Below are 144,179 nucleotides of genomic sequence, written 5' to 3'. Positions count from 1 at the left end.
TAAGGAACCTGAAGAAGAAGTATTTGGCAATGCTGAAACTATAGAAAGTCAAATTCAATCAAAGAAAAGAGTTAAAAAGGTTGAGGCAACTATTAGAAAAGGAACCCAGCAGGCAAAAGCTATTAAAGAAGATGTGCTAAAGAAAACCGGTATAATTGAAGGTGAATTAGAAGCAATCCAACCAGAAACACACCTTTCACCAATGGGAACTTCCTCAGAAAGTGACATGCCTGCAGTATTCAAGAGAGTTGAGAGGAAAAGAAAACCTTCACCAACACCTTCTCCTACACCAAAAAGACAGAAGCAACAGGCAGTAAGGCCCCCAACAAAGAAATTAACTCCAAAGAAAAAGAAGTTGACTCCTAAGAAGAAGTCAAAACAAACTATAGCTCCTATTGATAAATTACTGGATGAAATTATTGAGGATGGCAAGTTGAAGAATATCAACAAACTGTATCACACTATCCGCTGATGACAAGGAGAAAGTAGAGAATAGTGCAATATTACACTTAGATATTTTTAAGAAATTTTTGATGCAAGTTGTTGATGAAATACCAGCAGATCTATACAACTGACTAGAAGCTAGAAGAGTAGCTATTGTTGAGCTTGATAAGAAAATAAAGATTGAAAAATTACTTGCTGTACATCCTATTAACTCACCTGATGAGATAGATCAATTGATCTCTGAGGCTAATCGGTCAGTATTTTCAACTACTCATTGATATGTAGCACTAATGGCAAGGAGAGTGAATCAGATAACAGAGGAAACAATAGATGCATGGGATATATTCCTGGTAGAAAAAGAAAAATAGGAAGAGTATCAAAAACCAAAAACCTTCAAGGTATACCAAAAGGATAGGGACAAAGGAAAAGGCAAGGTTGGTGGACCTCCCAGTATAAAGATAACAGACAACTTACCCCCATCGCCTTTAGATACTCCACCGATAGACACTACTGAAAATTAACTGGCAACAAAGAGTATGAAGACAACACATGAGGAAACAAATCCTAATTCTGAAGTGTTGTACACAATGAATATCAACACACAGGAAGTCAACATTGTGGTTGATAAAGAAACAAGTGAGAAAAGAGATGTGGCAACTGAGCCACTGGTAGAAGACACAACAACTGAGACAAATGTTGAAGATACAGTCGGAGACATAGAAATTGGGAATGCACAACAAATTGAATAGACAACGGATACAAGAAAAACTGATAGCACTGGTATTGAGCAACTGACTGAAAATATTTCAGGGGCAAGCATAGAGAAACCGGTAGAAAATATAGAATCACAAGCAGAAAAACCGGCAGTGGATACCACTGAAAAATCATCAGAGGCACCATCAGAGAAACCATCAGTAGAAAGCACAAAGAAACAGAAAGAACAACATGTTGATTCACAAGTACATTTAGAGACAGTGCCACCGACTACAATTGAAAAACCTAAACCTTTGGTAGCTGAAATGGAGACACAAACTGATCCTCCAGTAAAAGAGGAAAGCAATGCTATTATCACCACCGACAGATTACAAATTATGAAGTTAGTTGGACAGACATCCGGAATCTCCATGTCTGAATCCAGACCAACAAATGTGATAGAGGTACTGCTAGATTCAATTAAGAAAATAATAGATTGTAATGTACTAGCATATAAGGCTATTGATGACACCATACCAATTTTGAAGATGATAGCTCCAAAGTGTAACATAGACAACAAAGATTCTTTGAACCAATTAGACACATTGTCTAAGTATATAACTGGTAATCTAATAACATTGGACAAAATAAATGAGGATACATTTAAGGAGAGATTGATAAAGGAAAAAGAAAAATTCTTTGAGGATATAGTTAAGAAGAACAAGGGAGAGATGGACACTCTTTTACCGAAACTCAATGAAATCATTTTTGACTTCAAGAAACTATATAGGGATACATGCAAAATGGATGTATTAACAAAAGATCTTGACACAGAAATCAGAAAGACACAAGATAAGATTAATAATATTGCTGACAATCTGATTGGGACATTAGATTCATTTTTGGAATTAGAAAAGAAAATTGCAAAGCAAGAAGAGAAAATTAGGAAACTGGAAAATGAAAAACAAATAATAAAGGACAAAGAAAAGGACTTAAAATGCTGACTTAGTCCAAGATTAGAGTATCTTATTTCTTTAAGAAAATAAATATCTGAGGCTCTAGTTCCCGGACTAAAGACATCGGAAGAGAAAATGCACATACTCATTGGTATAGTGCAGAGAACCCATGAGGCTATAAAAGATAGTAAAACATTCAGCAACGACATCAATACAATTTTGACAGATATTTTTTAGAGTTTAACCCACCAGTTACAAGAAACCAGGCAGGACTCCACTGATAGCGAATGACAACCTTTGTCATTTATGTCAAAGGGGGAGTAGATGCTATGAGAAAAATGATAAGCAAATGGCTCATCCGCTCAGGGGGAGCTCATATTTTTTTTGGTAAGACAATTCTGGTAGACTCATTTTTGGATGACACTTTTTGGATTTTGCTCATGAGTGTATCCATCAATGCCAAAGGGGGAGATTGTTGGCAAATGCACACTCCAATGAGAAATTATAGGTGATTGAAGGTTTTGTCATTGATGGCAATCTTGCAATCATATGATACCGACAAGACAATATACCAGCACCAGCAACGACAGACTCTACACCGGCGCACAGGACATCGACAGACAAAGGAAGGATACCGACACCCTGCCCAACATGAATTTTGTTTATAATGTATTTTGTAATTAATTGTAAAATCATTGTAAGTCGACATGACAATTTGTAATATGACTCATATATGTATGAGATCATTGTAGAACATTTTGTAAGAATGTGATAGGTGAAATAAGGCTGACCTAATATGCGAATTATAGGTTAAGGGTTTATGTATGAAGCAAAGCTAAAATCGGTACTAGATCTGGTATAGCAGATGCTAACTTGAAGCAGTACAAGACATTGGATTTTCATAATCCATTTTGTAAGTTAGTGTGACTTCTTATTTTGTAATTGAGCAGTGAGCTCTAGGCACTTGGCCTTCCTGCATGTGCAAGCCCCTATTGTAAGAGTAATATTCACTTATTGGCTAGTAAGCAAATATTGTGGGTCACAAATCCCACCGAGGTTTCTCCCACATCGGGTTTCCTCGTTAAACTACTGTGTTATGGTGTGCTTTTCATGTGGTTGTTGTTATCTTTGTTTACTGCATTATTTTTTGTTTACCGGTATACTGTATTAATACGTTTTACATTCTTTAAATCAAGTAAATTCTTCAACTGGTTATATACTGATTCACCCCCCCCCTTCTCAGTATCTTTGGGAATCCTAACATGCTGATCAAATGCAGTCAAAGTTTGATATGTCAATGCTTGGAGAGATGTCTTACTTTCTTGGGTAGATTTCACAAAAAGGTAAAGGGATATTTATTTCTCAAACCAAGTACGCCAAAGATATGTTGAAGAAGTTCTAAATGGAAGACAACAAAATGGTAAGTACCCCCATGGTGACTAGATGCAAGCTGAGCAAGGATGATGAATCATTGGTAGTGGATCTAACATTGTATAGATCCATGATTGGTACTTTGTTATATCTTACTGGTCTCGAGACCAGATATAGTGCAGACAATATGTATCTACAAGGGACACTTGATTACAGACTATGGTATCCCAAGCATGGGGATTTTACCTTACAATCCTACACTGATGCTAATTGGGCAGGCTGCATTGATGACCAAAAGAGAACAAGTGGTGGTGCATTCTTCCTAGGTAACTGGTTGGCCTCATGGCACAACAAGAAGCAAGATTCAATCTCCCTATCTACTGCTGAAGAAGAATATATTGTTGCTGCTACATGTTGTTTTTAGGTATTATGGATGAAGAAAACCCTCAAGGATATTCAGGTAGAAACATCTGACCCTATTTCTATTTGGTGTGATAATTCAAGTGCAATCAATATATCAAAGAACCCAGTTATGCACTTAAGGACAAAGCACATGGCCATCAAATACCATTTTCTCAATGAGAAGGTTGAAGACCAAGAAGTTAAGGTAGAGTATGTCCCTACAGGTGAACAAGTGGCAGATATATTCACAAACCCTCTACCGGTAAGCACATTTGAGTATCTGGGACACAAGTTAGGAGTTGTGTCACCAACTTCATGCACTTAAGTCGGTATGGAGATATGGATCAGGGGGAGTTCACTACCATATCTTTTGTTTTTTGAACCATATGTTGGACACAGAGGGAGACTTGACAAAGGGGGAGATTGTACTAGTTGAGTACATTTGGAGTCTTCTGATCTACTCTACTGGAGAATGGCAAAAAGTAAGTAGATATTGGATGGTGGAGAAGGAACCAGTATGCTAGTAGATAATGGGCACTGTTTGTGCTATTAGTCATTGTTGTCAAAGGGGGAGAAGGAACTAGTGTGATAGTGATAAGTGTGTGTTGACATCAATGTTGAAGGGGGAGATTATTGGCATTGTTTTGTCATTGATGTCAACCGGTAAGTATAGCATGTCACTGGTATGGATGGTTACCGGTATGCAAGTTGTATGCAGGATGCAAGTAGGAGATGTTACCGGTATGGATGTTAATGGGTAAGAAAACATAAGAAAGCAAAGAGATAAACTAGTTATATCAACTGGTATGCAGGAAGGTGTAGTGCCAACCAGTAAATAGGTCCACCGCTGAGTATGTATGAACAAGTAGAAGACCGATAGCATAAGGTAGATACCGGTAGGATGTTTTTCGTCAGTCACCAAGCTTGAATCGACATAGTGGACTTAGCTGAGCTTGATGCCGATAAAGGATTCCACATAGGAACCAAGTGTATAATATACAACAGACGGTGAAGTGTGCTTTAACGAGGTAGTTGAAGAGTCAATCGACATTAAATGAAGAGTGCAAAATTCACGGGTGAGTTGTAGAAGTTTGTTGCTTGATGAAGATCGATGGACAAATCCTCTATGCTGATCGATGCATGATATCTGATCTCCTTGTCCACATAGTGAAGAAAACTGCTAGAACATTAATGGTGATTGACAAAAAGTAGAGCCATGCTTGCCAAAAATAGAAAACGCATATAGATAGAAAGAGATATGGCAGTGCAGTATTGCCTGGTTGCAGGATATCGATCTCAGAGGTCAGATTTGATGAGATCTGATCTGATTCAAGTTAGTGAAGAAAACCCTAGGCGAAAACATTTAAATAATGTAGTTAGGCAGGAAAACTAGAGGATATATATATATGCAGATTGAAGACAAAAAAGATGATGCTTGTTGCGAGAAGAGAGTGTGCTTGAGCGAATAGAATATAGATCAAACTGAGAAGAGTATTATAACTAAGTATCTGAAGGAGAATCGGTAGCAAAGGTGTAACCAGTAAGGAGGTTTATTAGAGGTTTAACCGGTAGATAACAGAGTTGAGGTGAACCGATAGGAAGGAATTTGAGAGTAATAGAGTGCAAGGTGAGTGTCAGAGGAAGTCAACAAAGGTAGAGATTGATTAGTAAGGGATAAAAGAGAGTGAATTGATAACCGGTAGTGAAAGAACCGGTGAAAGAGAGAAGAGTTGTAACCAGTAGAGATAAATTGAATAGGTGTTACAAAACTCATTTGTAACAAGTTACTTTCATTGTAATAAGTTGTTATTTCATTGTGTATCACTGAGTTGGAGCTTAGTGTAGGGGTTGGTTCTCCTTTGGGTTGGTGCCCATAAATAATTAGGGATTGGTGCTCCTTGGGTTGGTGCCCTAAATATTGTAACTGTTGTTTCATTGTGAGGTTGGATTGGAGTAGTAGACTCCAACAACATTTCTCGCCGAGGTTTTTCTCACATTGGGTTTTTCTCATATATCTGGTGTTATGAGATGCATTCTTTGTGTGTTTGGTTACTAATGCCTTCATTGCTTTACTAGTTGCACACACATAGTTGGAAATTGTTTGAAATCACTGATTCACCACCCCTCTCAGTGACATATTGTGTTCTACATAAGGTAGATTTAGAGAGTGAAGGAGAGTAGAGAGAGTGTGAAAGGAGATCTGACAAGGCATAAGTTTAGTTGAAGAGGATTCCAATAGTGAGAACTAAGATCCAGTAGAGAAGAAGCAGTGTGACATGATAGCCTTGAAAATTGATTTCATGAGATTTTTCAATTTGTGAGCTTAAATATTGATCATTCTTGTTTTGTTTGCATCCTCTATCAAAGTTCAAGGTCTAAGGTTTAGGGTTTATCAAATTTTCCTAAGCTTTGTGAAAAAAAATCCTAACTATGATATATCTTGTCGTTACTTTTTCCCACTAAGGCCAATATTTACCATGGGCAGGCCATTTCATTTCCTAAGCGGTAAGTTGTGTTAGATCGGTTTTAGATATGATTTTCCTAAAGTCGCGTGCAAAATTTTCCCTATAGTCGGTCTCTTTTAATATTTGTGCCTGCACTCGCATTTTTCCTGTGTCTAAAATCCTAAGTGTTTCAGCCAGTTGATAAAAGCAAAATAGATCTAACGGTCCATGATTCCCCATGGTTGAAAGTGCGGTGAAGATAAAGACTGCGACATCGCGAGATGATGCCACGTGTCTTCAGCGAAAAAGGAAGAGCTGGCAGTGTAACCTGCCGAAACCTTGTGTCACTGGTTCTCAGGTGGTAAAGACCGGTTTACTAATAGTCCTATCAATTGACACGAGTTCAAAATGAATGGTGATGTTATGTTTTGAGATAAAAGGTGCCCAAATTTTAATTCTGAAAAGGTTAACAGACACCGTGTTGAAGCAATAAAGTGCGAACATATCCGACGACCCCCGTATCCTCGCGATGGAATTTGCAAGGAGGTTACAGACTGCAGCATGACGAGATGATGCCATGTGTCCCAGGCTGACCAAGAAGACCTACGATGGGGCCGCTGACAGCGTTTGGTCGAAAGATGATATGGCGTTGATTAGTCATGATTTTATGGGTCCATGAATACAAATGGAAGGTCAAATGCCACATCGACAAATAATGATAGTTTGATTTGCCCGGTTGGGTAATATCTGTAGTTGAGTTTCAAATTTTAAAAAATCATTAAAGATATTGGTCGCAGCCCCGACGAGAAAGATAGGATGAATAAGATGCAGACTTGTCGACTTAAGATTGATGGCGATGAGTTTGAAGTTTTGAATGTCGACTCACCCCTAAGGAAGCTTGTGCGAGGTCCTTGTTGGGTAAAGGATTGATTAGACAATTAAGGATGATATCTGAGAGATGTGAAAGGATCGGGATTACTTTAGGTTTAGATATGATGGATCACAAGTTCTCTAATGAATTCAGAGATTGCTTGTTGACAAGAATCCTGAAGCAGAAGACTATACACTCAATAATAAGACCAGAACAAAATCATTCACTCAAGGTGAACATATGCAAGTGGCAATGGAGTGATGGACTAGAAATGACAGTGACCTGAGTTGTAGGCATGATTGCTGGAATCCATAGTTGGCAAGATGATTAGATAATATCAAGATGATGATTCTACACATGGATTAGCACCACCACTTTGAGTGGTATTCTAATTATAAATTTACTAGGCTGGTTATAGAATGAGTAGAAACGGATACAAACTTCTTCATTTTTCTGAGAATAGTTTTTCATCAGTAAGAAGATGGTGTTAGAATAGAATTATACATGGAGTTGCTGCATGTTTTGTGACACTGTATGGATGTTTTTTCTTTGGTATGAGGTTTCTCATTGTTAGAGGGGTTGTGAAAGATCAGAGGATTGTCAGAGGGGGTGTGAAAGCCTTTTCTTATCAAGAAAAACCACCCATGACATATCCTCTGTTCTTACTTTACATTTTGTTGGCAGAGTGTTCCAAGGGGGAGCTCACAGGGAACTGAAAGAAGGATTTGTTCAAGTAAGGATTGGTAGCCAGTCATCTTTGCAATGAAATGGAGGCTGCAACACCTTCTTAACAAATTATATTTACCCCCAAGCTCCTCTTTCCATTTCCTCTGATTCAGGGCATAAAGGTTGGATATTTTCCTCTAATTTGTGGGAAATCTTGTTTCTTGTCGGGATCTGTTTTCCTTTTCAGGAAGGGAAATGGTGTGTAGAGAAGACTAAGCATCTCAGGGTCCATCCAAAAGTGTCTGGTTGATATTGACATGACTCAAGTGATTTTGTTTCTATCGATAATCAGTTGAAGATTTTGGTTCCACCTCATTACGGGCACTAGCATGTGGATAAGGAATATTTTGTAACAGAATTGTGTACAACCTCCTTGGGTTGGTTTTGGTGACATGTGTCTTTTGGGGCCTGAAGCTTGTCGCTCCCTTGTTTTCTATAAAAGGGAAATCAAGGACATAAGTTAGGGTTCCAAAATTTATGAGAAGGGTCTTTGAAAAGTAGGTCCAGTCTATAGGATGAGGTTCCATATAGTTTTAGAGAGTCATGAATAAATGGTAGGAACTGTAATTTCATTCTGCAGAGCAGAAGTAATGAAGTAGTTACTAGTTTCATTTTTGAATGGGTTTTTTTGTAATTGAGATTGTTGTCTGTTATTTGGTAGAAGATAGCTTATGAGATTAATACAAATATATTCTCAAATCTTTACTCTCCTGTGTACAATTTTCTTTTCTTTTGAGCAAATGGGATCAATGGTTTCATTTGTTTATTGCCTTGTTATGATATATGCAATTTTCCATTCTATGCTTTAGTCCAAGGGCTTAATTAAAAATGCTTGAATGAAATTACAGAGAAATAAGACTTGTACCGGGATTTGATAAGTAGTCTGGGTAAGGGATTGTAGATGGAACGATATTGTAAGGCAGTATTGTTCAAGACTAAATCAGCTATTAGATAAGTTTTTATCAGATTTCAGTAATGTTTCAGAGACTCTATAGTCCAAATGAATAAGACACTGGTATTTGCTAGCAAATGTCATTAGGTTTTTGGTTTCTAGTCTATTTTCTTTGTGATTCCTTAGAAGAATCTTTTAAATATCAGAATATCATTGTTAAGTTTTCATGTATTTTTAGAAGTTGTCCCACCCATCTCATGCTCTAGCGTAAGGTTGAGGATCACTGAAGGATTTTCCATCCTTGAGCATTCTCCCTTTCTGTTGAGCCTTTTTATGAGATAATCTACTTTGTTTTCAGTGGATTCCTGAGTATAGTTGTAGAGGTCAGGAAGTTCACTGAAGGGATTACCCTCCTTGGTTTTGTAGAGCCCAAAGTGTAGAAGGATCTTGTATCCTTGTTGAAGTTGGTCCAATCCTGAAGGATATTGATGGTTGGAAGTGGCTTTCCATAGGTATCTTAAAGGAATCGGTTTGGTCTCTGCGCAGTGGCAGTGTAAACCCGTTCATTTTGGGAACCAACAAAAATGGCAATTCTGCTGGGGAAAGCTGTATAAATTTTTCTAGGATTTGATGGTTGAGAGTTGCTCCCATGCAATAGGACTCAAATATTTTCCCATAGAGTGAAGAGTTTCTTAAGATGTCCCTTGTCGATTTGAGTCAATTCTCATAAATGTTGCTGGAGAATCTACTATAATTCATCTTTTTGATATACAGTTTTGTCTAGATTTGTCCATGTTTCAAGATTATTTTGTAATACCTCACAAGTTGTGAGTGGTGGCTCCGAGACTTTGAGATCTATGCATCAGTGTGCATTTGAGGAAGAACCAAAGAATTTATAGAAGAGATGAAGCAGATTTAAACTCTTATGACGAAGTACCCCGACAAACTGAGGATGAAATCCGTATAATGTCATGTGATAATAAGGAAGTGTTGCAATGCTGTGTTTAAATAAATTTGACCTGTGAAGAAATTCCAGTTGTTTGAGTATTTGTCCTCTGCAAGGAGGGGGTGACTCTGTCAAAGATCAGTGTTAAAGATTTGAAGGATTGAAGGTGATTTTGCAAATACCTAGTTAAAGAAGGCAACAACAGCTTCAACATTTCCAGGTATTTTGATTTTCATGAGTCAAGAATATTTTCATGAAAATTATGTGTAAAAATGTTCCCTAGAGAGTGAGAAAAGCACTAAGGGAATGGCAGTGATTATCTTACATACTTCTGTGATACAATTTTCACTTTTTGTATGAGGTTAGCTAGAGTATGTTTTGAGCTATACATTGTAATATTTTAAGATTTATGGCAAAGGAAAGAAGTAGGAAAATGAATGAAAATATGTATTATGTGCCTGTACTTCCCTATGAAATGTCAAGTGTAGATGTGCAACCTTTGGAAAATTACCATAAAGCTTTCTTTATGGAAAGATATAAACCATTGAGTTTTAATGGTATCCAAGGTTTCCCAAACCCTGTTCCTACAATGGTTAGGGAACAACTACCAAAGTTCAGTGGGAAAAGCATTTGTAGGAGTTTTCTGAATTAATGGGAGATTTTGAGATAAATCAGGAAGATGTTTTCATGAAGTTGTTTGTTCAATCTTTGAAGGAAAATGCTAGAGATTGGTTTTCTTATTTACCAGCATGTTCTATCTTGTCATGGGATGAATTAAAGGTAGCATTCATGGAACAATTTGGTGAAAGAATTAATCCAAGCTCAGTTATGAAAACATTCATGGGTATTCAGAAGGAAGAGGATGAGTTAGTACCCACTTTTAATCTTAGGTTTGCCAGGACATTGGATGACATTCCTAGCAGTTATAGACCAAATGATGCAGTATGTTTAGTTGTTTATTTGGCTGCATTTGATGAGGAAGAAAGTTATCTACTAAGAGATAAAGATCCTAAAACCTTGCATTTGGCTTATAGGATAGCAATGGATATTGAGAACAACTTGAAGTATGGAATCCCTAGGGGTTATTTATCTGCAAGGGTATGCTATCCCAAAATATTAGAGGTTAAAGAAAGGCATGAGCCATAAGATAAAGATCAATATCAAGGAGTTTATATCCCTATTGATCACATTAACCCTGTTATTGATTATGATTTGAACAAAAATATGGGTGAAGAGAACATGTCCCAGACAGTGGTTATTCCTCATATTGATGGAGAAAAGGTTAATGAGAAATTATATGACATATTGGATATAGAGATGGAGATGATGTCAATCACTTCACCAAATGACAGTAACAATGATTGTTCTAGGAAGAAGATCCCACAAGAGGTTTATTTGCAATCTTGTGTTTCAGGTAGATCCAACAGTGAGTATGAAGAATTGGAAAGTTTTATGTCCGAATAGATGCAAGTATGCAAGATTTTGATGATATGAATTCAGTCTCTCAGGAAGTAGTTATATATGATAATGAAAATTCAAATGATGAGATGCCATTAGCTTTTGCTGATAATATCTCTGAGATAAACAATTTTGTGGTGTGTTCAAATGATGAGAGTAGGATGCAACTTGTATCTATGCCACATGGATCCACCTAGAGTAAGGTGTATGAAAGGTTGATTGAGGCGTGTGTCCTTGAAAATGATGTTTTAAATAGTTATAAACCAATTGTTCCATTACAAATAGTTGTGTATGAAAGGACTCAAAAATCAACAAATAATGAGAAGATTATATTAGACTAGTTTAGGGATCAACCCTATAGTGAACGGGCTTTGTGCAAGGAGTCTGCTTCATGTGAAGAATGGGAGATTGAAGAAGATGAAAAGGATTATGCTGAAACCTGTTGTCCTAATACTTTTGACGATTTCTATAAAATTGATCTAGAAACATTTGTGATTAGTGAATGTGAAGGTGATTTTATTTAAGATGTTACAAATGCTGACATTGAATATGAGAGTGTGGAGTTCATTGATATTGACCAAGGTTATGAAATAGATGAAGAAGATTGTTGTTTTGTTACTCCACATGACATTTTGAAACCAAAATTGGAATGTTTTATTGTACGCGAGGATATTTTTGTTGAAAAGGTGAATGATGATGTTTCTTCATCATACAGTGATCTGAATGTACACAATGTTGATCAAGAACCACTAGCTACAACAATGGAAAATGGAAGTGAATTAGAATGTTTTTCAAATATCGATTGTTCAGATATAGATATTTGTAAAACAATTATTATATTGGATGGACCAAAATATGAGAGATTTTCCTTTGATCTTTGTAATGAATTTGTACCATGTTTGCGAGAATGTTTTAATGATGAGCATGTTATAGAGGTGCAAACAGATGAGGAAACCAATTTTCATGATGAAAGTTGCATAATAGAGTATGAAGTGTTTCACTTCCCTTTTCAGCCTGATGAGGTAGACATGAAACTTGTTGAATGTTGTTATTAGTATACCTCCATTTTAGATATTGAGTATGGGTTTTGTTTCTTTCAAGCAATGCCTAATGACAAGGTTCAGATAAATGGATAGTGAACTAAGATAAAGGTTTTTAATGACATGCTGAGGAAGGGACAGTTGTATAGAAATGATGTCTTTGATGAATAATGATGAATAGTAAATACTCAATAGATACTGAGAGGGGAGGGGGGGTGAATCAACATGGACAAAAACTTCTTCAACAACTTAAACTACAATGACTGCACTAACTAGTAAACAACATCACCGATCTAAATCAAGGCAATACCGGTAAAACACAGTGACTATAAAAGTCATAAACCGGTAACACTTAGATCTTCACAAAACCTAATATCTCATTTCCACTTTACCCATATGCTTAAACAAGTAATACATCAGAAATATAATGACCACTGGATCAACTTGCATTACCGCTTAACAAAAAAACTAAAACATCACATGAAAAAGCATCACACATGACACACTTATTTTTCACGTGGAAACCCAACTGGGAAAAACCACGGTGGGGATGAATACTCACAAGTTGTTCTTGAACTCTTCTGAAGTTCACTCTGTTAGGATCCTAGTCCGATTAAAGACTTTACAATAGGTTCTGCTAGGAATCGATCCTGCTAGGGATCACCAGGTTAAGGGATGGCTAAATACCCCGTTAAAAGTTAAAACCCTGTTAAAGGTTACCTCGCAAGAGGATTTAAAGAACTCAATGATTTTGATTCACCCTATTAAAATATTTACAAAAATCTTGTTAAAGCTACCTGGTAAAGGGATTTTCCAACTACTGAAATGGTTAGAAATCAACAGGTAATACACTGATCTAATAACAACACTTAATGCCAAGGCATATCCACTTCAGTTCCTTTACATATGCAATTACACTTTGCAGGTATCTACTCACTTCACTGGTCTGGCAAGAATCACCTCACATACAATCATTTGCCAACAACTTCAAATAAAAATCATCATTGACCTTATAGACAACAATTAGGTCAGTAGCCAAAACCTAAAACCCTAAGCATCTAGGTTAAAAATACAGTCGGTCCAATCCTGACCGTTTAAACACATTACATAGGGTAAAACAATCTTGAACAAATCTCAAGACGTTCTCCATTGTCCATTCTTCATTGCTTTTGGAAGCTGATAACCCATAACGCACTCTCCACCATTTACTGAGATTTTGCTCATTCCCGAGGTGGATAGAATCAATCTTCTTCATGCAAGATTCTCAAGAAGATCCTTCATGTGCACAAGGTTGATGTGGCAATGTGATCTAATCTTCATTTCAATTCTAACTCATCACAAGATGTCATTGGTCGAATCACACAGACTTAGAATGCATCAACCAAAAACCCCGATACAAACTTTCCATATACCGGTTCACATATTGGTTCACTTTTCGCATATACTGGTTCACACCATCATACTGGTTCACTTGCCAGTTCATTTACTTCAATATACCAGTTCATACTTCAGCATATTGACATCAACGACAACTTTCAATCCCTTCATGTCATCAAACTCTACACATATGCCAACAATCTCCCGCTTTGGCATTGATGGCAATACACAAAGATATCTCTACATATATTATATGTCTTCGATACTGCAAATATCTTCTCTGCTACACATCTTCTCCCCCTTTGACAAAAATGCCAAAGTGGAGGCATAAGCATCCATGATCTACTATGTTGCTCCCCCCGAGGAGTAGCATCCTTCAACACATCAATCCTGAAAAACATTTGACAATGCAATACCTGACTGATGTGGAGCACATACCTTTTAGTTCACCTCTTGAAGGGGAAACACCCCTAATTCACCTCTTAAATAGGTAAATGTAGCCTTCGGTAGAGGCTCGGTGAAAATATCTGCTAACAGCTCCTTACTGGAAACATGTTTCAATACAGCCTTTTTTTTTTTCTGAACTTTCTCCCTCAAGAAATGATACTTGAGCTTGAAGTGCTTGGTTCTAGCATGCAATACCAGATTCTTGGAAATATTAATTGCACTTGTGTTGTCACAAAATATACTCACCAATTTAGATACAGGGACTTTGAAACCACTTAATACATGCTTCATCCAAATAGTCTGAGTGCAGTTCATAAATGCTGCTACATATTCTGCTTTTGTTGTGGACCGAGAGATACATCTCTACTTCTTGCTCATCCATGAGACAAGTCTACCACGGAGAAAGAATGCACCACCAGTTGTGCTCTTCCGGTCATCCACATTTCCAGCTCAATTGTCATCGGTAAACACTTTGAGATTAAAATCATTACTGTATGGATACCACAATCCATAATCTATAGTTCCCTTCAGGTATCTAAGAATCCGCTTGACTGCTACCAAGTGGGATTCTCTTGGACTTTTCTGGAAACGCGCAACAATGCCCACTGCATGTGCAATATCCGATCTGCTATGTACTACATAGTGCAACTTACCAATCATTTATCAGTATTCCTTCTCATTCACCAATGTTGAGTCATCTTCTTTTGAAAATTTACAACCGGTCATCATCGGTGTACCAACTGGTTTGTTGTCTTCCATGCCAAAGGTCTTCAACACCTCTTTGACATATTTGGACTCAGTGATAAAGATACCATCTTTCATTTGTTGAATCTATAGTACAATGAAGAACTTAATCTCTCTGATTAGTGACATCTCAAATTCCTTCTTCATTTCATTTGCAAACGCATGGCTCATCTTGTCATCTCCACCAAAAATTATGTCATCAACAAACACTTCACAGATCAAAATCTAATCTCCTTCTATCTTCAGATAGATATTGCTATCTTCACTTGTTCTTTCAAATCCAATCTTCACAAGATGGGAGTGCAAACATTCATACCATGCTCTAGGTGCTTGCTTCAATCCATACAAGGCTTTATGTAGCCTACACACCATATCACTGTCTTCTGGTAGGGCAAACCCATATGGTTGCTCTATATACACTTCCTCTTCAAGTATTCCATTCAGGAATGCAGATTTCACATCCATCTGATACACTTTGAATCCCTTGAAGGCTATATATGCAAGTAGCATTCAAACTCCTTCCAATCTAGCTACTGGAGCAAAGGTTTCTCCATAGTCTTCTCCTTCTTCTTGAGCATATCCCTTACATACCAATCTTGCTTTGTTTCTTACCACCGTGCCATCTTCATTCTGTTTGTTTCTAAAAACCCATTTGGTGCCAATAACATTTTTATGCTCAGGTCTGGGTACCAAAGACCATGTACCATTCTTTTCTATTTGGTCAAGTTCCTCTTCCATAGTCTTAATCCAGTCCTCATCTTTGTGTGCCTCTTTAAATGTTTTGGGCTCAAATTCAGAAATCATGCAAGAATTTTCTCTGACCTTTCTTCTTGTAAGAATTCCTACATCCTTATCTCCTATGATCTACTTTAGATCATGATGCAACTTTATGTACCTAGGAATGATCTTGGCTAATTCCTCTTGCTTTTCCTCTTCATCTTCATCTACATCACAATCTACTGGTGTAGGAGGACTGTTACTTGTACTTGGTTGTTTTGCAACTGGTTCCTAGAAGGTTACAACCGGTTCATCTACCACTCGCTGCCTACTGGTTTCCTCAGGTTTCTCAGAGGTTTCATCAACTCTAACATTGATACTTTCAACAATTCTCTGAGTCCTATTGTTAAAACACTTGAGAGCTTTTCTCTTGGTGGAATACCCTAGGAATATTCTCTCATCACATTTTGCATCAAACTTGCTCTGGTGTTCACTTCTCTTGATATAACACTTGCTACCAAACACTCTAAAGTAGCTTACTACTGGAGTTTTACCAGCCCAATACTCATAAGGACTTTTATCCTTACCTTTCTTGATGAGTACCCAGTTCATAGTGTAGACTGCAGTGCTAACTGCTTCTCTCCAAAAAGTGTGAGCAACCTTCCCTTGAATCAACATCATTCTGGCAGCTTCAACTACAGTCCGGTTGTTCCTTTCTGCTAGGCCATTCTACTGTGGAGTCCGGGGGGCAGACAATTGCCTCTTGATTCCGTTCTCTTCATAGTTGTTATTGAATTATCTAGAAGTGAACTCACCTCCTTGGTTGGTTCTAAGGCATTTAATCCTCTTACCACTTTCCTTTTCAACTAGTGCTCTGAAGGCTTTAAACTTTCCAAAAGCTTTAGACTTGTCTTTCAAGAATGTGACCCACATCATTCTTGAGCAGTCATCAGTAAGAATCATAAAGTACCTATCTCCCTGAACACTCCTAGTTTTCATAGGACCACACAAATCAGTATGCACAAGATCAAGTAAATTATCTATTGTGAAAGATTTACCTTTGAAGGTTGAGGAAGACATTTTCCCTAGTTGACATTTTCTGTACAAATGATTCTCTAGTTTGTTCAGCATAGGCAATCCTCTAACTACCTTGATCTTACTGGCCTTCACAATATTATCAAAATTTACATTGCTGAGTCTCCTATGCCATATCCAATTATCATCAAACTTAGCCATTAGAATTTGACTGATATTTGTATTCAATTGAAATAAGTTACCTTTGGTCTGCATACTGGTGGCCATCAGTTCACCACTCTTTCCTTTTATTTTGCATACTCCATCTTTGAATTCCAGAGTGAGTCCTTTATCATTTAGTTGAGCAACACTCAAAAGGTTATGCCTGAGACCTTCTACCCAATACACATTATCAACACTACTTTTTCCATTTAGAGAGATGGACCCTTTTCCTTTTACCATACATGGTGCATCATCACCAAATCGGACTACACCTCCATCATACTCTTCCAAAGACAAACTTTCTCCGATCACTAGTCATGTAGTGAGAACAACCACTGTCAATAATCCACTCATTAGAATTATCAAAGTGGGAGACAAGAGCCTTCTTGTCTGACACATCTTCCTTAACAACTACAAACACTATGTCTTTGCTTTCTTCATCTTTTGATTCATCATCAGTGACACCTTCATCAATTGCAACAAGATAGTTTCTCCTATTTCCTGCTTTGAACTTTTTGAACTTCTCTGATTTATCCTTATTATCACTGTTGGGATAGTTGACAACAATGTGTCCTATCATATTACAAGAAAAACATTTCAAAGGGAGCTTACCTCTGTATTTGCCAGTTCCCTTAGGAAGTCTCTTGGCAAGAAGAGCTTCAAACTCAATCAGGATCTCCTCATCATCCATATCCCTGCTTTATCTAGGTTCACAACTGGTGCTAGCTTCTTTTCCCTTTCTAGATAGTGTAGCGGATGCTCTAAAAGCTAAATCAGTCTTCTGAACATTTCCATCATAACTGTTTAGCTCATATGCGGTCAAATTAGCAATGATAGAATCAAGGGATACCTTTGTCTTGTCAATAGATCTCAACTCCTGAATAGTGGCAACCCTTATTGCATAGACCGGTAATAAGGTTCTCAAAAATTTGCTAACAATGGTGGAATCATCCATTGTACCTCCTGAACTCTTGATGTCTCCAACAAGAGTTTTAATTCTTATCCCATACTATTGAATAGTCTCTCCTTCAACCATCCGCATGTCTTCAAACTTTCCCCTAAGGCTCTCTTCCTTAGCTTGATTCACATGCTCATCACTGCCATAGATAGATTCTAGAGTATCCCATACATCTTTGAGATTGTCTTTGTCTTGAACATATATAAACTCAATATCAGATAGACTGCTGATAAGAGCTTCCATGACTTGCCCATTCTCCTGAATTTCTCTTCTTTGATCATTGGTGAGAGTACCGGTAAGGACAACATGAGTATTATCAACATAGTTCCAGTGTTGAGCACCCATGCTTTTAATGTATATCTTCATTCTATCCTTCCATATCTTAAAGTTATCTCTATTAAACTTATGACCTTCCCTCTTCATCATTAGAATAGGATCTTTTCCTCAAGCGGTTAAGCTTATAACACAGAGGACGTAGAGGACGCTATGATACCAATTGATGAATAATGATGAATAGTAAATGCTCAACAGATACTGAGAGTTGGGGGGGGGGGTGAATCAGTATGGACAAAAACTTCTTCAACAACTTAAACTGCAATGACTGCACTAACTAGTAAACAACATCACCGATCTAAATCAAGGCAATACCAGTAAAACGCAATGACTTTAAAAGTCATAAACCGGAAATACTTAGATCTTAACAAAACCTAATATCTCATTTCTACTTCACCCATATGCTTAAACAAGTAATACATTTGAAATATAATGACCACTGGATTAGCTTGCATTACCACTTAACAGAAAACACTAAAACATCACATGAAAATGCATCACACATGACACACTTTTTTTTCATGTGGAAACCCAAGTAGGAAAAACCATGGTGGGTATGAATACCCACAAGTTGTTCTTGAACTCTTCTGAAGTTTGCTCTATTAGGAGCCTAGTTTGGTTAAAGACTTTACAACAGGTTCTGCTAGGAACCGATCCTGCTAGGGATCACTCGGCTAAGGGATGGCTAAATACCCTGTTAAAGGTTACCTCACAAGAGGATTTAAAGAACTCAATGATTTTGAGTCACCCTGTTAAAGGATTTACAAAAAGCCTATTAAAGCTACCCAGTAAAAAGAGATTTTCCAACTGCTGAAATGGTTAGAAATCAACAGGTAATACACTGATCTGATAACAACACTTAATGCCAAGGCAGATCCACTTCAGTTCCTTTACATCTGTAATTACACTCTGTAGGTATCTACTCACTTCACTAGTCTGGCAAGAATCACCTCACATATAATCATTTGCCAACAACTTCAAATAAAAATCATCATCGACCTTATAGACAACAATTAGGTTGGTAGCCAAAACCTAAAACCCTAAGCATCTAGGTTAACAATACAATCGATCCAATCCTGACTATTTAACCACATTACATAGGATAAAACAATCTTGAACAAATCTCAAGACGTTCTCCATTGTCCATTCTTCACCGCTTTTGGAAGTTGATAACCCATCACGCGCTCTCCACCATTTACTGAGATTTTGCTCATTCCTGAGGTGGATAGAATCAATCTTCTTCATGCAAGATTCTTAAGAAGATCCTTCATGCACACAAGGCTGACATGGCAACGCGATCTAATCTTCATTTCAATGCTAACTCATCATAGGATGTCATCGGTTGAATCACACAGAATTAGAATGCATCAACTAGAAACCCCGATACAAACTTTCCACATACCGGTTCACATACCGGTTCACTTTTTGCATATACCGGTTCACACCATCATACCAGTTCACTTGCCAGTTCACTTACTTCAATATACCGGTTCATACTTCAACATATTGACATTAATGACAACATACAATCCCATCATGTCATCAAACTCTGCACATATGCCAACAGTCTCTAGACTGTTCACAATGCAATGTGATCGTAACTACAATTTCGACAGAGGAAAACATTAGTTGATGTTGATAGATGGCATTGGGCCATCACATGTGGTTTGACCTTGCAGGCCACAAATGAATTTGGGGTAGAGCATCTTTCTGATTCTATGCCCAATGGAATGATTAATAATTCCCTCTTGAATTGCCTCTCCATGGACAATTTTTGAGGTTCTACTTTTCTTAAAAGTAGTTGTTATCCATGACCGTTAGGTTTTCTTCGGTAGTGTAGTTTCCTTTTTCTGTTGAAGTTACCCTATCCAGGTAATTTCTTTTTGGTCCGCCCTGCAATTGGTCTGCTTCACCAAAGATTATGGTTTCTCATCCCATTTTGAGAAATGAGTGTCCTAATTAGAGCCACTGATAGCCCTAAAAATTGATTGCATGAGAGTTTTCAATTTGTGAGCTTAAATATTGATCATTCTGGTTTTGTTTGCATCCTTTGTCAAAGTTCAAGGTCTAAGGTTTAGGGTTTATCAAATTTTCCTAAGCTTTGTGAAGAAAAGTCCTAACTATGATATATCTCATCGTTACTTTTTCCCACTAAGGCTAAGGGTTGTTTACCATGGGCGGGGCCATTTCATTTCCTAAGTGCTAAGTTGTGTTAGACCGGTTTTAGAAATGATTTTCCTAAAGTCACTTTCAAAATTTTCCCTATAGTCGGTCTCTTTTAACATTTGTTCCTGTGCCCACATTTTTCCTAAGTCTAAAATCCTAAGTGTTTCAGTCGGTTGATAAAAGCAGAATAGATTTGACGGTCTGTGCTTCCTCTATTAGGATTCCCAAAGATACTGAGAGGGGGGGGGGGGTGAATCAGTATCTAACTGATTAATGGATTTTTTGAACTTATTAAATGAATTGCATTCCAAAACAGTGTACCAGTAAACCAGAAATAATGCAGTAAATAAGATTAGTAAACACAACATAGAAAGCACACCATAACACAATATTTTTAATGAGGAAACCCGGTGTGGGAAAAACCTCGGTGGGATTTGTGATCCACAATATTCGCTCACTGGCCAATAAGTGAATATTACTGATACAATAGGGGTCTGCAAATGCAGGAAGGCCAACTGCCTAAAGATCACTGCTTAAATATAAAAAGGGAAGTCTCACTGACTTACAAAAGTGGATTATATAAATCCAATGTCATGTATAGCTTCAGATCAACATCTGCTATGCCAGGTTCAGTACTGGTTTAAGCTCTTGCAATAATCATAAACCTTATTCCACAATCTGCTTTAATATTCACACATAATATCCTTCACTTCTTTTTCTTTTTCAAATGTTCTATAAGATCTCATACTTTTATATAAGCCTTATTACAATTCACCTTGTCAGCTTACAAAAATATTTTACAAATAAATACAAAATATAATAAACAAAATCTTGTCGGCCAGGTTGCCAATGAACATCTTTGCTATTGCCGGTGTCGGTGTCGGTGTCTGTGCCTGTGCTGGTGCCATAGGATTGTAAGGTTGCCATCAATGACAATACCTTCAATCAGCTACAATTTCTCATTGGAGTGTGCATTTACCAACAATCTCCCCCTTTGGCATTGATGGCGACACTCATGAGAAAAAGCCAAAATGTGTATAAAAAAATATTGTCCAAAACCGTCTTACCAAAACTGTCAAAACTGTGTGCTCCCCCTGAGCAGATGATCTCTTTTGTCATACATTTTTCTTATCCTTATTTATTTTTCTCATCCTCTACTACTCCCCCTTTGGCATCAATGACAAAGGCTATCATTCAGTGTCAATTGAGTGTAGTTCCTGTCTAGATCCTTGTAATAAGTTGGTTACGATATAATATAAATCTGCTAAGGCAACATTCGGACTATTTTAGAATCTCTCACTGTCTTTTAGTGTTGTTTCAGTCCCCTGGATTGTATCGGTGAGAATGTGCATTTCCTCTTCCAGTCTCTTAAGTCCTGGAACAAGAGCCTCAGAAATCTCTTTTCTCAAATAGATGAGGATATCCAGTTTAGGACCTAGTCTACACTTCAGTTCCTTTGCCTTAAATTTTAACCTTTCCTTATATTTTTCAAGTTTTTCTATTTTCTCTTCAAATCCTGCAATTTCCTGTTCTACTATCGATATTGAATCTGATGAACCTATTAAGTTGTCAGCAATATCATTGATTTCCTTTTTAGCTATGTTGATCTCTTTATCTATATCTTCTGTCAAAATATTTGTTTTGCATGTATCTCCATACAATTTCTTGAAGTCCAAAATTGTCTTGCCTAGTACTCGTAATAATGTATCCATATGTTCTTTATTCTTCTTGACTATCTCCTCAAAGAATTTTTCCTTCTCTTTATTCATTTTCTCTTTGAAAGTCTCCGCATTGATTTGATCAATTGTTAGAAGATTGCCAGTTATGTGTTTAGACAATGTGTCTAATTGGCCTAAAGAATCTTTATTCTCTATGTTACACTTGGGTGCAATCATCTTCAAAATTGGTATAGTGTCATCAATAGACTTATATGCTAGTGCATTACAATCTGTTATTTTCTTAATTGAATCTAGCAATACCCCTGTCATATTAGATGGTCTAAATTTATTCATGGAGGTTCCGGATGACTGTCCAACTACCTTCACAATTTGTAATCCGCTGGTGGTAGTAATAGCATTGCTTTCCTCTTTGTCTGGAGGGTTAGTTTGTGTCTGCATTTCAACTACCAAAGGTTTAGGTTTTTCAGTTGTATCCGGTGGCACTGTCTCTAAATGTACCTGTGAATGATCCTGTTGCTATACCTGTTTCTCTATACTCTCTACTGATGGTTTCTCTGATGGTGCCTCTAATGATTTTTCAGTGGTATCCACTGCCGGTTTTTCTGTGCTTACTTCTGAAATGTCTACAGGTGGTATCTCAATAGATTTTTCATCTCTATCAGTTGCTAATTTCTCAGTAGATACATCATTATGTACACCAGTGCTATCTGCTTTTCCTGTATCCGTTGTTTGTTCAGTTTGTTGCTCACTCCCAATTTCAATGTCTCCAACTGTATCTTCAACATTTGTCCCAACTGTTGTGTCTTCTATCGGTGGCTCAGTTGCCACATCTCTTTTCTCACTTGATTCCTTATCAACCACAATGTTGACTTCCCGTGTGTCAATATTCATTGTATATAACACCTCAGAATTAGGATTTGTGTCCTCATGTGTTGTCGCCATACTCTTTGTTGCCAGTGGAGTATCAGAAGGAGGTGGGGGTAAGTTGTCTATTATCTTTATGCTCAGAGGTCCAGCTACTTTACCTTTCCCCTTATCCTTTTTCCTTTTGATAGACTTTAAAAGTCTTTGGTCTCTTAAGCTCTTCTTGTTTCTCCTTTTGAACAAAGAATATATCCCATTTGTCTGCAGTTTCTTCTGATATCTCATTAACTCTTCCTGCCATTAGTGCTACATGTCGATGACCGGTTGAAAATACTATTCGGTTAGCCTCACTTATTAATTCACCTATCTCTTGCATCGAGTTCACTAGGTGAAATGCAAGTGGTTTTTCTATCTTGATCTTTTTATCCAACTCAACAATTGCTACCCTTCTTGCTTCTAACCTTCTATACAAGTCATTGGGCATATCATCTACAACTTCCATCAAAAATTTCTTTTAGATATCAAGGTGTAAGATAACACTATTTTCTATACTTTCTTTTTCATCATTTGAAAGTGTGTTATACAACTTGCTCATATTTGACAATTCGCCATGTTCAATTATCTCATTCAAAAGTTTGTCCAAAGGAGGGATAACTTGTTTTTCCTTCCTTTTATTTGGTGTCAACTTCTTTGCTGGAGGCCTAACTGCCTATTGTTTCTGTCTTGTTCTCTTAGGTGTAGGAGCGGGTACCGGTGAGGTTTTCCTTTTCCTTACTACCCTTTTAAATTCTGCTGGTATTTCACTGTCAGAGGAGGTAGCAACCGGTGAAAGATGTGTTTCCGGTTGTAGTCCTTTCAAGTCACTCTCCTTAATACCAATTTTATTCAATACATCTTCCTTGATTGCTTTTGCCTGCCTTGTTCCTTTTCTAACTATCAGTTCCATTTTATTTATTCTTTTCTGAGATTGAATTTTGCTTTCAATTGTTTCAACATTGCCAAATATTTCTTCAGTTGGTTCTTTAGGGGCTTCTAGAAGTGCTTTTGCAGAAGTTTCAATTATGTTCTCATCTGCCTCATATCCCTTTTCTGTAACCCAAATAGTCCTCAGAACCACTGCCTCCAATAAAATTTCATCTTTCTTTATCACAAAGCATATCTCCTTTTGATATTTATCTACTATAGATTGAGGTAGCCTTTCTCTAATTCTCATTCTAGCCTTCAGTGTTTGAAAATGTTCAGTTATGTTCTTTTCCCTGTCATCTCCCATGTTGTTCGGAATGTCTAGTAGTTGTTTTCCTATTGGGATATCAAAATCAAAATCCTTTCTACCAATACCAGGTACTTCTTTGGTTATATACAACATTAAACATACAAGTAGATTACCAAATCTGAAAGTTCCTTTCATATCACCTTTGATTTTCTTTAGGTTGTCTATTAGTTCATCCTTCAACCATTCACATATGTCAATTTTTGCATTGTTGTTTACCAAATCATAAGAACTTTTGATACATAAGTTAGAAACATAGTTTAATTTGTTGACATGTGTAACTTTGTATCTAAGAATCATGATAATGAACCTTACATTGGTATCCTTCCTTTACATCGTTTACTCTTAAGGATCTCTTGTCAAAGGTTGTGCCGGTTAGGGTCATTACAATGTCATTTGGAACCTTTTTAGTTTTGTCAGGCCTGCTACCAGTGGAAGGTAAGCCTGTCACTGCCCTAACTGCCTCTTTGGTTATCTTATGAATTGAATCCAACCAAAAGAACTCCCAATGAACTATGCTTAACACAATCCTTATAACATCCTTTGGAAAATTAGGAATACTAAGAATCTCCACAAAACCTAGGGTTTCGACTATCTTATGTTCTGGTTTAACTTTTCCATTTTCATCACATATAACAGTCCTGTACATGTTCTTAATTTCATCATCTCCTAGTTTTTCTATATGAAAATGTATGTAGATTCTAGGATCCTCAACATAAGCAACTCCTTTAGGTATTTTTGAGAATGCTCCTAGTGTATCATCTTTCTTCGCAATTTTGGGAATAATCTTAAATACGAGTCTAGGGTGCTTAACAACTTCAATTACAGTAGGGTTTGCAATGAATTCAGGTGTAGAGGAGGAAGCCATTGTTATAAATACCTTAATTTGCCTTTATGTATGAGTGCTTGAATGATTTGCTTCACTTCTCGCTATGGATGCCTTCGCTTGGGATTTTCACGCTCTAAGGAAGTTTGAATGCTCAGTGAATGAAAAGAGTGCCAAAATATTTGCTTTATAATGTCATTTCCTCCAACTACCACATTTAATGCCTGTCGGTTAAGTCAAACTTAACACATCTACTGGTAAAGAAGTATTTAAACTTCTCACCATCAACCAAGGGTAAATTAGCATGTTTTTCAATTTGTTGCCATACCCCCAAAAGGTTTCTTTTCAGTTAGATGAAGGATCTCCCACCGGTGGAGTGATACTCTGTTCTACGGGTGAAGGAATAGCTTCATTAACATTCATATCTGACTTTCTGATCCATTGTTTTGAAAATTCTTGCTTTACTTCTTCAACCTTTTCTTTACCTTTCAAACTGGGTCCTTTGTTATTTGTCAGTGATGCCTTACTTCTACAAAATTTTGTAATATGTCCAATCTTGTTACAAGCATAACAAGTCACATTGTTTTTCTGAATAACTTTTCCATATCCTATGCCAGTATGTGTTCTGCATTGATTAGATAAGTGTCCAAATCTTCCACAAACATAACATCTTACATTCATTCTGCAATTTTCTGAGTTATGACCAACTTTGTTGCATTTAGAACATTGACCGGAGGGTGCATTGGTGTTCTGATAGTTTCTAGATCTTCTATGACCATACTTGTTACAGTTAAAGCATTTTCCATTAAATTTGTAGGCATTAGGTTGTCTTACCGGTTTACTGTGATCATGATTGTTTGTAGTACCAGAGCTTTCACCAATTTCAAAGCCAAGGCCATTTGTATCTCCATTAGGTTTTTGATTTTTCAACATGTCATCAAGTTCCTTTGAGCTTTTCTTGAATTTCTCCTTGTGTTGATTTGCAGTAGCCAGCTCATTTTCTAATAAATCTTTCTATCTCATGAGTTCAGTTTTGTCATGTTCCAAGTGAATTATATCTGTCTTCAACATATCATTTTCATGACTGAGTCTTAGATTTTCATTTCTAGCATCATTGATTCTTCTAGCCAAGTCATCTTCATTCTTCTTTCGGTCTTCATTGTCTTTGCAAAACCTCATAGTTATATCTTGCATCTCATTCTTCATTGTATTGTTTTCTTGTCTCAGTTTGTTCACAAGGTCATTAAGAGTTTCTTTTTCATCATCATCACTCTGCATCTTCTTAGAAAGTTCTCTTCTTTTTTTCCTAGCAATAGTGAGATTTCCTTGAAGTCCCTGAATGATTTCCTGTGCATCCTTCAAATCATCTTCAAGTTTCATATTTTTCAACTTTTCTGTATCATAGTCTGAAAGAGTTGTTTCCAATTGCTTTCTCAAATTTTCCATCTCTGTCGGTGTCAAAATCTTCCTCAAGATGTTAGGCTTTTGAAAATAGAGGACTAGGCTCTAATGCCAATTGTTAGGATTCCCAAAGATACTGAGAGGGAGAGGGGGGGGGGGGGGGTGAATCAGTATCTAACTGGTTAATGGATTTTCTGAACTTATTAAATGATTTACATTCCAAAATAGTGTACCGGTAAACCAGAAATAATGCAATAAATAAGATTAGTAAACACAACATAGAAAGCACACCATAACACAATATTTTTAATGAGGAAATCCGGTGTGGGAAAAACCTTGGTGGGATTTGTGACCCACAATATTCGCTCACTGGCCAATAAGTGAATATTACTGATATAATAGGGGCCTGCACATGCAGGAAGGCCAACTGCCTAAAGCTCACTGCTTAAGTATAAAAAGGGAAGTCTCACTGACTTACAAAAGTGGATTATATAAATCCAATGTCATGTACTACTTCGGATCAGCATCTGCTATGCCAGGTTTAGTATCGGTTTAAGCTCTTGCAATAATCATAAACCTTATTCCACAATCTGCCTTAATATTCGCACATAATATCCTTCACTTCATTTTCTTTTTCAAATGTTCTATAAGATCTCATACTTATATATGAGCCTTATTACAATTCACCTTGTCGGCTTACAAAAAGATTTAAAAATAAATACAAAATATAATAAACAAAATCTTGTCGGCCAGGTTGCCGATGAACATCTTTGCCGGTGCCGGTGCCGGTATTTGTGCCTATGTCGGTGTCATAGGATTGTAAGGTTGCCATCAATGACAATACCTTCAATCACCTACAATTTCTCATTGGAGTGTGCATTTGCCAACATCCTCGTGGTTGAAAGTGTAGTGAAGATAAAGACTGTGACATCGCAAGATGATGACACGTGTCTTCAACGAAAAAGGATGAGCTGGCAGTGTAACCTGCCGAAACCTTGTGTCATTGGTTCTCAGGTGGTAAAGACCGGTTTACTAACAGTTCTATCAATTGGCATGAGTTCAAAATGAACAGTGATGTTATGGTCTGAGATAAAAGGTGCTCGACTTTTAATTCTGAAAAAGGTTAATGAACACTGTGTTGAAGCAATAAAGTGCAAACATATCCGATGACCCCCCATATCCCCACGATGGAAGTTTCATGGAGGTTATGGACTGTGGCATGACGAGATGATACCACATGTCCTGGGCTGACTAGGAAGACCTATGGTGGGGCCGCTGACAAAGTTTGGTCAAAAGATGATATGGCGTTGATTAGTCATGATTTTATGGGTCCACGAATACAAATGGAAGGTCAAATACCACATCGATAAATAATGATCGTTTGATTTGCCAGGTTGGGTAAGATCTGCAGTTGAGTTTAAAATTTGAAATTAAAAGGGATCATTAAAGATATTGGTCATAGCCCACCCGAGAAAGATAGGATAAAGAGGATACAGACTTGTCGACTTAGGATTGATGGTGATGAGTTTGAAGTTTGAATGTCAACTCACCCCTGAGGAAGCTTATGTGAGGTCCTTGTTGGGTAAAGGACTGATTAGACAATTAAGGATGATATTTGAGAGATGTGAAAGGATCAGGATTACTTCAAGTTTAGATATGATGGATCATGAGTTCTCTGATGAATTCAAAGATTGCTTGTTGATAGGAATCCTGAAGCATAAGACTGTACACTCAATAAGGAATAAGATCAGAACAAAATCATTCATGCAAGGTGAACATATGCAAGTGGCAATAGAGTAATGGCCTAGAAATAACGGTGACCTAATTTGTAGGTATGATTGCTGGAATTCATAGCTGGCAAGATGAGCAAAAAATATTAGGATGATGATTCTCCACATGGATTAGCACAGCCAATTTGAGTGGAATTCTAATTATAAATTTACCAGGCTGGTGATAGAATGGGTAGAAAAAGATACAAACTTCTAAATTTACTGAGAACAATTTTTCATCAATAAGAAGATGGTGTTCGAACAAAATTATGCATGGAGTCGTTGCATGTTTTGTGAGACTGGATAGATGTTTTTTCTCTGGTATGAGGTTGGTCATTGTCAGAGGGGTTGTGAAAGATCAGAGGATTATTAGAGGGGGTGTGAAAGCCTTTTCTTATCAAGAAAAGCCACCCATGACATATCCTTTGTTCTTACTCTGCATTTTGTTGGCAGAGTGTTCCAAGAGGGAGCTCAGAGGGAACTGAAAGAAGGATTTGTTTGAGTAAGGATTGGTAGCCAATCGTCTCTACAACGACATGGAAGCTACAACACCTTCTCAACAAATTATATTTACCCCCAAGATCCTCTTTCCATTTCCTCTGATCTAGGGCATAAAGGTTGGAGATTTTCCTCTAATTCATGGGAAATCTTGTTTCTTGCAAGGATCCGTTTTCCTTTTCAGGAAGGGAAATGCTATGTAGAGTAGGCTGAGTGTATTAGGGTCCATCCAAAAGTGTCTGGGTGATATCGACATGACTCAAGTGATTTTGTTTCTACCGATAATCAATTGAAGATTTTGGTTCCACCTCATTACATGCACCAACATGTGGATAAGGAATATTTTGTAACAGAATTGTGTACAGCCTCCTTGGCTTGGTTTTGGTGACATGTGTCTTTTGGGCCTGAAGCTTGTCGCTCCCTGGTTTTCTATAAAAGGGAAATCAAGGCCAGAAGTTAGGGTTCTGAAATTTCTGAGAAGGGCCTTTGAAAATTAGGTCCAATATGCAGGATGAGGTTCCATATAGTTTTAGAGAGTCATGAAAAAATAGTAGGAATTGATGAATACTAAGAGGGGGGAGGGTGAATTAGTATGCCAAAAATCTTTGCACTTAAACACTTTACAAGACTGACAGTAAACCGGTAAAACATTTTAGCAGACAAACCGGTTAGCACACATGCAAACCAAATAGCAAATAATGCATTCACCCACAAAAGCACAAACACCATAACACATGAGATTTTGACGTGGAAACCCAAATGGGAAAAACCACGGTGAGATGGAACTCACAAGTAACTATTTGCAGAATAGGAACCAGACCGGTTAAGGTCTTACAATGTTCTTTACCAGAACAGATCCTGTTAGGAATCTCAATCTTTGATAGGAGATAAGTCTGATTAAAGACTACCTTGCTAGAGGATTTTAGATCCATAGATGTGAACCACCTTGTTAGAGGATTTACAAAAGGCTTTTGGGCCTACCCGGTTAAGGGCTACAAAATTGTCAAAGATGTGAGTAATCAACAAGTGTTTGATCTAGCTAGTAGCACAGACTGCTCGGTTAGATCCTTGATAGCTCGTTCTTAATGCACTCCAGCATTAATTCAGTCTTCTACACATTCATATTCTCTCCAACTCCTCAACCACCTTAAACCCTAGCAACAACATAAACTTTTGCTACAACCACATCAACAACCTAAAACCCTAGACATGATGTCCTTATAAAGGAATCTGATTTCATGTCGGTCCAATAGGATTACATTACAATTCCCTAGGTTCAATGAACTTGGACATACTTGGTAACATGACATAAAAAGCACCATTAAAGTGTCGGCACCATCAAACAATCAGTGGATGGTAACTCATCACAAAATGTAGGTTGGTAACTCATCACAGAGTATTACCAGTTCATACAAAATGTCGGTTGCCAGTTTGAAAAAAATGAAGATTGGTAAAAATGTGGTATGCCGCTTTAATCCCTCATACCGCTTGGGATCTACAAACCATTTGCGGTCAACATTCCACTTCAGACTGGGAAACACATTCTGCAAAACACCAATAGTCTAAAGACTATAATACAACATACCGGTTGGAACAAATACCGGTTGTGCTCTAACTCATACATATAAAGGGGATCTCAATGCAAGTGTGTGTCCATCAATGACAATCACAACATAAACATCAAAAATGCCAACAATCTCCCCCTTTGGCATTGATGGCAACACTTAGGAAAATAAAATTTTGACATCTAAGTGTTTTACAACAAAATCATGCCATTAGCAAAATTGCTCCACCTAAGCATATACACTATCCCTTTGGCAATACAATGTATAACAATTTTGCATAAAGAGCATAAACATTGAGATATTCACAGCATATATCAAAATTTTGATTACCAGATACTTCTCCCAAATAGAATTCTTCTCCCCCTTTTCCAACAATGACAAAGTATAGCTGAACAACCTTGTTTTCATTTGATATTAAAATAATAAAAGTTTATGACAATAAGGAATAATACTTGTCAAAAATAAATTTAAAGTCTTGCAAGAATTGTTTCATCGATAAAGACCAGGACTCAAGTAGGGAGGTGGCTACTTCTTTCTCTGTTTGCATCTGGGAGACCTGTTCTGCCATGGCATCGATTATGCTCATCTCCTTTGTCACTGTTAAGGCATCCAGTTTTAGATAGCACTTCTAAAGAATTTGCAATCATGGAAGTAGAACTAGTTGTAGCTCTTGCAAATCTCTAGACTGAGTGCTGATCTCTTGCTCCATTTTTGCTAACTGGATGTGAAACCGGTCAACGGTTTGCCCATAAGTTGTAAAGGAATCATAAGGTGGCTTGAATGTGCTCATGTAGGACTGCAAGTCCGTTTGAAGCTTTTTCTTCTGAGCTAGCACATTATCATAGAATAGATGGGGTTGGCAGATCTTGCTAAGTAGCAGATTCCCCTCATCTAGAGCGTCCCTTATATCCTTTTGTTCTTTATTTAGTTCAGATCGGAGCTCATTCAACTTCTTCACCAGAGCTATATTAAGAGCTTTTTGATGCTCCTTCTTGACATTTGCCTCTGCTGCCTCTTCTAGGCTTTGCACCTGATCATCCACTACTGTGCATAGGAGCTTTAGTTTGGCTAGTGATGATTCAATGTTGGGAATGTTAGTACCGGGTATCAAACTGGTAAGAGTGTCCACAACCGCTTGAATTACATCCTGCTGCTTCTTCCTCCATATGTTTTCAAGTTGTTCTTGGGAAACTTTGATGCTCTGCATCAACTCCATTTCACTTGTAGACTGGAGGTCGATAGGACTGGTGAGGTCAGCCAGTTTGGCTTGACTATCGATTGCCTTCGGAGTCTCCATCTGGATTCTCTTTGCCACTTCTCTTTCCTTATCCTCTTCTGCTTTCTTCTTCTCTGTGTCTCTTCTCTTCTCCTCTTCTTTGTCCTCCTCAACCTTCTTATTTTCTGCTTCCTTCTTCTTCTCCTGTTCCTTATCTTTCTCTTCCTTCTTCTTCCTCTCTACTTCCTTCTTCTTCTCCTGTTCCTTATCTTCCTCTTCTTTCTTTTTCTTTTCATCTTCTTGCTTCTTTTTCTCTTCTTCATCCTTCTTCTTCTTCTCCGCTTCATCTTTCTTCTTCTTCTCTTCTTCATCCTTTTTCTTCTTCTCTTCTCCATCCTTTTTCTTTTTCTCTTCTTCATCCTTCTTCTTCTTCTCTTCTTCACCCTTTATCCGCTTCTCTTCTTCATCCTTTTTCCTCTACTCGACCTCTTCCTTTGCTACTTCCTGTCTGTCCTTGGTTTGCTTATCAATCTATTTACCCTATTGCTCTTGTCTTGTTTCCCTAGATGGTGTTTCCTGAGTAACATCCTCTACGTCTAGAGCATCGACATCAATGGTGTCGATCGGTTCAACAACCGGATTTCCTTCATCATCAAATACTTCATCCGGTTTGGATATAACCGGTTCTTTTTCGGCTTGCTGGTTGGCTAGACACGCTTTGTGAGACTGGACAATGGTTGTCATATACTGATGAGTGTCTTTTTCAACATCATCAACTCTACCTTCTAACAGCCAGAGTCTTCTTCTTCTAGTGAAGAAGAGTCCTTTATTTTGGTCAATAACATCAAATAATTCAGAATTTGACAGGTCAAGAAACTACTGTGCAAAAACTCTCTCCCTAATTTCCTGTTCCTTCTCTATGGAAATGCGCCATCTATTATCTAATGACATATAAAGAATCCGGTGTCTGAGATTTAATCTCTGAGGGTGACTGGTCATTAACACATAAATACTGAATTATTTCCTTTTCAACCACTTCCTTTTCATCATCATTAAAGTCATCAAAATACTCAATTAAGTCATGTAGCACTTTTCTCCTAATATTCTTTATTGTTCTTTGACAATGTGTCAAAGGTTAATAGGAAGAGATATCTATATTTACCGGTGCAGATGATGCCAATTCATTCTTTGTCTTTCTCTTTGCTTGACGTGTTTTCTTTGGTTTTTCCTCAGACACAATTTCTTCCGAGTCTGGAGAGGTATTCCTTGTCTTCCTCTTTCTCTCAAACACTTTAGCCGGTGCCACTTTAGGTTTCTTCTTAGCTGGTGACTGCTTGGTCACTTTTGGAGTTGTAGTAGTAATCGGTGTTGATGCTGCAGGCACTGCCTTTGGCTTCTTCACTGAAGGTTCTTTTCCTTTCTTTGCAGAGGGTTCCTCGACCGGTGTAACCCTTTCCAAATAGGTTCTAATCCTCTTTGCCTTAGGATCAAGAGGTGAGGCTATAAGGGTAGAGGCATACCCTTCTAGCATATCGTACATCACCTCATAGCCCATTGGCTCTACTTCTTCCTGTCTAGGCTCAACAACCTCCATTATGCATTTATCCACTTGCACGATGAAACAGATATCGTCTTCATATTTCTTGACAATGTCACCTGATATCCTCATTCTTTAGCTCATTTTCCATCTGAACTCATCAAAATACTTGTTTAGAACATCAGGGTAACCGGTTCCAATTTCTTGAATGCTTTCCTTGATTTGCTTGGTCACCAGTTGGTCAGTAGACCACTGGACATCTCCTACTCTTGGAAAGTAGCCTTGGAAATAGAAGAACAACCCAACTAGTAGTTGTCCAAACTTGAACCTTAGTGCATTATCCTGTTTGATCGACTTTAGATTCAACAGGAGTTGTCTCTACATACCGGTGCACAGGTCAAATGATGCATCCTCCTTTATCATCCGGTAAGCGACATTTACCGCTGCAGCAGATACATAGTTAATTTTGCTGGCAGAGAATGTCTGGTAGCCTATCACCATGCAGGCATACTTAACCAGATCATCCTTGATAGAATTGACTGTCATGCCTCGTGAGTCGCTCACTGAACTGGTGAGCTTGGACATTTTAGTTTTGCTTACTGTCCTTAGGACTGGCACTTCCCCTGTGTTGTAGAAACCAGTGACTGCATGAATTGCCTGCAGCATGATATCATGTGTTCTCTCCAGGTACATCTTGTCACCATGGACTCTGCTCAGAATTATCCTTATATGATCCTCTGTGAAATCCTCCAGGAAGTAAACAACATTGTGGAGCTTCTTCTTCTCCAAAATATTATACTAGGGTTTGATCTTCTTATCCTTTCCACAAAATAAACCTAACTGGGAGTGGATAGCTAGAGACCCTAGGTCTTCAATCTTACAATCTATGTAGTCAGAAATTCCCTCTTCTACTATCATACCAGCCGAAACTTGTGATAGGGCATTATACTTAGACTTTCGTTGAATAAAACTTGCAGACTCAACAGATGCACTAGAATTGGTATGAGATGCGGAAGCCATGATAGAAATTTTAAGAACTTGAGAAATACCTTTTGAAACACGTGAATTTAGGGCTTGTAGATTCTCCTTCACTTCACACTCTGTCGTTTGTTGAATCACCGCTTTGTGTTCTCCACTTGACCGTTTGCAGTTTGAATTTGAATCTCCTTTGTGGTTTCTCAATTTCTCAAAATCTCAGCTCAAATCGTCTTTTCGTCGCTCTGCTCTTTGAAAAACTTTTCTTCGCTCGAAAAATTGATAGTGAGAAATGATTTGAAAAATGCTTTTAAGCATATTTCTCACCTACCGTCATTAATGCTCCTCCATTAGGGCGTAAACCCTAATTTGTCTTTTTTTTTTATTGTTTCTGGTCTTCTACCAAACGACAGGTATCACATATCGGTTAAGGTCTTTTACCAGTGTAAACCGAGGGTTCAAAACATTTCACCGTTTGCTCCCCCTAAGCTTTTCTGAAGCTTAATTTGCCGGTTCCATGATTTCCACACTAGGTGTAGAAACTAGTTCCTCTTGTAACACCACTAGTTTCTTCTTCCAGGTTTTGTTCATGTCCGCCTGAATAGTGTCAACATCAATGTTTCCTTCTAGAGTGATCGGTATATCATTAGATATGTTCTTTCTTGATCTACAGAATTTGGCAATGTGACCCGGTTTGTTGCAGTGATAGCAGACCAATCCAGGTGCTCTCCAAGGTCCATTGTTCATGTTTTCATTCTTCCTTCTGCATGTTGCAGCAGTGTGACCATGACCATGACAGACCATACAATTTTCTCTCCATCTGGTTGTCGCTTGATAGCCACCACTTCTTTGCTGATTATTGAAGGCATTAAACCGGTTGTGATTCCGGTTCACAAAAGGTTCAGGACCACCTCCTTGGGTCCTCTAAGGATATCTATCAATGTTGTTCATAACTGACCTATATTTAGATGCTTTGTGCCCATACTTGTTGCATGCATAACAGTTACCATTGAATCTATAGGATCTAGGCTTATCTTTTAGGAAATAAGGAAAATTGTTGTAAGCCTTACTCCTACACACATTTGCAGTATGTCCTTCTTTAAGACAGTTGAAGCAAACAGGTTTAAACTTTTTCTTACCTTTATCCTTTGATGTCGGTTGTTTCTTTGATGTTCCAATATTTGTACCAAAGGTATCACCTTCCTCATGACCAGAATAACCAAGTCCATTGGTATTGTTGACCGGTTTGGCAGATTCAAGCTTTTGCTCTAGCTTGACAGTACTCTTGTTGAACTTAGCAAGTATTTCCTTTGACTCAGAGAGTTCTTTGGAAATAACAGCATTTATTTCCAACAAGTTTTCATTCTAAGAGATGGCAATGTTCAGTTCTCCTTGCATGTCTTCCTTTTCCACTTTGCTTGCATGGAGTTGAGCAGTTAGGGCACTGATCTCTTGTTTCAGCTTGGAGATCTCATGATCTCTTTCTTTCACCAGATCTTCAGCTTTCCTTTGGTTCTCAAGCTCTTGACACATTTGGACAGTCAGTCCTTCCAATTCCTTTATCAGGTTGGAGTTTGATTCATTCAACTTATTTACTTCTGCAATTAGGGCTTCCATGTCTGCTTGATCTGAAGAGTTTTTTTCAGATAGGTCCATCAGCTTTTCTGCATGTTCTCTCCTTTTTACTTGAGATGCCTTGTATTTGACCATAAGATCATCATAGGCTTGCTCAGACTGAGTGAGCCGATGAGTGAGTTCCCTTATAGAGTATTCCCCCATATCTCTTTCCAAGTGGTTAAACTTATAGAAAGGTAGGCTCTGATACCAATTGATGAATACTAAGAGGGGGGGGGTGTGAATTAGTATGCCAAAAATCTTTGCACTTAAACACTTTACAAGACTAACAGTAAACCGGTAAAATAGTTTAGCAGACAAACCGGTTAGCACACATGCAAACCAAATAGCAAATAATGCATTCACCCACAAAAGCACAAACACCATAACACATGAGATTTTGACGTGGAAACCCAAATGGGAAAAATCACAGTGAGATGGAACTCACAAGTAATTATCTATAGAATAGGAACCAGATCGGTTAAGGTCAGACCGATTAAGGTCTTACAATGTTCTTTAGCAGAACAGATCCTATTAGGAATCTCAATCTCTGTTAGGAGATACATCCGATTAAAGACTACCTTGCTAGAGGATTTTAGATCCACAGATGTGAACCACCTTGTTAGAGGATTTACAAAAGGCTTTTGGGCCTACCCGATTAAAGGCTACAGACTTGTCAAAGATGTGAGTAATCAACAAGTGTTTGATCTAGCTAGTAGCACAAATTGTTCGGTTAGATCCTTGATAGCTCATTCTTAATGCACTCCAGCATTACTTTAGTCTTCTACACATTCATATTCTCTCCAACTCCTCAACCACCTTAAACCCTAGCAACAATATAAACTTTTGCTACAACCACATCAACAACCTAAAACCCTAGACATGATGTCCTTATAAAGGAATCTAATTTCATGTGGGTCCAATAGGATTACATTACAATTCCCTAGGTTCAATGAACCTGGACATACTTGGTAACACGACACAAAAAGCACCGTTAAAGTGTCGGCACCGTCAAACAATCGGTGGATGATAACTCATCACAAAATGCTGGCTGGTAACTCATCACAAAGTATTACCAGTTCATACAAAATGCCGATTGCCGATTTGACAAAAATGAAGACTGGTAAAAATGTGTTATGCCACTTTGATCCCTCGCACTGCTTGGGATCTACGAATCACTTGGGGTCAACATGCCGCTTCAGACCGGGAAACACATTCTACAAAACACCAATAGTCTAAAGACTATAATACAACATACCGGTTGGAACAAATACCGGTTGTGCTCTAACTCATACATATAAAGAGGATCTCAATGCAAGTGTGTGTCCATCAATGACAATCACAACATAAACCTCAAAAATGCCAACAGGAACTGTAATATCATTCTGCAGAGAAAAAGTAATGAAGTAGTTACTAGTTTCATTTTCAAATGGGTTATTCTATAATTGAGATTGTTGTTTGTTATTTGATAGAAGATAGCTTATGAGATTAATACAAATATATTCTCAATTCTTTACTCTCCTATGTACAATTTTATTTTCTTTTGAGCAAATGGGATCAAAGGTTTCATTTGTTTATTGCATCGTTATGATATATGTAGTTTTCCATTCTTTTCTTTAGTCCAAGGGGTTAATTAAAAATTCTTGAATGAAATTACAGAGAAATAAGACTTGTACCAGGATTTGATAAGTAGTTCGGGTAAGGGATTGTAGATGGAACGATATTGTAAGGTAGTATTGTTCAAGACTAAATCAACTATTAGATAGGTTTTTATTAGATTTCAATAACGTTTCAGAGACTCTGTAGCCCAAATGAATAAGACATTGGTATTTGCTAGCAAATGTCATTAGGTTTTTAGTTTTTGGTCTATTTTCTTTGTGATTCCTCAGAAGAATTTTTTAAATATTAGAATATCATTGTTAAGTTTTCATGTATTTTATGAAGTTGTCCCACCCATGTCATGCTCTAGCCTAAGGTCGAGGATCACTGAAGGATTTTCCATCCTTGAGAATTCTCCCTTTTTGTTGAGTCTTTTTATGAGATAATCTGCTTTGTGTTCAGTGGATTCCTGAGTATAGTTGTAGAGGTCAGGAAGTTCACTGAAGGGATTACTCTCCTGGGTTTTGCAGAGCCCGAAGTGTAGAAGGATCTTGTATCCTCGTTTAAGTTGGTCCAAGCCTAAAGGATATTTATAGTTGGAAGTGGCTTTCCATAGGTATCTCAGAGGAATCAGCTTGGTCTCTACGCAGTGGCAGTGTAAACCCATTTATTTTAGGAACCAACATGACAAAAAATACTTCAAATGACAAAGTGAATAGGTTGCAAAGGTTACAAAACTCATTTATAACAAAGTGTTTATCATTGTATTATTTTTATATCTCATTGTATTTCACTGAGTGGGTGCTTAGTGTAGGGGTTGGTGCTCCTTGAGTTGGTGCTCAAAATAGATCAGGGGTTGGTGCTCATTTGGGTAGGTGCCCATAAATTGTTAGGGGTTGATTCTCCTTGGGTGTGTGCCCTAAAACATTGTAAAATTGTTATTTCATTGTGAGGATGGATTGGAGTAGTAGATCTCCAACCACATTTCTCACCGAGGTTTTTCCCACATTGGGTTTTCCTTGTATATTTGGTGTTATGGGATGTGCTCTTGTGTGTGGTTGCTTATTGGCATTTTCATTATCCTACCAGTTGCACACATTGTTTGAAATTATTAATAATCATTGATTCACCCCCCTCTCAATGATATCTTGTGTTCCATAATTGGTATCAAAGCCTCATGTTCCCTGTTTGTCAAAGATTTCTCTAGCTTAGGTAGATTCTTGTTTAAGAACACAATGGCAAGCAATGAATCTTCCTCCTCCAAATCTCCCTTATTTGATGGTGCCAACTATGCCTTCTGGAGCAGAAGAATGGAAAACTATCTATATCCCCTAGTTTTTGATGTTTGGATGTCTGTGAAGAATGGGTATACTATCCTTAATGATCCCCCTACAGATCTGGATGCTAAGAAGGAGTATGAAAACAATGCCAAGGCCAAGCATGCTATTCTCAGTGGATTGTCTGATAATGAGTTTGTTAAGGTTATGCACTGCTCTTCCACCAAGGAAACTTGGGATAAGTTGAAGAGATTATTTGAAGGAGATGTCAAGATCAAGGAGGCAAAACTGAAAACACTAAGAGATCAGCTTGAAGGCTTGGAAATGAAAGATGAAGAAAAGATTGTTGATTATCCTCAAAGAATTGATGAAATGATGAATACTATTAGTGGACTTGGAGAGGATATATGTGATGAAGTTATTGTAAAAAGGTACTTAGATCACTCACATCTAAGTATGATACACAGGTATCCACAATAGAAGAAGCCAAGGATCTAAAGACCTGTTCAATGGATGAGTTATTTGGGTCCCTAACTGCTTATGAGATGAGAACAATCAGTGAAGAAAATTCAAGGAAAGATGCTGCTTTCAACTCCATAAAAAAGGGTAAGGAAGAAATTGCTCATGGAGAAATTAGTGAAGATTAGGATACAATGGTAGCAAACTTTGTAAGGAAGCTTAAAAGAGGATCCAGTAAGTACAAAGGAAAATTGTCTTTCAAATGTTTTAACTGTGGAAAAGTAGGACACTTTGCTTCAAAATATCCCTATGGTGAGAATGCTGGAGAGGAGCAACAAAGCACCAACAGACCTTTGGGTAAGAATAAAAAGAAGAAAGCCTACCGACAAGAAAGAAGAAGCTACCGGAAGCAGAACAACCTACATAATTTTGAAGATGATGTTACAGATGAAGAAAGTGCCTCAGAAGATGACTGTCGTGAGGATGAAAGAGAAATTAATCTCTTCATGGCACAAGATGAAACGGTTGATGGAGCTAATGAAGATGAAGACATTGAAGTTGAAGTGGACTTGGAAGGTGAGCTCATAAGTGCTCTTGAGGAGTTGAGAGAAACAAGAAGGCAATTCAACAAGTGTAAGTATGCTACTGCAGAAGAACAAGATCATTTAGAGAAATTTGTGGAGGAGTCCGAGAAAACAATTTCTGATCTGAAACTCCAGTTGGAAGAAGCTAAAAGGATATGTGAAGTTACATCCTCTGATTTGATAAAGAAGGAGAAGGAGCATCAAAATCTGGAAGAAGAAATTGTAAGGCTCAGTAAGGAGCTTGAAAATAGCAAGAATGAATTAAAGATGAGGATCAAATATGAAAGCAACACTGAAGCCTTGGACAAGATGTTGAGTAATCAGAAGCACTCAAAAGATACCAGAGGTAAGGATTTGAAGACAAACAAAGTACCAACAACAAAGACACACCCTGCAAGGAGATATAATTTATTTCTTCAAGTGAAAGTAAAGAAAAACAAACCTTTAGAGTCAACAAAGCTACTAAGAAGAAGACCTATGCTGAAGCTACAATAAATCAGTGTGTGAACCAAAATTCTCAAACCTTGAACCGAAAGGCTTACTCATTAAACCTATATACACCTAAAAATGGTCTGAAGATAATTAATTAAATAAGCAATTATATAATTAATCCCTCTCCCTAATTTAATTGAATTCACTAAGCAATTTGACTGAATCCCCCTTTTCATCTACTTATTAATAAATCTAAGGATTTATTCAATAGGTTCATTTCAATAATCCCCTTTGATTAATTAATTCCCCCCATCAAATTCATTTCTTCTAAATCCCATAGTTAATTAAAACAAATCAATTATGAGTTGTTGAGATTAATTAGCCTTTTCCTATTATTTGAATTTTTAAATTCAAATTATCCTAACTTTTAACCACCTAACCTAACCCCTTCTAAACCTAACCCATTCCATTTACCCCCATGCCCCCTTTCCCTGAACACTTTGCCCTCTCATGAGAAAAACCTTGTGACACTTGTCACTAAGTGTTCCCTTTCATCTAACCTCTTCTAGAAGCTTCTTGACATTTGTCACCATGGAGATGACATTGTTCCCTTTCATCCAACCCCTTTTCCTACCTACCACCAATTGTCCCCTTTCATCCAACCTCTTTTCCAACTTCCTCCAATTTAACCATTGATATCTTCAGATCAAATCTCGACCGTTGATTCATGCCACATCACCCCTAGCCTTGGAAAATCCTATAAATAGACCTTAGTTTGGAGCTCAAAGGATCCCATCCCGAATCCATCTCATTTTGCATTCAAGCATTGTTACTATAGGCATCTAGCTTCTAGTTTATCATTTTAGCATTGTTATCATGTTCAATTTTAGCTTAATTGCATCTTCATTTTAGCTTATTTTCAAGAATAATCATGTAGCTTAATCATGCTATCATTGCTAGATCATGCATCTTCATCATTTAAATCCTCCATTTAAGTGTAGTCAAGTCACTGAAATTTGCATAACCATATCTAAGAGCAAAATTCATACTCGCATTTACTAGGAGGCAATAGATTGATTAGCTATTGTTTTATCTTTCGTTGATTAATTTTCTAACCATTGCTTGTAATGATTTATTGAGTGTTTTGTGTTGCAGCTGTAGGTATAACAGGTACACTTCACATACAGGACAATACCAGAATTTAGATCCTAAAGGAAAGCCCAAGGTTGATAATGACGGGTTAACTAGAGTTAATAACATGAGAAGAAGACACCCGGTGAGACAAAGATTTTTCGGTCTAAAGAGACAAGATTGGTATGTACCCAAATTCCATGGTTACTATCACCGGTGTAATAAGTTTGGACATAGAATTGCTGATTGTAGCTTAATGCATAAGCCCCATCATAGTTCTGAAAGTAGAAATTTTTTTGCTACACTCCAGGAAATGAATATTATTTGTTATCAGTGTAATGGGTTTGGTCATAGTAGTTATGAATGTAGGAGAAGTCAGTTGGTATCCTACAATAATTTTTCAAATTCGTCATTTAATGCAAATGTGAAATGCTATCATTGTCAAAATGTTGGCCACATTGCAAAGCATTGAAAACTTAGAACAACTAAGCAAAATAAGTTAGTACCGGATCAGAAACTGGAAGCAAAACCAGAGCAAAGAGGTGCTACAGGAAAGGAGAAGCAAGCCAAACAATTTTGGGTAGAAAAGGATAAGAATAAGGCTGAGTCAAGTTTCATTGTCTAGACTGCACTGCATGCAGAAAGAAGAAATTTATTGGTAGTTGACAGTGGTTGTTCCAATCACATGACTGGAGACAAAAATAAGTTCATCAAGATTGAAGATTGGAATGGAGGTTCGATGAGGTTCAGAGATAACTCTTTCATCAAGATAAAAGGCAAAGGTACTCTGAACATAGATGGAAAATTAAAAGCACATGATGTATATTATGTGGAAAGCCTAAAACATAATTTGATGAGTGTGAGTTAGATGTGTGACAAAGGATACAAGTTCACTTTTGACTCTACCAGTTGTTAGATAAGAAAGGAGAGTATTAGATAGATTGTTGCAAAAGGAAAAAGGATAGATGGAAATGTGTACAATCTGAAGGATTGCTTTGCATCCCAATTCTTGATGGGACAAGTAAATGAGAGATGGTTGTGGTACAAAAGATTAGGCCATATAAACTTTGATAATTTGGTTAAGGTGAGCAAGAAAGGCTATGTGAGAGATATACCACAGATCACCAAACCATCAAGCACCTTTTGTGATGAATGTCTAAGAGGTAAGAAGACTTAGGTGACTTTCAAGACCAAAGAACATAATACCTCAAGGCCCTTTGAACTTGTGCATACTGATTTGTGTGGACCAACCAGAACAAGAGCTTTAGTCGGTGAAAGATACTTCATGCCGTTCATTGATGATTTTTCAAGAATGACATGGGTCACCTTTCTACATGACAAATCACAAGCATATGAGAGGTTTAAAATCTTTTGGATTATGGTTGAGAAGGAAAGTGGATGCAAGTTGAAGTGTTTGAGACCAGACTGGGGTAGTGAGTTCACATCAAATGAGTTTGAAGAGTACTATGAGAGACATGGAATCCAAAGCCAGTATTCAGCTCCAAGGACACCACAACAAAAGTCAAGGAGATGGCAAGAACAATGCTAAATGAGACAAACACACCAGATATATACTGGAAGGAAGTAGTTCATACGTCTGCATATACATTGAACCCAGTTCAACTGAGAGTAAATAGTAGAATGACACCTTATGAATTGTGGAATGACCGAAAGGCGTCAGTCAAATACTTCAAAGTGTTTAGAAGTAAATGCTTCATCAAAAGAGATGCATATGGTTTAGGTCTTTTTGATTCTAGAAGTGATGAAGGTATTTTATTGGGTTACTCAACTCATAGAAAGGCCTACAAATGCTACAATAAAAGACTGAGAAGAGGCATTGAGAGTGTGCATGTAAGAGTTGATGAAGACTTGCATAAAGGCAGACAAACACAAGTAAACCAATATCATCACTCATGTGATGAAGATGAGGTATAGTCAGAATGTGATTAGGAAGAGGCATCTAGCAAGACCCCTAATAGATATATGCAGAAAAATCACTCGGAACAACAGATTATAGGAAATAAAAATGATGGTGTGCAAACTAGAAGAAGGCTTGAACGGAACAATGAACAAGTGAATTTTTTCCTCATGAATGAAATGGAACCCAAAACATTTAATGAGGCTAGCAAAAATAAGAAATGGATGGATGCAATGGAAGAAGAGTTGCAAGAGATTGAAAAGAATAAGACTTGGGAGTTAGTTCCTAGACCAACATATAAGAATGTAATTGGTACTAAATGGGTCTACTAGAACAAGATGAATGAAGATGGTAATATTGTCAAACATAAAGCAATATTAGTGTGCAAAGGGTATTCTCAAGTAGAAGGAATTGATTTTGAAGAAATATTTGCACCAGTTGCAAGACTTGAGGCTATTAGAATGTTCTTAGCATTCTCTGCCTACAAAGGATACAAGGTATATGAAATGGATGTTAAATCTGCCTTCTTGAATGGTAATTTGGAAAAAGAAGTCTACATAGAACAATTGGACGGTTTTCTGCTGCATGATGATGAAACTTTTGTGTGCCAATTGAAGAAAGCATTGTGTGGTTTGAAGCATGCTCCAAGAGCATGGTTTTCAAGGTTAGATAAGTATCTCCAGGAGAAAGGTTTCATAAAGGGAAATGCAGGATAGTAACCTGTACATCAAAGAAGATGGACATCACATGATTATTGTTGTTGTGTATGTGGATGATTTAATATTTGGAGGCAACAAGGATACCTTGTGTAAAGAGTTTGCTGATCAGATGCAATCAGAGTTTGAGATGTCAATGCTTGGAGAGTTGTCATATTTTCTTGGTTTGTAGATTTCACAGCAAGATAAAGGAATATTTATCTCTCAAATCAAGTATGCCAGAGATATGTTGAAGAAGTTTTGGATGGAGGACAACAAACTGGTTAGTTCTCCCATGGTGATCGGATGCAAGTTGAGCAAGGTTGATGAGTCGCCAGAAGTCAATCAAACCTTGTATAGATCCATGATTGGTAGTATGTTATATCTTTCTGCCTCAAGACCAAGTATAGTGCAGGCAGTATGTATGGTGGAAAGATTTCAAGATGCACCTAAACAATCACATGTGAATGCAGACAAAAGGATCTTCAAGTACCTACACGGAACACTTAATTATGGATTATGGTATCCAAAGCAAGGAGATTTCACCTTATAGGCCTAAAACTGATGCTGATTGGGCAGGCTGCATTGATGACCAGAAGAGCACAAGTGGTGGAGCATTTTTTTTGGGTAACTGGTTGGTTTCATGGCACAACAAGAAGTAGGACGCAGTCTCCTTATCTACTGCTGAGGCAGAGTATATTGTTGCCCCTACATGTTGTTCTCAGGTGTTATGGATGAAGCAGACCCTCAAAGACATTCAGGTAGAAATATCTGACCCTCTTCCTATCCGGTGTGATAACTCAAGTGCAATCAACATTTCAAAGAATTCAGTTATGCACTCAAGGACAAAGCACATTGCCATCAAATACCATTTTCTCAGGAGAGAGTTCCAGAGAAAGAAGTAAAGGTAGAATGTGTCCCTATAAGTGAACAAGTTGCTAATATCCTCACAAAAACTCTACTAGAAAACACATTTGAGTATCTAAGACACAAGTTAGGGGTAGTCCCACCATCTTTCTGTTGGCATTTTTGATGATTATGTTGTGATTGTCATTGATGGACACACACTTGCATTGAGATCACTTTTGTATGTATAAGTTAAAGCTCAACCGATACTTGTTCCAACCAGTATGATGCATTATAGTCCTTAGACAATTGGTGTTTTGCAGAAAGTGATTACCGATCTGAAGTGGTATGTTGACCCCAAGTGGTTTGAGGATCTCAAGCAGTACGAAGGATCAAAGCGACAGAACACATATTTCCCAGTCTTCATTTTGTCAAACCGGCAATCGGTATTTTTCTTAAACCGGTATTTTGTATGAATCGGTAATACTCTGTGATGAGTTACCATCCACCGATTGTTTGACGGTGCCGACACTTCAAAGGTTCTTTTTGTGTCATGTTACAGAATATGTCTAGATACATTGAACCTAGGAAATTGTATTGTAATCCTATTGGACCGACATGAAATCAGATTCCTTTATAAGGACATCATGTCTAGGGTTTTAGGTTGTTGCTAGGGTTTAAGGTGGTTGATGAGTTAGAGAGAGTATGAATGTGTAGAAGACTGAAGTAATGCTGGAATGCATTAGGAATGAGCTATCAAGGATCTAACCAAGCAATCTATGCTATTAGCTAGATCACTCACTTGTTGATTACTCACATCTTCGACAAGTCTAAAGCCCTTAATCGGGTAGGCCCAAAAAGCCTTTTGTAAATCCTCTAACAAGGTGGTTCACATCTGTGGATCTAAAATCCTCTAGCAAGGGAGTTTTTAATTGGACTTATCTCCTAATAGAGATTGATATTCCTAACAGGATCTGTTCTGGTAAAGAACATTGTATGACCTTAACCGGTCTGACCTTAACCAGTCTGGTTCCTATTCTGCAAATAGTTACTCGTGAGTTCCATCTCACCGTGGTTTTTCCCATTTGGGTTTCCACATCAAAATCTCTTGTGTTATGGTGTTTGTGCTTCTGTGGGTGAATGCATTATTTGCTATTTGGTTTGCATGTGTGCTAACCGGTTTGTCTGCTAAACTATTTTACCAGTTTACTGTTAGTCTAGCAAAGTGTTTAAGTACAAAGATTTTTGGCATACTAATTCACCCCCCCCTCTTAGTATTCATCAATTGGTATTAGAGCCTACCTTTCTATAAGTTTAACCACTTGGAAAGAGATATGGAGGAATACACATTGAGGGAACTTACTCATCAGCTCACTCAGTCTGAGCAAGCCTATGATGATCTTATGGTCAAATATAAGGCATCTCAAGCAAAGAGGAGAGAACATGCTGAAAAGCTGATGGAGCTATCTGAAAATAGTTCTTTTGATGAAGTGGACATGGAAGCCCTGATTCAAGAAGTAGAAAAGCTGAATGATTCCAATTTCAACTTGAGAAAAGAATTGGAAGGACTAACTATTCGAATGTGTCAAGAGCTTGAGAACCAGAGGAAAGCTGAAGATCTGGTCAAAGACAAAGATCATGAAAACTCCAAGCTGAAGCAAGAGATCAGTGCCCTAACTACTCAACTCCATGCGAGAAAAGTGGAAAAGGAAGACATGAAAGGAGAACTGAACATTGCCATCTCTGAAAATGAAAACCTGATGGAAACAAATGCTGCTATTTCCAAAGAACTCTCCTAGTCAAAGGAAATACTTGCTAAGTTCAACAAGAGTACTGTCAAGCTAGAGAAAAAGCTTGAATCTACCAAACCTGTCAAGAATACTGATGGACTTGGTTATTCCGGTCATGAGGAAGGTGAGACCTCTAGTACAAATGCTGGAGCATCAAAGAAACAACCGACATCAACGGATAAAGGTAAGCAAAAGTTTAAACCTATTTGCTTTAATTGTCTTAAAGAAGGACATACTGCCAATGTGTGTAGGAGTAAGGCTTACAATAATTTTCCTTATTTTCTAAATGATAAGCCTAGATCCTATAAATTCAATGGTAACTATTATGCATGCAACAAGTTTGGGCATAGAGCATCTGAATGTAGGTCTGTTATGAACAACACTGGAAGCTATCCTCAGAGGACTCAAAAAGTTGGTCCTGAACCTGTTGTGAACCGAAATCACAATTGATTTAATACCTTCAATCATTAGTCAAGAAGTGGTGGCTATCAAGTGGCAATTGGATGGAGAGCAAACTGTTTGATTTGTCATGATCATGGTCACACTACTACAACATGCAGGAGGAAGAACGACAACATGAATAATGGACCTTGGAGAGCACCTTGAATGGTCTGCTATCATTGCAACAAATTGGGTCACATTGCCAGATTCTGCAGATCAAGAAAGAACATATCAGATGACATACCGGTCACTCCGGAAGGAAAGATTGATATTGACACTGTTCAAGCGGATATGAACAAAACCTGGAAGAAGAAACCAGCGGTGTTAGAAGAAGAACCAGTTTTTGCACCTAGTGTGGAAATAACAAAACCGACAAACTAAGCATCAGAAAAGCTTAGGGGGAGCAAACGATGAAATGTTTCAAACCCCCGGTTTACACTAGTAAAAGACCTTAACCGATATGCGATACTTGTCATTTGGCGGAAGACTGGAAATGATAAAAGGCAAATTAGAGTTTACGCTCTAATGGTGGAGCATTAATTACGGTTGGTGAGGAATATGCTTAAAAGGAATTTTCAAATCATTTCTCACTACCATTTTATGAGTGAAGAAGGTTTTCAGGTGCAGAGCAATGAAAAAGTGATTTGTGCTACGATTCAGAGAAATTTAGAAACCTTGAAGGAAATTCAGAAGCAAATTACAAACGGTCAAGAGAAGAATGCAAAGTGGTGATTCTGCAATCGACGAAGTGTGAGGTGAAGTAGAATCTAAAAGCCCTAAATTCTCGATTTCTGAAAGGTATTTCTCGAGTTTTTTGTTTTTATCATGGCTTCCACATCTCATACTAGCTCTAGTTTATTTGTCGATTCAGTAAGCTTCATTCAACGCAAGTCCAAATACAATGCCCTGTCACAAGTTTCTGCTGGAGTAATAGTGGAAGAAGGAATATTTGATTATATAGACTGTAAAATTGAAGACCTAGGGTCTCTAGCAATCCACTCGCAGCTAGGTCTATTCTGTGGGAAAGATAAAAAGATCAAACCAGAGTATAGCATTTTGGAGAAGAAACTTCACAATGCGGTTTACTTCCTAGAGGATTTCATAGATGACCACATTAGAATCATTCTGAGCAGAGTTCATGGTGACAAGATGTACCTGGAGATAACGCATGATATCACACCACAAGCTGTTCATGCTGCCACCAGTTTCTGCAATGTCAGTGAGGTGCCAGCCCTGAGAAAGATCATCAAGACTGAAATGGTCAAGCTCATCAATTCAGTGAGTGACTCACGAGGAATGACTGTTAATTCCATCAAGGATGACCTCGTGAAATATGTGTGCATGGTGATTGGATACCGGACGTTCCATGCCAGCAAAATTAACTCTGTATCTGTTGCAACGGTAAATACTGCTTACCGGATGATCAAGGAAGATGCATCATTTGACCTCCACACAGGTATGCAAAGGCAACTCCTGTTGAATATTAAATCAATCAAACAAGATAATGCATTAAAATTCAAGTTTGGACAACTACTAGTAGGATTTTTTTCTACTTCCAAGGTTACTTCCCCGGAGTGGGAGATATTCAGTGGTCTACGGACCAACCGGTTACAAAGCAGATCAAAGAAAGCCTGCAAGCATTTGGAACCAGTTACCCTGAAGTTCTGAATAAGTACTTTGATGAGTTTGGAAGCAAGATGAGTCTGAGGATGAGGATATCTAGTGATATTATCAAGAAATATGAAGAGGATATTTGCTTTATCATCAATGCAGATGAATGCATAATGGAGGCCGTTGAGCCCAAACAGGAAGAAGTAGAGCCTATGGAATATGAGGTGATGTATGATATGCTGGATGAGTATGATTCTACCCTAATCGCCTCACCTCTTGATCCTAAGGCAAAGAGAACTGGCACCTATCTGGAAAGGGTTGCACCGGTTGTAGAACCTCCTAAAAAGAAAGGAAAGGCAGTGCCTTTGGCACTGGCACCGGTTACTGCAGCCAGTCCCAAAGTGACCAAGCGGTCACCTGCAAAGAAGAAACCGGTAGCGGCACCTACCAAAGTCTTCAAGAGAAAGAGGAAGACAAGTAATAACTCACCGGATTCAGAAGAAATTGTGTCTGAGGAAAAACCTAAGAAGACAAGACAAGAAAAGAAAAAGACAAAGAATGAACCGACATCATCGGCACCGGTAAATATTGACATTTCCTCCTACAAACCTTTGACACATTGTCAAAGAACTATCAAAAATATTAGGAGAAAAGTGCTGAATGATTTGATTGATTGTTTTGATGATTTCAATGATGATGAAAAAGAAGCAGTTGAACAAGAAATCATTAAGTACTTATGTGTTAATGACCGGTCGCCTTCAAAAATTAGATCTGAGACACCGGATTCTTTGTATAATTCCTTAGACAATAAATGACGCATTGCCATAGAAAAAGAACAAGAAATGAGAGAGAAAATTTTTGCTCAACATTTTCCTGATGTATCAAATTCAGAATTGTTTGAAGTTATGAATAAATACAAAGGCCTCTTCTTCGTGAGAAGAAGAAGACTCCTGTTACTGGAAGGAAAAGGTCAAGAAGTGCTCAAGAAGCTCTTAAGATGCATTGAGTGGTTGAAGCCAAAAGGAAGGCTGAGCAAGAACCGAAAATAACAAAATCGAATGAAGCGTTTGATATTGAAGGAAACCCGGTTGTTGAACCTATAGACACTATTGATGTCGATGCTCTGGATGTAGAAGATGTTGCGCAGGACACACCATCTGAAGCAATAGGACAAGAGAAGTAGGCTGAACAAGTTGAAAAGCAAGCAGAGGTAGCAAAGAAATAGGCGGAGAAGAAGAAAAAGGAAGAAGATGAGGAGAAATAGAAACAGGAGGAAAAGAGAAAAGAGGATGAGAACAAAAGAAGAGAAGAGGATGAAGAGAAAAAGAAACAAGAAGATGCAAAGAAGAAGAAAGAAGAAGAAGATAAGGAAGAGAAGAAGAAAAAGGAAGAAGATGAGGAGAAGAGAAAGGAAGCAGAAAAGAAGGAAGAGGAAGAAAAGGAAGAGGAGAAGAGGAAGGAAGCAGAGAAGAAGAAGGCAGAGAAGGATAAGGAAGAGGAAAAGAGAAAAGAAGTAGAGAAGAAGAAGGCAGAGGAGGACAAGGAAGTAGAAGCGACAAAGAGCACGCAGATGGAGACTCCAAAGGCAACCGGTAGTCAAGCCAAACCGGCTGACCTCACCAGTCCTATTGACCTCTAGTCTGTAAATGAAATGGAGCTGCTATAGAGCATTAAGTTGCTCAAGAATGCCTCGAGGTGTTAAGGAGGAAGAAGGAGGAAGATGTGATCCAAGTTGCAATGGACACTCTTACCGATTTGTTACCTGGCACAAACCTTCCCAATGCTGATTCAACATTGGCACAATTGAAGCTCCTATGCATAGTAGTGGATGATCAGGTGCAGAGCCTAGAAGAGGTAGCAAAGGCAAATGCCAAGAAAGAGCATCAAAAGGCTCTCAACATTGCCCTAGTGAAGAAGCTTAATGAGCTCTGGTACGAACTGCGAAAAGAACAAAAAGACATAAGGAATGCTCTGGATGAGGGGAATCTACTACTGAGTAAGATTTTCCAACCCCATCTCTTCTATGATGACGTGCTTGTACAACAGAAAAAGCTACAAACTGACTTGCAGTTATATATGAGTACCTTCAAGCTGTCGTATGACTCTTTTACAGCTTATGGGCAAACCGTTCACCGGTTTCATATCCAGTCTGCCAAAATAGAGTTGGAAATAAGCAACCGAACTCGAGATTTGCAGGAACTCCAACTGGTTCTACTCCCACGCCTGCACATCCTTCAGAAATGTTATCTCAATCTGGATGCTTTAACGGTGACTCAAGAGATAAGCACAATAGACGCCATGGAAGAACAGGTCTCCCAGATGCAGATAGAGAAGGAAGTGGCTACCTCCCTACTTGAGTCCTGGTCCTTATCTGTGAAACAATTTTTTCAAGACTTTAAATCAATTTTTGACAAGTTTTATTCCTTATTGTCCTAAACTCTTATTCTTTTAATACTAATGAAACATGGGTTAGTCTGTAATATTTTGTTGTCATTGTTGGCAAAGGGGGAGAAGTATAAATTTTGAACGTTTTGATGTATACTTTCATGTTATTTCTATTAAGAAGTAGTATACATTGTATTTTCTGCAAAAGGGATAGTGTATATGCTTAGGGGGAGTAATTTTGATTCTGGCATATTTTTGTTGTAAAACACTTAGATGTCAAAATTTTCTAAGTGTTGCCATCAATGCCAAAGGGGGAGACTGTTGGCATTTTTGATGATTATGTTGTGATTGTCATTGATGGACACACACTTGCATTGAGATCACTTTTGTATGTATAAGTTAAAGCTCAACTGGTACTTGTTCCAACCGGTATGATGCATTATAGTCCTTAGACTATTGGTGTTTTGCAGAAAGTGATTACCGATCTGAAGTGGTATGTTGACCCCAAGCAGTTAGAAGATCTCAAGAAGTATGAAGGATCAAAGCGGCAGAACACATATTTCCCAGTCTTCATTTTGTCAAACCGGCAACCGGTATTTTGCTTAAACCGGTATTTTGTATGAATTGGTAATACTCTGTGATGAGTTACCATCCACCGATTGTTTGATGGTGCCGACACTTCAACAGTGCTTTTTGTGTCATGTTACAGAATATGTCTAGATGCATTGAACCTAGGAAATTGTATTGTAATCCTATTGGACCGACATGAAATTAAATTCCTTTATAAGGACATCATGTCTAGGGTTTTAGGTTGTTGCTAGGGTTTAAGGTGGTTGATGAGTTAGAGAGAGTATGTATGTGTAGAAGACTGAAGTAATGCTGGAATGAATTAGGAATGAGCTATCAAGGATCTAACCAAGCAATCTGTGCTATTAGCTAGATCACTCACTTGTTGATTACTCACATCTTCGACAAGTTTGAAGCCCTTAACCGGGTAGGCCCAAAAAGCCTTTTGTAAATCCTCTAACAAGGTGGTTCACATCTGTGGATCTAAAATCCTCTAGCAAGGTAGTCTTTAATCGGACTTATCTCCTAACAGAGATTGAGATTCCTATCAGGATCTGTTCTAGTAAAGAACATTGTATGACCTTAACCGATCTGACCTTAACCGGTCTGACCTTAACTGGTCTGGTTCCTATTCTACAGATAGTTACTTGTGAGTTCCATCTTACTGTGGTTTTTCCCATTTGGGTTTCCACATCAAAATCTCTTGTGTTATGGTGTTTGTGCTTCTATGGGTGAATGCATTATTTGCTATTTGGTTTGCATGTGTGCTAACCAGTTTGTCTGCTAAACTGTTTTACTAGTTTACTGTTAGTCTAGCAAAGTGTTTAAGTACAAAGATTTTTGGCATACTAATTCACCCCCCCTCTTAGTATTCATCACTTTCTGCACTTAAATGTGTATGGAGCTGTATGGTTCAGGGGGAGTTCACAACTATACATCTTTTGACTCTTGGACTAGATGTTGTACACAGGGGGAGATTAAATGTTTGCGTTGAAGTAAAAGCAGCTATGGGATTGGATGTAAAGACCAATGTTAATTCTAGGAGTTCTGCTACTCAAGGTCAATATCACACTCGGAGGGTGAGTATGCACAACCGACAAGTTTGAGATTTTGGGAGTTGTCTATTCAATTTGTCTATCTATAAAATTTGCATTTGGCTTGATGGGGAGAGTAACTTTAAAGGGGGAGAACTCGATCATCAGTTTTCAGAATGAAGTTGGTGTCTGAGCCCTTTGTCATTGTTGTCAAAGGGGGAGAAAGAGTGCAGTTGGAGAAAGAGTACAGTTCTGTATGTGAGTTGACATTGTGTGTTGACATCAATGCCAAAGGGGGAGATTGTGTTAGGCCCAATATAGAAAGCTAATGTACTGAGAGGGGAGGGGTGAATCAGTACTCCAAAAATTTTCTTTTGTAATAACCTTATTGTTATGCATAAACAAAATAGTGCAGTAACATAAAACAAAACTATAATCTACAGATAACATTCATACATGATTCACTCCATAACACATATATTTTGGTCACGCAGAAGCTCTTGGTTAGAGAGAAAAACTGCGGTGGGGATGGCACCCACAACTTCACTACTACAATAATAATGAATGCTTGGTTAGAGCTACATTTAGCTATTTCTGATAGCTTACCCTATTAGGAGTATTAAGATTAGTTAGATCTACCTTACTAAAGGATTTATACAACACTATATAAGTGTAGCACCTGGTTAAAGGATTTACAATTTATAGACTTGGTTAGAGTCTTTTACCCTGTTAAAGGTTTCTCTTACAACTTCAAAATATTACAATATAATCATTACAAATATCTGCAACTTTACATCTGAAATGCTAAAGCAGATTCTATGTGCTCTAAATAAGATTACCTAGCTTGTAGCATACCTTGGTAACCCATAATGAAACTCGGTAAACCCTTCTGTTTACTCTGTTCTTCAACTGTTCACTAATAACCTTCTCGGTGACCTCTTTGTGTCTTTGTAACAGTCTTCCTTCATGCATACACACTGCTATCTCATTGCATCTCTTATCACATCATATCGTGTCATATATCTAACCCTAGAATCATGTTGTATATATAGATCTCTTACAGCGGTGATCTGATTTATTGCTTCAATATTACAAAAAGATTCTTTGATTAAATAAAATATCTCATAGGTTAGATTGATCTTGTAATCATACACAATCTCCTAGTGCAATTTCCAACACAAAAACGGTTAGATGTGCCTCGATCTTGTAACACATTTTCATGTGCATGTCCAGGTTCAATGTATCTACTAAGACGTTTTACTCGGTGAATATCAACTCGGTGAGTTAATTATACCACTCGGTAGCCATGAACCTTTACTCAGTAAACAGCTCGATGAATACTATGTTCTGTGACTGCTTACTTCAGTAACCGACTAGACTGTTCATACCGACTTCTCTATGTGTACCGACTAGAATATAGTATGACTTTGGATATGAAACTAATGGCAATTTGATAAGTAGTAACAATCTCCCCTTTTGACATTAGTTGAGATGTTTGACAAAAACTACTTACAAAGTCATAACTACAAAAAATATACTTGACAATATGTACAATAGTCAATAGTATATGCAGATATACTCCCCTTATCATTATCCTGTACATAACTCTGAATTTGCAAGTTCGGTTCGGTTTTGTACTGTACTTGTGTACTCTGAATGTTCTGTATATTCTGCTCGGTAGACTCCCCTTGTATATAATACTCAAAATTGTGTTATCAAAACTATACTAGTCTCCAAGTGTAGAATTACTCCCCCTTTGTTGGGCTTTCCTCTCCTGTGTAGTAACATAAAATTACTCCCCCTTTTTGAAAAACATTAAAAACTTAATTTGCATCCGAAGGCGGTAACTGATCAAAAATAGTTTTATACTTGGTCCAGGCGTTAGTGAGGGCGACTGAGAGTGAATCCTTGAGACTTTCCATTAATGAGTTCTTTGCTTGAATATCAGATAAGAGTGATATCAAGCCATCAAGAGTGCTTCCCTCTTGGGTAGTTGATAAGCTTGTAGCTTGGTTAAGCTGCTCTTGGACTGATGAGAGATGAGGAAGGAATAATGTTTGAAGGGTCATTATATCTATCCTAATTGTATGCTCTTCATTCCTCAGTTCTAACTGTTGAGCCATGAGCTGTTGTAGCTTTTTGAAAAAGGTCTGAACTGAATTAGGCTCAGTGGTCAACTTGGAGGAGAGATCGGTGATCTCTTTCTCAATTGCATCAGTTTTATTTTTGATGTCTTTAATAAATAAAGAAAATGTACACAATTTCTGGAATAAATAAAGAATGTGTTTAAGTTGAGGGGTCAACTCAGCATTGAATTTGACAAGTTTTATCTTGCCAACAGCAATTGATTTTTGGACTTCCTCTATCATTTTTGTTGTGAGCTCTTTATCCTTGAGCTTGCTTAGGTATTCGGATGCATCAACTCCAGATGTTTCAATCTGATTAAGGAGTTCATCCAACTGAATATGGATGGCTACATCAATTGACACTGTTGCTGATGGTAGCATTTCTGTGAGCAATGTTCTAACCTTTTGAAGTACCTTGTTCTTTTTCTGTATTGCCAGTTGTTTCTCTTGTTCGGCCTTTGCTTTGCATAGTTCACCGAATTCAATGAGTGCTTGCCCTTTTAATTTGGAGATGTCGACATTGGGCAACACGATCAGTTTAGATAAGTCAAATTTAAAACCATGCTTTCTCACCTTTTTCTCTTTTCCTTTTGTCTGGGGCACTAAGACAAGTGCTTGTGAGGCTTGTTGTCCCTTGGTAGGTTGCTCGGTAGATGCAACACTTTGCACTGTTCCTGTAGCAGTTGCAGTGTCTTTGGATGGCTTGGTGCTAGGGGTCTCTGCTGTAATATTTGTTGTGCTGGTCTATCCTTGAGACGATTGATCTTTTGTTGTGTCTGCTGCAGCTTTAGACTTGTTACCTGTATCTTCTGTAGCTTCAGATTTGTTACCTTCGGTAACTTGTTCGGTGTCCTTGGGGGCTTCGGTTGGTACTGTTGGCTTCACCGGTGGATAAGGATGAACTTTCTCTAAGACCAATTCACTAGACACAAGTTTTGCATAAGTGGTGCCTTCAATCATTTCTTGCTCCGGTGCGGCTTCATCCATTACATCTTCATCAATTTGTATTGTGTCAACTGGGTCTAGACCTTGCTCGGTGACATCTGGATCTTGCTCGGTGACATCAACAATTTCAATTTGAGATTGTTCACCGACATCCTTTTGTTTGAAGATCTCCTACCACTTGGCCTTAGTCTCATTCTCTACGTCAATATATAGCCCATTCATCAATTTTAAGGCTCTCTGTTTCACAAGAAATTTTGAATTGTATGTGGACAAATGCTCCTTGATTTTAGCTACGGACATGTCAGGAAATAAGTGGACAAGACTTCTTTCTCTTATTTGTCTCTCTAAATCCATTGCATATTTCCATCTGTTATCAATATGTGAGTAGAGTTCACTTGGAAGTGACTTTGCTAGTTCCAATGGTGCTAACCGAAACTTCAGAAGTGTATTTATGACAACTTCTTCAATCTATCATTTCTCATCATTGTTCCTAGACTCATACTTAACATATCTGAATCCTGCAAATCCACCGTATTCCTTGAGATTGGCACAAAAGTTTTCAACACTGTGAATGTTTGCCTTTTTGCTCTTCACAATCTGGAATTTGTTAGCATCATCAGACTCTGTATCACTTGACTCTTTTGCCAAAATGAGTCTCTGAGTAGATTTGTTGTAAGTCTTTGTTACCTTAGGAGCAGCAACAGTCTTTTATTTCTTGCTCGGTGATGCAGCTGATGCTCTGGTGTTTGGTCTCTTTGTTGGTGGAGTCGGTAGGGCCTTTGTAATGTCTTGTTTCTTTCATTTTAGAACTTTTCCCTTTGGCAACTTTGTGCTCAATGTTATTGTAGCCTCCTGTGCTTTTGATTCTTCCTTGGTAATGGCAAGATTGCCTTTGACAGGTGTAGATGAAGATTCTTCTCCGAATTTCTTAGACAAAGCTTTTATCATCTTTGTTGCTTTCCTTGTAGCCTTAGGAACTACAATGCTCATTTTTACTTTCTCCTTTACCTCTTCATAGGTTCCATACCTTAGTTTAGTTGCATGCCTTGGCAATGATAGGTAGGCATCAATTTGTTGCTGTGTGATGTCATAATCAATTTCATAACTCATTGGTTGCAATGACTGAATCCTTGGTTCAACAACATTTACATAGCAGTAATCAGTGTCAACTTCAAAACAAATATTGTCCTTGTATTTTTCAACCAGTTGTGGTGGGATCCTGTACCTGTTGTGCATTTTCTCCTGGAATTTGCTAAAGTAATCATCCATGACATCATTAAAGTTATCTCCTAACTTCTTGATGTAATCATTGATCTGATGGGTGATAGGTCGGTGTAGCTCCCATACTACTTTACCGACTAAGGGAAAGAACTTTTCAAAATAGAAAAACATACAGACAAGTAGTGAACCGAACTTGAGTGTGTTTGCCGAGTTGTTCTTCTTCGGCTTCCTTATGGTGTTTAGGTTCTCAAATAATTTCTTTAGTAGTACTTCATACAAGTCTACTTTCATTCCCTTCTTTACTATTTTGTAGGCCAGGTCCACTGCAGCACATGGTACACTGTTTTCCCTTGCAGATTGGAAGAAACAGTAACCAATGACTCTGATTGCAAATTTCAGTTCAACATTAGTGACATTATTCAATTTCAGTCCTCGGTAATCAGATTCTACTTTGGTTAGACTGATTAGCTCCTTTTGTGATATCATTTTCTGTGCATGAGCATGATCGTAGATGGGATATCCGGTGATCAGGTGAATGACTTCCTTCGTGATCTTGAACGGTTGCTCTCGTAGCCACATGAAATTGTCATGTAATCTGCTCAGTACAAACTTAACCCATTGGGGTTTGAACACATGAGGATAGACTAGGGCTTCAGTTAATCCCTTGATTCTGATATGTTCAAATTTACTATCCAGTTTGTCGTCAGTGCACAGTTCATCATATGTGTTACTAATCTCTACATGACCGAGTTCCTCAACACGACACTTGGTAAAGAATCTGACATCTTCTACCAATAAGACTCGATCCGAGATGAGTGAAAATGTCGTTTTATCATCCGGTTCTGAGGTGACTTTAGGAGTTAGGGAATACTTCAGAGATGGCTTTTCCACATTTTGGACAACTACAGGGTCTTGGATCTTGGGTGCCATGGTAGATCTTGAGTAAAAATTCGATAGGTTATCCTTAGGGTTTACAAGTAGCTTACTCTTCACACTCGGTAGACACTAGCAATTTGACTAGATTAGAAACCAGCTAAACAGTGTGAATACATTGATGTAAATACCTTGAAAATTCACTCTGAATGAAATTTGGTCGCTTTGATTTGCTCTACTTTGCTTCTCGAAAATTTGGGTGAATGAAAATGACCGCGAAAACACTTTTAAGTACTCAAAAATTCCTTATCGGGCTCCGTGTAGGTTAGGTCATGGTATTAAATGCACTTCGTTCACCTTTTATCGATTTACTTCATTTTCTGTTTTTATCGAGTATTCAACTTTGCTTTGATAGCTGACTTGACAGGTTTCCTGTATACACCGACTTGACAAGTTTCCTGTATAGTATACTAACTGACTAATTGTATCTTAACTATGCAGATTTTGAATTCTTGTTCATAATAAAATAGGAGCTGTTATGATTTATCTTTTAAAGAATGCAGTCCCTTCATACCTTTTCTTGGCTAATTTGAAATAGGTGCACCTAACTCGGTAGGTAAGGTGCTTTCTTCATTAGACATAATTTCTTTCTTTTTCCAAATCATCTTGAATTTTTCTTTTATCTCCTCAGTGTCTCTTCTTGGTTGATCTCTACAATCTCCAGCTAAATGTCCAGTTTTGTGACAATGAAAACATGCCATACTGGGATTTCTCCATGATCTCCGGTTGTTCATTCCAAACCTTATAAAACAGTTGGCACTCATATGTCCATATCTTCCACAACATTCACACCATATCCTCGTATTGTAATCCCATGGTACTGTTGCATATTGCGATGAGAATCTGTGTAAATTCGGTAACCTCCAGTGTTTGCTCGGTGTGGATACTTCATGTTGTTCTTTTTCTTAAACCAGCATCTCTTGGTACTATGTCCATATCTATAGCAGTTTTTACAAAACCCTTTGAATTTTGCCTTCTAATGGTTGTTAACAGACTTTGTTCTACATTGATTAGGTATGTGACCATATTTATTGCAATTATAACAATATCCATTGGACTTAGAGATATTCGGTTGCTTACCTTTTCTGATCTTGCATATGTTGGCAGTATGACCTTGATTTCCATAGTAGTAGCAAATAGGCTTCTTCCTTTTGATGTTATTTCTTTTTTTAGCTTGTTTTGATGATTCTCCTTTCTCGGTAGTATTATTTCCTTTATAACCGAGCCCTCCATCTTTGTAGAGTCTTCTTGTATTCAATTGCTCATCCAACATCTTTGATGCTTCATAACTCTTCTCCAATGATTCTTTGGATTTCTTTTCTGTTTCAAGTTCACCAGTCAACCTTGATACTTCAAGCTTCAATGATTGATTTTCATCATTTTTCAGAATTGCTTCATGATGTGCATAACCTAGTTGATCTGTCATATTTTGTTGAATACCAGTTAACCTTATGATTTCATCATCCTTATCAGATACTAGTGCTTCAAGTTGTTGTTTCTCTCTTTGTAGATCTCTTGCTTTATCCTCAGCTCTCCTTAATGCATCTAGATTTTTAGTCATTTGTGTACTGAAATGTTCATGTTCTCTTTTCATTGCTTTTAGTTGATCAGCCAATGCTTTGTTCTTTTCTTTCAACATTCCAATCATTTCTTCAGTTTCTTCAGATATACTCTTCTCAGATGATGTCTCAATTTGTTCCACTAGCTCTTGAGAATCCTGCAAGTCATCAGATAATCTTCTCCTTACTTTCAGAGATTTTTCCATTTGCCTCTGCATGTCTGCAATCACTTGATTTGCATTATCCAGCTCTTCTTGAAGATGCACAATCCTCCGAGATTGTTTGTAGCCTTCCATTGCTAAGATCTTTCTCTTCAGGTGGTTAAACCCTTTTCCAAGATTCAAGCTCTGATACCAATTGTTAGGCCCAATATAGAAAGCTACTGTACTCAGAGGGGAGGGGTGAATCAGTACTCCAAAACTTTTATTTTGTAATAACCTTACTGTTATGCATAAACAGAATAGTGCAGTAACATAAAACAAAACTATAATCGACAGATAACATTCATACATGATTCACTCCATAACACATATTTTGGTCACGCAGAAACTCTTGGTTAGAGAGAAAAACTGCGGTGGGGATGGCACCCACAACTTCACTACTGCAATAATAAAGAATGCTCTATTAGAGCTACATTTAGCTATTTATGATAGCTTACCCTGTTAGGAGTATTAAGATCAGTTAGATCTACCTTACTAAAGGATTTATACAACACTATATAAGTGTAGCACCTGGTTAAAGGATTTACAATTTATAGACTTGGTTAGAGTCTTTTACTCTGTTAAAGGTTTCTCTTACAACTTCAAAATATTACAATATAATCATTACAAATATCTGCAACTTTACATCTGAAATGCTAAAGCAGATTCTATGTGCTCTGAATAAGATTACCTAGCTTGTAGCATACCTCGGTAACCCATAATGAAACTCGGTAAACCCTTCTGTTTACTCTGTTCTTCGACTATTCACTGATAACCTTCTCGGTGACCTCTCTGTGTCTCTGTAATAGTTTTCCTTCATGCATACACACTGCTATCTCATTGCATCTCTTATCACATCATATCGTGTCATATATCTAACCCTAGAATCATGCTGTATATATAGATCTCTTACAGTGGTGATCTGATTTATTGCTTCGATCTTACAAAAAGATTCTTCGATTAAACAAAATATCTCATAGGTTAGATTGATCTTGTAATCATACACAATCTCCTAGTGCAATTTCCAACACAAAAATGGTTAGATGTGCCTCGATCTTGTAACACGTTTTCATGTGCATGTCCAGGTTCAATGTATCTAGTAAGACGTTTTACTCGGTGAATATCAACTCGGTGTGTAATTATCCCACTCGGTAGCCATGAACCTTTACTCGGTAAACAGCTCGGTGAATACTGTGTTTTGTGACTGCTTACTTCAGTAACCGACTAGACTGTTCATACCAACTTCTCTGTGTGTACCGACTGCATGATTCGGTAATACTAACCAACTAGAATATAGTATGACTTTGGATATGAAACTAATGGCAATTTGATAAGTAGTAACAGATTGTTGGCATTATGTTGTCATTGATGTCAACTAGTATACAAGTTGATGTTACTGGTATGAAAGTAGGAGTATTGAAGATTGTTGACATGTTGATGTTAACTGGTAAGTATGTCAACCAGTAAGCAAGAAAAGAAACAAATTGAAGGACCTGGATAAGAAGATGAAAGGATGTGAAGTGTTTGCCACTTTGGCAAAATGGTTGAGGACTGTCATCGGTAAATGATAACTTGTCCTAATTTATTAGTGTATACCAATAGTATGTTTGGTCAGTGATCGAGTTTGAACCGACACAATCAAGTGAGTTGGATGCTGACAGAGATGTCACGTGGAATCCAAGTGGTGAACATGCAGTGCTAGGTGAATAGTGCATCGACACGGTAGTTACCGACTAGGTCGATATTAAATGAAGACTGCGAAAATCATGAATCAATTGCAGAGGATTGCGGCTCAAAGCAGATCGAAAAGAAAAGATTTTATTTTTTGATATCATGATCGAAGTAGGATATCTGATCATCTTGTTGATCTGGAGAAGGAAACAACTAGATCATTTATTGTGATTGAAAAAATCAAGATCGATGAATAGGGTCCAGTTTGCTAAATATAGTAAACATTCATTGGAAGAATAAATAAGGACATAGCTTTTTGTTGAACTATTGTAGGTTGTCGATTCAAGAAGATGAGATCCGATTTGATATGGATCGTGTTCGGTGAAGAAAACCCTAGGCGCGTAAAGTTTAAATTTTTTGTTTTGGCGGGAAAGCATGTGTATAAATGTGTAGATAAAAAACTTAAGCTAGGTGATGAGAAAGTGTGATCATGTTAGAGGAGAGTTGATCAGTCTGAGTGTCTATAGAAAAATTTAAAGTGACTGAGTGTTAGAAGAAGAACCGGAAAGAAGGGTCAAACCGACAAGATTTAAGGTAACCGGTAAACTGTTACAAAGCATAACAATCCATCAAACCGACATAGATTGAACCAGTAAGGTAGCCGTAGAGAGTGAAGGAGAGAAGAGAGAGTGTGATAGGAGATCCAGCAAGGCAAAAGTTGAGTTGAAGAGGATTCAGACAGAGAGAACTGAGATCCGGTAGAGAAGAAGTAGTGTGACAGAAAATAGTTCAACTGACAGAGTGAATAGGTTGCAAAGGTTACAAAACTCATTTGTAACAAAGTGTTTTATATTGTATTGTTTTTATATCTCATAGTATTTCACTGAGTGGGTGCTTAGTGTAGGGGTTGGTTCTCCTTGAGTTGGTGCTCATAATATATCAGGGGTTGGTGCTCCTTTGGTTAGGTGCCCATAAATTGTTAGGGGTTGGTGCTCCTTGGATTGGTGCCCTAAAACACTATAAAACTATTATTTCATTGTGAGGATGGATTGGAGCAATAGATCTCCAACAACATTTCTCACCAAGGTTTTTCCCACATTGGGTTTTCCTCATATATCTGGTGTTATGTGATGTGCTCTTGTGTGTGGTTGCTTCTTGGTGTTCTCATTATCCTACCGGTTGCACACATTGTTTGAAATTGTTTATAATCACCGATTCACCCCCCCTCTCAGTGATATCTTGTGTTCTACACAAAAGAGTTTCTTAAAGATAAGTACATTTTCACATGATGGAAGCTACAAGAAACATCATTAATTTGTAGTAATAGGACAAGACACTGGTGCAATAAGCTAGTCACTAAGTACATCAGCTACAGAGAGGAAAAATGAGAAAATGGAATTGGAAAGAAATTAACTTAATCATTCTTGCTTTTATAGAAAGAGTCATTTTTTAAACAATGATATAAAGAGGAATGGCAAAGATTCATTGGCTATTCTATGTATACATTAAATGCAAAAGCACATAGAAACATAGTCATGTTTGAAGTTACAGAAGTAAACATATTATTAAAAATATGGTTGTAAAAAATATCAATTTTTAACATTCATTAACATATTATCAAAAATATGGTTGTCAAAAATATGATTACAATCACTTTTTTTGTTTGTTTCTTTTTTGCAGCTAAATAAAGAAGAAATGGAGTACCATTTTCTAAATCATCATTCCCCGCTTTAGTTGTTCTTTCCCTTTGCTCATGATCTTAATGTATGCCTAGTTGTGTACTCATGACGTGGAGGCCGCTACAAGGGGGGTCTGCTGCAATAACAAAGAAATGTTAAATTGATATGTTTTATTATTATTATTGTTATAAGTATTTCATTAATTAAAAGAACATTAGAGTGGTGCTCTTTACCTAATGGGGCCAGATAATGTTAAGTTGAGTACATTGTAGCTGCATCATGTTGCACTCATATACTTTGGATGAAACAAACATTGAAGGATATTGGTGTGATGTTTGATGAACCGGTCTCAATTATGTGTGATAATACAAGTGCAATAAATATCTCTAATAATTTGGTACTGCATTCCATAACAAAGTATATCTCTATTCAATATCACTTCTTAAGAGAGAAATTGTTGGACAATGAAGTAAAAAATTGAATATTTTCCTACAAAAGAGCAGGTTGTGGATATCTTTATGAAAGCTTTGTGCAAAGATACTTTTGAGTATCTCCAGCAGAAGTTGGGGAGAACACCCCTTTCTAGTTTGAACTAGTGCATTAGTCCAAAGAACTTCATGCATATTTTTAGTATGGACTAATGATTGGGGCTTCCTCTAAGGGGGAGCTGTGTGGAATCTGAAGATGGTTACATGTGTTGAGTTGATGCTCACCTTTGTCTTTGTTGTCAAAGGGAGAGATTGGAGAGTTTGATTGGAGAGATGAGATTTGTGTTTGTCATTGATGAATGTTGCCATCAATAACAAAGGGGGATATTGTTGCAAATGTGAAGTTGATGGTGTGTTAGTATGAGTATCAGTATGTTTTTCATTGATGTCAACATATTGATTCTATGTTTCAGTGATCGATAAATGTCCACATTTTTTATATGTTGTAGTTCTAGTCATGAGGTTTTGGTATGTCCTTGGAAGTTTCTTTGAGATGTAATGCTAATGATTTGATTCTCTAGAAGTTGTGCTTTAGAAGTATGTTCAATGATGATGATGTTTTACAGTGGTTGCAGTGCTCCACATTTCTTCACATTTCTAGTTTTGATATGATATTTTGGATTTATGCTATTCAAATCTTTATCTTTGATATTTTGACGTGATGATGTGCTCTATAGTTGTGGTTGTGGATATGTTCATTCTGGATTTGGATGACCTTGAATGTTTCTATGTTTGCTCTGGTATTTGTGGCGTATGGATAACATGTTGTTTTGTTCGATGTAGTGCATTGTGGTGTGGTCCACTTCTCATTCTTTTCCATCGCGGGAATGTTTAGTGTAGACCTATTTCAAATTGTGTTCCGGTAAATTGTTTTTTGGCCGACTTTGGGAAATTTGTATTTTAGAGATTAGTGTAAATAAAGGATGGTCATAATGAAGAATATATAAAAGAAAGTGGAATGAAAAGGAAGATCTATTTTATGCGTATGTGTGTGAGGTTATGTGAGTTGTGGTTGAGCAATGATATTGTGTGCTATTGATGTTTGGTACCGGAGGCAGTGAGCCAAAGGTTTCTTCTGGCATTGCAGTGTTGTGGCAGTTGTGCTTTAGTGGGGGATTCTTTCTTTTTCATTCTTATTCTTCTGGGTAGTGAACCCATTTTTTCTGGCAGTTGTACCCGAGCCGTGAGCCCACCTACAGTGAGCATTCTAGCAGTGAGCCGCCCTTTGTAAAAATCGCCTTAACTGGTGTCATCCTAATAGGTGTTTTATAATTGAGAATTAGCATTCTCCATTTTTTTTCTCTTCTTGGGTTTTCCATTTATATCCAGTGTTCATGTGTATGTTGCATGTGTGTTCTCTTTCATGCTTATATCTTTTTATGGCTAAGTAATCAAAAGATTGTTTATCAGATCTGTTTCTATGGAATAAATGAAAGATTATAATTGGTACAACTGATTCACCCCCCTCTCAATTGTCCGTGATATTCAATAGATTTGATTGTGATGAACATTTCCAAAATATGAACAACTAAAACTCTAGGATTATAACACCCAATGCTTCTATCCTTAGCTCTGTATTTTAAGGATAAATGCCCAAATTCTTGATTAGACCATTCTTGACATCAACTCTTGTCTGCACAACTTTTGGAGACTAGCACCCAAGGTTGTATATTCCTACCCCATCAACCCCATACTTTATCACCAAGTTCCTCTTTGTATCTATTTTCAAGATTATCCTTTTGATTCTATATCTTATGTATTTTACTAAACTTGTTCAAATTGGTCATCATTAGGATAGTTCATTATACACACTCAATCAAATCCTCAACCACTAGCAATAAAAAAAGGTGTGAGGTCTACGACAACTTGGCTCTTTCTTGCGGAAAACAACTAGGCCCACTCGCATCTCTAATGTTGAATAGGAAAGTGATTTGACCTAGGTTAATGCACATGTTACCACACATCATTTTGGTGAACCCGACATAGCTTACTCTTGCAACCATTCCATTTTTTCTTGCAACGATTATGTTTTTTCTCACATATCTTGTTGCATTTGATTATCTAGTTAATTATTTGCATGTTTTCATTGAATAAATTATTTAGCGTAAGCAAAAACATTGTGTTTAGTTTCAAAATCAAAACATTTAAAACACATTCTCCTAACATCTCATTAGCATATCTATCTTGTCATCACTTTCTTCCATCTAGAAGCCTTTTCTTGCATATTATAATTTCATTGCATATAACTAAGTAGTTGGTAAATTGATTAAATAGTGACATTTTTCAAGATGTTATATTCATGTTGTTCTTGTCTTAAATCATTGTTAGATGTCTCTTGTTGTACTTTTTGTGCTTCTTATAGTGATGATAAAGTGAATGCTTCTACCTCCTTAAAAATAGATCCCACTCGAGAAAATATTTAGGTGCAAGAGGATCATGTCATTGAAATTTTTCTTGATGATACTTTACCTTCATTTTATATCAATGTTCTCCCTTATAAAGATGAAGAATTGGTGAATGAGCCCCTTTGTCTCTCTCTTAAACATTTTCCTACTCATAAGGAAATTTTGTGCAAGAGGATGACATCATTCACATTTTTCTCAATAATACTTTACTTTCTACTCCCCCCAATGCTCTCCCTTCTAGAGATGAAGCATTGGTTAACATTGAGGTTGAATTTTCCAACTTTGACATTTCAACACCTCGCAAGGATATTCATTCTTGCAAAAGGAAGATCCTCCTTCACAAGCATTTATGTTTATACTTCCAAACATGATTATACATCTCAATTTAGTGAGGTAGTGATGTGATACCTCCCCTTCCATCTAAATTAGAAAAATATTATAATATTTGTTTTAACATTCTTTCTAAATTTGGATATAATGGACATAGTCTGAGGCATATGAAATATGAAATTAAGGTCTAACTGGAGCATACATAACACTATTATAGAGAGGGTGTAGGTTTTCATCCTTCTTCTCTGCCTATGCCCCAATATCCATTACCTCCCTTACAAACAAAAAAGCCTTTCTTCACATGGGACATGATTCCTTGTTTCTTTGTATCCTCTTTTTAAGAAAGACCAAACCTTGAGGAGGCTTCTAAAATCCCATTTAATTACTCTTCCTCATCTAATGTATCATAAATATTGCACACATAATCAAACAAAGCTTTCAGTTTAAGCATATCATCACATGCTTGGCCATGCCACTGGTGAATGTAATGCCTTCAAAAGGAAAGTACAACAAATTCTTAATGATGGTATAATTTGCATGACAAGTGACATTGAGTTTCTCCTTTTTCTTGTCCCACATAATTAATAAAAGACTTTTTGCTATTATGTTGCTCCTCACTTTGTGACATTCATAGACCTCTAACGGGGTTCATCGTCATTCATGTGGCACAATCTTATGTACAATCATACTTCATCTTGGGTAGCAACATAATAATCTCCAGTGTCATTGTCCTCACTTATACACTACGAACAGGGACAACTACCTTAGAGGTGTGTATACTTCTTGAGGGTCCCCTTCTCTTTTCCATTCCTTAAAATATCATCATAGCAATGTGATAATGTTTTAAGGAGGGGCATATGTCCTCCTAGGTTTTAGGCTCATTTCCCCTCTATGGTGGTGTTATTTTCATAGTGCCCCTTGAGGCATGGTTAACAATCTATCTCTTAATTTTGGTGGTTTATGACTCACCCAACATAACACAACTTTTTGCCCAATGGAATACATATGATTCCTTTGATCACCTAGCATATTCCAACTTGCTAGTTTGTGATCTCTTTGTTTTCTATGCTCCTTGAGCCATTGGTGGTCTATAAATCACACAACATAACAGAACTTTTTGGCCTATGGTATTCATATTACTCACCTAGATCACTTAGCATAAGGCAACTTGCTAGTTTGTGATCTTGTTGTTGTTTGTGCTCCATTACGCATTAGTGGTGTCTAAATAACCCAACATAACACAACTTGTTGGTCAGTAGTATTCATATAAACCACCTTGATCACCTAGCATAACACAATTTGCTTGTTTGTAAACTCTTTGTTTTTTACACTTCATGAGGCCCTGGTGGTCTATAAATCATGCATCATAACACAACTTGCTCGCTAGTGGAATCCATAGATGTAATTTATCATCCATGTTCATATAGCATAACACAACTTTCTAGATCCATGGGGATTTGTAACATGCATGTTTCTTAACAAAAGAGAAGGCTAGTGCCAAAGTCATGTACCTATTATTTGTTTGCATCTATTATGTTCATGCACATGTTTGACTAAGTTCTATTGTATTGATGCAGAGCATCATGAAAAACCAATCAAAACTCTAGGATCATGTTGATCCATCCATATTTTAATCATGATAACAATTCATTAGAGGCATATTTCATCATTCTTCAACAATCAATCAATCAAGAAAACTTAATCTAGGTATCAAACTTGTCAACTTGTTGCCCCTTTGGATAGACCTATACAAAGAGGTCTATAAATTTTTAAAAAGAACTAAAAATCTCAATCCCATCAATCAGCCCCTGAATAACTATATTATAAAAAACATATCCAAAATTCATAAAGATCCAACGGTGCAATAAAAAGTTATCATCTCTGCACCGAGACCAATTTTGACTGTCATAAATCTGGAAAATGTATGCTTGCTGCTTGCTAGGGCATCATATTTCACAACAAATACTTAACCAAAATTAAAAAAATACCATACTCAAATGAAATCCCTCTGAGTCTACTTTCATAATATGCAAGTCATTAATTTTTCCAATGGTGAAATCACAAGATAAGTACAAACCCTTTCCAACAACTCCATTTAAGACAGTTTAAAACCAGTTTTCACCAAAATCTTTATAACTTTCACAAATATGAACAAAAATGCCTCAAACCAAAGGGAAAAGAAAGAGGATTCACATATCTTTCCAATAAGTCTATTTAGAGGTCTTAATAATCTCATATGAGTTCATACCATACGCTGCAATGTGACTGTTATCAGGAAGTATCAAATCTGCAATTAACAACTTTCACCAAAACTTCCATAACTTCTTTATTTCTAAACATAATCACTCCAAAACAAAAGGAAAAGAAATTTAATTAACATATATATCTATCAATTATACATATACAAAGGTTTCCAGGCCATACATGGTCGTATAAGGTCTGGAACCAACACAAAAACTGGAAAGCCAATCAAAATAATAATAGTAGAATGTTCTCCTTTCTTCCCTTTCTTTTTTTTTTCTTCCAATCATGATTTGGTTCGACCAATACAACATATTTATAGACTCTTGGGTAGTTATAAACCATCCAAATACCTTTATGACCCTTCATCTTCCCTTTTACAACTTTATGTGCAATTTTTGCACTTTTACATTTTTGCAAATGTTGCACTTTTGCAATTTTCTTGCAACTTTGACACTTTTTCCTAATGACTCTCCAAATTGTAAAAACACCCTAAACATGTCCAAATAATATATTTAATACCTTTTACATACTTGATAGCCTTCTCATGGCCTTTTATACAATTTTGACCATCTTGACCTATAAGGGCCTATATGGACAACTAGGACATAATCAGGACTTGCTTACATTTTTAGGCTTCCAAGTCTTACAAATCATTCCAAATGGATTCAAATACATTATAAATGACCTTCAAATATCAATTATATTTCAAATGATGACTTTGACCATATATTTGCCTTACACCATGGGTGCTCTTGCACCATGTATGTGTTGATTAAGCTTTTCTATGTGTTTGCTATATTTTAGGGTTGGCGTTTGGTATTGAGACAACTTTTCATATCAAGGCCTCTTTACCTAGCTAACTTGGAATCTTTGTTTTCTTTAGTATTGTTGACTTCATGTCTTGAATTTATGCTTTTTATTTTCATTGTTTACTTTGTGCCTTGTATTTGATTCGTGTCTTTTTTGTGTAGTATTTATGTTGTGTAAATGAAATTGTGAATTGATAAGTGTCTTAACCTCAACTTATCTATACTTTATCATAGGTATGTGCATAAGCTTATACCCGCATTAAAGTGGGGATCAAATGAAGCATCATAAATTATTGTCGTTGACAATTTTATGTTGTGTTTAACACTCATTTTGGTATATAAGACGTGAATGTGTTTATTTTGGGCCCTGATTGATAATCTAGATCCCTTAGTGCCTAGCCCTTCAACCACCAATTAGGGCCAAACTCTAGCACCCCAGGCTAGTGTCCCACCAATTTGGCTCCAAATTTTTAAGTTCAAATGTGGACTTTAGGCCCTTAATGGGTATGACCTTGTTGTTAGCCTTGAATCAAAAGGTGTAAACCACATATAAATATGATTCCCTTCATCATTTTGACCTATCAATTCAATCTAAGCAAGCAATCTAATGGAACAATCTATCGCTCTAGTAAAATCAAGATCACTCGAGCTAAGAAGTCTAAGAATATTATCAAGCAAACTATCATCTAAAATCAAGTAATTTTGTTTCTTATTTATTTTTATTATCATGTTGTGTACTAACACTTGCAGGACTCCATTTTTTTTGCCTTTTCTACCTTGAGAGAATGTGATTTCTATCATCATCATCCTTGTTGTTGTGGAGGTGGAAACACCATGGGGTTTGACCAAGGCAATCCCCTATATAGCATAACACTTTCTCCTCTTTCATGTGCATAGGTGTAGGTCAAGAGGATTTAGACTATGATGATGGAATAAATAGACACTTTTGAACAACCCAAAACCCTAAGATTATAGCACCCAAAAAAATTTCCTCATATTTTCGCTCTAGATTTTGTGGACAAATGCCTAGGTACTTGCTCAAACCATTCCTGAATTAGCTCCCATTTGTACACCTTTCAAACACTGGCACCCAACATTGGATTTTTGCCTAGTCAGTCTTGGATTTCAACACCAAGTTTCTTTCCATATCTCCTTTCTAGATCTATCTTATGCTTCTATGTTTTTGCCTTGTATATTTTGCATTCTAATAAACTTGTTCAATTTGATCATAATTAACATAGGTCATTACACACTCAACCAAATCCTCAACCACTGGCAAAAAAATAGAGGCATGAGGTCTAGGTTAGCTTGGCTCTTCCTTGTGGATAGTATCTAAGGCCCACTCACATCTCTAATGTTATATGGGAGAAGGATTTGACCTAGGTTAATGCACACTTTAGTTAAGGATAATTTTTCCCACATGTTAACTTGTAGATACAAATGAATTTTCATGGAGAAATTTAGTTCTAAGGGCAATGTTAAAAATTACAAGGTAGGAATGGTTGCTAAAGAATTTCCTACATAGAAGGAATTTATTTTGATGAGATCTCTCATATTGTAAAATTTACATTCATTAGATTTTTTAAATTATTTGCTACATTTGACCTAGAGGCTAAGTAAATAGATGTTAAGATGGAGTCTTACATGAAATTTAGAGGTGGTCTATATGTCACAACCAAAACACTTCATCGTAATGGGTAAAGAGGACATGGTTTGCAAGTTGAAGAAGTCTATTTATAGTTTTTACTAGTTCCATAGGATGTAGTACATCAAAAATTTGATTCATACATTTTGAATTTGGGATTTTTTAGTGTTAATCAAATTATTGTGTTTATTAGAAGACAAGAGGTGCTCAATTTATTGATATTTCAATGATATTTGTTAATAATAAATAATATTTATGTGTTTAGGGTTCTCAAATCTTAATATTTAGTACAATTCGATATGAAATTTAGGGATTCCAAATTTTGTGAGAGTTGAGAAATACAACACCACAGGAGCCCAAATGATCTCTACAAGCTGAATAAACCTGTTACAAGGAGAAGCAAGGAAGCAACAGAAAAAAAAACAAAAAAAACATAAACACAGGAAAATGCTCAAGAATATGAGAGCTCTGTATTTACAAAAATGTGTAATAGAATAATGATACAAAAGAAAGAATTCAACCTCTAATAGGTCAAAAAATCCTAAAAGGGAAAACCCTAGGCTTGCACATAATAATTAATAAAAGAATTAATTATTATGCACCTAATGTTAGCTTAAGTGTAAAAGAGATAAAGGGGAACTTAATTAATTAAGCAAATGTCATTTAATTAATCAAGTAAAGACCTGATTACTCTAACAAATTTAACTCGGGAGTGGAGATCGAGATGATAAAACAAAAAAATATGATTTTCATAATCAATATTTCCTTTATTTTACAAAGATTCAAGATGAGTGATTGTAAAATAGTGAGTGATCCTATTCTTATAGAAACAAATCTTTAAATAGTTAAGTAGTATCCTTTGACAGTGTTGATCTCAAGTTGTCATCTAAATGGCAATAAAGGAAAATCTCATAAATGTAGGACTTAATTCATGAGATTTTTATGGATTTTAAGGAAGTCTCTTCTTTTGAATCTTCAAAATATAGTGGAAAAGGTGAGAAATACTAGAAAACAAAACCTATGCAAATAAAATAAACCTATGATGTCAACTACATGTATTCCCATTAAATGAAATAAATCCTCAGCTTCATCATTTTTGTTGACATGCTCATGGGAGGATGATGAAAATTGGGTTAACCTTCACCTTTTTTATCATCATATTTCCTTTGGCTCCTAGCTTTAGAAAATATTATGATTTCTATGATAGTTTAATTTGGTTCTACGTTTGCTACTTTCAATAGAAATAGTTTATGTATTATGCTTCTCATGGAAAGACAAAGGATTGACTCTACAAAACAATTCTCTTCCAAGAAGCATAGAGAAGGATGTTAATTGTTATGTCCTATTATAACCTCGACAAATTAGTAGTTAGGTTTCTATATTTAAATGTACAATGGCCAACAACATTACTAAAGCGTCTATCACTACAAAGACCAAGGCTCCAACACTAATCACTATTATTAAAGTGTTCCTTGATCAACATTTCTATCATGATGCATGTGTGACCTCCTCCATAAAATTGTACTCTCTTCTTAGAAGGTTAGTGAGAACTCTATTTGCTTTTTGTTTTATTTCTTCTAGTAAATAGGATTTTTCAGGCACTAGCATTGATTCTAACAAAAGTAAAACTTGTTGATACAATTCCACTTAGTTTTTTTAAAATGTCTCATTGTTACCTACAAATTCCCTCACCTAACGGGTCCTCTTTTATGAATATCACTGTACAAAGTGCATTTTATTCTTCCTAAATTCATGATAAGAACCTTTATGGAAAACAATAAACAATACCAAATTGATCATTGACATAATGGGAAAGAAGGCCCACAATTTAGAAGAGAACAAGATGATGCGGAGCAGGGCTTAGAATATCTCTACAAACTCAATCAAGCACTCCCAACAAGTCTTTGGCATGGTTCAATGGTAGATTGTTCACAACTAATCTCTTCCCTAGTAGCCCTCCAAATAGGTCTGACGGGGCATAACTTTCAACACGGGACTCATAGGACAAAAATAAAAGTATTTTTGCATACCCATTTAACCATTTTAAAACATATCTTGAAATAGATAGGAGTTACTTTGGATATAAGGGCTCAAAAATGGACTAGCAATGTTGCAAATAGACCTAATTACATGAACAAACTTATAGCAGCAAATGAGGTTTTTCGCCCATAACTTTCAAACCATAATTGATCTCCAAGAAGGAAAACTTTATTCAAATACCCATCTGGGATTTATAAAGCATATGTGAAAATGGGTTGTGGTTCCTTTGTACGGACTAGGGCAAAAACAAGATTGTTCCTGTGTAAAACCCTAGGACTGCTACAGAATTGATTTCACCAAAATAGCCATAACTTTCACAAATCTTAATGAAAATTGATGCCACAAAAAGAAAAATGAAGTAGACTCAATCAACTTTCATTTCCCATTGGTCTCATGCCATAAAATGACAGTATAGGTCTATACCACATTAAAGAACAACAAATAAAAACCCAAATTTGTAGAAAGAAAGATGTCTTTATTGAATTCCACTTCAAAAATGTAACCACACCCTTCTCCAACCACGGAATTCGAGTTGGAGGCCATATTTAAGCCTTTACCAACCAACAATCATCAATTACAACTAACTTTTGAGTGAATTGACCCATCAACTTCCAAATACGATAAAATTGCAAAATTGCAAAACAACTTTTACAAAAAATTACAAAACATGACAAAATCTACTCAAACTAACCCCATGAAACTTATTACATTGCAAATGGTCTAAATAGACCTTATTACACCAAAAAAGACTTCTAAACACTTAACATGTGACCATAGTTTACAAAAGTTGACTAGGTGCCCCTGCAACATACTTCTGGACAAAAATGAACTCAAGTCCACTTGAGTGCAAGTCTTTTATCTCTTCCTGGTCATCCAATTCTTCTGCAACTTGTCCTTCATCTCTGCAACTTGTCCTTCATTTCTGCAACTTTCCCAGGATCCTTTTTCTTCTTCTTGTACCATCTCTTACTGAGCATCTTCTCAAATTCAAGATACCAAATTCCACCTTATTGCCACTGTCCATGTCTTCATCTTCATCATCATATTGTGCATAAAAATATGTATACATCACTTCTCCTTTTTCTTTATACCCTTTTCTATCTTTATCTTCATTTGTTGCATCTGTAAACACATACTCACAAGTATTGTTAGAAATAAAATCTTGAGTCTTAATGGACTCATTTTCTTCACATTTTTCCTTTCTCAGATGGCTTAGGCTCTTTCTTCATCAACAAAGATTTTGTGATATTCAGTTCTATTGTCTCCCATTGTCTTCTCCTCTAAATAATCTTCTTGATAGGCCATGTAACCTTCTTTTTATTGGTAAATGCCAACTCTGCATCTCAAATTCCATTATTTTTTTTTATTTCTTCTCACATTTCTTTTAATTGCTCAAAGGTTTTCCTTAACTCTATTATCTCTTGTTGAATGTTTATTTGTTCTTCCTTCTCATTTTTCTTCTTTACCTCTCTTTTTCTCTCTTGTTTCTTATTTTGTAAACCCTCACTCTACAAGTATCTCTTCCACACATCCATTCTTCACACACAACTATCCTCTACCCAATAGGATTCTAGAAGATGCGCTCTCCAAGACCTCTTCTACCCACTTCCTCTTAGTGGAAGGAATCTACACACCTTCTACCTAGCTTCATCACTATTGGAGGATACAATAAACTCTCTCTCACAACTCCCTCTCAAGATCTTCTAGCTATGATAGGAATTTGATGGAGAGAAGGGCTTAGAAAATCTCTACAAACTCAATCAAGCACTCCCAACAAGTCTTTGGCATGGTTCAATGGTAGATTGTTCACAACTAGGCCTCTTCCCTAGTAGCCCTCCAAATAGGTCTAAACGGGGCATAACTTTCAGCATGAGACTAATAGGACAACTAAAAGTATTTTTGGATACCCATTTGGCCATTTTAAAACATATCTTGAAATAGATGGAGGTTACTTTGGAGTTAAGGGCTCAAAAATTAACTGGTAATGTTGCAACTAGGCCTAATTACATGAACAAACTTATAGCAACAAATGAGGTTTTTTGCCCATAGCTTTCAAACCATAACTGATCTCCAAGAAAGAAAACTTTATTCAAATGCCCATTTGAGCTTTATACAACATATGTGAAAATGGGTTGTGGTTCTTTTGTACAGACTAGGGCAAAAACAAGACTATTCTTGTGCAAAATCCTAAGACTGCTACAGAATTGCTTTCACCAAAATAGCCATAACTTTCACAATCTTAATAAAAATTGATGCCACAAAAAGAAAAATAAAGTAGACTCAATCAAATTTCATTTCCCATTGGTCTCATGTCATAAAATGACCATACAGGTCTGTACCACATTAAAGAGTGCGGCAAAAAAAAACCCAGATTTGCAGAAACAGAGATGTCTATTGAATTTCATTTAAAAAATGTAACCACACCCTTCTCCAACGACCTCCAACCATGGGATTCGAGTTGGAGGTTGTATTTTGATGTAGAGTCTTGGGTCCATGACTAAAAACATCCCTTCATATCAGGTTCAAAACACACATCAATTTCTTTTGTAGCAACACTCACCTAAAGACACCTCAAACACATAGGTTTTCTCAAGCCACTAGGCTACACAAACCACCAAAAGTGAACATCAACTTCACAAAATCAATCCAATCCTTGGAATACATTTAATTAGGCCTATTACACATGTCTAAGGACAACTTGAAACTCACAAACACTCAAACTTCACCAAACCCTTATATCCTACTCACATAAGTGACTTCCCTATGAGGACCCAAATTGTCCATAAACTCATCTCACAATCCCAAACTCTACAAGTCAACACCTTGAGACACTTTGGAATGATAAATTTGACATGAAAAGACCACACATGGTCACCAAAAACATAAACAAATTGTATAATAGTTTTTTGCAACCTTCCTATAGCAGCAGTGACAGGAACTCACATAGACATGACAGTTTTTAAAAATTGACTCATTTGACCCCTCAAATCATAAGATGATTTTTTCTAGTAAAAAGTAAGTTTGTTCACAACATCATAATATGTCCACACACCAAGTGTCAGGGCCTTATTCGACCATACATAGCTGTACCGACACATTTTCTAACTGCAGATCTGGAAAATCATTTTTTGAACAGGTTGCTTTCACAAAAATGATCATAACTTGCTCATTTTTCCATGAAATTCAATCAGACTTGAAGAAAATGAAATTAGACTCAATATTATTTCCATCCATATGAAATTTGCACCATAATCCTTCCATACAAAAGAGTACAAAGCTTTTGCAACACACAGGAATCAGAGTTTTACTAGACTGTGGCACTATCAAATCAACATTTTGACATCATTTTGCACGTGCCAACCTTAACTTGAGACCCTACAACCAAAACAAAATGAAAATACATGATATGTGCCTCCATTCCACCAAATATTAGCCTTTGATAAGTGTGGAATGGAAGTTTATTACATTTTCAAAGTCACGGTTTACCCTACCTAGGGTTTTTAACAGTTTTTACAAAAATTGATATATCTCTTCCAAAACTTAATGAAAAGAAATGAAACCAAAACCAAGCTACTGGGGATTCACCCCTCTATCATTCTCAAGTTATCACAAATTCTAATGAATAATTTTCCAAGAAGAAAAACAACTAATATCAGACTGTCACATTGAAAATACTCAGAAAATTGCAGGAAACCTCAAACTTTTATTGATTTTCTTCTTTCAATACACACCAACCCCTCATGATTCGACCATCCCTAGTTTTATAAAGCTCTTAAAACCTCTTTTGACAGTTATAACTAAAATTCAAACTATGATAACCGTTAGGCTTCCCCTTTACAACATTTTTTGCAATTTTTGAAATAACAACTTTTGTCAACATAACAACTTTTTTTTTGACAACTTTGAAAAACTTGACCAAATGACTTCAAATTACTTGTTATCACCTTAGACACACTAGAATAGGCTAAATAAGCCTTATTACATTATTTTCAACCTTCCTTGAGCATTTTCTATTCTTTGACCACATTTGACCTTCTTAGGACCTCATAGGTCTACATTGAACAAAAAAAAGGCTTAATGCCTTACAATATGATTTATAATGACTTCAAATGGTCCCTTGGACCTTATACAACCTTAACACAACATTGAAAACAAAAACCAACATAAAAAATTTCATGAGACCTTTCAGGGCCTAGGTGCTCCTGCACCATATTTAAGCCTTTCCCAACCAACAATCATCAACTACAACTAACTTTTGAATGACTTGACCCTTCAACTTCCAAATATGACAAAATGTACGCAAACTAACCCCATGAGACTTATTACATTGCAAATGGTCTAAATAGACCTTATTACACTTAACATGTGACCATATTTACAAAGTTGACTAGGTGCCCCTGCACCACAAGACAAAATCATTATAAACTTATATCTATACTCAGCATAATTCGAAAGGTGTTCTTTTTGTTGTTGGATCCAAGCTTATTTTGAAGGGTGAACCCATCTTAGATACCCTTTCGACTTCACAAATAACCCAGAAGGCACCTCCAAATATTAGGAAATATTGAACTCGTTTACCATAGGGGAAGAGTAAATCAAAGTTTGAAAACTCTACAAGTACACTCCAAAACTCACCAAGCTCGCAAGTCATATCTTTGGACGAGTCAACTTGCTACGAACTTACACCACAAATTCAAAAGAGTTTTGGGTAATCATTTGAGTCTCTCCCTAGGACTCTCCAAGACCTAGACTTGGACTTTGAAGTTATGAGTCAAAATGTATCTACTACACCTGTGGATTCCTTCAATAGCCCAAGTCCAATCATTTGTCATCCACATTCTTCTATTGGTGAGAGTCTTAAGGGTTTTTTTTTCTACTACTAGCCAAATTCCTTCATCATCCCCAAATTTATTTGTTCCACACAATGTTCCAGAAGCACAACCTTCACTTGAAGGTACTAGTTGGAATAAACCAAAAACACCATGAGGCTAGGATGGCAGCAAGAAATTTTTGGTACTATAGATAATTTGTCCTTCAATGTGGCGAATAACCCATAGTGGTAAATTTTAGTGAATGCATTGGCAATTGTAGGTAAGGGGTTTAAGACTCCGACAACTAAAGATTTGAGTGGACCATTGCTATAGGAAGCCATAAAAAATACACCACTACTTGTTAATGATCAAAAGAAAGTTTGGTGGAGAAAAGGTTGCATCATCTTATCGGATGGATGGATAGATGGACGTAATAGGACTCTCCTAAACATTTTTGGATTCTAATGGTGCATTAGTGTTCTTGAAGTCTATAGATGTCTTGCATGAAGTCAAAAATGTTGACTTTGTGTAATCTATTAGACTAGGTGGTCTAGGAGGTTGGGGTTGAGAATTTGTTCAAGTTATCACAAACAACACAATTGCATATGTAGCTACAAGAAGACTACTCATGGAGATGCATCCTACTATTTCATGGACTCTTTGTTCTACACATTGCTTCGATTTGTTGTTAGAGGATATTGAGAAGATTGGATGGGTTCAAAATTTGGTTGAAGATGCTAAAATATTACCAAATTTATCTACAACCATACTTAGGTCCTTTGATGAAAAAACACACAAATGACAATGACCTTGTGCGACCAAGAGTGACACGTTTTGCTAGCCACTTTCTCACTTTGTAAAGCATTCTTGTTGTCTTTCCTCAAGCAAGTGTTTGTGGCTGATGCTTGGTTGAATCTCTATTTTCCAAAAATAATTGAAAGGGAGAAAGATTATATGTACATTTTTTTATGACACAGTCAACAAAAATGGAGAGTTAATCAAGGTAAGTAACAAACACAAACATAAACTTATACAAAATAATCTATTTGTTATTTTTTTAACGATTAATTTTGTAATAATTTAAAATTGGTTTTCAATTTATTAAGTGACAAGACCTTTGATCAAGGTTCTTCATGGCTGGAGAGGGTATGCCAATAATTTCATTTATGGGGCCATGTATAGGCCAAAAGAGGCCATATTGCATTACTATGACAAAAACAAGAGAAAATATTAAATCATTTGATGCATCAATGATTATAGATGGACAAACCAACTCCACCAACCAATACATGTCGTGGCCTGCTACTTGAACCCAAAATTCTACTTCTCTAATACAATTAAGGCTAATGAGGAGGTCATGGCAGGTGATTACATGCATTGATAAAATGGTACCACATGGTGACATGAGAGACAAAGTTCTTGATGAGTTGACTGTGAGATTTGCTATATCTTATTTATGAATTTGACAATGTTGACTCTCTAAAAATGTCCATTTTACATACATAACAACTAATTTTCTATATTTCATCTATTTATTCAAGGTCTACAAAGTTGCAAAGGGGAGACTCTTTTCTTCACCTCAAACAATCAATAGGAGAGTAAAACAACAACCAAGTAAAAATTTTAGTTCAATACTACAAGTAAAAATTTAAAAACTTGGTTTTTATATTTTTAAATATTTTTTTATATATTTATAGTGGAAGAATTATGGTGCTAGCGCTTCAAATCTTCAAAAGATAGCCAACTATATTTTGTCCTAGCCATGTAGTACTCTTGGGTGTGGATGGAATTGGAGCTTATTTGAGAACTTTTACACAAAAAAAGAAAAATATGTTAACCCAATGACGCCTCAATGATCTTGTTTTAGTTCAGTACAACCTTCGCCTTCAAACTAGAAAGTTGAAGGCATTTCACATGAATCCATCAACTTGGATCATATTGATCCTTATGGCGATGATGATGTCCTCCTTACTGATGAAGATCTTGTAGAATTGGAGAAAAGAGTAGCAAAAGAAGTAGAAGCAATAGAATTGGATGCAATGGAGGAGAACAAAGATAATGTTGAAGAAAAAATTAATCATTTTGATATTGTAACACCACCTAGTGGAAGGCCTAAAAAAAAATTTGGTTATATTAGGATATGTAAAGTGTATTTGGTTATTTTTTTCATTTTGACATATCATTATATGTAAACATTTATAAACTTATGAAGTTTTATACATTTCAAAGTTTGCAACTATGAGTATGAATTATGAAATTTCAAATATTGAGTGTTTGGAGATCATAGCGTGTGATGTTTAAATTGACAAATTTATAATCAAATTAGGCTTTTATGTTCTCTGTTTTGTAAAACTACAGTTTTATTTTCCTAGTCCTTTGCCAAAAAAAATTCCGAGACTGGGTACAAATTTTGGGCTGCCGAGTCTGAGTCCAAGTCCAAGTTTTCAAACTTTGGAGTAAACATCTATTTCATGTACACACCTCCAAAGCTTTGATTCATAGAAAACCAAACTTCAAATCACATTAATTTGATTTCTAACAATTTAAAACGGCACCACAATCCACAAATCTAGCTTTTCGAATGCACCCATCTTTTTGGACAAGGATGGTCTAAATAGAGCTCATATAGAAATGTCCGATGGAAAAAGATGGATTGCGATACAGAGTGCAAATGTTCAAAAGCATTGCAGTATTATGTTTTTTAGCATGGTAGTCTTGGGTACCATAATGGGTCAGTTGCATGTGTTGTGGGGTAGACTGGCGCTAGTGTTGTGGGTTGCCTTACTGCTTACCGCTGCAAGGGGGATTTGAACGTAGGCACTCCTACAAATACTGCTCATTATCATTAGATCACAACCCTATTGACATAGCAGGTTTGTAATTCCTAAGGCATTCCTTATTTGCTACACAAATAGGATCCTTCATGAAAATTTTGTATTACAACGAGGATTTAAGAAAATAATATCAACAATTGAAATTTGAAAATAAATCTGCAAAGAAACTTTTTTGTGAGTGCAAACTAAATTAAGCATTGATAAATATATTGGAGATAAGTTGATGCATATAATTTTGTCACAACAACCAACTTGATGTTTCCGTTTTCATTTAGGGCATGACAGTGTGAAAGGCAACCACCAATATGAGCATGGAATCCTTTTCATGTTATAATTCTTCCATCAAACTTGCTCTGTACAGATTCTTTTTTCACATCTTATTAATATAAATAAAGTATGCATAGACTTTTGGAAAGTGTTTCTCTATAAATTCATCATACACCCTGAACTAAAATGAAAATGTAAGAGATTTGAAATAGTTGGACAGCATTAATGCAATAAAAATTGATATAAAACAAACCTAGCATTATTAGGCATTTATATTTGTGTGCATTTTGGTACAAGTCTGAAGATTTATGATACTGAAGAAATGAAAGGCCTAGTGAGCTATGCTTAATATGCTGCCAAGAGTTTCTTTCCAAAAAATGTCACCACTGCCCTTGAATAGGAGAAGGATGTCCTAATAAAGAGCCTGCATTAAACAAAATTTAATCGCCTCGAACCCCCTTTCATTTGAGCGTACTTTGTATATTTCTAGTACTTGATTTTGATCTATTCTTTCATCATGTGCCATAGCTGCGGTCTCCTGCATCCCCAAGGCCTGGAATAATAAATCTGATATGCACAAAGAATGTGATAAGCAATCTGAATGCTTTTGATTTAAGTGACACTCAAAACTACGAGCAAAGTCAATTGAAGATCACTTCATATTGGTTGAAAACAATTAAGAGTAATTGCACAAAGTATAAGGCTATGCTGACATAAGAAGAAAACATGAAGAATTGATCAAGGAAATACCCATGTTCATTAACTGTTGGATCAATGGTGCCGGTGTATACATGAAGCCTGTAAAGAACAAAAATAACATTGTAACTGACTACATAAACTCCTTTTTGATTGATCAGAAGTAAAACCAGTTGAAATTTTGCTACTTACCCAGGAAATTTCTCACTTAGCTTTTGTAGGGCAGGAGGAGAAGCCACTGCAGAAACCTATTTGCAAAAGAATCTATCAATTGGATCCTAAATAGTAGTAAGTATCATGTTAGAGCACAGGGCAGACTTGAGGAATTCGAAAAATATTCAGGCATCTAGAATAAACTACTTTTCCTCATGAAATAATCAACATAAGCAAAACCCCCAAGCTAGGCAAATACCACTCGTATTTTCTTGTGGTCGACTCCTCTCTCCTTCAATAGATCAATTGTGGCAACAATTGTCCCTCCTGAAGAAACTTTCAATTCATAAGTGGCCAATAATAATGATAATATGTAGAATCAGTCCTAGGATATGCACAAAATTGTTAAAAATAAAGTATGTATACTAGCACAAAAATTGCAAGCATAGATCAGTCAAAAAGGGAGTGTGTGACAAAAGGAAAATTATGCATACCCGTTGCAAGCATTGGATCAACCACAAGTACAAGAGACTCCTTTGGTAATTTATCTGGTAGTCTGATATGTAAATAAACATAGAGAAAGATAGAATTACTATATGCACTTAAAAAACATGTGCCTATAGAGTCGTGTACATAAAATTTTTTTTAATTTGATTCAACCATCAAACAGGCAAAGGGTTTTGGCATGCATTTGCTATCCTGACCGTCCATCATTTTACAAACAGATTTTCAGAAGAACCAACCACCATTCACAAACTACTAGCTATGAATAGAAACTGGGACAAACAAAAATTGGGGAAAGTCGCAAGCTGCATAAAAACGTCAAGAAACCATCTCCAAAGAAGATAAAATCATTTTCCACATTAAGTAATTCACTTCAGCGTTTCTCATATAGTTTATTTACTTTGATCACATGGACAAGCAAACTCAATGAGCTTCCAATGTTTAATGGATGTCTATCTGACAAGGCTGTGATACAACAGAGCTCATTAGCTATTATGAATATGTGATTAACTTTGCAAACTTGTAGTTTCAGATAACTCTCACAACAAGCACTCAATTTGCATAGGATTATTTATATACCAAACCAGTGTTTTCACAAGCATGATAAGGCCTGTAGCCAATTGTTTGAACACTGTAAGATGTGAAATGGTGATGAACAATGCTTGGCCATTTAATGCCCTGCATTTGTCAGATCTACAACTAAAGCACATTTTTCAATTGATGTACTAATGTCAAGTGACCTCAAAAAGCAATCATTGCCTCCTTATCTACTTCGTAAAGTTCAAGATGGTGTAACAGTTTCAGCTTCAATGGACGGACCCTGCCTCAACTAAGATTAAAAACAGATTTGCATGAAATAAAAATGCAGTCTTAAGCCTTTTACAAGACTGGTGTGTTGTAAGGAAGCAAATAGTTGGTCTTTAAATGCATTTCTGATATTTAAATTATAATAAATTTCAGTCCCCAGTCATTGCTGGAAACTTTGTATGAATGTCATAGAGCAAAATGTTTGTGAATATAATTAAACTGGGATTGAAACCAGATTTACTAGGCGATATGAATACATCCTTGAACATTTTATAAGACTTCTCGGTTTTAAGGAAGAGCATTTATGTCCTTTAGATGCTTTTCTACAAATGCCATAAATTTCAATTCCCAATAATTGTTGGACACTCTGTATGAACCCCATCAAGATTTTTTATTTTTTTTGACATTATTTGATTTTAAATGCACACTTATAGTTGAATAATATGACAGGTTATACATTCTACTCAGATACAATAAGGCACAGCTTGTTGGTTTATGTAGGGTCATGACAGAGTACAAAGCCTATTTTATAGATTAAGTCTTAAGATTTTGAGGTAGGGAACATATGAAGAAATATTCAAATCACAGGCATACTTGGTAGCCTTTGCAATGGGAAATCAACAAAAGATGGGAAATGATATGGTTAAAGGAACTACAGCTTGAAGGCTAAGAAATCAACCAAGTCTTTGTATTATGCACAAAATAAAACAAGATGTAATGAAACAGCAGGAAGCCATCATCTTTCTGGCAACATGGTTTGGTGATGATTGACTACCGAACTTCCTACATGCATGTGTAAATGTCTTTACCATGGTAGATAGTTGTATTAAGTATGCCAATTACTAAATTGTAGGTCCCACGAGCAGATATAAAAGTTTATAGCACCACAAAAAAGTAAGACGAGTTCTCAGTGAATGGTGCGATGGGTCTATTAAGTGCCAACATGTATTCAATAATAATTGTGTAGGTTTATAAATATAAACATAATAATGTTTGTCTATATAGACATGCTATTAAAACATTCCCATAATAACTGATTTGTAACCCCATATTCATTATACAATAAATAAACAATTTGGCCCGCACATACTGTGCAGTGCCCAATTCCTCTCTCGTTCTCATTTCTTCATTCTCAATCCATAACAACATTGGAGATTGTTGGTGCTGAAGAAGCCCAGAAAGGAGGGTGCAACATTGGTCATGAGAATCTGAAGAAAGGTGGAAAGAGATGGGTTGAAGATAGTCCTGTGTTAAGAAGTCACATGACGGAAAATAAACTTTGCAGACCACGAACTGTCATGTGAAGGTAAAATCACAAAGAACCCTAAAGAATGACCCAAAACGCACAAAATCATGACCAAAAAATTGTGATGCTAGCACAAAGCCATGAAAGGGAACACTGGTCACACAATTTGCAGTCTGCTGCCCATGTGAAATCATGTTATTGCAATTGTGAATAAATCTCATGAACACACCCACATTGCAATCTCTGATGAAAGGGAAGGATCCAATTGCTTTGAAAGCATTCTACAGTCATGAACAAAGGAACCAAAAAACACATTTTTGCTGTCGCATTTTCGTAGTCTGTGTTGATACATGATAGCCTCGGTAAGATAAATGATTGAATGAGAGATAAATGAAGTCTCTCATTCAATCATCTATCTTATCGATAGACTATGATAAAGACTTCAGTTATCATTCCTTCATTTGATGATTATTCTTCGATTTATATATACATATAACCTTGCTTGCAAATTCCAATCAACATCGGATTCTTAACCAATGTCTAACTACCGATTAATATCAGTTGCAAATCATAAAGCACAGAATACCGATTGGTATCGGTTTACCTTGTTAATCATATGCACACCGATTAGTATCGGTCAGACATGTTAACTATACACACACCGATTGGTATCGGTTAAACGTGTTAATTATATGCACACCAATCGGTATTTGGTAAACGCGATTATGGTTGAAGAGGTGCGATCAAGTAATATCTTGATTGGTCATGTCTAATAGACATGACTGGTCAAGGTATTGCTTGATCCTCCTTATTGGTATATATATATATATATATATATCAATCGGTGATTGTGAGAAGAACATCGAAATTGATAAATGCTCCTTCTCATTTGCAACATACCAGATAATAATCAGAGTCATTATATTAAGAAATAACATATACTTGAAAGGAAAACTAAACCTTGAATATAACTTGCATCTTGAATAGTAAATTGAATAACATTTACATGGTATCAGAGCCAAGTTAAATCGAACCTGAGGCTATTCAATTTTGTGGAAAATTCAAGACAAGCATATATTCAACATCACATTTCTCCTAATGGCTAGCACTATCAAATTCGAAGATAGACTCGGAGGAGGTGATAACTTCTCAGCATGGAAGTTCAGAATTCAGATGATTCTAAGAGAAAATAAAATTGAATCATTTGAAAAAACTGAAACTACAGAACCTGAGACTGAACCTGACAAAACAACTTGGATAGAGGGAAATGAAAAGGCCATCAAAATCATAGTTGATGGGGTGAGAAATAATATTATGCCCATCATAAGGAAACATGAAACGGCCTACAACATGTTCAAAGCACTTAAAGATGCATTTGAGATATCCAATGCCAGTAGAACCTTGGCTTTAAAGAGAGAAATAAATCATATAGCTATGATCAAAGGGGAGTCAGTCAATGCCTACTTCATGTAGATATCAGCCCTAAGGGATGAGCTAGCAACCCTTGGATATGAGATCCAAAGCAAAGAATTAACACTCATTGCTCTAGATGGGTTGCCTAGCATATGGGAAACATTCGTCCAAGGCATCAATGCAAGGGATAAATTTCCAAAGTTTGAAAGGTTAAAGGCAGATTGTCTCCAAGAAGAATCAAAGTTAAATAAGAAAGGGATCAAACAAAAGAATATAGATGAAGATCTTCAAGTCCTAAATACAAATTCCAACAAGAAAAGCAAGCAGAAACAATTTAGGAAGAGGAAAGGTCGTCATGGCAAGAACACCTTCAAGAAGGATCTTTCACAGATTCAATGTTACAGATGTGACAAATTCGGACACTATGTTGCCAAATGTCCGGAAAGAGCCAAAGAACAAGCCACATTTGCCAAAGCACGAAAATCTAAAGGGGAAGATGACTCCGAGAAGTACGTACTCTACTCAACACTTACAAACCAAGCATCAAACAAGGTTAACTCCAGGGTGATCGACAGTGGTTCATCCAGACACATTACAAGGTTTAGAGAAGTGCTAGACTCCATGATAGAGGAGAATGATGAGGAAGTGACTATCGGAGATGACTCCACACATCTAGTCAGAGGAGTTGGAACCTGCACCATCAAACTAAAGTCAGGGGTATCATTGCAACTTAAAGGAGTACTATATGTCCCAGGCATCAAGAGAAACCTAGTCTCCATATCAGCACTAGAGGATAATGGGTACAAAGTGACCTTCATGGACAACAGAGTGTTGGCTTGGACAAAGAATTCATCTATCAAGAAAGCTAAAACCATTGGTCAAAGACAAAGCTACTTGTATGAGTTGTGCATAGAACCCAACCTAGCCCTAATCCATGAAACTACAGATGCTAATGAAATTTGGCATAGAAGACTAGGTCACTTGAATTTTAGAGCTTTATCATCAATGGGAAACCTTGTCACAGGCTTACCTAAGTTAAAGTAATATCATTCAGGGGCATGCAAGGGATGTGCCCTAGGTAAAAATGCTAAGGGTATTTTTCAAAATAGTACTAGGAAAACAAGCAAAGTTCTAGAGTTAGTTCATTCTGATGTGTGTGGACCTATGTCCATACCTTCTTTAGAGGGATTTTTGTATTATGTAATATGTGTTGATGACTACTCTAAGAAAACTTGGATCTACTTTCTGAAATGTAAAGAATCAGAAGAGATCCTTAATAGGTTTAAAGAATTTAAATCACTAACAGAAAACTACTCAGGAAATAAAATCAAAACCTTAAGAACTGACAATGGGGGGGAATACACCTCAGATTTGGTTAACGATTTTTGTAAAAATGTTGGGATTAAGAGGTAGCTTACTATACCTTATAATCATCAACAAAATGGGATAGCTGAGAGGAAAAATAAGACAATTGTAGAAGTTGTCAAAGCCATGATTCTTGATCAGAATCTCAATACCAATCTTTGGGCAGAAGCAACAAGCACTGTTGTATATATACAAAATAGATGTCCTCACTCCCATCTTGAAGCTAAAACCCTTGAGGAAGTCTTTACTAAAACAAAGCCAGTTATCAGCCACCTTAGAATATTTGGGTGTCTTGTCTATATTCATGTACCTAAGGAGAAAAGATTAAAATTGGAGCCTTCTGGAAAAAGGGGAATACTTGTAGGATATAGTGAAACCTCAAAGGCCTATAGAATCTATATACCTGGTCAGAGGAATATTGAACTGAGTAGAGATGTAATCTTTGAAAAAGACTTAGCCTTCAAAAGAGCCCAAAGCTCATTAGAACCTGAAGTCTCTATCCCTACCCCTAGCATAGAGGAAGACCCTACTCCTGAGCTTCAGAGGGAGAGTCTCGAGGAAAATTTAGGTGAAACCCAAAACCCACCTAGAGAAAATTTCAAGAAAAGACCACTATGGGCCACCAAAACTGTAGAAGAAGCTCAGAAGTATGCTGCTCCTTCAAGAACCTTCAAAGAAAGCAAAAGGCCTAACAAACTTACCAACTACGTTGCTCTCATGAATGATCTCTCAAAAGTAGAACCTACTAATGTATCAGATGCACTTAAACATCAAGTATGGAAGAATGCCATGTCTGAGGAATACCATTCCATCATGAAAAATGATGTTTGGGAGATTGTTCCTAGGCCAGCTGGGAAATCTGTTGTCACCTCCAAATGGCTCTTCAAAATCAAACACGCTACAGATGGCAGCATTGAGAAACACAAGGCTAGATTTGTAGCCAGAGGGTTCTCACAAAAGGAAGGAATTGACTATGAAGAAACCTTTGCACCTGTAGCCATATATACCTCAGTAAGAACAGTCTTAGCCATTGCAGCAACAAAAGGATGGAAAGTACATCAGATGGATGTAAAGACAACATTTCTTAATGGAGAGATTACATAAGAAGTATACCTAGAGCAACCTGAAGGGTTTGAGATTCATGATGTAGAATCTCATGTATGTAAACTCAAGAAAGCCCTTTATGGGCTTAAACAGGCTCTTAGGGCCTAGTATGAAAGAATTGACACTTATCTCTCACGGCTAGGCTTCTCAAAGAATGATGCAGATCCAAATCTCTACTATAAGCAAAACAAAGGTGATATGCTAATATTGATTTTATATGTTGATGATTTGTTAATCACAGGAAAAGATCACCTCATAGATCAGTGTAAAAAAGACCTTGCTAAAGAATTTGATATGAAGGACTTGGGACTCCTTCATTACTTCCTAGGTTCGGAAGTATGGCAGAATTCTGATGGCATTATACTAAACCAGGATAAATATACCTTGGACATTTTGAAGAGATTTGGAAAGCTAAAATGCAGACCCATGCCCTCTCCAATGGAAACAAACCTTCATAAACTTAAGGAAGCAGCAACAGAATCACAACCCTCAAATCCTACTCTATACAGGCAAATGATTGGGTCCCTGATGTCTCTTGTAAATACGAGACCAGATATCTGTTATGCAGCTAATGCCTTGAGTCAGTTTATGTGTGAACCAAAGGAGATACACCTGGTAGCAGTAAAACATATTATGAGATATCTACAAGGTACCCTAAAACTTGGTTTCAAATATGAGAGAGTTGAACTAGATCTACATGGATTCACAGATTCAGATTGGGCTGGAAGTGTAACTGATAGGAAATACACCTCAGGATGTTGTTTCAGTTTAGGTTCAGCCATGATATCCTAGATTAGCAAAAAATAGTCATCAGTAGCACAGAGTTCCATTGAGGCCGAATACATTGCAGCCTCCATGGCTGCTCGAGAGGCAGTATGGCTTAGGAAGCTGCTTGTGGGGTTATTCGGTGAACCAATGAAGCCTACAGTTATTCATTGCGACAACCAAAGTTGTATAAAACTTTCAGTGAATCCGGTGTTTCATGACAGATCCAAACATATTGAGATTCCATATCATTATGTACGAGACATGGTAGATAGGAATGTGATCTAGTTGGAATACATTTGTATAGGAGAGCAGACAGCAGATATTCTTACCAAACCACTTTCAAGGGTGAAAGTTGAGCACTTCAAAAAAGGTCTTGGTATGATTGAAATTTCATTTGCTTTGTACTCCTATACTTATTAAGATGTTTTATGTGTAAAACTTCTTTGTCATGTTAGGACTTTTATGGGTTTAACCCCCTGTGTTCATGTCTAAGAGGTGACAATCTCTCAAATAATGAATACTTGTATGTAGACATTATAAGGTGACGATCTTATAATGCACAAACCAGTTATCATGTTGGATCTCTGGTATGCCATAAATGTGCCATGATTGTGTTGTGGTAAAACATTTGGATAAAATGTTAGTGCACTTACCACAACTTGGATAAGTTGAGAATTTAACTATTCTCCTATACTTATTCCTAAAGTATTGCATGTTTAGGCAATACTAATATCACGTGCTTAGGTGATATCTTGTCATCACAAGTTGATGTGATGAATGTTTGTATCACACGTTTAGGTGATACTTCATGTCACGTGCTTAGGTGATGTGATTTCCTGTATCAGATGATTGATGATACTTCATGTCACATGTTTAGGTGATATGATCCCCTAGAGAGTCAAATTACGTAAGGAATGCTGACCATCATTAGAAATGTGATGCTAGATATGTTGTCTTTCATTTATCTTACCTAGCTAAGAGGGAGTGTTGATAAATGATAGCCTCGGTAAGATAAATGATTGAATGAGAGATAAATGAAGTCTCTCATTCAATCATCTATCTTATCGATAGACTATGATAAAGATTTCAGTTATCATTCCTTCATTTGATGATTATTCTTCGATTTATATATATATAACCTTGCTTGCAAATTTCGATCAACATCGGATTCTTAACCAATGTCTAACTACCGATTAATATCGGTTGCAAATCATAAAGCACAGAATACCGATTGGTATCGGTTTACCTTGTTAATCATATGCACACCGATTAGTATCGGTCAAACATGTTAACTATATACACACCGATTGGTATTGGTTAAACGTGTTAATTATATGCACACAGATCGGTATTTGGTAAACGTGATTATGGTTGAAGAGGTGCGATCAAGTAATATCTTGATCGGTCATGTCTAATAGACATGACCGGTCAAGGTATTGCTTGATCCTCCTTATTGGTATATATATATATATATATATATATATATAATATCTTGATCGGTCATGTCTAACATGACCAGTCAAGGTATTGCTTGATCCTCCTTATTGGTATATATATATATATCAATCAGTGATTGTGAGAAGAACATCGAAATTGATAAATGCTCCTTCTCATCCGCAACATACCAGATAATAATCAGATTCATTATATTAAGAAATAACATATACTTGAAAGGAAAAATAAACCTTGAATATAACTTGCATCTTGAATAGTAAATTGAATAACATTTATAGTCTGAACAGGCATTTGCGGAGGCCATGCAGTACTCACAGGAGTTGCAGTTTTTTGTGGGTATGGTCTGTAAAAATAAATCTTCATGTTTGAGTTTGTAAAGTTTTCCAGGTCTGAAAAAAATTATAAATGGTCTGTGAAAATTTTCATACATGGAATCTCATGTATGGTCTATGGAAAATTTTCATATATTGTCAACCTATTTTGTGTAGGAAATGAGTCTATATTTCTGCATTTTGGAAAACACTTGTGTTTAGACTCTAGAGTCTAAAAAATTTGTAACTTTTCTGGGTCTATACATTTTTTTTTGCCTTGCAATGGCCAATATAAAAAAATTCGTTTTCCTGAATGCACAAAACTAACTGGGCAAATTTTTAATATTTAGAGTCACAAGATATCCCAATTGTTGTGTACCAAATTTATTATCAGATAAGTTTAAACACACAAACCCTGAGGATTATGACAACCATCGTAGAGAAGCCATATGTTGCTGTAAAATCTGTCTGATGACCTTGTTCTTGAGATCTGTGATGCTACATCTGCAAGCACACTGTGGGGTAATTTGAAAAACAAGTATCAAATGTCAGGTCTCCTTTTTGCCAAAAATAGCACTTACTAAATATAGTAAACTCCCATTTCCCAAAATTGTAAGTCAGAGGTTTCAGTACACATTGAAAAATATTATTTATTTAACATTTATTATGTCCCAATACAAATTACATATTTTGGGGAAGATAAATATTAAATTAAACATTATTTTAGTAATCCTCTTTTGGTGGGAATGGATTTTGGAAGTTTTATTGGCATCTTTGGGTATCTTTGGCTAATTTGAATTTGTTTCCTTCTCGAAAGATATTTAATTTAAGTATCTTCCCTTTCTGGAGTGGAGAATTGGAAAACTTTCACTTGGATTGTTTGTGGGCTTTTAGTGGTAATTGGCAGTTATTGTAAAGTTAGCAACTCATGGGGAGTTTGTGACACTTGGCAAAGTAAAGTTTCCTTTTCCTTTAAAGTTGGATTTTTGGTGCTCATTTTGGTTTGAATTTGGATATATTGAGAAAGTGGGCTTTTTCATTCTTGTCGCAAATTTCATCAAACCTTATGCTTGTTTCTTCAGTGGCTAATAAACCAGTGGAAGATCAAGAGACTATAGAATGGGATGTTTGAAGATTTCCAAGTGATCTAAGGACAGGAGTTAGAGGATTACCAGGTGGTCAAAGACAGGAGTCAAGGATTACCATAGAATAATCTCATTCAGAGGTTATCATTGTGCAGATTGATATTAGTTTCATAGATTATTTCAATGGTTTACAAGGATTTGGTTTAGGGTTTGTGCAAGAAGTGTGAGTTGCATTTCTAGATTGTGTTATAGCTTTCATAACAGCATAGAAAATATATTTTACTGTTATTTCATGTTTAAGACAACTATTTTATCATTCCAAAAAGTTGTCGCAAGTGTGGTGAAGTTTCAATGAAACAATGTTGTTTTGGTTGTGCCTTTTGGTGCCATTTGCTCTTAGTTTGAATAAGATTATTGCATAAGTTATTGCAGATGTTATTTGCTGTATGAAACCATTTTATGACAGTAAATAATCAGTTATTCATTGGTGCAAATCTGTAACATCAACTATTTAACAGTTTGTGCGAAGTTATTTGCATTCCATGTGTGTTTGTTCAGTTGGTTTTTTGACAATGTTTGAAGCAATTTTAAGAATTTTTCAAAGATATAGTTTAAGGGTTTCAAATCATTTTCAGGTCTGATATAAATTGTTTACTAGGGTAATTACAGTGGTATCAGAGCAAAGATCTTGCCAGCCTGCAAGGTTTTGAGTTGCTGATCATGAGGAGTTTCTTCAAATCTTTGTTCAAGAGTTGGGACAATGAAATTTTAGTATCCAAAATCTCCAATTAGTAAGATGAATATTTGATGACATGTATAGTTTCTAAGGCAGCCCTCACAATTTATGAATATGCAGAATTGGCAGGGAAAGAAATACCTCAAGAAGGAAAAGTTATCCAAATTTTCAAGGAGTTCCAAGATGAATCTGAAGATTTCAGATTTGAAGTACCTTTTGATGGAGTCAGAGAGTAACAAATAAAAAGAATTAGAAGGTAAAGATTCTATAATCATTCAAGATGCATCATTAATTTCCATTGATTTTGTAGGCCAGGAAAATATGGTTGAAGTAAAGGAAGAAGAAAAAAAGATGATGGAATCTAAAACAATAATGGTTACACTTGAAATGAATATACAAGAGAGGGCCAATACAGATGTCATGAAAGAAGATGTTGAATTTGAGAGGAAAGAAAAAGAACTAAGGCATCCCAACATCACCCAGGAAGTATTTCAGGTATGTAAAGATATTCCACAAGGAAACCATATTGATGATCATGTTTTCATGAAGGAGGATTTAGAAGAATATTTCCCTATTAATGAATTTGAACTTGAGAATGTTGTTGCAAATTGTTTAAAAGTATGATAATCATCAATAGGAAGTATAAAGTGGGAGGGAAATCTTTAATCTCTCCTTCAAAATACCTCATGAATGATGTTGTGGGATCAGGGTATCTTAGACATAACCAACATGCAGGTTGAAATGATTGACTTTCAGATGGTAGAAAATAATGAGGATGTCTCAAAAATATCTCTCATGGAAAAAGTGGATAACCATGTTGATTGCAACCCCATAGTAGTGTGACGGAAGCATATGGGGGTGTCTCCACAATTTTCAGAGCCACAAAAGAGAATAAGTTCTTGGTTGGCAGCCCAAGGTATGAAAAATATGACCACATTTTAGTTTGGCTATTTTCTACTATGAAACTACAAGATTCTTTTCATCATGAAAAGCATGCTAAAGGATGTAATAGAGTAAGGGATACCACTAGTAATATAGGGAATTTAGATTCTCTATTGCAAATTCAAGGTTGTTCTTGCACATGGTATTTAGGTGATATTATGAGGATCAAAATGAATAGAGGCTTTACTGTTGCTTTTGAATTCTCCATTTCTTTCATTTGTATTGCAAGAAATTTTATATGGGTTATCATGCATTCTAACCATGTTGTGGAGGGTCAATGTTTACAACTCAAAGATAGTTCTTTTGAGCTAAGCCTCGCAATTGAAGACAAGATTCTAGATGGTTGCCAAATGAAGATAATCATATTAAGATTCTTATGGTGGGAAGGAGGTACGCAAAATAAATTTCATTTTGATACTCGAGATTTTAAGTCTAAGGATGATTTGATTTATGGAGCATCAATCTATACTCATATTTACTACCCTTGGACATATGGAGGAGAAATATGCAGCAACTTAATCTCAAAAAGGAACTTTGAATATATGGCTCTTCCTCATGTCTTAATAGAACACTTCACTTCTTTTCAATAACTCATGCATAAAGATTTGAGTTACAATGGATTTTGGGAAGGCCTTTTGCAAAATTTGATTACAGTTCAATTTTATGGGAGTGTTAGGGGTCAATAACACATGTTAGTTTGTAGTTGGTTTGGGTGTTTATGTTTTGTTATGTTTGAGTCGCCGAGAGGTTCCCATGGGGTAATTGGTAGTTAGTGACGGTTGACCATTTGGCCAACCATCGAGTCTATATATGATATGGATGGAACCTCGACAAGGAGGGATTGTACTGGCATATTTGGAGAATTCAATAAAGATATCATTCTTTTGTTATAGTCGTTTTGTTATTGTTACTCATGCTTTGATATATATGAATGTTTTGTTACATGAATTGTTGGTACGTGTGGGATATCTCTGTTTTATCCGCGAGTTTACCAACCTCACATTAAGGACTAAACATTTTGGCGTCGTTGCCTGAACGAACCTGGAGATAACTATGGCTGCAGGCGGAAGGAATTAATGGGTCGGCCATTCAACCAGCAATTAACTGTCATAGACAATGACACACACGAAGAAAGTACCGCGGAAGAGGCACGAGAGGATCAGTTGATGACAGACTTGGTAGAGTTGTGGGACGTGTCGGTCACGCAGTACGTGCAGAGGGAGGCTCGGGAGAGAGTCATCTTTGAAGGCACGGTACGTGGTGAACTCACCGTCAGCACTCCTGTCTTTGACCTGCTCGGAAGTATTCCAAGGTTACTCGCCAGAAATCTGATTGCACTCCAAGACCGAAGGGAGGAAATTGCACAGGAACTCTGTCGGCAACAAGTACTCCAAAGGTACAAAGAGCGGAACCGTAGGGAGAAAGAGGAAAGGGAGACAAGCCGATGCCGTACCCTTGGCACTTAATGCCCCTACGGCCAAACAAAGACAAACGTACCACTACCACCAAAGGAGTAGACGAGGGAACTGTACGGAGATCTCTCTGTATAAAAGAACAGGCCGAGCGGAGACGATGGCTAAGGGAAGTTGTTGACTCGAAGAGCCTTGAGGAACATAGCAGAAGTCGGAGTGTGAGTCGGAGTTGTAGTCGGGAGAGACAAAGGCCGTGTACGTGGAAGGAGTTGGCAGAGGTCGCCAGGAACCTGCCACTTCCAAACGTAGCGGAGGAAGATCTCGCTGACCAGGCCCCACACTCGACGTCGAGTGAAGAAGACTCCAGAGTCGAGTCGCAGAGCAATCCGTCAGAGTATTCTGAACAAGGAGAGGAGGTGGTACGGGACCTGCACCAAGAGATCGCCAATATTTTTGAAACAACATCATCCGGCATCAGGAATATGTCCTTGTCAGAGGGAACCAAAATAGGAGGGTCAGATCCAGAAACCCCGGGAAGGAGGGACTATAGGAGCGAGGGTGACCAAAGCCCTGCGGACAAGGGTCCAACCAGGTCAAGAGCGTACGGTACCTTCCAGACACATAATACCTTCCGAGCATATAGTAACTTCCAAGCGCTACATAAAACCCTCCAAACAAAAACAATGGCACACACTCCAGAGAAACAGAAGCTTCCCAAATTTATGGGCGACGGGTCGGAGGATCCCGTACGACATTGTAAGACATGTCTGACCATTTGGGAGGCAAATGGCCAGGATGACCAGGATTACTGGTTGAAGGCATTTCCAGCCACCCTGCGAGGAATAGCAATTGATTGGTATACGGACCTAGATGCCCAGTATAAAACGTCATGGAACAATCTAAAGAAGGCTTTCCAAGAGGAGTTCAAACTCCTACGGGATGACAATGAAATAATGGTGGAAATTTACAATACCAAGCAAGGAAAAAGTGAAAGTGTGCGGGCCTATAACAAAAGGCTGAGGGAACTGCTCAACAAAATGGAGAACCAGACAGCTGATGGCTTGAAGAAGAGATGGTTTGTTGAAGGACTGGTACCGTCCCTCAGACGGAAGATGAAGGTGGTCCCTCTGCCCTCGTATGACGAAGCATACAACCGCGCGATGGATATTGAGAGTGAAAATAAGACATCCCAAGGGAAGCGTCAGGTGAGCGATGGTGATAGTACGGATGAAGACAGCGATGGGGAGTCCAAAACCGTGCAAGCACTCCGAAGGGATATGATGAGGATGATGAAAGAACTACAAGTTGACAAAGAAAGTGGCAAGGAAGGAAAGGAACTATAGTGCACCAACTATAAGACAGAATGGCACATTAAGGGGAGTTGCCCTCGAAAAGCCTTCTGTGACATCTGCCAAGTAATGGGACATTCCATTAAGGAATGCCCGTACAACTTGAAAGCACGGAGCACGCAAGTGCTCTACACCCAACCCGACCAAGTCACACCGCCAGCGACACCTTTGAAGCCGGCAGCAAACTCTGACGCCTCTCTTGGAGGGTACTGAAACAACCGGTAGGGTAACAACAGGCCCAATAATAACACATCGAGGAGTAGAATTCAATATGACGCAAAGGGACGACCCATGATCCAATGCCGAAAATGCAACGAATGGGGTCACTTTGCGTGGGAATGTCAAAATGGAGATGACGCAGGAAGGAAGTTGTGCAAATGGTGCGGTCCGAGGAATCATGAGGACACAGAGTGTCCAAAGCAAAAAGGGGTGAATATGCGAGAGGTAGAAGAACCGGAGGAAGGCATACTAGCAATCACAAGATTGCAAAACAAGAAAGCCATGCATCTTGACTCTCGCACGGAGAAGGAAAGACTCCAAGAAGCCATGGCAGATATTGAGCGGGCGATGGCAGAAGAACGGAGGGCCTCGCACCCGACTGCCAATACCCCACTCCAGTCAGGACCAAAAAAAACTATCATTAAGCAAATGTTACAGACCACTATACCCGTAAGGGTATCCGACCTTCTACAAACCATGCCAGAGTTGAGGATGGCCCTGACAAATGCAGTCGGTGACGTCACCGTCGACCAGGAATACCGGACGATGACAAAACCACCCAGTGCGGCTCCGATGAAGAAACCTGGTACGGATGCCATAGACCCTATGCTGCTCACGGTAAGCATTGGATAGAAACCTGTCGCGGTGGAGATGGACATAATGGGACAGAAGCTCACAAACACCTTTGTGGATGGCGGGTCTGGAGTCAACATGCTACCCGAAGAAACTTGGAGAGGTCTTGGCAAGCCTACTCTCTGGCCACCAACATTCCACCTCGTCGGTGCGGATCAGCACGACATCAAACCCCTCGGGACTCTCATGGCACAAAAGGTGGTGATCGGGACACAACAATTCCTTCTAGACTTCGTAGTCATTCCACTGGAGAGAAAAGCGTACGACGCCCTCCTGGGAAGGGGATGGCTGATCATGGCTAGAGCCAATCATAACTGGAAGAAGAATACACTCTCAATCGAGAGTGAAGGTCATAAGTATGTGATTGACCTGAGGAATCAGTCTGTCAGTGAAGAGCTTGCGTCGTCTGACTTCGACTCGGAGGACTCAAATAGATGAGAGTGGGGTTCCGAAGGAGACAAAGGAGGGAGGGAACCCAATGAAGGAGTGCTGGAATTGGACGGATGCTCTGAAGATGGAACTAGTTCGCAGGCCGGACTCTTCCATTGGCACATGGAGGACTACGAGGTCTTCCACTCGGAGTGCCACATGCTGCAAATATGCGAGATTAGGGAATCAAGTGGCGGTATAGAAGAGCAGTCATTTCCCCCGAAGTACGGTAGGTACCAAGAGGGAATGGCACGGGTGGATGACACACTAGCCCACCAGTTTGAACAAGACAAACCCATCAAGTACGAGGAAAGGGATGTGAAAAAAGTCAATCTAGGCAAGGACGAGGACCCGTAGGTGATACTCGTAGGGGATGACTGGAACCCCGTACTAAAGGCGACGGCCTTCAAGATATTCCTGGAATACAAGGACGTCTTTGCCTGGACCTACAAGGACTTGAAGGGGGTACCACCGAAATTGTGCGTACATCGCATATCCCTCGTACCAAGAGCCCAACCCGTACGAAGGAGACCGTACAGTATGAACAAGAACTACGCAGCCAAGGTGAATGAGGAAATCAATAAAATGTTGGAAGTTGGGATCATATTCAAAGTGGAAACAAGTGACTGGGTTTCCCCAACAGTCATTTCTCTCAAGAAGGAAGCTAATCAGATAAGGATATGCGTAGACTTCAGGTACCTAAACGCAGTAACGATCAAAGATCCATTCCCAATCCCATTCACTAACAGCATTCTGGAAGTAGCTGGGCATGAGATATACACATTTTTGGATGGGTTCTCGAGATACAATCAGATAAGTATTGCGGAAGAAGATAAGCTAAAGACCACATTCATGGTGGAGGAGGGGGTGTACACCTACAATCGCATGCCCTTCGGGCTATGTAATGCACCGGCAACCTTCCAGAGAATAATTTTACACATTTTTGACAAAATGTCCGTAGGAAACTTCAAGGCATTCTTGGATGACTAGTCGATTTTTAGTGACTAGGACACCCATCTAAAGGTACTTGGAGAATGTATGGAGAGGTGTCGGAAAGCTAGGCTAGCTCTTAACCCAAGGACGTGCAAGTTTATGGTACCGCAAGGAAAGCTCCTTGGCCACATTGTTTGTAAAGAAGGTCTGAAGACAGACCCAGATAAGATAGGAGTGATCGTCACCATGGAGAATCCGACAAATGTGACAAGGGTGAAGTCATTCTTAGGCCACGTTGGCTACTACCGGAGAATTATCAAAGGCTTTGCACAAGTCTCCTGGCCCCTAGACAAGCTGACAAGGAAGGGAGAGTCGTTCGTATGGGGTACGGAATAGGAAGGAGCCTTCAAGGAATTAAAAGATTGGCTGGTGAGTGCACCAATACTGGTGTACCCGGATTGGAATAAGGAGTTTCACGTACACGTCGATGCCTCCAACTTCGCGATTGGTGCTACCCTTGCACAAGTAGGGACGCAAGGACTGGATCACTTTGTTTTTTTCGCCAACCGACTTTTGTCAAGGGCTGAACGAAACTACAACACAACGGAGAGGGAGGCACTCAAGATGGTGTACGCGGTACAAAATTTTCGCCACTACCTGTTGGTTACTCCGTTCATGTTTTACGTGGACCATTAGGCACTAATGTACTTGATAAATAAACCAATTATCCAAGGTCGGGTAAGTAGATGGCTACTACTCCTACAAGAATTCACCTTCACCATTATTGTGCGGCCGAGTAAGTCCCATGTGATAGCCAACCAACTATCAAGGATCAGGTCAGGGGAATCGGCCGAAGGAGCGAACGAGGACTTCCCAAATGCACACTTGTTCCAGATTGTAGTACTACCATCGTGAAACGAGAAGATCGGCCAGTACCTCTCTACTTCCACATTCCCAAAGGAGATGCCCCCGAGGGAACAACGGAAGTTGGCACTGAAGAGTAAGACTTTCCAGTTGATCAATGGCCTGTTATATAAAATGGGCCCCGATCAAATCCTGAGAAGATGTGTTATGGAGGAAGAAATCCCCAGTGTTTTGAAGGAAGCACATGACAGGTTAGTGTTGACGTGTCTGAAATAGCTGAACTTGCGACCTCATACGGCCAACGCAGAATAGAATAAACTTACTGAGTATCCTATCCTCTCTTGAGATAAGGAAATCCCTAGTGCTATTTTCTACGTTTGATCAAACGAGACAACCTCAAGGTTTAGTTTGTCAAGTCTTGCCTGCGGGATTGCTCAGTGGTTTGATGTGTTTTTGCTGGAAACACAAGGGGACTTACAATTTGCAACAAGCTGGTCTGTTGTGATTCTCGAATTACGTAATAAAGAGCAAAAGGAAAGGGTTAGGAGATCTAAAACTAACAACACGGGTATGCGGGTAGATGGATTCAACATAACCAATTCCTACTTGGCCAGAATAGCTCACAACCTTGCAGGAACGATGCAATCTTCAAAGGGACTTGGAAGATTTTCAGACTGGAGACGCACGGCTAAGCACCAATTCTGGTGCAACTCAGACGGACACCTGCAATTGAACTAAGCACAATCGAAGGCTCGGGTTAACCACACAAAAGGATACACAATCAGTATATCCTCAATGGTATGAGCCTGAATCTATCAAATACCTGCACACCCAAAATAGAAAGATCTATCTAAAATGCTGAAAGAAACCATGCAAACAGGATGAAAACAAGACAATAAACACCAAATCAATGTTTATATATTGATTTCAGCTGCCTATTACAACAATTTCTACAGCATCTCTATGCTACTGCTTAAAGTCTAACCTATTCTAACTCTAAAATCTAACTCTCTCAACAGAGTCTAACTATCCAACAATCTCTAACTATCTAACCCTTTACAAAAGAAAGGCCTCTGCCTTTTATAGTTTTTACAATTTTGAATCAGAGGCCAGGATGGACTGCATCCAAGGGTCTTGATCTGCCTTCCAGAAACTAGCAGCCTTAACCCATGCCCATTAAATTCTCACTCATCCATTCAACCACAATTTCAACTACCTGCCACTATTTGGCTTCAATTTGAGTCTATCCGGTAGTTGGACATAACTGTCCACAACTGACTTGTTTCCCCTTTCTTTCAAAATATCTGAGTGGGACCTACAAGCAATTTTACAATAAACAATTTCAGCTTTTTAGAAATTGAATTCCTGGAATTAAATCCAGCTATGTGCTTTTTCTCGAGAAGGCATAAACTTGCAGCATTCATAGTGTTCTTTGGTCTTTGGTCCCGGTGGTGGACTTCATCTTTGTTCAGCGGCACGGTTCCCAATGTTTGGTTGCTCTCGCGCTCCTACAACACGTTCCCACATCTTTTTCTTTTTTAGTCTTCAACGCCTGGCCTTGATTGCGATCCTTCTTCGATTTGCGTTTCAGGTCTTTCTCCTGGTTCTTTAATGGCGTCCTGCGACCTGCGAACAATCAATTTCATTTCAATAAATCAATTTGAAAAATTAATTAATTTAATTTAACAAATATTAAAATTTAACGCCTGGAGGGTCATTTGAAAATTTCCCAAGTTTTAACGCTTTTACTCGTTCCGCAAATTTAGTTGTTTCTGGCAATTTCGGGCAAGAGGGGCGTTCGAAAAGTTTTTAAAACTAACATTTTCACTTAAAGGTCCAAATTCGGCCCTTTGGGCACTTTTGCCAACTTTCACTTTTTAACATTTTGGCTAAAAGGTCCGAATTTGGCCATTTGGGGCATTTTTACCAACTTTTCACTTTTCATATTTTCACTTAAAGGTCCAAATTCGGCCCTTTGGGCACTTTTGCCAACTTTTCAGTGAATTTCGGACCTTTTGGCACTTTTGCCAACTTTTCAGCGAATTTCAAACCATTTAGAGTTTGTCAACTTAAGTGAATTTCGGACCATTTGGCACTTTTGCCAACTTTTTGCAAATTTCGGACCTTTTGGCACTTTTGCCAACTTTATCTCCTTTGTATCCCTTGGCAAAAATCAGCATTTCAACGTCATTGCAGGTCTTAACTCTTTCTTCACATTTAGGCGATTTTGCGAGAATTGGGGAGTTTTAAGTTCGCAATATGGCCCTAGAGGCCGAATTTGGTTTTAGCGGCACTTGACCCGTCATATCCCCTTCCTCTTCCACAAGGACAGAAAGGCACAAACTGGGGGGTCCCTGTCCAAGACGGGGATGGGTGTGCGATTCGCACAACAGTTAGTAGGTGGACACATGGGGCCAGATGCAACTGTGAGGAAAGTACTTTTGGCCAGTCTGTGGTGGCCAACTCTACACACTGACGCCCGAGAGTGGGTGGTCGGGTGTGTCACTTGCCAACATGCAAGAAAACCACTCGAGCGGGACTTCATGCCCCTCTTTCCCTCGCAACCACAAGAGCTATTCGAACGGTGGGGTTTGGACTTTGTAGGACCCTTGAAGCCAAGTAGCATGCACAGGTGCAAATATATTGTAGTGTCTACCGAATACCTCACTAAGTGGGCAGAAGCCAGAGCCTTACCAGATAACACAGCTCTAAGTACGGCATGGTTCTTGTATGAACAAATCGTCACTAGGTACGGGATACCCCTTCAAATCACCAGTGACAGGGGAGTGCACTTTGTCAACCAAGTAATCCGTACCATGACCGTAGAGTTCAAAATCTTCCACAATCTCTCTAGTCCGTACTACCCTCGAGCTAACGGGCAAGCAGAAGCAACCAACAAGGTATTGGTATCAGTAATTTATAAGTCGTGTGGGGTGGTATCAGTAACTCTATATTCAATTTGTATTTACAATCCAAATATTAATGCCAAAAGCAATGGTGATGACATTTTGATGCTTATTGCATATGTTGACAATCTTGTTATCATTAAAAAGTGGGGGCCCAGTCTCTTCAAGACTTCAACAAGTGAAATCAGATTCGTGTGCGGATTTTGACATGACTGATTTAGGCCAACTACAATATTGCCTAGATGTTGACTTTTAGCAACATGACCATCTCATTTTCATAGTTCAACTGAAATATGCCAAGAATCTATTCAAAGGCTTGGGATAATAGATTCCACTCCCTCTTCTACACATATGCCGGCCAATTTGAAGTTGTCAACCAATAACAATTCATTCCTAATCCATGGACTTCTTTGCAAACAACTGGTGAGCCACCTGATATATCTTACGTCTACTCAACTAGATCTCTACTTTAATGTTTGTCAAATATTTTTCTTGTCTTTGTGAAATGTAAAAGGTACTCTTGACTTTGGCACACTCTAATAGGGGACAACAGATTTTAGATTGACAAGATATAAAAAGTATGATCCAAAACATTGGTTCTACACAGTTTTACCTAAAGCATCATAATATATTCTTATGGACTGTGGAAACATCATGATTCTAATGATAACCTTCATGGATGGAAATTTGTCTCAAAGTGAAGCTTCTTGAGAACTTGAGGATAGAAGTTTCAAACAATATTGCAGATTTAGCATCCCTAAAAAGATGTCAAGATCCTCAAGTTCTTTCACCCAACCCCCTCTTTTTATAGACCTAATTATGCAATATACCACTCTATCTGTTCCTCTTCCTAATGATGGAAAAAGGAGTGTGATCTAACACATTGACTAAAAAAATCCTACATAGTTTTACCAAAAGCACCATAATCTATTCTTATCGACTATGGAAAATATAACAATTCTAAAATATATATAGACTTTGATTGGGAGGGATCAGTGATTAATCAACTGTCTACTACTTGGTACATCTTTTCCTTGGGTTTAAAAGTTGTTTTGTGGCAGAATAAGTTTTAGCACATTGTGGCTTTATTTTCCACTAGAGCAGAGTTCAAAGCAACTGTCAATACCAGTTGTACAGCAATTTAGCTACATCAAATTTAGGCTCTTTCAACTCCCTTGACATACACCTACTCCACTTCTCTGTGATAATCAAGATGTAGTTAAGTTTGGCAAAGAATCCAGTTTATCATTCTTGCACCCAACAAATTGAGATTTATCATCACTACATTTGGCAACAAATTGATTTCGAAGACATTTCTCTGCATCATTGCACATCTCAAGAGCAATCTGCTGATCTAATGACTAAACCTCTTGGTCCTATTTTCTTTGTCAAATTTCAAGACATACTTGGGGTTGTTTCTGGTCTATCATTATGGGGGGGTAATAAATAATAATTGTGTACGCTTACATAAACATGCTAATAAAACATTCCTATTATAAATTTTTAGTTATTTGTAGCTCCCATAGTATAATAATTAAATAATCTGGCCCCCACACATTATGCAATGCCTCATTCTTTTTCATTCTCATTTCTTCATTCACAAACCATAACAACACCATGATCATTCAGTGTGGTGATCCACGAGACATTTGCTTGAGTTCTTAGGAAAGATGACTCGACTATCAGCAAACCTCTCATAGATCACCTCACTTAATGATCAATGTCACTTGATGTGCATTGCACCTCAGTAAGAATTCAGCTCACCTCTTTACACACTTTCATATCTCACTACAAGACCTCAAGTTAAGAAGTTAGTACAAATACATTACTCTCTACCATGGGAAAACATACACATTAAGAGTATTATCCCATTTTGAAAGACTCCCAGAACTTTGTTAAACATAGCATGCAAACATTGATAAGGATGATAATCTTTGATCTAAAATACCATGTTTTGAGTGTTGGTGTTGGAAATAAGCCACACCTGGACCGACGATGGACTGGTCCAAGAGGAGCCAGTAGCTCAGTGGTAGAGCACTCCAGTAGCGTATGGAAGGTCCCAGCTTCGAGTCCTAGCTGGTCCATGTCTCAACATGGTATCAGAGCCAGGTCCAAGCTAGGAGCCCCAAGCACACGAGAGGTGTGGCTTAAGGGGGGGTGTCGGTGTTAAAAAAAGTAAGCCATACCCGGACCGACGATGGACTGGTCCAAGAGGGGCCAGTAGCTCAGTGGTAGAGCACTCCAGCAGCGTATGGAAGGTCCTAGGTTCGAGTCCTAGCTGGTCCATGTCTCAACATTGAGTAGGTGACACCAAGGAAACTACAAGGGAACTATGAGCCAACAAAGAACTTGTTCTACACAAGAGAACATTATATTTGTATGCCTTGTGAATATTAGGAATTTTGAGCTACATGTTAAAGACAAATATACTAGAGGAGAAATCATACATGAAACAACCTCAGCTAAATATCGTGTAATTCTTTAGGAGCTTCACATGTAAAACACGAGCCTTGAAACATCTATCAGGCAATCAGTCAAATGAATTCACATATAATGAAGAGAAAAGTGCATACCCTAGTAAAAGTGATCCAGAAAATAGTACATAAACTGCATGAAGGAAGCTATTGACATATGGAAAAACATGAACGTTAATGAAATCTAATTATGTGCTCAATAGCAACGAACAATATAATCAAGCATACATTACAGGTCAAAGGTTAACCTACTTGTTTAAGTACAAGTGTGGCTGAAGAGTTTTCTCATCTCTACTAAACCCTGCATGGCCAAAGAACAATTGCATGAATAGGTTTTGAAAAATGTATGATAAAAACTGGTGAAAAGTCCAATGTAAAATTTAACATATAGTAAAATCAAGCTTCTTATAGACAGCTTAGAAATGGAAAAATCCGTATTTGGACCTAGCCTCAATTTTGACATATGGGATAAACTTTATCACAAGGACAAAAAAAATTATGACCATAAAGATGAAATATTGTATGTTATTTACCACAACTTGCATACATTACAAATATAATAAATATATCATTGATTCTCTAGCCAGAAGCCATGCCATATATACGGAAAATTAAAATGCCCAATGAAGTATGATATTGATGCATGAATTACAGAGCTTGTGAAATGTGAAGGAGTGAAGACAAAAATCTTGATCACCGGATCCAAAATTTTAACATATACAAATAGTTTTGATATAGGACATAGCCTTTACACAGACATTGCATGTGTCTCTACACCACCTATAAATGGACCTAATTTCAAATAATGGAAAAGACTTCTTCACGTACCAACATGATATGTTTTTGTTGCAGGCAAAACGGATGTAGCATACTCTGCCAATACAAGACCAGCCCTCAAAATTGGTACAATCTGCCATCAACCAAGCAAGCTCTTTTAACAAAATGCATCTTTAAACTAGAAGAAGATATAATTCAGTGTAAGTTCTCTGAAAACATCCATGTTTCTTTAGAGTAAAATTTCAGTCTTTTTTGCTGGTATTAGGATACTAAATAATGTTTAATCATGTAAAACTTGACATTATCTACTCTACGGAAGTTTTACAAAAACTATATTAGAGATGACCTGTGCACTGCTTTGGAAGAATCCAATAATAAGTTCCATCCCCTGGTTCTGGTTTCCAATTCCATATAAAAGATCACTTATTTATTATCTGATTCACCTTTGCGCATAGTTCTGGCTATTACATAAATGATAAATATTCTCTTATGCACAGCTGACGAAGACTAGAGCCTTTGTTTCCCTTCAATCCAGTTAACAGTACTTTTTAACAGGTTAACATTACTTCCACAGGAATGTTAATTATTTAAAAAAAACTGTATATAATTATATGAATATACAGATTTGTCTAGAATTAACTTCTTTGGTTTATCATCTTAAATGCTTCCTAGTTTTGGTTCCAGATAATATTGTTGGTTGTTGGAGTTCATTTCAGCACTACTGATTAGCTACTGTAACATGCTGGGCTTTTGAGTCCCATTGACCTACTCTGGTAATCAAATTTTAATAAAATTTCTTTCATTCTTGAACCTAAAGTGAATGTTCCTTTTGCCCCTTCATTACTGGCTTCATTCTGTAAAGTGCTTGCTTCATTTTGTTAATTGATGGTCCATCAGCCATCTTATATCAAGATTTTCCCTATATTTTAGTTATTTGTCTACTTCTCTCAAAAAAACTTGTGCCGACTCTGAGTTACAAATGCGCATTCATCTTCCCAGGTAGCAAAGTAAAGTGAATTTTATTGGAAATCTGTATCTTGCAACACTGCTCGATTCTTAAAACACCATACATAAACTGTAAAAGCTTGTAGCTTCCAGTTCTCATATTTTAAATCTATGCCTAAAACAAATGTTTTTTGGGTCCAAATAAAACAAATGTTTTTTGGGTCCAAAGCAAACTTGGGCTAGGTAAACCAACAGAATGAATAAGGATTGTTGAATCCCCAAGTTGCATGGGTGTAGATTCAATTACATATATGGTGTGTGATACACAAGAAATTTTTATAAGACCTTGGATATGATATGGCTGAAAAGTCACAAACATAGAAAACCTCAGATCCACTACAGGTGAAAGACCATGTTCATGTGTGTGCAAAAAAACACTCAAAAAACATAAAAAATTCAAAATAACATTCAAGAATTTTGAATTATCTGAAAAGAGTGAATATCCAATGTTATTAGGAAATATATATATATATATATATATATATAGAGAGAGAGAGAGAGAGAGAGAGAGAGAGAATTTTCACAGCCAGTAAACAACTTTAAAATCATTCAAAATAACTCCAAATTTCCAAAATGACAGAAAGCTCAAAGCAGCAAACACCCTCCATATATAATTTTAAATACAAGTGGTTTATGAAATAAAAGAAGCATCATGTGATCCATAGGGAATCAAACTTGGCTAAAATTTATGTCTTCTAAGACTTCGAAAAATTGAAGAATTAAGAAACTCTCAGGCTCAACTTCAAAAAGAACCATGGCAGGATTGGTCCACAAACGTAACTACCATGCCAAGAATGAGTCGCCATTGTAGAGAGGAAAGTCAACCACATTATAACTTATCTTATCACTTGAAGAAAAGTTGGCATTAGGAAGATGGATGACATTAGAATAGCAGTTGGCAACAGAGGATGTTCAGTGCCAAACACTGAATAAAGCTTGGGATAAGCAGAGAATTGGGTCTCGTGTTGATGATTCCAACACATTATAAACACATAAAGTAGCAAGCGGAGACACCAAGCATGGAACACTTGGGGATGTTTGCAAGAATTCAGTTCTTGTCAGTTCCCGGAATTCAATCCTTACTTTAACTTCTCATCTTAAGTTGTGGTCAGACAGCCATCATCTCTTCAAAGCATTGATATATAGAGTATATACTTGCACATATGGGGTCACAAAAAGTTTTGTTATAATCTCTCTTCTTTTGGGGAATATTTTGGACAAGAAAATTCTCCTTTATGAAACACTGAAAAAGGATATCATTATTTACAGTCTGATTTTGTAGAACCATTCAGAGCATTGCACTCTTCTGCCAAGGCTAGATTGACAAGTTTTACCATGTGCATGGTGTTCATCAGATGCTAAGAAAATCTATAGTATGCAATTTGTATAGCTTCAAAATGAATGAATCTATGAGATCAATCTGCATCCTCCAAGTCATATTAAAATATATCATACCCAGGACATATGGGTGCACATTTCAGCCCCAAATTTTAAATTGATGTAACATTAGAAGATTTTGGCATTTTAATAGCGTATTAATCGAACTAGATGGCACCACAGAAGCATGATACCATATTTCTTTCACTTTGACCAAATGCCAATCAAGTTTCTCCACGAAGAACACTTGAGGAACCTTCTTATCTTTCAAATGACTAAAGATATCTTTAAAACATTGCAAGAAAAATAAACCATAAGAGCAGCTTAAATTTCTGCAAAATCTTATACATATTAAACAAAAATCTACATAAGCAATGAAAAAATTAAAATAAATGCAGGTGATAATTCTTATTGACCAGTTTCTGACCGTCACAGGCTCTCTTGGATCAACGAATTCAACAGAGGCAACTCCAAGTGGTGATTGGATTTCTCCACTGACAGTAGGCTGCATGACAAAAACGATGTATCACAGACTTAAAATACAAATATATAATATACAATTGTAGCCATCCATATAATTCTGAGAAAGAATGAATTTACAAGCAAAAAACCCAGAATCATCTTCCAAACTAGGCAGTTCACAAGACCAAATGCCATGAAATAGAATGAGTTGAATTGGAATTCCTATGTTGCTAGATCAATGATTCAGAATTACTCAAAATACATACCAAAACATCAGGTAAGTAAGTACATGGCCAACTGAAAAGTTCAGAAGAATGAACAAATCTCTGGCTCAATTGCTTTGTTAGCTTTGAATCTGGGACCCTTTTTGCCCTAGTATTTTACTATTGTAACATACATTCCAGACCCATTGACCTATTCTTGGTCATTCATGGACATCAATAAATAAATAAATTTCTAGTTTTCTGAGAAGTGCAGATGCAATGACAATTTAGTATGGTCCTCTTATAGTTAAAACCTAGAGGAAAGCAAGTTATAGCTAATATAGAAAGATAAAAAAATAGGTTTTTTCAAATTGGCAGCAAACCTTGATGAAAACTGATGCTAAATGGAGATGAGTATGTTGGATATGTGTTTGGTTTGTTTTGCATATTCTTCACCCTGCCATACCTAATGATGCTCAGGGCTATTCCCCAGCTAGGGAATATGGAAGGTTGATTTTTGCTCCCATTACAAGTGGTTTTTCCACCCAAATTTTATATAATTGTGAATAGTTTTCTGTAGGGACATGCCTATAAATAATTGCACATGGATTAGAATTAAGCACAAGTGAGAAATATATTTTGTAATGTGAATGGTCGTGTTCAATGTTAATATAGTAAGTGCTGTTTTTGCTGACGTTTTTCCCAAGATCAATAAATGTGTTATGTTTTGAGTGTTTCATTATTTTCACTCTATTGCATTTAAGATTCTATTAGGATTGCTTCTCTTGCATAGATTATCAGTATTATTCTCTTCAGAGTAAGCCGAAAACTAGTCTTGTTCTCCTGCTAGCACCTTAATATAACAAAAAAATGTCCTAGCACAAGTCAACAACAAATAACTGATCATTCCACAGGCCATAACTGGCATTCACTTAATATTACTCATTTATGTACCCAAATCTAGTATCCACATCCTATGCTACATTGTAAGATCAGTTTTTAGATTAACTGCATGATTATTTTGTTTCAAATTGACCAGTGCCAGCAAAACCACTTCCATCTGTTGAAGAAGGTTGAAAAACTTGTACTTTTCAGCCATGTAAAGTGCAAACCATGAATGCAAAAAAGAAAACTTGGCATATAGAGATAAAGAATGGGACCAATTCCCAAACTCATTTTATCTTCTACCATTCAACATGATAAATTTTGCACAGTACAATGAAGATGCAAAACTTTACACTTTAACATGCTCGCTAAAATCAAACAATACAACAAACCATCTTTGACAGAATGAGAAAATTATGACTACATGCATTCGCCACTGTCTGTGAGGAGTGTATACAGAGCCATGTCAAAGTAGAGACATTAAGAATATAACTAAAGAAAAAAAGTTTTATTTTATTCATATTTACAATGCTTAAAGGATGTTTACAACACATTTATGCTTGAAATTGCCATGTAAAGACAACTCTTCCTAGTGACACCTCAGATTGCTCAATTATTATTCTGAATGAAGGACCTTTAATATTTCTTTGGAACTGACTTGTACCCTACAACCGAGTTTCCAACATATGCCTTTCCAATACAGGTATTTCCCAATTAACATAACAATATTTTTCTTCTTTCGTTCAGAGGTACACTTTAGCACTTCATAAAAGATCTATTTTATACATGACACTTCAGGGTATGTTACAATATCATTAAGTGATCCATTATAAATTATGCAAAGAGTAGTAGGAAACATGTCTTCTTAAGCACACACAATGCCAACTCCCATACAACATAACCATTAATATTCAATATCATAAAGGTATCTTCCATATGAAACAGAATGTAATAGTTGTACAACAACCTTATTTCTTATTTTACAATGAGCCTGAGCTAATAATATTTATCAAAAGATGCTGATGTGTTTGGGAAGAAAACCTGATTAGGATTTGCAATTCCACGTAACAAATAATGAAATAAAAACTACAGAGATCATTCACTGTTTGCAAATTAATGAAAACTGTATTAACCTTCGGCACATTTGGATTCTTACACAAGAATGCTTATCAAACGATCCATATGATTTTTAAAAAATCAACCAACTCACCAACCAATCCCTTGATGCCTCATAAATAAGAAGTCTTCCAAGCTCTGCCATAGCATTTTCTGAGTATACACATAATAAGCATCCAAATTATTATTATAGTTGATGAACATTAAGTTTGTAGCAAAAAAACATTCCTAGGGTAGAAACAAAACATTGGTAAAATGAAAATACAAGGATGAAAGAACTTTGAAGCAGTCAACAAGAATAGTCACAAGCAATAATCTGTTGTTGGTACATCACACTGTTGATGGTGATTTAAACTACCCTAACCACAAGGTATAAAAGTTATCAAATAGATATGTCAACATTATAGGTATGGAGAATGTGAGAATAGCACACATATGAACCTACTAAAATATGATGCTAAAAGATGATAAATTGCACTCTATCCAAAAAACAAAATGCCAAGTTTGTTGTGTAGACGTATAAATCTGACCGCCTAATTAAATAAATATTTAATGTTTATTTAATCCATTAAATCAATTCCTCTATTAAATGAATTATATTTAATTAATTCCCCCCACATTCCTCTATTTGATTAAATAAATTATTCAATTTATTTTATTTTATTCACCTAGCCACATTCTAGCCTTTAATTAAATAAATCGCCTTTATTTAATAAAATCACCCCTTCCCATTTAATTAAATTCACATTTAATTAAAAACCCTATCCAATTCAAATAAATCAAATTTATTTAAATATCTCTCTAAATGCAAGTTGTCATCCACCTTTTTGAAATAAATCACTTTATTTCAAAATTAAATCCAAAATTGTCTCCCACTTGCATTCTCCTAACAAATCCATGACAAATCATCTTCTAGATTCTTCTAAATCATCCTAATTAGCCTAATCCCCCTTTTAAACATTTGCACATTCCTTAAGAGAAGTCACTTCTCAAAAATCCCCAAAGTCTTCAAAATGCATTAAAGGCCTTGTGTCTCCAACAAGTTAACCCTTAAAGTCTTCCTAACCATTAATAGTTAACTCAACCTCAACCCTTGGGTAGAGACTTTCTCTCTAACTTAACCCTTATCTAACCCATAGGTCTCTTCAAGCACTCATTGCTTTGACCCTAGTTAACTTATTAACCCTTGCAAAAGAGTTTATCCTTTGGGTAAAAGCTTTATCCCTAAACTTACCTCCTAAGGTAACCCTCATGTCTTCTCAAACATTTAATGCCTCTTACATCTCCTCTCAAGCCTCCTCATGGTGACACTTGTCAACATGGGATTGGGTTGAAAGTCTCACAAGGATTAAAGATCATTCAATCCCAACCTTTGTTAAGATTACTCAATCTTAACCATTCATTTCCCCATTTCTTCTATAAATAGACTTCATTTCCTTCATTTTCAATATCCAAGTTTCATGCATCCAGATTATAGTCTACTTTCATCAAGCATTTGCCTCTCTTTGATAATTAGCATTTTAATCATTTAGGAGCATATTAACATAGCATTTTAATCATGAATCAAGTTAGTATAGCTTGTTAGTTTCTTTATCATATCATTATCTTCATCATAGCATAATATCATATCTTAGCGAGCTTTGTTAATCCATGTAGATCTAAAATGCATTGCATATAGATCATTTTCATCCCATATCACTCGTTCTTGGAGTTGTCATTCTAAAGGTCAGTTGCTCAATGATCTGAGAGCAACCATTGACTGAAAGAATCCTTGGAGATAGAGAACAATAGAACGGTTTGGAAAGATTGTTATTTGAACTTGTTGGTTGTTTTTAAAAAAAGTTAATATACAAGTCAGTATATGCATGTAGGATCATACGGTATTCATAATTTTTTTATGTTCTCTATTTTTGGAAGGTTATATTGCAAAATGAGCTTCATGGTCAAAAGATTCTATCATGACAAGCAAATATGTATTTGGTCTAATACATAACAGCAGAAGAATTCTACAATTATAATTATAAAGAGACTAAAAATATTTATATTTGTGTATGTTGATCCACAAGACAACAATTGGACAAGAGAGTTGATCCAAAAGACAACAATTGGATATAATATCACCTTAACTTCAAAAGAAGGATGAGAGAGATAACAAACAAACAAAATATTTCTTTACGTTGAAAATCCATTCAAGAATCTGGGATTCAAAGTGGTTTTCCCAAGAAGAGAAAAGTTGATCTTATGATTAAGTTCAAAGAAGTAAAGCCCATTGACAGATTGAGTGATGGAATCATGGGTCATTAATGATATACACTGCAAATGCAAAGTACAAAACTTTAAAGTGAATAAATTTATTTGTTAAATTATTAATGGGGAATTAAGATGTTTTCAAAGATTGATAAAAGCAACAAAACTCACTGGGATATATCAATGGATAAGATATATATAAAAATAATCACAAAGACAGATACAGAAAATCTCTCATGGCATCATAATATGGTATCTATTGTATGTCACAATATTACTTTCTAACCATATTTGGTAAAATAATTTTTAACATTTCTGAACAACACTTATCTTTGACCCAAGAAAAAGAGCAGCAAAGCCTTTGAGAAGATATAAAAAATCTTCAAAAGTCAAAAATGCATGTTCAAAATGCCAATGCGAAAATACTTAGGACTACATGCAAGGAAAATTAATTTTATGATGGAATCAATAAATATTACTTACTGAAAATCGGACATGGGCTCAGCTCATTTCGAAGAACAGATACCCAATGCTTGATTAGGGGATGAGGGGGAACAAATACCTGTACATAGAATTTGTGGCAATCAAACATAAGTCAGGATAAAAATGTAGTTGAGTAAGGATGAGTGACAAAACCGTAACTGATGAGATATTAAATTGCACTGCGATAAAAGGCCCTAAAATAGAGTACCAGCATCCTATCCTCTGTAAGATTTTTGCTTGCTGTGGTTACTGAACACTTGACACTGAACCTAGATTCCTTTGTCTCTTTAATCAGCAAGGTCGAACTTGAAAACTGAAAACATTCAGTAAATAAAAGTTCATTAAAGCAAAATATTGGAATCGACCCAAGGGACAAATACAAAAGAGACCTAACTTATCCCTGTTTCTTAATTGCTATGCAATGAACAGGATTTCCAAAAGAAACAGATCACAGTAAAAGTTCAATAAGCCCCACAAATCATTTTGCAGGCAATCCTTGCACATAGAATTATAGAATCGCAAACAATATCTAGACAGTTCTTTCTTGAAAAATTCAAACTCTAGAAATGAACACTAAGTTTCAAACTACTAAAAATTAAATTTTTGAAAGTTCTAGAATTGTGTCTGGAACTGCCACTTAGATGATCCAAACTGCAACTCCAATTATTTGTCCTTGTCTTGAGAAGCAATGGCCTCCATTTCTCCTGTTTACTATAACAATGGAAGGAGCTTTTCTGAATTTGGTTCCTAACTTCCTAGTGAACTATTTACCGAGATGCAGAAACTATCCTACCATTACCAGCCAATAGAATGAAATTTGTTGATTCTTCATTTCTCTGACCACTGTATCAATTATCTGTTCGGTAGTCACTAGAGTGGACTGAAGAAACACACACACACATATACTGAGAGGGGAGGCGAGGTGAATCAGTATAAGACAAACTTTTTAAATTTATTATTTTAGTAATCTTAAAGCAATAGACAAAACATCCACAGAATTAAGATCTAACAAAAGGAACACAAGATGCACACACAATTTTGCGTGGAAACCCTTGAGGGAGAAAACCACAGCAAAATATTGCTTATATAAAGAACTTCTTACAACTTCGTAGGCACCAACCCACGGAGACACCAGTCCCCTCCACTGAGCACCAATTCAGCAAGAGACTCCGATCTCTTTGAGTGGCACCAACCTCCTGAATTCACTAAGTATAAGGCACCAACCTTCGAGAAGTAAAAGGAGTATTATATTTGGATCTGCCCTACATCCCTTCAAGGTCTTCAAGTCTGTCCACAACTTCACACAAATTAACCTTGAAATTCTGCTCTCAAACCCTCACTCAGATCTGCAATATAATCTTCAAAAGTGTGCTCACAAATCTGATATATTTTTTCAGACTATTTGTATAATGTTGCCTTGAGTATCTTCACTAACATGTCTTCATCAATCTGCTCAAATATATGATATATAATTTGCTGCAATAAACCCTTTTTCTGTCCTCCATGCACAAGAACGTCTGCTCTAAAACCAGAAATGACTTTCAATGAATTGATGAATAAATGACCCTCATCAATCTCCTATTTATTCCTTCCAAAAGGCACCTCTTCACCAAGGAACATATCCCCTCACTAGGTCGGCCAAGGGAGGATATAATGAATATTTAATTTACACTTATTTCTCCCAAAATGGGCGCCATAACACATGAGGTCAGCCCTGGTATTGATAAACCTGTTTTTATTTAAATTGTCTTTGCAACTAGGTTGGCCAGGGCAGATTTAATATTTATTTTTGTTTACAAACCTTTTCCAAGGAGGTCAGCCCTCTTAGGCAAATAAATATTTTTTTAAATCCTTATTTATCTCTGCTCCTCAATTGCAAAATAAATTTCTGCATCTCTGCTCCTCATTTGCTCTTTAATTTCTGCTCTTTATCTATTGCACTTGCTTTTATCCTTTGACATCAATGACAAAATAATCCAACAATCTCCCCCTTTGTCATTGATGGCAACCCATGTAAAAATTATCTTTTGAAAGCAATAGGCTGACTGAAATACTCCCCCTGACTGTAATGCTCCCCTGACTTAACTTCTCCCCCTTTTACATCAATGGCAAAGGGTATCCGTGGCTAAATAAGGCAGTAAATAGCTCCCCTAAACATACGCTTCTCTTGAAAACTTGGCAAATGGATGACAGTGACATCACTCCCAATTTCTCCCTCAGGCACTCAAAAGTCTCTTTTGGCAGAGGCTTTGTGAAAATGCCTGCAATCTACTCATTAGTAGTAATATACTCCAACTTTACTTGCTGCTCAAGTAATTGCTCCCTCAAGAAATGATACTTGATCGGAATATGCTTCGTCTTGGAGTGCATAACTGGATTTTTTGAGATGTTAATAGCACTCCTATTATCACAGAATATGGAGATGGGATGCTCATACTCAACGTCTTTCAAAGTTTGTTTCGTCCATAAAACTTGTGTGCAACAAGCTGCTGCTACACTATACTCGGCCTCTACAGAAGATAATGAAACCGATGCTTGTTTCTTGCTTAGCCAAGATACAAGACAAAATTGCCAAGAAAGAATGCACCTCTACTATTGCTTTTTCTGTCATCAATTCTGCCAGCCCAATCCACATCCATGTATGCTGTAAGAGTGAAATCTTCACCTCTTGGGTACCACTATCCAAAGTCCATAGTTCCCTTCAAATATTTCAATATTATGTTGACTGCACTGACATGGCTTTCCTTCAACTGTAGGCCCTTAGTCCCTCATCCCAAGCTTATTTTGATTAAATGTATACATTACAATAGGTTACAAGTTCTTCATTTGATTTTAATTTTCATTTTGTCTTGACATATAAAAAATCAGTAAATTATGAATTTATGAGTATTTTCTTCTTTGAAAATTATGAGGTATTTAAATATTTTGTTTATTGGCAATTATGATTATTTATTTTTATAAAGTTTAATATATATAAATAGTGTTCCATAGGAATGCATCCCCACACTCTCCCCTCTCCAAAAAAAAAATCCCCATGTCTCTAGGATGGGGATGTCCCTAAGATGCGAGGATTTGGAGGGTTCGTTGATGTCACCCAAGACCCAAGGAAATTTCTAGGATGTCCCCAAGATGCAAAGACTTGGAGGGGACATCCATCCCATCATTGCCATCCAAGACCCAGGGATATTTCTAGGACATCCTCAAGACATCCCAGGGACTCCCAAAATTAACCTAACCATCTTGGGGGCTTCTAGGCATCCCCACATCTGAATAATTCAAAAGTTTTTTATGTAAAATGAATTGTATGCCATAGGGCCTAGCCCTAATGCCCTAATGCCCTATGCTCTAGCCAAACCCAAAGCATTGTTCAAGCCTCAAGGTAGGCTTTCTTCATTAATGTTTTCTTTTTAAACAAAAAAATCACTGTTCAATTTAGTAACTAAGTAGTAATTACTAGGTTTAGTTGAAAATTTAAGGGTTTATAATTTACATTGTACAAAGTTCAATTTAAATTCATTGTTTTAGTTTACAAATGAATAATGATCAAATTTTTAATTTTATGACAGCATTATTTTATTATTTACGTGTTCATATTTTTTGTCAAATTGGGATTTTAACTTTTGTTTAGTGTTTTCTTCTATGCTTCATGTAACTTAAAGTAAGAAAAACAAAGTGAAATCCTTGTTTGCCAAAGGTTAAGAACAAGGTTTGCTATTTGTGTATCCTAAACTTCTGCACTTCATGTGACTTGTAGTAAGAACAAAAAGAAAATCCTTGTGTATTAATCCCTTGCATTATGCATAGTTTGATTTTTTATTTTTTTTTGATGAATATGTGTTAGCTTCTATTAATTTAAAATAATATACACATCCACAAGAAAAATAAAGAGGGACACAAGGTCACTGTTGATGTGGTTTTTATGCACTTCATACACAAAATAAAATACCAAGGTACCTTATCCTCTCTTGAACAAAATCTCCTCAAATGCTGAACTAAGTGATCACTTGAGGTGACTCCAAGGTTCTAAATGTCAGGTCTTGACGTGTGGATAAGATCAATGATTGATGTGATATTGCTGAAATCACAAGGGGGACTTACATTTTGCATGAACTTTTGCTTGAATGTGGTTGGAACATGGAAATTAACTTGATTAAAAAAGATAAAAGGATGAGGGTTTAGAAAGCTAGTCTAATCCTAGGGATGCAAGAAACTATGAATGACTTAGTGAAACTCTACTAGGCTTTGCTCTGCCATGCAAAGAGCAACTCCACAAAGCTAGTGCGATCTTCTAAGGTAATCTTATGATGTTCAAATCACCACCAACAACATAGACACCATCAATGGGATGCATATCAATGGGTGAGTAGCAATGGAAGTTAAGATTATGTAAAGAGTTCAATCGACCACACAAAGTATTTAGCAATCAGCAAAATACTAGCATGAACATGCGAATTTCACCATTAATCGTCCACTATAACTTCCATACATCTAATCAACATCAAAACAAATGAGAAGTAGAAACCATGCAAAATGTTGAATCAACACATGAAATTCACTATATCTTGAATGAAAATAATATGCTTCGTACAACAAAGTCTTGGCAACAATCTCCTTTTCTCCTACTCTACTCTACCTATCTGCTATCAACTATTAACCTTACAAATGAGAGAGTGGAGCCTTATATAGTTCTCTCAATACAATTGAATGGCCAGATCAAATCCACATCAATGGCCAAGATTGAAAGATAGAAACCCTAATTAGGGTTTGTTACACTTGTTACATAACATTTAATGCTTGACCAATGATAAGATTACATTACATAGGACACGTGCCCTTATTTGAATGTGCACCAATGAGTGATGAGGTTAGGTACATTGAACTTTGTGCCTCCACATGTGGTAGTTATCCTCCTCGTTGGATGAGTCAAGTGCATTGAATCTAGATGCCTTGACTTGGAATGATGTGATTAGCTTGAAAATGACTAAGCACCACCTCAGCTTACTCCTTGTAACTCATCACAAGTGTTTGTGATTCGGGCAATATTTCTTGATACTCAACATTTCCAAGTGCCTGAGGTGATGATGGCAAGAGATATTCCCAAATTGCATCATCTTCTAGCTTTGATTAACTCTTTTGGAACTATCTCCTTGATCATACTTGCACAATTTCATCCTCCTTGATGATGCTTTTCACCTTGATTATGTTTGATGTTAATGTTCCTTTGTTCACAACGTATCACTACCTTGTAGTTTTGACTTGAGTTCTTTATTTAGATGCAATTCCATCTTCAATGGATCATCTCCCTATCTTAGATTACCTCCCTATCCTAACAAGTATTCTTGGATTTCCGAAGGAAATTCAAGATAGTCATATGTTCCTTCCTTGATGTTGATCTCTACACTTGCACTAGTAAGTTTCTTGATGTTGTTTTCTTTGATGTTGCAAGTGTGATCTCTCCATATGATTGAATCTCCTCAACCCTTTCTTGTTGTAGCATCCTCACTTGCATCGTGAAGTCCTTGTATTCGATTCCTCCAACCTTGAATGTCTTGATCCCTCCAAGTTGTAATGTCTTCTCTCCATCATTCCACATGCTTGCTTCCTACATCAGACCTTGATGTTGCTTGCAGCCAGCTCTTTCCCTTGATCACCTGCAACAACAAATAAGATAGCATCAAACACACATGATACAAACAACTTTCACATATTTTCCAAGCTTTCTAATCTAATATGCCTTCCTAATGGGTGAAATGATGTTCTGATTTCTGATCTTATATCTGACTTTGTAATGCCTTAAGGTCTGATCTGATTTGAATTTCTGGTTTTACCCTGATCTGTCTTTGGCCGTAAATTTCAGCATGTGAGGGAAGTTTGTGGATTGGGAGAGGTGAGGAAATCTGGGCTTTTGGAAGGCAAGTGGAAGTTGAGTCTCCAAATTGTTGATCTCATTAATCACTCCTACCCTTCATCAAACTCCTTTATCTGCCTGATCAAATATCAATGATGATGCACTTTCCATTGCCAAGTAAAGGAAAATTAGTCATGGCTGGGGGTTTTTGGTGTGAAGTGGAAGTGAGCTCATGATGACCGGGCTTTTGACCAGCAAGTGGAAGTCCCCCAAGATGGTCGGGCTTTTGACCAGCAAGTGGAAGTTGTGAAGGATGCCCAGGCTTATGGGGGCCAAGTGGAAGTAATGTAATCCGCTGCCATTCTCCTTCAACATTAATATCTCCTTGCTCAATTAACTTTCAAAGCATCTTTGTCTTTTTCACCAAGGTAATTTGTCATCACTCAACAAAAAATTAAGATAGCATCATTGTCTTCAAGTTCTTCAAACATTCAACCTCCACCAAGCGTGGATCTTAGCAAGTGAGGGAGTAGTACATCCTAGGCCGGAGTTTTGAAGGGCACGTGGAACTTCTCAAGGTAGGTCGTGGATTTGAGGGGTAAGTGGAAGTGAGTGACTTTGGCTGTCGATTTCAAGGGTAAGTGCAAGTCTCCAAGGATGGCCGTGGATTTGAGGGGTAAGTGGAAGTGGAAAGTATTCCTTCTTTCCACTCTAAGTTGACCACTTCAATGCTTGCCTAATTTGATCATTTCATTGTTTTTGCTTGCAAACTTGAAGGATTCAAGGGGTGACTCACTCATTGCCACCTCCATTCAATACCACCATCAAGACCTTGGCTGCTCTTCATCAAGCATTGATTTCAACAAGTGTAGAGTGACTAGCTCATAGGGCTGACTTGGTGTTTCCTCCTTTCATCATCACCAAGGTTTGATCAATCCTCGCTTCCTTTTCTTATCCTGAAGATATCCACTTGCTCGATTGACTGCTTATCACACTTGAGACTCATACCCTAGCTCGACTTGAAGGTTGCACTGTGAAGCATCACCCAATGATCACCTTGACCTCTATCTATCACTTGGCTTGCACCTATCACTTGAGCACCTAGAGCTAAGAAGACCTCAAACTAGTCTCGAGGAAGACTTGACTACTGCTAGATTGCTTGACTTGATCACTTGCTGACAATCAAAGGCACTGCATCTCTCACTAGCAAAAGGTTAGTAACTAAAGGAACTACTGCGAAGCTAGACGACCAACTAAAACTACGTTTGAAAGCAAAAAGCGGGGATCCACATTTGCAATAGGGCGATGTGTGAAAATGTCACAACAGTCACCCCTCAAAGTCACACGGGCAGTGCCTAGAAAGCCAAATAACAAAAATAACAGAAAAGCCACCTAAGCGGTGAGAGCAACACTAGTGGGAGGCAGAGGGGGATCTTGGTCATCCAATATACCCCATACATCAACGGGGTCTGAGTTGACATCAGGAAGGGACAAGCCCTCCTCAACATTAGTCTCTCCCTCCTCTTTACCTTCATTCCACACCAGTGAAATAGCTAGAGCCAATCGAGGGAGCCCCTTTGAAGAGTCTGGCCAACCACCACCACCACTAGCCAACAGCCCACTGTTGCCACCACCAGTAGACGGCCCTGCCCCACCCATAGGCCACCCCAAGGTAGAACCTCCGCATGGGGGAGAGGCAAAGCACTAGTGAGTTGAGCCACTCCTACCACGAGAATGGTGGCGAGGAGCTTAGGATTTGGGTGACTAAGAATGCTAAGCCAAAAAGCTTTGGCTGCATCTATGGTCGTGAGGTAGAGAATATTTAATAGATTCACTCCAAGCTTGGGGCAATTTGTATCATCATGGTCGCCAAGACCACACCATCTGCACAAATTCTGAGGGGCTTCAGCCTTCTGGCAATCCCGCGCAAAATGCCCCCGTTGGTTGCAGGCCCGGCATTGAATCATTGGTCGTCCTTTAGCATCGTACTGTATCCGACTCCGGTTATTGTTGTTGTTGTTGCCTTTTCCTCCCCTCCGGTTACCTTTGTAGCTGTCGGATGATGTCGTGGTGTTGGCTTGAGGTTGGGATGTGCCCACCGCAGACGGCTGGTCCTAGGTGAAGAGCACCCGATTCCCTCGTGTCTTCATATTGTAGGGACGCTCTTTGGTGGAGTGTCCCATCACTTGGCAAATTTCACAGAAGGCCTTTTTAGGACAGGTGCCTTTTGTATGACCTTCCTCCTTACACTCGGTGCACCACACTTCCTCATTCTTGCTCGTGCTTCCCTTCATACTTTTAAATTCTTTCAACATGCGGTGCATGTCCTTCTGGAGGGCTTGCACCTTCTTGCTGGATCCCTCATTGCTACTACTTCCATCGAAGGATTCCTCGTCACCAAAGGACTTGTCCTTCTTCTTCCTAGACGTCTTGCCTTCACTTTCCAGGTCCATCGCGCGGTTGTAGGCATCTTCATAAGAGGCAGGTGGTATAATTTCCATTTTCTTCTTGAGGGACAATTTCAAACCCTCCACGAACCACCTTTTCTTTAATCCATCCCTCAGTTGGTTGTCCATCTTTCCCAGCAGTTCCTTCAGTCGTCGGCTATATGCTCTAACTGTCTCGTGTTTTCCTTGCTTCATACTCAGGATTTTCGCGACAATTTCATTGTCGTCTCTAAGGAGTCGAAACTCTGTTTCGAAGGCTTTATGTAATTCATCCCAAGTTCCTATCTTCGTTTTATCGGTATCGGAGTACCAGTCGATGGCTACCCCTCGTAGGGTGGCGGGGAACCACACCACCCATTCAGCCTTGTCGGTCACTCCATTGGCCAACCAGATCGTTTCACATGTACGACAATGCCATACAGGGTCTTCCTTCCCATCTCCAGTGAATTTAGGCAACTTCTGCCTATTCGCCATTACGCTCCTTGGCTGCAGCCTAGTCTGCCCTCCAGAACTCGACCCTCCAAGAACTCCTCCAAACACTGGTCCTCCAAAAGGTACTTCGCTGAGATTTGGTACCTTGGGTCCTTTTGAAGTGTCTTTTATACACGATCAAACACAGAATAAAATACCCAAAGGTACCTTATTCTCTCTTGAACAAAGCTTCCCCGAATGCTGAAGATTTTGCCTAAGGATCAATCGAGGCAACTCCAAGGTTCTAATATGTAGGTTCTCTACGTGTGGATAAACACCAGTGTTCGTTGTGTTTGTTGTTTCATCAAGGGGCCTTACGTACTTTCTATGAAAGTTGGTTCTTGCAACTACTTAACCAATGAGGAACTGGGTTTTCCTAATACTAACCAATGTTTCAAAAAAGGACAAAAGATAAGGGATTAGAGAGGGTTGTGCTGAACTAAGCCTATGAATGACTAAATTGAGAGCAATCTTAGTGAAACTCTACCAATCTCAGTATTGCCATAGAACAACAACTCTACTGGAATCGGTGCGATCTTCTAACAGAATTCAAAGATTTTTCAATCATTAATGAACATAGATACTATCAATAGGATACATATCAGTGTTCAAGTAATGATTGAACCCTAAACAATTTCAATATCTCCAGTTGACCACACAGGGCACACTTACAATCAATAAGAGGCTAGTGGTTTGGATTATGAGCTTCACTAAAAGGTCAGGCACAGCATTTATCCTTCAATCTAACTCTAACATCTAAATACTATCTTCAATAAGAGTGATTCAAGAAGATAAACAACCATGTAAGAAGCCACAAAGATTGCAATAAAACACCATAACTTCAATATTTCATTGATCTCATAGCAAAGTATAACAATTGTTCAACTTTCTCTCTTCACCAAATTTGTATTCTCTATGAATAACTACTCTTCTTCTCTACTACTAATAAACTTATTCTTCTTAACCCTACAAAATGAAATGAGTGAGAGCTTATATAGAATTCTCAAATACAACGAATGGCCCAGATTTAAAGAAGATCAAAGGCTGAGATTTTGACACCTAAACCCTAATTAGGGTTTGTTACAAAAATAACCCTATTTAGATAAGCATTATCATAACATAGCCAATAGAAATTGGCACGAATAACGAGGAAGCATCCTCCAATAGGGATTGAATCGCAACATCATTTCATAACAACTTTTCATCTAGAATCTTGTTCCCTTTTCCTTGTTCCTTTCTAGCATATTCAATGAATCTGGACGTAATCCCTTCAATCTCTGCAATGGGAATCTCAGGCAGGTTCTTCATTTGCTCTTCCAAGTGAAGGACCTCATCAAAGGCTGCAAGAAGAGTCATCTCCCATCCGTGCTCCAACTCTTTTGTTTTCTCAATCAGGAACATAGTAGTATACATTTGATCTCGCTGCTCTTCTGTGATTATACTATCTTCTCTACAAAAGATGACCTTGATCCTGTCCTCCAATTCTTGGATATCCACATCTGTTTCAATCTCTATCCTTCTATCAAGGATTGCACATAATACATCAAACACCTTATCCTGAATAGGATGGATAGTGTCCTCAACTCGGTTGCACCTACTATTGATGTCCTTGAATAGAACCTCCTTCATTTGGAGCAAGATTGACCATTGTAGGAGATTATAGGTTCCACCATCAACTATCTTTTCTTGTGCCAAAACCTATCTTGATGTCTTCCTTACCACTTGCAATACTGGGATGGTAATATCTCTAGTGTGAATGAATGCATCGACAGTTGCCACTAGATTATGAATGATCTCAAGGACTTGGATGGCCCTGTGGACTGTTTTCATCATTCTTCCGACAAATTCCTTGACTACCATGTAGGATCTATCGATCCATGTATCCATGAGTAGGGCTGAGTTCTTCATCCTTTCTGCCTGATTTATTGACTCAAGAGGAAGTGCCTGCAAGGGTGAGACTACTAGATCCTATCGCCCTAATGGCTCATTGAGCTGGCTAAAATAATTCCTCCAAGCATTAATCTCTTTTCTAACCTTTTATTCTTTTCTATTTCTTCTTTTAGCTTATCATTGACTGCCCTCACTGAATCAGTCGCATCTTCCATGGCTTGCTGGAAGGTAAGTGGACCAAGATCAAATGTCTCCAAATCATATTCTTCTGCCATAATCTCATCATCATACTTGTCCACCGCTGGTGTAGCTATCTGTATCTTTCTAGAGCCTGTATCATCTCTAATCACCTTAGATATCTTTGTAGCTTTCTTCTTTTCAATCCCCTCTTGAGACTTGCCTAGAAGACTTTCCAAATCAAATACTTGCTCCTCTTCTTCAACCACAACTACCCTTGTAAGTCTTTCTTTAAGCCAATCTGGAATAGAAGACTTTCCCTCTCTTACTTGCACTTCCTCAGGCAATGGTCGCTCGCCTCTAAAAGGAGATGTTGCTTCATCATCATTTCTTTCTCCTTGTTGCTCACTAACACCAACTTGGAGAGGAAGAGATTGACTTGATGAGTGTTGAGGTGTCCTTCCTTTGTCTTGTTTGTCATTTTGTACTGTGGACTCCATGGACTCATCTATCTCATACACCTTCTCTCTTTGATCCTCTCCTTGACTTATCTCCTTTTCATGTCCAGAAGAAGCACTAGAGGGATGATCAGGATTCATCTTTTGTTTCTTCTTGGACGATTCTCTCTTTTCAGGTCCCTCCTTTATCTTCGACCCCTTAGAATGAGAAGTGTTCTCACTTGCACTCGCCTCTCCTTCTTTCGTTCTTGTTTCTAAGTTGAATGTTGTAGCTATGTTTTGTTCCCTCAACTTTTGATGTTGGACATCCACCCATCTGCAAGTACAACTCAAGACTGGATCCATCAATGCTCTCACGTCTGCGACCTCTTGCTCATCCCAATCGATCTTCACTTCTTTGTCTTCTTTCTCATAGGAAGATTGAAGATATCTGCCATTGTCTTGTGCTTGATCCACTATTCTATAAACTTTGCATCTCTTAATAAGATCCAAGGGCAATCGAGAGTGCATGGACTCTTCTTTATTTCCAAATCATCTAGAGCATTAATCCAAAAATCCTCTACTTGGGACACATGTTTGTGTTTCTTCCCGACTGTTTCTTCCATATGACCACTAGGATCAAAATTATCTCTTGAGGCAAAAGATGTGAATGAGTAGAGAGATATCTCCTTTTCTGCATCTTCAGCTGCTTGAGAATTAGGACAAACTTCAATTGAATTTCCAAGTGAAATAGGTATAGGGATACCATTCCCATGCTTATGTCTTGATGCCTTAGCACAAGCTGCCAACTGTCTAGTCACCTCAAGTAGTACTATCCTATCCTTTGGATACCTTGGCAACATATAAGGAGGTGAAGGACATCCATGAATTCTGATGTAGGTGAATTTAGGAAATTGAATGAACCACGAACCATGTTTCTTCACGAGCTCTTGTGCTTCTAGAGACAGTCAATGGTGAATCCCTCATTGTAGTGTCCTAGTGATATGCATTGTGAAAGTATCGTTGACTAGCTTGTAGTAAATTCTTAGGTGGATGATGCAATTGGGCATAAAAATCACATATTCTTATCTCTTCGGGCCCTCTCCCAACAACTCCTCTGTGTGGTAGTCCCGCATACTCAAAACATTTGGCTAGAGAATATATAACATATGAGCTCATGTGGAATGATTTAGTAGGGACTAACCTCCTCAACTGCACATCTAGATTGTTATTGATAATCCTGGCCCAATTGAACATCCCTTTCCCTTAAACGATCACTTGTATAAAGAAGAACATCCACCTGTCGAAAAAGAAGGCTTGAGAGGCACCCACAATTCAATTAAGCATGGTTACCAAGTCTCTGAATTCTTCTTCGAAATCAATTCTGTGAGGTGTATTAGGTATCTTATTCAGGCGAGGCCTACTCTTAAGCAACCAATTCTTATTGATGAAATTCAGACAAGTATCAGGATCATCTTCGTAGACTTGGCTCCTTCTAGGCTCTTGTAGATCATATCCCTATGCTCTGGAAGATGGAAAGCTTCACTTATAGCTCCCTCTGAGAGATAGGCGAGGATAGTACCATCCTTAGCCACAATTGTCCTTGAATGTGAATCATAGTGCTTGGCACATTCAATCATTAGCTCATGACATCTGACTGCGGGAGGGAAACCTGCTGCCTTGATGATTCCACTCTCGATTATCTTCTTGGCTATGGGTGATGGCTTGCCGATGTAGGGTGCTTCTCGAAACTTCTTCACATTGAAGTTTCCTAAGTTGGTGTCTCCAATATTGCTCCACTTGGACGTGATCCTCGTCTCAAAGTCGTCATTCCTCTGATCTTCCTTAATGAGGGCTTGTCGAGTAGAGGATCCACTCGCCTTGGGGGCTGCCATTTTGTACCTATGAAAGGGTTTAAGTTAGGTTTTAGGTATAATCACAAAGATAGGTGATTCAAGACCTTAAAAGGAACAATTGAACTTCAATTTGAAAATGAAAATGATAAACCTTTAAAATTATGAATTTTCAAATTGATATCACATATGAATCAAGCTAAATCATGAAGACTTAACTTTACAAAAAAAATATCTTTATTGAAATAAAATAAGATCTTCATTCAAATTCCTTAAATAAATCAGATTGCACATACCTTCACCTTGATTTTAAAGATAGCAACCTGAAAAGATGGATAAATAATGAGTGGCTGCTGAATTCACCTCCCTTCCCAAAGATGCTTTCACAAGATAGTTGTCTTAGACCTGCATCTCAAACATGTTAGAGCCTTCTTAGAAGGATCGGCATTCTCTTAATTCACCCTCTTAAATCTAAATTTTATTCATTGCTCCTTGAATTCGTACATTTGGAGAATTAGGTGTAGGTTTGAAGATTATTAAATTTGCATTGACCTGCCTTATGAAGCTCTGAAATTCACCTACAAATCAGCTCCTAAAATTCGGCTCATGAAGATTATAAGCTTCCCTCTTAGGGTCTGCAATGAAATCTGCTGATGAAGTTTCGCCTCCCAAGTCTGCTCTTTTAAATTCGCTAAGGAAGAATGTTTGATTGAATGATTAATGCTTTAGGATCCACTCTCCTTTGTAGGCACCTTCACCCTTCTAAAAAGGCCAACCTTGCTAAAAAAAAAATTATAGTTCCTTCTCTAAGCTGGCCAACTTTTCATTAAAGTTTGAAAAAATGCTTTGGCGCCAAAGGGTGAATATTCGAGGTTTTGAATTTAATAAGTGTTTATATTAGGCGAATTTGCTTCCTTAGTTGCTCATGTTAACTTGTCCTCAATTTTGTTCAAAATGATATTCTCTCAAGCCAACCTCCCAATGCAAAGCACTTGTTCTTCACCTGATTTCGCTCTTGTACCTTAGAGAGGGACATGAGCGAAATTCCCTTCTTCGATGCATTTCGCTTTGGACCCTTTGGAAGGGTCAGGAGCGATTTTTGTCTTTTAGACCCAAATCCTTCACCTTTTCACCCCTCAATTGCTTCCAAGGCATGATAACATCTTAGCTAAGGCTCTAAGGCATAAAATTAGTCCAAATTTGAGGCAAAAGGGAGGATTCTATGAAAATTTGCTTTGGACCCTTTGGAAGGGTCAAGAGCGATTTTGCTCTTTTAAACTCAAATCCATCATTGCCTTCACTCCAATTCACCTCTTAAGGCAAGTATACATCAATCTTTCTTCAACTACACCATAGGGACTAAGATCTTGGTCTTAAACAAGGAGCAAAATAGAGGTCTAGGAAATTTCGCTCTAGACCCTTTGAGAGGGTCAGGAGATTGGATAAATTTCGCTCTGGACCCTTTGGAAGGGTCAAGAGCGAAATTTGCAATTATGCTCAAATTTCTTACTTTTCATCACTTCACATTGTTGCACACATCAATTCTCTCTTCATAACGTCATAAGGACAAGGTTTTTTGATGCAAATTAGGACCAGGAAGGGAGATATTAGGAAATTCGCTCTGGACCCTTTGGAAGGGTCAGGAGCGAATTTGAGGAATTAGCCTTAGATGCCATCCAAACACTCAAACTTCATCCTCAATCACATTGTTCTCACCTCAAGACATGCTAACAAACCATCTTAAAGGAGTTCCTGGCTCAAAAGTTGGATTACAAGGACATCTTAACCATTTCGCCTAGGTACCTTTGGAAGGACACACCCCTCTAGGAATTTTGCTCTGGACCCTCTGGAAGGGTCAGGAGCGAAATTTCTCTTCTTGCACAAATTCCTTATCCAATATGGTTGCAACTCATTCCAATGGCATGGATCAATCCTTTTTCATTCAATTGAAGTCTAGAAGCAAAAATTATAGCCCAAGTTAGGACCAAGGGAGGTTCTTAGGAGAATTCGCCCTGGACCCTTTGGAAGGGTCAAGAGCGAAATTCTTCTTTGAGCTCACATCCTTAACTTTTTCTCAAATTTTCAAGCCAATTCCTTATAATTATATCCTTCCAAGCTTGCCCATGCTAGCCTTGGTCTTTCGTGCCTACACTTCGATTACTTGCTTCATCATATCACCTCAGACTCTACAGAAGACAAGACTCTGGCCTAACAACTCACAATCCTGACTCATCTAGACTAAAACTCCTCAAGACTTCCTTACAAAACATACATTCTCCAACTTTCTAAGGCAAGATCTTGTTAAAATTACATCAGGGTTCTAGGCATAGAACAAATGACTTCTCCAAGCTTAGGCCAGACTTGGCCCTAAAAGGAACCCTAAGCAAGCTCTACGAAGGAAATCCTAACTTACCAAACCTAGGCCACCACTAACTCACTCAAAACACCTAACAAGCAGAGAAAAGCTAAGCAAAGAGAAAGCAAGACCCAAAAAAGAGAGGGGGTCCCCATTTTGATGGGGCGATGTGTGAAATGGTCACAACAGATCCCATCAAATTACTCTGACTACCAGGGTGTGATGAGCCTGAACCGAACAGATTGCTTCTACCTTGTGTCCTCCCGACACCTTCAGTCGCACTGGTATCCTCCACCTCTTTGTTCTCGATCTCGGTCTCCTCTTCTCTCCTGGTCTCGACACCTCTAAATGGCGTGTACGGCTCTACCGTACTCCCGTCGCCAATCTCTTCCAACATGAGAGAAAGGTCCCCCAACCGCTTTCTAGCGGTTTCTATTAACACAAAAACTTGACCTTCGCCATTCGAGCCATCATTGCCATTCCCGCTTCCTTCTTCAGCAAGTTTCTTCAGTCGTCTTTGATGTTCGGCTTGTTGCTCCAACCTTAGTGCCCTCGCTGCTGCCTTGTGCCCGTCTTCTTCTTGTCCCTTCGGCACACGGCTTTTGTCCTTATTCAGCGTCACGGGCATCAATTCCTTCGTTCTATGGGATTGAAGGTTCGTCGACGACTTTCGTCACGTTCTTCCTCCTCACGCCGACTCCTCTCTTTGAACTGTTGTAGGATTTGTTGTCGTCGGTTCTCATGGTATGTTTCCTCTCGGCGGTTTTGAAGGGCAAGGAAAGCTTGTGCCAAGAGGTTGGGTAGGTTGTTCATCAACTGGTTCACTACGGGGCTCACTCTGAGGGAAGTCCACACAGCACTCTCAAGAACATCTTCTCATGCTGCTTCCCTTCGTACGTGAGTTTCAATAGACGCTTGCAGTATGCACCTAAAGTCTACCGTCAATGCCCTTTCCCCTTCAGACAATTCTTCATATTCGTCTTCCTCAAGGCTGCTCCTTCCTTCATTCAATGGTTGACCCATTATCGTTGTGCCATGTAGTAGACTCCCGTCATTCCCAGGTTTAACTCGGCAATGGCGCCAGATGTTTGCCCTCTGGGTGAACAGTTTAATGCATGGAGTCAGAATACATAACAAAGAACAATAATGCCATAGATTTCAAATAAACAATATTAAGTCACACAATGTATATCAAATGCCAGCCAACAGAAAGGATATCATTCCATTCATAATCGTAATAATGGCAAGTTACATCACATGGTATATAAAGGTACCGAGGGGGTGCGAGGGCAAACCGTCGCACCCGTAACTACCTACCCTCGGTTACATCACTAAACAAAGTACTTCCTAATTGTTTAATTACTTATTATTCCCGTAAGTACAATATGCCGCCAACAATGGTTACATCTACAAAGGGCACTTATTTCCTTGGGGTTGTTGATTGTTCAAGGCATCACAAGAATGCTAATTTTCAATTTCAAATCTTCTAAGATTCTATAGAGGAGGTTGGGCAACAAAATGTGGTGCAAGTAAAGACAGAGGTGACCCATGTGAGCAAAGTGATAGGGAATTTAATTGAGAGAACCTATAGACCTATTTGGTGGACTCCTTGTTATGTGCATGCCATGAATAATGCACTCAAAGGGCATGGGAAAAATTAGTTGGATCAAAGCAATTGTTAGTGATGCTACAAAATTGGCATACACTACTCTAAACCTTCTCCAAGAAAGAATTCTCGAAACCTATAGAGATTAAACATGCATCATACCTCATTCTCTTCGAGAAGATGCTTGAGTTGCAAGAGGCGTTGCAACTAATGGTTATGGAAACATAATGCAATTGGTGGCCTAAGTCTAAGACAAAGTAGGGGAAGAGGGTGAAGGAGGTGAAAAAGAGTAATGTTTTATGGGCTGATGCAAAACATATTGTCCCCACCATTACTCTAATCTTTAGAGTGATTAGATATGAGGATGCTAATGCACCTAGCCTTGGAGAGGTGTATGAGTGCACTAACACTATGCTTGACCAAATGAAGGTTGTTGTACAACAAAAAAAACCCACATTGCAATTCTACAATGAAGATATTCAGCCAATCATTCATTATAGATGAGAGAAGCTCAACACTCCCTTGCACATGGTTGCCTATGCACTAAACCCGAAGTGGTACATGCAAAAGCCTAGCAAAATTACACCTATACTATACAAGCAGTTGAGATGAAGGTAGGGTTCATGATGGCTATTCAAAAGATGTATGATTTTATACATGTCGGCATCATTCATATTGATTGGACAAAATTTTCCACTATTACGGGATATTCAGAGGTGGCCAATATTGCTAGGGAGACTAGCACAAAAGGATACAATTTGTGGTGGACTATGCATGAGTCTACTTCTTGGACTAACTCTCCAACCATTCATTTGTTGTCCCATGTTTTTAGTTCTTATGCTACTAAGAGGAATCTATCTACTTATAGCTTCATCCACTCCATTAAGAGGAACAATCTTACCTCTAGAAGGCCAAAGAAGCTCATGGCTATACATGGTGCCTTGTGTCTTGCTAGCTGCAACACACCTACATACAATGAAAATCTAGCAACCCAATGGGATGTAGAGTCAGAGGAGCAAGCAAACGTTGATGATGATGCTACACAAACAAGGCTAGTTTGTTAGAGCATATTTAGCTATTAGTTGTTTTTTTACAACTAGTTAACCTTTTTTGCTTAAGTTCACTTAAGAGTGCTTATTTTAGTTGTGCACCTTGTTTAGCTTTTATGCATCTAGTTTAGCTAAAGTTGATCTTTATCTAGCTTCTCATGCTTGCACTTTAGTTCTCCTAAATTTAGCTCTATGCTTTCTTAATGATCACCTCATTGTACAATTGTAATTCATCCTATAATTTTGTATTCTTTGCTTTTGAGTAATATAGCATTCATTTGTGCAGCTCTCATTTGTGGAAGGTGTTCTTGTTTGTTGTTTGATCTTGCAAGTGCTTGTGTTGCAAAATTCAACATGGTATCAAAGAGTGGATTCGGCAAGCCCCTTCTCAAGTTTTGAGGATTTCTTTACTTAGAAGCATTACACGGTCACATATTTGTTTTTGTGGATTTGAGGGTAGGCAAATTTTTTATCAATTTTGAAGCAAAACGGGCATCACCATCACGTCCACAGCATCGGTAAAACCCTAAGATCGACTATTGTTTCGTCAAAATCCAAGTATTTGAAATTTGGGGTCAAATTGGTTAAGGGCATCTTTTATTTAGGCAAGTTTTGGAGGTAGCTCAAAAATCTAGTCAGTTTTGGCCAAAACAGACGTCACCATCATGCTTAGAAGGCTCGAGAACCCTAAAATAACCTGTCAATTTGTCGAAATCAGAGATTAGGGAATTCTTTGCAAAAAAATTTCAGAAAGTTTCCATTTTCGAAAAGTTTCCATTTTAGTTTCTTTTATTGGCAAGTTTTTGTTTTTAGAATATTTCTATTTTTTGAAACGTTCTATTTTCAGCATGTTTCTATTTTTCAACAGTTTCTATTTTGGAAACTAGCTATTTTCAAAAACTTTCTATTTTTGGATTTTTTTCATTTTTGGGGTCCCTTCAAGCCTTTCAAGCCCTAAAAAGTAGTCTTCAATGTTTTGCTCATAACTTCATCATATGGAGTAAAAATCGAGCAAACAAGATATTGTTGGAAAGCTAGTTCAAAGGGCTATCTGATTCTACAAGTGGTTTGATTAGATTTTGTACCAGGCCTCCAAAGTCAGCCTTTAGTTTCGTGCTTTCAGGGCCATAACTTGAGCAAAAAGACTCTGTTTTTCAACTTCCACACGTCGTTGAAATGCTCTCAAAGTCCTCTATCTGAATCTGCAATCTATTTTTCCATAATATTCACCAAGTACTCAGTGATCTCAATTTTTGTCATTTCTAAATTTTGAGATTTCTCAGCTTATACAAGTGCAAAAGGGTTTGTTTTTCTTGTTGTGGAGGGGGGGTTAGAATCATCATCTTTCAAATTCCTATATTTCTCTAACCCTAGCCTAATGGCAGACCCTTCTATTGAGAAACTCACCCCTCATAACTATAATAGATGGAAGACTACAATGATCAAATTGCTTCAGTCTAGGGGTTTATGATCTTGTTTGGATCAAACACAACCCAACTTGACTGGTGAGTATGAGATCATTCAGTGTAGGGACAAAACGGATCAGGCTATGGGTTTGATTGCCCTTCATGTTTCAGACATCTCTAGTTCCATATTGATCCCTACACCACCCCTAGGGCTATGTGGCTCAAATTTGAGCAAATTTATGGGGCTATTAATGAGTTCGTGCACTTCAACTTGAGACAAATTTGACATCATTGACACTTGATTCATTTCCTTCCATTGAGGACTTTCTAGTGAAGTTCAAATCCATCAAATCACAGTTACAAGGTTGTGACAAGCATAAGACTAATAAGTAGTGCATCTTCCTAATTTTGTCCAAGCTTCGAGGCCAATTTTAGTTCTTTGCTTCATCACTCTATTCCACCATGGATGCTTTGGGTATTGCATTCACTATGCCTTCATTTGAGGTGTTTTGTGAGTGCTTGACACGGGAGCAGGCCAAGCTATCACAGCTTGATTCAGTTTCTGGTTCTAAATCTCAGGCCTTGGTTGCTCAAACTCCTACATCTATGGAGAAACAAAAGAAGAAGCAGAAGAACAGAGGTACACAGTCTACTCAACCGTCTCTAGCTTCAAAGTCTCATGGACATGATTCAAATTCTTCCACCTCTTCCAACAGGTCTTTATCCAAGAAGGACAAGCCTCAAGCCTAGGTGTGCTTATTGCACCAAGCCAAGACATGATGAGCATCGGTGTTATGCAAAGCAGATTGATGAGCTGGAAGAACTTCTTCAAAAGAATAATATTCAATTACCTTCATCTAGTGCATCCTCTTCAACACTTCAGGGCCTGGACATTTTGGGTCTTCATCTATGACACCTGGTGAAGACAAGATGAAAGGTCATATGCTCTCTTTGCATCGACACATTCTCAATCCTCCAAGTGGCTTCTAGATTCAGGAGCTTCATATCATATGGCATCATTAGAGGGTATGTTCTCTTCTTTTGAGCATCATGCATTTCCACAAATTTGATGGGTAATAACACTTACATGAGTGTTAATGGGAGTGGTTCTATTCAGGTGGATTGTGGCACATTCAATAATGATCTTTGTGTCCATGCAGTATCTTCCAACCTTCTTTCCATCAACCAGATTACTCACAATGGAACAGGCAAGACAGTTGAGTTCACCCCTGATTCAATGCTTATCAGAGATCTGCATAGTAGAGAGCTTGTTGCAGTTGGCAGTGTTGATCATGTAGCACGATTGTGTGAGTTCTCACATTTTGCTCCCATTGAGCATCCAGTTCCATTGACTGGTCCTATCTCTAATGCATCAAGAGTACAATAGAAATATGAGGTCGGGTTTGGTCACTCGAACATGTGTGCTTCAATCATCCATAGTGGTTCTTGTGACTTGTGTTGATCCTCCTCCACCTCCTGCTTCTTCAGAGATCAGTTCAATTCAGCAGGTTGATTGTTCCCTTCCAATTTCAGCAGAGTGGGATGAGTACTTGCCGCATATTGCGGGGTTATTTGATACATCACACACTCCAGACATTGGGGACATGACTAAAGATATTCCATTCCTCCTTGATGGCAGCTTGAGCATTTCTGTCATCCCATCTTCAGTGCCTTCAAAGGTTGTTCAGTAGGTATCTTCACAGCAGTTTGGATTTGCTTCAGTTGATTTTGCGTCTTTTGATTCAAACAATTTGATTATTGAGCAGTCATCCATGGCACGCATCATGAGACTTTTCCTTCCATCTCCTTCCATTGAGTTGTTTCAGCCTTGGCCACTTCATTTGTTTCTTCCTAAGGGGAGGAACGTGGTTTGCCACTCTTGAATCTGAATCAGCTTTTGTCCTCGAACCTTCATCTTCAACATTGGAGCTTCTTCATTATGGGGGGATACATTGTCTCTTCTTTTCTCTCCTATTGGGGGAATCTTGATTGTACTTATGTGACCGATTCAATATTTGGGGGGCTACTTGGAGTTCTTCATTTTAGTCACATGTAGTACCTTTTTCATTTCATTGCATCTCACTTTTGGAGAAGGGTTTTTTCTCCTTTTCTTCACTGAGAGAGACTTCATTGGTTTGTACATGGGTACCTAATCAGGCCTTTTGTTGTCAGGACCCATTTCTGCATTCATGCATTTAGAGTTTTTCTACTCACCCTAAGTTTCACTTAAGGGGTGTTAGAGCATATTTAGCTATTAGTTGCTTTTTTACAACTAGTTATGTTTTTTTGCTTAAGTTCACGTAGGAGTGCTTATTTTAGTTGTGCACCTAGTTTAGCTAGAGTTGAGCTTTATCTAGCTTCTCATGCTTGCACTTTAGTTCTCCTAAATTTAGCTTTGTGCTTTCTTTATAAGCACCTCATTGTACAATTCTAATTCATCCTGTAATTTTGTATTCTTTGTGTTTGAGTAATATAGCATTCATTTGTGCAGCTCTCGTTTGTGGAAGGTGTTCTTGTTTGTCGTTTGATCTTGCAGGTGCTTGTGTTGCAAAATTCAACATAGTTGGTATTGGTTTGGAGGAACTTGAGCTTGTGGAGTCCAACAATTCTAGCGATGAGGAATTTGGCGAGAACTTTGGGATGATTAGAGGCAGTAGGCCACTTTGTCATTTTGGACATTACAATCATCATTATGAAATTTCGAATATAATTATAATATAAATTCCAAATTCAACATTTTCATTGTTAATGTTCACTGCAATCATTGCAATGTGTTTTCTACTTAGTAGTTTTTATTTCGTAAGCCAAAGTTTTATCTGTAATTCTTATAATTATTCCTTACACACTTTTTATAACTAATTTTTCAAGTACTACATGTATTTGAGCCATCACCCCCACCATTGTCCCCAAACTTAGGCACTTGGTCCCCTTGTTTCCAAAACCCATAACCCTATTTCCCCATCAGGAAACTCCATGGAATTATAATATAAAATTATAAATTATAGTTATATTGAATAATACTATTTATACATATTACATATACAAAACCGTACCCAAGGAAAAAAAATTGTTATATCGGCACTCCCAAACCCTAAACAAGTACTCATCCCCATACCAAGCCTAGCAACTTAGGTTTTAAACAATTGAACATGCTTGCTGCTGCTTTATTCACAAGATACATCAAAGCTTGGGAAACCTATTTCTTCTTAATGTTGATGCTAATGTCTAACTACAGATATATTGAAATATAACAACTGACATGAGTTACAGATATTTTGGAAATTTATCTTTCATGGGACCAACTGCCCATAAGAATAACAATGGTAGCCTCCTCCAAAGGCAATGCTTTCAAACCAAGACTATCAAACATAGCTTGAGGAACTCATGGAAACAATATTTGAGACAAGTAAACACGGTTTGATAGGTCATACAGAATATTTTATAGAATTGAGCTAGAAGACATTGAGAGTAACCTCATGTTATCTTTAAATATTTAGTGGTAGTAGTGGGAGACAATTGTAGGATCATGGCTAGGTTCAAATGCCCCATTGCTATGAGGAGGTCCATAACTCCAATGGACATGTGACAAGTTTGCGGTTCAATGATTACAGGGTACCTTGGAAAGTGACCCATGCTTAAAAATTTTAAGAATGCAGTGTGAGCATATCATACAGCCCAAAAAGTGTTGTCCATAACCTTACCCAAGATTAACCAAGCAAACAAAAAAAAACTCCTTCAAGAGATGAACGTCCAAGGAATAGAGGTGTAATGGTAATCAGAGGCACTACTAAGAGAACGACAAAGATTTAAATTACGCCATTGCAGTAAAGCAGCTCACCATAGTGTACACATGTCAAGGTTGTAGTATGTCATTATGAAGCATAACTCCAATTCATAACATCAACCAATATTTACCCAAAACATACTTCATCAGGTCATAGTTCCAGTAACCATGTGCCAAAGTTGGGATGTAACGACATTCCAGCATGAACCACCATTTACAAATCTTAACAAGATGGTCTAAGCACATCCCACAGACAGTTATAGGCAGTTCATAATCTCACCCAAAATTCTAAGAGTTAAAAAAAAAATGCACTCAATAAACATGTGCCAAGGTTGTGATGTAACTACATTCCTGCTAGCCTGTATTTACAAATCTTAAATTAATGGCCCAAGTACATCTCACACAATTAAAAGCAATCCGTTATCTCAACCAAGATTTACAAATCCAAAGTATATGGTCCAAGTAGATCTCACACAATTAAAGAAAGTCCACAATCTGACCCAAGATTGACACCATAACTCCAAGAATTATTAATCAAGATTGGGATGTCACTGTAATCGAGCATAACTCAATGTTAACAAATCTTAACAAGATGGTCCAAGTTAATTCCACATAATACTATAGACAGTTTTATAATCTCACCCAAAATTTACTAAGTACCAGAAAAAACTTCATCCGTCCACAACTTGTGAAGAAACCACAATCCTACAAAGAAACATGTAGAGAAATCCCCATTGTACGGTCCAAGTATATCCCACACACAATTAGAGGCAATCCGTAATCTCATCCAGAATTTACCCAACTAAATAAAACTCCACCTAAAGTGTACCCGGATAAATTAATAATCGCCCAAAATTTACCCAGAACCAAAACTTCATTCAAATTTGGCCAACCAAGGAAAAAAAATCTTCGAAGAAAGAAACCAGATAATCTATCACCCAATACAGACCGCTGAACGAAAGGCAGATTCTAACTCAATTATGACCCACGAAGCAAAAACAAATGAGTGAACAGTTGTACCTTTGCACAGCATTGTCTTTGCAATAGTTTGCTCTGAGGTAGAGTGCCATTGTGAGGATGCTGCATGGCAATGCCCTTATGAGATGAAGAAATCTGAGCTTGAATAGGGGAGACTGAGTATATACATCTCAGGGCCATCTTTCTCTGTTGGAATGAAGCAGCTGCTCGTTCATGAATTTGCTATTTTATCGCTCCTAAATTATAAATATGAAATGAAATGATAAGATGGTTGCTTGTTTTACTTTAACCTTTGACCCTACACTGTCACTCTCCAGCCTTAAATTAGATTTGATTCTATAAAAAAAAAATTCTGTGTAATGAAAACGCAGTGTGCGATTATTGGAAAACTAAAGTAGAATATTCAAGAAATAAATTGTCCTTGGGAATATTAATTATTTTACCAGCTTCTACAGCTCACGATTTTATTTTATTTTTTATTACGAAGTCTTGAAATTGAAGAAGCAAGTAGCTCAAGTGCGATCGATAGTCTTGAAAATGATCATTATCTTTGAACTTTTATAAACATTGAAAGGTTAGTTTAATTAAATTATTATGCGCGAGTGTGTTCTGTGGTGGGATTTGGAGCAAGGTTGAAGGTTATAACGTCTACGTGAAATGGAAAATGCTCCCTTAGTAGTTGCTTTCTTATATCTTCAATCTTTTTTTGTTTTAATAAATATTATCAAGTTCTTATGATTGTTTTGTAAATAATGCATATATATCATATTTATGGAAGAATATGTTACATCAATATAAAGGTTTCGAAAATTTTAATATTGAATTTTTTTAAGTAAGATTTGATATTATTTTTTTTGTCTTTATTGTTTTGTTCTTTTGGCTAGCATATTTGTAAATATTTTTAGTCTATTAGAAATAACTTTAACCTTATCTAACCATGTAGTTGCTACTAGAGTTCAAGGTGTGATGGCACATGGCAATAGACCCTACTCAAGTGTCTCGAGAAGTTTGGCTCCAAAGTGTTCCACAATTCACATATATTGAACCACCTTCAAATGTGGTTCTTCCCATTTTGGAGTTTGTTAGTGCATGTTATGGGCTTTAGATTTATACTTTAATAATGCATTTTGTGGGGAGGGTCCCATTGAAAGCATGCTCAAAGAATGGATGACTAAGGCTTGGGTCCCACATGAGATACATCCTAATGTCATGTAGACCCTTGCTAAAGGTTTTTTTCTTTTTTGTTTTGTTGAAGCCAACCATGCAAAGGTTATTCTCAAGCATGGGCATTGGCATGCCCATTCCTCTTTGCTTGTTATCACACCCTAGAATATAGACTTTATTGTGTATATTAAGAAATTTCTCTATGTCCTAGTCTAGTTGGAGTTTCTTTGGGTTCTCTTTCCCATGCTATAATAATCTAGCCAACATAGCCTCCTCTTTAGGCAATGTTATTTGCGTCAAACTAGACAAAATCTTAACTTGAATGTAGAACAGGGTTTGTGTCACAAGTCAACCCCTCCAAGCATTTAAAGGAGACATAGATTGTTCAAATGAGACTCACTCAACATATGCTCTATGTCAATGTATTGAGCACAAGATATGAGAGTGCCCTTTAATCATTCCACGTACAAAACCCACCTCTCGACTAGTTGTCAATAACCCTCTTGCAAAAAATAGGACTCAAGTGGTCAATTATAGTGAGTTGCAAAGCTAGGATTAACAATAAAAGTGGAACTCCACCTAGGTATTTAGTTGGCGTTAATAGCTAACCATGTAAACTCAAGGTGGTAGAGTTTCAAAGCATCGAGGCCTAGGGAAATATGTTGTCCATTCTCATGAGAGACATCCAAGGAGACTGCCAAGTCAATATTCACTAAATTTCTATTAGCGGTGTCAATTTTATCTTCTCAAGCAAAGAACACTATCTGCTCACCTTCACCTCTTCCAGTGATCCAATGAAAGCCCCATAGCCTATGTGGGAATTTGAGAGAGGGTGAATATATGCGACATAAATGATAGTACACCTAGCCTTTCGTTTAGATATGCAATTTTATTTCAAGGAAAGACTTTTTCTAGAATAGTTAGTTGACTCTCGATAATTTAGACCCTTGATGGGCCCATTTGTCGATTTTATAATTTAGAATGTCCAAAGTTTGACAAACTTCCCAATGAAGCATTTCATACTTGACACTCGACAAATATCTCTAGGTCTAGACATTCTATGTTTGCAATCTAAGTTAAGATTTTATTTTTCTTTCTACTACATGTCATGTAATCTAGCCTACTAGTCATTTCTTATGTAGTAATCATGAAACAAGTTTAGGTGGTGTTATCATATTTCACTTTCCTACATGGCTTCAACACTTAGTTGGGAAGGATTTGTTCCCATCAATTGAGCATTGTGAGATCTTTTCAATGAATCCATAATCATTCCTCTGGAGTCATTAATACTTATGCCTTAAATAATCTTGTTGATAGATCTACCCTTTGGAGATCTATTGCATATTCAATATATGCCACCACTAGCATATTGTAAAAGAATTTTAACATTTTTGAGATAGCCTATGATAAATATGGAGTTTTGCATGAGATGGATAACTATGAAAGACGGACCTAGTACCATATGTGTAATAAATAAGGGCTCACTATTGGTCGAAATCATATCATAAAAGTGGTACATGTGGAGAAACCTCAATGGAAGATCTAATAGGGTATATAAGTGACTTGATAAAGTCATGTTGTCTACCTAGTATTTATTTTCCTTTACCATTTTTTTGTTTTTCAATTGAGCATTTATCAAATTTTGTCCTCTTAAATCACTTTCTACAATAGTTTTGTATTAAATGATAACTTCTTAAACCCAAGGCCATATTTTTTCTAAACATATTTCTATTATCTCATAAGCCCACATTGGCACATATTTAATGTGTTTGGAATCTAGAGCCACATCCCATGCATGAGACAAGTTGGATTTCTTAGTGGAAGGATGCTATCAAACACGTGTCTTGTTTTCTTGTATTTGTGGGTGTCAACTAGCTTGTTTCTTTTATTAATTATATGAATCCACCACCTCAGAGCTCTACCAAGCCACAAAAACCCTCAAGTTACAATCATTTGATCATATTATGTAATTGTATTTGCTCAAACTCTAGCACTAGAAACAATTTGTAAATAATCATTTAGCGTATGAGGTCCAAATTGAAATTTGACTTTATTGGCTTAAAATTGTAGCCAAAATATCTCAAGAGTCCTTCAACCCGATGTATTAAAAAATGAAAGATGATTAGAAACTTTTGACTGGGCTTCCTAACATCCTCCGAGGCTTTATTTGACAAACACACTATGAGAAAACTCTCACTATCCAAGAAAACACTCTTTGATCAAACTACAACTTTAGAATAATCTATGAATATAGTGTCATGTTCAATTTCTAACTCTTGATACATTATTTGTGATAAACATTGCGCAAAGCATGATATGTGTGAGGTGATATGTATGAGTTTTGTAGACACCTAAAATTGATACGTCATCAATCTCCTATGTACCTATTCATTTCTATCTTGATTGATTGAGTAAATCCCTATTTATCCAATTAATTGTCTATTTTCCATCCCCTTATTAATTAAACAATATATTATTTAATTATCAAAGTCAGTATTCATCATTATTCACCTACATCTCATCTATAGCCTAAGGCATTTAATCATCCTAAAAATAATGTCTACTAAAGGTTAAAAAAAAAAAAATTATTTATCTCATCCCCCATGCTTATCTCAAAATTCTAAATAGATATCTTATTTATTTAATTGTTTATTTTCCTCCTCTTTACCATAAGTGAGCTAAAATAAATTAGCCCTTTAATCTCCTACTTGCACAATTAAATCCTTGATTTTTTCTCTCAAATCCCTCACTTTCTCCAAGATGTACAAAGGCATGGCTCCTTTTTACACGAGAGTATGCACCTTATAAACGTGACATGGGATTTTGTACAAGTCATATGGATGAAAGCACTTTCCATCCCTTGAGGTTACTCACAAGTACCCTTTCCATCTTGACCATCCACCTTTTCCATTGGGATCCTCCGCCATAGATTCCTTTTTAATCCTAGCATCCTCTCCATAAAGCCACTATTTGAGGAAATTTTTCATCCTCTCAATATCCCAATGGTCTCAATTGATTTGATTCAAAATGTCTATTTTTTATCTTATTTATCCAAACCAATAGCCTAAAATGTATAAATTGAGGCTAAACTAAGTCATTATCATCTCTTCATGAAACACAACTTGTAGTGGTGTGATTTGGAAGTTAGGGTTTCACCAATTAGGATAGTAAGACCATTAATCTCACCAAATCAATCATACATTAAAAGGGGGGATTAAATCTAATAGATCTAGCCATAATTTTATTAGGAAAAGGGTTGAGATATTGATTAGATTTACTTGTTTTGTTGTTTTCCCCCTTTTCGAGTTGAAATTGGATTTGTATTGTAAAGTTTAGGGTAAAACAATAGAGGATTGGAGTAGAACAGCAATAACAGGATGTTACAGATTTCACACAAAGCCACAGACAGAGATATGTGCAAGGAAAGTGAATTAGAACCTGTTGCAAAAAATCTAAGTTGAATTGTCAAGACCATGGTGGTAGATCACCTTGGTTTGTAACTTCTAGATGGGCAAATGGGATCTTTTCTGGATTACAAAGATGCACAAGGTCCATTGTTGAAAGACCGTGCAAAATTCTTAGGACCAAGGTAGTAGGTCACCCCGGTGCTCCGCTTTTCACTCCTATAAAAGTTGAACTTGTTTGTCATCATTTATTCTGTCATAATCTTCAATCGTAGCCCTTGAATCAATTTCTTGCGTACAGAAAAAAGGGAAAAAGGGTTGTGGATAGGAGTTTGCCTTGGGTCAAATCTCGGTATAGGAATTAACCTTGAATTAAATTAAAGTAGGAAATGTAAATACTGAAGCAAATGTTGTAAGATATACCTTAGATCTACAATGATTGATATGAATATTGAAGATAAAATTCTCTTTGAATGTGATCACAAATGTTGAATGCAATAACACGACAAACACATGAACATGAATGATCTAATCAAACACACATGCTTGCATGAAGATTGATGTGAATTTTCTCCATGATGCTTGAAGGATATGGTGGGATGAAAATGATGCCTTGAATGCTTGAGAATTCTTGATGATGTATGCTTGACGAATGCATGAATGATGGGTATATTGTAGATGGAGTCTTAGATCTATAGTGGATTGATAAGATGTTCTTATATAGGGCTCACTAGGTAAATTACTGATTAGGCCAACCTCCAATGGTCAAATGGAGCTAGGAGGACCAAAATCCATCGAGGAGGGGGAATGCCCACCCACATTTAAAATGGGTCTAGTTTAAGGGGGACTAGGGTGCTATGGTGCCCTCGCCCTCCAAATTCAGGACAAGCAGATAATAAATGAAGGGGGACATCATATTTGGAGCAAAAGGGGCCAAAACAAGCCTAGGAGGAATGAAGATAGGACACGCTAAATTAGGAGCAAAAATACAAGGTGTGGGTTGTACAAGGTTATAGTTTACAATGCTACACTTGTCCCCACTTTAACAAGAGTATTAGCTTATGCAAATACTCGCGATAAAGTAGAAAGATGAGGAAGAGAGAGAGGGAAACAATTAGGAGCAAGATCACAAAGAGATAAGATATCACTAATTTCAAGGAACCGAGGCCTTGATCTTAGGATCTTAACTCACACAATCACATACAAGGACACACAAAACAAGACATACACAAAATCCAAACAAAGCCAAAAGACACACAACATAAGGGGTTGGTACTAAAAATAAAAAGCTCCAAGTCAACTAGTTGAAGAGACCTCGATAGAAAATATCTCAACCATTGATCTCATTCTTAGAATGCTATTACAAGAACACAAGTGGTCACATGAAAAGAGAAAGAGCATGCATTGAGAGATGAACCATGACCCAACAAGTAGCAAAGTTATGAGGTCATGGGAAGGAGAAAGGAGAGAACAAAAATACCAAAGGCTAGCAAGTTGTGTTATGCTAGGTGATCCATAAGAAAAAAAAATCAAGAAAGACTATGAAATTCATAGGCTAGCAAGCTATGTTATACTGGGTGATCCACAAGAACATAGATACTCACATAACAATAAGTTGTGTTATGTTGTATGATTCATGTAGAGAAGAAGATTCATAATAGTCTAGCAAGTTGTGTTATTCTAGTTCCAATCATCTTGAAAATTCTGCACAAGGAGGGTTGAATAGTCTAGCAAGTTGTGTTATACTAGTCAACCTACCTTAAATAAGTTGAAAATGGAGATTTGAAAGGTCTAGCAAGCTGCATTATGCTAGTCAAATCAGCCTGTTGCATATGTTGTCATCTCGTTTCAAGAGTAAAACACGTCATCTAATACTTTATGTCTAGTCTCGAGCATGCAACAACATGTATAAGACATGCAATTGAAAAACAATATGTCTGGTTTTGGGAAAATCTCGTCAAGAGTTAGGTCTGGTTTTGAGCATGTGCACCCCATATAAGACATATAAAAGGATTGCATCTGGTATCAAGAATGAAGCATCTCATCCAAGAGTTAGGCCAGGTTTTGAGCATGCGAAAACCTGTATAAGACATACACAAGGACAACCAAGCAAGGGAATCCACAATTTGAATAAAGAATATGGTGCAAGGAGGGTGTGATGTATTCCCCCCTTAAGATGTCAACATAACTGTATGTTGATGTCTTAAGGAAGCTAGAAGGAAGGATACACACATTCATCATCACAAAGAGATCCTTTAGGAAATAATGCACATAAATCCAAGCCAAAGAGTCATGACTCTTATAAGCAAGGAAAATATAGTTGTAAAAGAGATATCACACAACAAGTGTAAAGGGAATCCTTTGGAGGAGAAGGAGAAAGAGATCTGTGCTTGAAGATAGCTACCTCTGAGAGGATAGTTTGAACAAAAATAACATCATTGACCAAAAGAAATGAAGGAGAACAAGAATTCATACCTTCCCCTTATTCCCAAGTACAAGGATTCTTGATAAAGGATAACACACTTTTGACCCTAAGTGA

At 37.4% G+C, this 144,179-nt stretch overlaps 1 protein-coding gene across 5 annotated transcripts; it reads right to left on the bottom strand.

Moving 5' to 3' along the window:
* Positions 1–80,611: 80,611 nt before the first annotated feature.
* On the bottom strand, positions 80,612–137,397 carry LOC131074223 (uracil phosphoribosyltransferase). 5 transcript variants are annotated; one of them, XM_058010795.2, is made up of 13 exons: positions 137,115–137,390; positions 112,979–113,083; positions 112,771–112,849; positions 110,135–110,193; positions 107,802–107,879; positions 105,044–105,125; positions 104,468–104,516; positions 104,315–104,362; positions 81,755–81,816; positions 81,520–81,587; positions 81,300–81,355; positions 81,162–81,209; positions 80,612–80,978 (listed from the first exon to the last, which is right to left on the bottom strand). In XM_058010795.2, the coding sequence occupies exons 1-13, from the start codon at positions 137,250–137,252 to the stop codon at positions 80,927–80,929; spliced, it is 924 nt and encodes a 307-aa protein (XP_057866778.1). In that variant the 5' UTR covers positions 137,253–137,390; the 3' UTR covers positions 80,612–80,926. The 5 variants fall into 5 exon arrangements, 3 of the variants coding, with proteins under 3 accessions (XP_057866778.1, XP_057866780.1, XP_057866779.1); XR_009113036.2 differs by lacking the exon at positions 80,612–80,978 and adding an exon at positions 90,648–90,748 and having other exon boundaries at positions 137,115–137,396; XM_058010797.2 differs by lacking the exon at positions 112,979–113,083 and having other exon boundaries at positions 137,115–137,397.
* Positions 137,398–144,179: the final 6,782 nt, after the last annotated feature.

This window comes from Cryptomeria japonica, chromosome 8 (assembly GCF_030272615.1).
Source record: "Cryptomeria japonica chromosome 8, Sugi_1.0, whole genome shotgun sequence".
Taxonomy (NCBI): Eukaryota; Viridiplantae; Streptophyta; class Pinopsida; order Cupressales; family Cupressaceae; genus Cryptomeria; species Cryptomeria japonica.
This window is presented reverse-complemented; position numbering and strand designations above follow the sequence as displayed.

Excerpts from the sequence above, each read along its gene's own strand:
- LOC131074223 (XM_058010795.2), bottom strand. The coding sequence starts at position 137,252 with ATGGCCCTGAGATGTATATACTCAGTCTCCCCTATTCAAGCTCAGATT. Across the intron at positions 81,356-81,519 it reads ACCACAAGAAAATACGAGTG|GTTTCTGCAGTGGCTTCTCC; the intron begins GTATTTGCCTAG and ends TTTTGCAAATAG. Across the intron at positions 81,210-81,299 it reads CTAAGTGAGAAATTTCCTGG|GCTTCATGTATACACCGGCA; the intron begins GTAAGTAGCAAA and ends TGTTCTTTACAG.